This window comes from Tyto alba, unplaced genomic scaffold, assembly GCF_018691265.1.
Source record: "Tyto alba isolate M040663 unplaced genomic scaffold, T.alba_DEE_v4.0 Super-Scaffold_14, whole genome shotgun sequence".
NCBI lineage: Eukaryota > Metazoa > Chordata > Aves > Strigiformes > Tytonidae > Tyto > Tyto alba.
The window spans coordinates 4,312,518-4,434,413 of record NW_024881276.1 but is presented as its reverse complement, the minus strand read 5'-3'; the positions used below and the strand labels follow the sequence as shown (position 1 = coordinate 4,434,413).

Genomic DNA, 121,896 nt, shown 5'->3' with positions numbered 1-121,896 from the left:
TAAATACTTGGAACAAAACTATAAGAAAGCTTTAAAAATAATATTCCTCTAAAATAAAACAAATCACCTGTTTCTGATATTACACATCTAAAGGAAAACTACCTATACTTATCATGGCTCAGAACTCTGTACGGTACCATAAAAGGGAGCAAGCACTTTTCCAAGGCAGTTAACATCATGCCATCCTGAAGTGGGAAAAGTATTAAAATAATCATAAGTGGGAGGCTGGCTCTCTTGGAATTTAATTTTTTTCTCCTCCAGTTTGTTGAAGTTGAAAGGGTTCTATCAACAGTCAAAGTAAAATTCAGGAAAAATGCTGCAACTGTATTTTTTTCCCTTATTCATAGCATATCATTGTCAGTCTTCTAACAGTTAGTTCTTACAGTGTTTAGAGTCAATTATATATAATTCTATTTTTTTAACTACCTTTGCTATAATTACAGTATGCTATTATTACAAGTTCAAAGTTTATACCAGGATGCGACGTTATTGCTTCAGTGTCACCTTTAACCCAGCACCAAATAAACTATTATTTATGACTCAGCCAACTTAGTATGAACAGAATTTCAGCTGAAGTGTTTTGCAACCAACGTACTGAAAATGCAGTCTACTTCAACGACTATTATTAACTGACTTGCATTTTTGCAGGCTTCCTAGGAATTGACTGCTATGCATTTAATATCATTTATAGGGCTGATTTAAAAAACAAAACCAAAACCCAAAACCACAGAAATAAAACGCCAAAATGACAATGAGAAAACTGGGGGGAAAAAGCAAACATTTTTTTCCCCATAGACTGACCTGAACACCTTTACACAAAGGTAAAAATATTAGAGATGTGAATTAAGAAAACAGGCCCATCTCATGTTATTTTCAAAGTCATAGGAATCAAACCAGTTTAGATTAACAAAACAACAGAATCAGATCCATTAAGGAATAAACAGGCACGCTGCAGATTTGTTTCTTCTGAACAAGTAGCTCTTTCAGGAGCATCATGCAAATGTCTAAAGCCACCTACTACTAACCCAGCCTCCCATTCAGGGACAGAAACATCAAGGTATAAAACTAAGCCTTTTTTCAAATACCAGCCTTACAAAACAACTGATGCAAGCTGACTGAACTAGAGAGACAAATAAAACTTCTTTCCCAAGAACAACCCAATCGGAAAGGTCCTTGCAAGACACCAGGCAATAAGTGGAACAGTATTTCAAGAACAACAGTCTCCTTTTCCTGTAAGTAGGAAAGCACTTTAACCCACATGTCTAAAATTTTGAAGAATTTTCTTTGTGGCACACCCACACTATCTCCTGTTTATACATGAAGAGCACCCAATAAAATTGTTGCATGGCAAATAAAATTGCCCTCTAAGTCTGGCTGTGAATAACTCTAAGCACATGACAGAGGAAGACTCAGCATGTTTTGTTTTAAAAAACAAGCTGTCCTCTTTAAATACAGAGTCTGCCACACAGCAATAGGTCAGAGTCTAGCCTTTCAAAATCCCCACAGCTGCTTCTCAGGTCACTAGGGCTTAAACAACATTGACAAAACTCTCAGTCGCACGCACGCGCAGACCAGCTGGTAAAACACCGTCAGTGGTTCCCATTTTACCATGCCATTTTTTTTTCCCCCCTTATATTTCATTGGGGTTGTTATTCTACAGCACTTTCAAAATTGCTGAAGTGAAAGTATGTCTAGTTTAGGGAGCAATGGTGCCACCAAAAAGCCTGCATTTCTTAACTTTCTTTACCCTAAAAATACCTGGGGCTGCACCACACTTGAACATGCAAGAATTTCTCGGGGAAGATTGCTAAATGTTTCTTCCAAGTCTTAGCGAACTTCAGCCCAGTGGTTCATGGCAATGTGCAGCCCGTAACACCCCCCAGACCTGCCGCCTGTGGCCCCAAAGATTTCAGAACGATGTCTGTGAGAGAAAAGCACTTGCAAATTCCGGATTCGTTCTCCCTTCTCACACTCCAGTGACAACAGTACTGTGCTCAGATCCACTACAGCACTACCTTACTTGTAACTAGTTCAATATTTTTGTGTGTGAATGCAATACACAAAAACTTGGGCAGGGTTTTTAACCACAGGTATACTTTTCCATGAAATACAGTAGACCAACTACTGTTGTGTTAAGAGATCCTAAAGCTTGTAATTATGTATGTCTGTAGAAATAATTATAACACACCTTTTAATTCAGCTCAGCTGGTAGTGCTAATGTCTCAAAAGCAATTTAATAAAATTAAAAAAAAACATATTAAAGAAACCGGTCAGTCACAAATAATAATCCCAGGCACAGCATAAACAACCTGTAGCCCCGCCATCATCTGATAAGCACATGACTTCACATCCTTTCCATTTCTATTTTATTTCCATGATGCTGATGTATTACATTTCTCTGTAAAACATTGTATAATCCACACACGGTACCACTTTACATATTAGCACTTTCAAATGTATTCCACGACAGCTCTTTTTACTACAGTCATATGCCTATTTTAAAGCCTTTCAGTTACTGATTTAACGTCAGTAATTTTTCTCCCATAATCTAATTAATGTGCCCAGTAAGATCTAGTAGGTACTGCAAAAAGTACAGCTGTGTAAAGCATGAGTTCACATTGAAGACTATCTAAAACTGCAGTCACCAAAAGCCGTTTGAATCATATTAGCAATAACTCTTATTAAACAGAGACCTTTCTCAGAGGTGCACGAGTTCACTAAGAAACAGGGATGACCAGCAGATCAAATGCCACGTGGGTGAGTGCTGTGCAGTTGCTGCAATCTCCGCGCCGTGCCGCACGGGGCCACAGGCAGCCAGAGGCAGGACGCACCCACCTGGGTTAATGTGCAACGGTTACCCACCCAGGAGAGGCAGGATATCGAGGGTCCCTTTATGATCAATGGGGAAATTAAGAAGCAGCACCTTCTGGGCATCTATCTCTTCGACTTCCGAGACCCTAAACATCTAACTTCAGCTAGAAGCTGCAATTCAGCAGGCCCACCAAAGAGATTCCCACGTTAAGAGTGCTTAGAATAAATGAAAAAGAAAGAACGAACTAGATGAAAATCAGAAATACCACACAAAAGTAAAAGCAAATCAACCTTTGTGAATATTAGAAAGTAATTCTAAATCAGTCAAAGATAATTCTTCTTCCTTTAAGGGATGTTTTCCTAATTTATACAAGTTATTCCCCACCCCTACCCCTCATCCTTTCTGGTGGAAGAAAATGGAAACAAAAATTCCTTCCCTCCTACTCTGCCTTTTTCTCCACTAGCATCCGTGGCAATCGCTCTGATGCATAATGTTACATCATTACTTTTTAACAGAATTCCCAAGTTATTTCATTAGGTACACCTGTACCAAAATTAGTGACATATTAAGACTGAAACATGCTTTAAGTCCATCATCAGCACTGCAGAATTCTTCCTCCAATATTGAGTAGCATTATGAATAACTGTGTCAAATCTGTTATTATATTACTGTGCATGTCAAGTTTGCTTCTTTCAAAGTGCTTCTTTTCCCTTGTTAAGACAAACTTGCTGAGATTAGTCAAAGTTAAATGCCCAAATTAACAAAGCAATGCCCCTTAAGAATCCTTAAGATAATGGAGGCTCATCAGTAGAATTTTCTGGAACTACACTCACAGATTTATTAGTTCCCACACACAGCTACTGTTTAAAAGATCTTCAAAGGGCCTGTTTACTAAAACAAGTGCCAAATGTGTTTTCAGTTGCACTCAAACTGCCTGCAGTATGGGGCAACCGTGCCAAAGGAGAAGGAGCCTTTGTCAACTGCAGTTTGAAGTACTGTAAACAAATTGATATAAAGCACCAGAAGGTTTACAACATAGTGTCAGCATTTCTTCCTCTGACTACTCAAGGAGTAAAGCTAACAATAATTAACAAAACAAGAGTATCCTATAGCAACAACATAAAAGGTTGACATACATTATCATTCTATCTTGAGAGTCTTAACACCACTCTTCATCACGGTGGTGGTGAAGCTGAGCAGCTTCCTATAAGTAGAGAGAACATCCACTAGTGATCTCAGATGAAGTCTGAATTTCCTCTAATCCTAAGTATATTTAAATTAAAGAGTTTGGTTGCAGACTCCTATAAAGCCAGTATTTCATCTTCTCGCTTTTTTCTCCTATTGAAGCCTACACACTCTGCCCTTGAAAGTGTTAACTTGGTTTCAAGAACACAGTTTTCATTTAAATAGTTTTATAGCATCTTCTAAAAGGTAAAAGTACTTTTGAAATAATCTTAACTTCCAATGTGTTTCACACACGACTGCTTCTGCAGAATGCTATGAGGAGGAGCAGGGAAGAAGGATAAATATGAGAGTTCAAACCCAGAGGCTACCCTTCATTATATTTCAGAAGGCACTAGGGGAGATCAATAAAGATGAGGCACACAGATAATAAACAAGAGTCTGTTTCTGTTAATCTTCCCCCCAAAATATATAAGGATCCACATCTACCTCTTCAATTTTGGTGTCAATTGAACTATGAAGATAGCCAAGTATTCAGGGATTGCATTTCTAGAAGAAACATAGATCGTGACGGCCATTACAGTGCACTCTATCTTAATGCAAAAACATATCCAATTTCTTTTTAATATGTTCAAAAGCATCTTTCCCCATATAGTCCATGCGCCCTTCCTCCCATTTTCTCCGTTCGTCTTCTGGACTTGATTCTTCTGGTTTGAAGTGAATCATCAGCTCTGAAACAGAATGTGCGACCTCATTCTGTGGGAAGAAGCAGGACAGTGGGAAAACAGTCATTTGGTGGTTCTTACTTCTGTGCTGTGAAGTTAAACCCTAAATGTCAAGCCTCTGCTTTGTACAGACCCAGTTAAAACAACAAAACAAACTATTCAAACATTCATTCTGGTTTTTATAACGTGATCTCATTCTCCTGTGCTTTTACTACTAGTCATTGCACCTTTGAGCATACCAAACATTTATTTATTTTTGTCTTAACTCAGACCTCAGCCTACTCAGCAACAACACAATGAGAATATTACAAATACGATCCATTTAGAGTAGAATACCTCCTACAATAGAGTGTAACCATGTATCTGTGCAAATTTTGTCTTCAACAGGCTGTCATTAGCATGTAAATTCCTAGAATTTTTGGTCACTTGTTTTATCTGATCTACAGTGAGGTCGGTATTATTTAGCTGATGTGAGACACATTACCCATATAAACTACTTCAACAGATCAACACTATTCTTTACAGAAATAACTAGTTCATTTTGAATGATGGTTCAAAACAGTTCAAGATCAAGTTATCATAGGTGCCCAAATGCAAGACACATTATTAGTGACAATTTAAAAGAAAAGCTGTGTCCATGATTGACCAATGCTGGTAAAACCAGCACATCCAGACAATTATAACCAGTAATAGAGATGAAATATAACAAGGACTAATCAAGGCAGGTACTGAAAACCTTCTTTAAGTACTACACCAAGAGGCTCCAGGGCAAACAACTCATCTTGTGTTATAAATAAAATAGAAATCAACTGGAATGGCCTTCCAGTTAAATCCTCACAAATTCAATATAAAAATGTTTCAGAATAGAACATAATGGGCAGGAATCGGTGGCTTAAACTGCCTAAGTGCCCTGGAATATCCATGACATCTGCTGATTTGGGGCAGATAAAGCACAGGACTTGTGCAAGACCCACACCTGCAGACCAGGTAAGGTATTTCAAACAGTCAACATGACACTATATGCTTAGGCAACTGCATCCTTCTATATGTATCCCCACCTGGGTCCCACTCGGTACACGACTTTAAACATCAATAAATACTCTGAAGAGCATGCTCGCTCCCTATATATGCAAATATGTATTTAACTTTCAGGCTTTGTATGCACATAACTGAAGTAATTCATGAAGATTCCTCTCTTTACCATTGGCAAGCCTGATCAACAGTTTTGGATGCCATTAACAACAATACAGGAATCACCATGTTTTTAAAAATGAAGAATTTTAAATAGGGCCCAAACACCCCCGGGCTGCATGGGACCTACAGTTTCATCTACAGTTTTGTTTCTGTCTTAAAGTATTTCACTGTAGTGCTTCATAATCATACAACAGGCCTCACTAGGAAAAAGGCTGTGTTGTGTACCTTACAAGATACAAGTCCTTGACACCCTGCCACCTCTATCAATGTCAAGTCTGGCACTGTTGTCCCTCTGCCCAGAGAAATGCATCACTTCAACAGAGTAAAAAAAAAAAAAAAAAAAAAAAAAAAAAAAAAAAAAAAACCAAACTGAACACACAAAAAAAAAAAAACAAAACAAAACCAAACAAACAAACAAAAAAAAAAAAAAAAAAAAAAAAAAAAACCAAAGAAACCACTTTGCTTGTATTAGTATCCGAGAGGTAAAATTAACACCATGCATGTTATCACTTGGGGGCTAGTATGAGAAAATACACATTTAAAAACTATACGTTTTTAAAAGAAAATTAGAAAGGGATCACACCCCAGTATTGGAAGCAGTTAAGGAATTACGTAGCTAAAAAATTAAAGAATTTATTTGCACATTGCACCATAATTAGTTGAGATTTCCCAACATTATGTTGGCAGCAAAGATATGCATGCAATTATTAAGAGATGTACAATGCAGAAAGCTACGTGTACCAGTTCTGAGGTTTCCTGAAACGCAGGATGAAATACAAGTTGTTCTGAAGGTCTGTCAGGCTCAGAGAGGTGGACGTTGGAACCGCTTTGTTCAACTTCACATACAGGTTGCTAAAATACAGCCACTAAGGTTTTATTAGGCAAATATTTTTTCATAGTTTCTTTATCATGAGAATTCAGATGGTAGAGATAGATTTCAGTCTTGGGTTAAGGAAAAGCAGTAGACGGGAGGAAAAGGAACAAAGCACAATTGGACAATATTCATCTTACCCAGCTTTAGCTATCAAAATTGCACTGAATCTAAGCTCCTACTATAATCAATCTAGGATAAGTACCTCCAGAGGGCAGCTCATCTCATCCTAAAACAGGTTCAAGAGTGGCTGTCATTGTTCAGTGACTACAGAAGCAGCCTGGAAAGCTAGCTTACAGTAGATGCCTACCATTCACGAGGCCAAACTCCAATGAGAAAAATCTCATTTTAGGATAATAGCTTGGCTCTACAACTCGTGAGCTTTTCATATGTATAAAATGAGAAAAGAACAACGAATGCCAAAACAGAGGTAAAATAGATTGCTCAAAGAACACTGCCCCAAATATTTGCCTTTTTCCAGATATCAAAACATAAATGGGCAGACAAACCCCATTCTGAAGTCTTTTCCATCAAAACCAAAACCATCCCCATAAGACTATAGAAGCTAACCAGCAAAAAGTGTCGTGATGGTATTCCTAAGAAGAGAATCAGGCTATTAATTTCTAATTATTATGACCTTCTGATAAACCAATTCTAGTAATTACAAAACAAAAGAAATTTCTATTTGAATGACACTACTTTAAGTGAACATTATGATTTTTTTACCCCGAACATCTGGAAACTGCACCTGTCTGGTTTGAGCATTTCCAATGGAGTCAGATGCACGAGGCACAGAAGATAACACATCCTTTGCCAACAAATTTTTAAATTAGAGAGGTAGAAGGTTTGCAGTTTTCCTTCAGCCTCTTCACACTCAAGGGGAAAGAAAAGAAGGAAGGCTACAGTTTTATTTTATGGAGTAACTGTAATCTAAAGGGAGGAAGCACTGAACATAGTAAAAACTGTAGAGAGATGTCCACCAGTTACAATAACAGATGACATTAGAACATTATTTTCTGCTAATTGTACGTTGCTGTAGCATGGTTTATCATGCAACACGTCATGACTTGCACCTGCAGAAACATTGCACTATTATGTCCAACTTAATTTCTGCATAAAATAAGGGGAGTCAGTGGAAGAGAAACACCCAAATACAGGAGCGACAAAAGAACCAGGACCCCGGCAACATTTGTCAGTGGATTCTTTTAAGACACTCCTTGTTACCCAAATCACAGGAATTTGGGGAACAGTTTTTCAAGTCGACATTTCAGAGGAAAAAAGTTTTCTACAGAGAAGTGATAGAAAGGATTCTAGTTATAAATATATTAACTCACAAGAGTATTAATATTAAAAAGATTACTTTGGTAACAATTTTTTTTTTTTTGTATTACAGTTTATTGAGTACCTAACAACATTCAGCAAGTAATCTCTTCGTAAAATTCAATGCAAACTCTTAACCTCCAGACACTTCATGCATGCATGACTAAAGATTAAAGAAAATAAATACTCTCTAGACTATTTCTGATGCTAGAAAGAAAATTTAATAGCTACAGCTACGTTGAAGAAGATATAACCTCCCAGATTAGAAGCATAATTTTAAAAATCTCATTTTAATATATCATTTTACTTTGTTGCTGCACATGGTAACATACAACATACTTACAGCTCTGAAAGTGAATTCCTCTGGTGAACACACTGTGGGATATATTTCATATGTCTGCTCTTGAAGCACGGGCATTTGCGCTGAATTGGTCACAGAAGGACTGACCTTTTTCAGTGTCATTTCAACTCCACTGAAAACGTGCTAACAAAAACAAGAACATTTCACCACTGAAATAGTAATTTCTTGCAAAATTAGATCTTATTTACAACAGTTTCACTTTCTTACAGGGATTTCAGCATTAAAGGACTAAGTTAATAAATTCAGAAAAGTTTGTGGTCCCAGATTCAGAGCATGTTGCAATTTAGATTTTTGCATTTTTGAGTGTGCCAGTGTCATCAAGAGGTAAATCTAACAGGTATTTCCACTTTCATGTTACCTTAGCTGAAATATTCCTTTACTGTGCAATTTCTTAAAAATTAAATCATGCTGAAGTATGAGATCAAAAACTACCCATTTCTTCCTCTGTTTTCCAATTTGTCATGAGGTTAACAAAGCAAATTCCAACTCGGGGCTTTGATAGTAATTCTCCAACTGATCTTATAGGACCATGCAATTAGTTCAATGATGGTAATAGTCTAATATTATAAAAAAAATAAGAAAATGTTTACATATGCATAACAGTGATCTAAATTGTCATGTCTGGATACAAAATTAAAAGTTGTGCTTCTCCTATTCATTACTTTGTGCTGCTGGTCTCCAAGAAATCATCTATTTATCATCAGATTTTTTTTACTCTAGTCATGGAAACCATATATTGCTGCACTTCCTTTAAAGAAAAAAAAAATGCTTAAAGAGCTCAGTAAATGCTTGATGACATCTGAATACTGTATGTAACATCCTAAACATAATTTACACTGCCTTTGCAAATCTGATTTATTTGTCATGAGCCTCATAAAACAAGTTATAATACAGTTCTGAAAAGGTAAATTTTACTGTAGTTCAAGGGCTCATTTGATGGTCTACATCGATTTGGCTTCAAAAAGTCAAAAGCCTGTTTGTTTCACAGCCAGATTATCACCTTCTCTGGTTAATTTGTATCATACTTTGTGTTTAATTTGCAGAATCTCTACACATACGTTCCCATACAAACTCTTCATCATTTAAGAAGGGGGCTGAGGGGAAATCTTTGGAAAGCCAATAGTACTAAAAATCCTTCCTAAACTGCTAGTTTAGATACTTCTAGAAGCAAGCAATCACTGCTACTACCAACCAACAGATACTGGTTTTCCACATAATTTCTTCCTCTAGCAAACAAATATTTTTCAGGATTTTTGTTGTGATTCCAGTATATTCCCACTAACCCCTTATTAGTTACCTTGCCTTCCTCAGATTCTGATTCTTCCCTCTCCTGATGTATTTCTAACAAAGGCAATACACTGGCACTGTATATATTCCACCAGAGGGCAAGAAACGACAGCTGATGAAAAGATCCAGAGGTGGTGCCATCCTGCACAACTCTTTTTGTTTGAGGGTTATAGTTGTAGTTCCAGGGCTTTGTTGCTCCCAAGAAGTGAACAACTTTGGCATCTCTACCAAAACTGTAGAGATTAAACATACAGGTCTATACATGAAATATATATATAAAAACATATATATATTATATTATACATATATATGAGCATATGTGTGTATATATTTATATATAACATATATATTACATATACATATGTATTATGTTTTATATATATATGAGGTAATTTTGACATTTTGCCACAGCAACACATTCAATATGGGCATGTATTAGTATTTTTTCTATCTTATTAGTTTACTGTGTCTCATTTAGCATACAGAAAACAAAAGGCTGCATTGTCATTTGCTTCCAGCTGCTGATTCTAGTAGAAATGTTCATGAAGGACACTGACAGGCTTATGCAGTACCATTTCCAGTCCTCCTGCATACTCTGTTCACAAACAAATAAATACCACTTCAAACACTGAATCAACAAAATTGGTTATTAGTGATCCCACATTAAAAATTACTAATAAATACATTGTCCTAAGTTCACCATTGAGTGTTTTGTGCAACTGAAACAGTAATTTATGACACCCTAAAATCCAACTTGCCTTCTGCCAGAAAAGTTTCTCTAACTGCAGTGTCTGAAGTCATATAATTACTAGCATAAATTCTGTTTCATGGAATAACCTAAGAAATAATTTAAATAATTAAAGAAAAATACAATTAACTGTTTCCCATAGAACTGACTGGAAAAGATGGGAATAACTCTGAAAGCAAAGCTGTCAGAACCCAATGCTGAAGTAATTTCATATTTTCAAACATGAGAAAAGCTCATCTGAAACAACATATGAGACATTGTAGCCAACTCTGGGACATGCCCTGTGTCCAGATGCAAGACATTTGTATTGCACATAGGTTCTACTGCGTGATTTTTACATAACATCATTTGTGACTACTGAAGTTTATAAACAACAGACTATGCCATTATTATTCTCTCTTATAACAGAACAGTAACAAACTACGGAGGTTTACAGTCAGTCAGAAGTGTTACTACTTACTGGTTGAAAGCAGGAACATAGGTGTATACAGCACTGCTGCTTAAGTTATAGATGAAAGGTAAGTGTTTGCCAATATCTGCTGTTGCCCAGTTGCTGAAGAAGCTATTCAACAAGCCCTGATCACCTCCTAAAGAATATAAAAGCAACAGTATTACCATAATTATGCGTACACTCAAATTTACATCAAAATTTCACATCCAGGGATGGGGGTGGGATTGGTGGGTTCATGTGACTGAAACTTGGACTTGACAACATGGCCATGTGAGCAGGTACAAGTGAGTAATACCTGATCCACTCCGGTGCAAGTTCAGTGTAAATGGAGTCCTATTGTAATATAAGAAGAAAGGAGTAGGAAAGGGTTTTGGTCTCCCTCAGAACAGAAGACTGAAGATCAGCTGTATTTCTCTCTCCTAAACCAGACAGCAAAAGTAAAACTTCCTAAGTAAGGCTGAGACACAGTGTCCCTTCATTGACCTTCTCCGGGAAGAACAGTCTGCAATAATTCAATGGGTCTTAAGTACGGTGTAAGAGGCAAAGCTCTGCACCTTAAATTTTTGTGGGGGCACAGTTACGTAAAGCCCGGAGAACTCCTGCCTTCCTCTGTTCTGCCTGATAGCATGGAAGGTATGGAAAACAGCTTGCTGAGAAGGAATCCCATGTCTTGCACTTCATCCCTTATGCCTTGCCCCTTACCATCAAAGCTGCCATGCTCAGCAGCAAACTGCAGCAGTAAGCTGTAAGTTTTCAGAGAAGGCCGGAACACAAATACCCCACTATTAAAGCAGTCAGGCCAGCCAGAATCAGGAGCTGCTGAAAACTCTTCTCGATCAAACAATTCATCAACATTGCAAAGCACCTTAGAGACAGTAGGAAAAAAAAGAATAATTGTTAGAGCAAATGTTTTGCTAGAACATGAGCAGCTAAAAATCAGTACCAATGAAGTAAATTGCTAGTTTGGCCAAGTATATAACTTGCAGACCATAAAAGCAGTGGCAATGCAAAAATATGCTAAGGGTCAGAACCTCTATTTTTATTATAGTAAAGTGACTTTAATTGTGCTTCTCCAGGATTGCTCTGACAAAAGCGCAAACCCTGTGAAATTATTTCATGAACCTTGGAGATGCTCCAGAAGGTCCCTTTAAATATTATAACATACCATGAAACCACATAGTTTCCTTGTTTCTTAGATTACCTTCCCAGAGTCCACTATTTTCAGTAACTGCAACAGAGCTGAATGAAAGCTGGGAATCCAAATAATTTGAGTTTGCAACAGACTGAGTAAAGGCGTAGTAGAAAAACTGTCTCTTGTTACCAGTTTTCTAAAATAAGTTAAGCTCAGAGGTTTGCTTTGCTTTGCTTTTTAAGCTTCACAAGGACGTGTGGAAAAAAAAAAAAATAAAAATCAATCAGGTTAAGGACAAGGTCACTTTTAAAGTTGGTGGAAAGACAGCTGTACAGTCTCTAAAAGTCCCACCCACAATTGAGCCACAGTGAAAAACAGAAGAAAAATATTTTTTTTTTTAGGATAAAGATTACTTCATTGAGTTTAAAACAAAACCAAATATTTGCCTTCCTCTGTTAATGTAAAGCAGGAAATCATAAGCCTCCCCACCTCACCCCCTGAGAACAATAACTTAATTTGCTTCCTAATTCAAATACAATCCTATTAAATTAAAATGCATCCCAGTCTTCTAAAGTTAGTCATTTAAGTGTAAGAGAAGACTGACATGACTGTCCTGGACAAAATTATGGCCATTTTTATCTCTACACCTCTAATTTTCTCCATTTTAAACCTGGCCTGCCTTCCTGACCAGAATAAGTCCAAATGAAAGTATATGAGAGATTTATTTTAAACATCTGTCAGAAGCCCATTTCCATGGAGTGTGTTTGTGATATCTTTTGAGGACAGTCCTGAGGCTACTCTCAAAACAGGGTTTATTTCTGTGGAGCTGGCAAAACCGTGAGCATTGCCAAAATACACCACCTGCAGCTCCTGCAACCGTGTGACTACCAGCAAATCTGGTCACTTCACAGGCCAGCGGGCTGCCTGACAAGGAAGCATCCCACACTCAGAGCAGCTCTTTAAGACTGACACAAACATTTCCACGGGTCCCACCCTACTCACCAATGTGTCTGCATCCATGAAGACACATTTGCTATAATGAGTAAGAGTCCAGCAGTGAAGCTTGGTGAAGGTTACACCCAGTTCTGGCCTCTGCATCAGAGCCAAACGGACTGAGTCAGCACTGTCAAGCACATCCACCACGATAACTTCATCAAACACACTGCGGAGGGCAGACCTACCAGAGCAAGCAGTGGAGGGAAAGAAGGGAATTTAGAGAGGTTCATGAGAGGTCACATCTGGCGTGAAAACAGCGACACACAGTACCACATTTATTATAACAAAGGCTGGATCAATTGGTTAAAATGAGAAGTCAGAAGTCAAAAGTCCTCGTAAACCGTCTGCTGAAGTGACAGCCCATAAACCATTGCCTCTTCCACTATGGCACCAGCACCTTAAAAGTGACAGATGCTGTACGTTTGGGAAACCAATCCTTAGTTTAATTACTTAATCTCCTATGGAAACACCAACAGAAATTGAAACAGCTTTCATCCTGCACGGCTGTCTCTGAACACCAGCATCCTGTGTTCCCCGTGCACGGCACAGGACGTGGCACGCACTGCCAGCTTGGTCATTTTGCACCTAGTATGCCCAAGTAAATGCAGCTTCAAAACTGCCCCTTTTAAAACAGGCAATATGTACTTGCTCACTACTACAAATTGTCTCAAATCAGACTTTTAGGAAGACATCTTTCTTCTATGCATATCTTTCACGGGAATTGTAAAGGTGATACCAAAGTAGGTCATCTTCCTTCAAGACACAAGAAAAAAAGTCTTTTAAACACAGCTTATTTATTTATGTTACACTATTAACTACAAAGTCCTGAGGGTCGTACAAACACAGAAAAAAGAAAAGCCCATGCTTATTATCTGGATTGCAGAGTCATCAGCTTTTGCTTGACTCACCTTCAAGGGTCAGGAGTTAACTGGGAAAGAAATAAGAGTAGGTACAGATTTTTAGAAGCATAGTTCAGTAATGTATTTTTTTTTTTTTTATGCTATCCTTGATTTAAAAATATATTACAAAGATTTTTTGTTCCCCCACTGAATGAGGATGGAAAACCTGATGGACTTAGTATCCACCCAGGTGTCAAATGTACACAGTATTCGCTCAGGAAGGTTACAGCATTCCGACAAAACCCGTGCTTCAAAAAACCTGTAAAACCAGATTTCGGTACATCGAATCACAGCAAAAATGGGAAAGCATGTTTCTTGAGCCAGATGCACTGCAAATACTTTCACGTGGCCTACAGAAATCAGGAGTTTGCACATTTCCTAAGCCATAGCAGAACTAAGAGTTTAAGTAGCTATGGCATGTCATGTTCCTTTTAGCAAGCAACACGGTCCTTCAAATAACGGGGCTTGAGTTCAACAGATCTAATGACATTTCTGTACATGCAATTCTGTAGTGCCTATAAAGTTATAACCCAAATTGGAAAGTGATTATGCTTTTAAAAAAAAGCCACCAAAATAAATTAATTTCTCATCATGATAGCAATGCATCAGCATTTTAAGAGGATTAGTCATCTGAAACTGAGCCCCTCAAGTTTTTGGAGAGTTCTGATGTCACATGTGGTTATGTGTCTTGCTCCTTCTAAAAGATAAACACTTGGGAAAAGAAAAGAAAAAAAAAAAAAAAATCCCAAACCACAGTAGTGCCTTTATTTTGGCTCAAAAGCAAGACACTAAAATCTTAGTTCCAAAAATTTCAGCTTATGTCCCCAATTACGGGCTTATAAAAACTTCCAGCCACAATCTCTACTTCTGCAAGTGAATTCCTATTAGGCTTATGATCTTATCATGGATGTTATGTGGGACTTCTCTCAGAAATCGCTAGCCAAGGGGAAACTTCTAAACATAATGCTGTGAAATCCACAGGAAGCCTATTAAAATCTTTCATGCTGTTGTTTATTCTTCCATACCATCAACCTCCAAAAATACATGAATTCTTACCTCATCCTGCTGGAAACCTCAGGTGTAATTAGTACTGCCAGTTTTCTAGATGTCATATGGTTCCTCAACGACTGTCCGAGAACCAGGGCGCCTTGACAGTACACATCATCGGTAGCAAGGGTCACAAAGGCTTGATCTCTTACTGTGAGCAAATATTCAGAAGAGTTACTTTACAGTTTAAACATAAGCTCTTTTGGCAGGTTCCTACAGCCTCCCTCCTCCAGCTAACCAACAGGCTGCAGCTTATAACAACCTGCAGTACCTGTGATAAGCATTTTTCTTTCCCAAACTCCCCCAGAAGACACAACTGAATAGAAAATCCAGTGAATGTGATTGCAGAATGTATGTTTATGAATTTTGTTATTTTTTTTCTTTGCCTGATTTACATAATAATGAGTATGAAGTTTTTGGACTAGCCCTAAACAAATAATTCAAAGTCTTATTGCCTAAACAGAATGGTAATCAAAAAAAAAAAAAAAAAAAAAAGCACTCTGTAAATATTTAGATTGTACATTTAACTAACATAGTATAATACAACTGATAAGGAAAATGTTCCTGTTCATACAGTGTCAAAAGCTAAGGAAAAAACCCCAGGGTTTTAAGTACTATCCAGAAATGTCCTCCTTTCCATAACCTCACTGAGTCAACCCAACAGGCATTATTCTTTGCCCTGTCCTCTTTGTGCTGGAGTAACTGGTGCTGGCTGAACAAACGCAGAGAAAGAGCTACTGAGATTGGTATACCTCCCAGAAGCTAAGGATCCTTACCTCAGGTAGATTCAAGAAAACCAGGAGTGTGCCTTATTGCCAAGAAACACACAGGGAAAAAATCTTACATGGGAAAAAAAGTTAGAATAAAAAAGTAAGCAAGCTACACTCCTGCACAATAGCAGACATAATGTATTCTGTAGAGATACCAGGCCTGTGGCAGTGTCACCAGGGGCTGATTCTTCAGCTCTGCCCTCTGAAAGAACCACCGTTACTGGGGTATTCCTGGGGAGAGGCAGAACCTACAATTCAGCAAGCTGAACAGCATCCTCAGAGCAGAAGGAAGACCCCAGCTTTCTAGGCTGCAAAATTAACCAGAACCAAATGAGCGGGTCACACAGATGAGAGGAATTCCACTGAGCTCTACAGAGCTTCAATAAATACTTGTGTTAAACTACTTGTTTAAAACCACCATCATCTTAAGGGACAAACAACTATGTTAAATAAATTAAAACAACCAAACAATACCAACAGCAAAAACACCCTGTCATACAGTTTCCAGGTTCTGTGAGAGACACCGGGAAAGAATGTCACAGAGCTACTTGCAGAGAACCCAGCAAATGACCTCAAGGCTGCCTCAGCCAGAAGCTGTCAAAATTAATGAGTTCAAACCTCTAACCTAACATCGAGGTATGCAGTGAAGTATGGTTGGTGCTGGTAACAAGCTCTCGGGTACTAAGTATTTTCATTTGTCGTGTTCTCTAAATTCTGAGCAAAGCACAGACCCACTGGTCTTTTTTCCCCCTTTTTGCCCTACCTCCCACTCATCTCCAGACAGACCTGAATTCAAATAAATGACATACACTTTACATTTGCTGACACTGTAACAGATCCCTGCACCTCAGGAGAACCCCTGTAGTGTTAAACTTGGCCTAAAAAACTGAATAATCCACCCAAACTTAAAACAGTTTGTAGATCCTTCGGAAAAACAAACTCCAACAACATTTTTAATCACAATTTCCAGGAGAAGCAAATGTGAAAAGGAGCTTTGAAATCTCCTGTAATCATAACAGCTTGAACAAGTGTGTTCCAGAAAACAATTAATAAGGAGTTGCTTACATGGAGCGGTTTAAAAGGGCAGTTGTGCAAGTAAACTGTTCCTACTGCAATGTTCCAAAAGGTTAAACAAAAAAATATAAGCATACATAAAAAACAATAAAACACTGAAGACTACTTTAGCAATAAAATTATTCTCAAGAGACATAAAAAGTCAGAAATGAAAAGCATTTTTGTGTTAAGCAACAAGCATCTTCAACCAAATAAAGGTAATAAAACAACTCCTGAAAGGAAAGTGGAAGGTAAGTTAATACAAAAAGCAAACTGTAAAATGAATGGGAGTTTAAATCTTAAAATACTGTTTTAAAAAATAACCACAAAACTGAGCATGTAATCTTATTGCTTCTGCAAATTCTTTTAGCTACAGAAGCTGAATCTTTACTTAAGTAATACTTCTAAAAATATACAAGCTACTCATCAAATAGTTCAGCATGCTGCTATGGCAAATTACCACATCCTACACAATGCTTTCATGCTCTGTACCTCTGGGGCAAAAGTTGTGGTCAGAACCATGAGGAAGCAAAATGGCAAACAAATACAGCTTATAAGAAACTCTTGCTAATACCTTACACAGAAAATAAACTAATAGCCTGATTTGAGAATCAGATGTGGGCTATATATTATGGCTTTCTTAATAAAGTGAATTATTACAGAAATAATTAAATAGATAATCGAACTACTGACTGAAACCCTGTAACATTAAAATATTTCTGGTGCAAAGAGAGAAGCATGTCCTAGCTATTTGAAAATTGTATAGGAGCATGACTGATCCATTAAGGATACGTAGCGGGTTTAAAATCAAAAGGTTTTATCATTATTTTCATTTAATCCCTGATTTCAAGGAAGAACTGTTACTTGACTTGCCTCATTTATAATGTGCTTTGGAAGACTGTCCCTATAAGTAAATGTTGTTTTTGTTTTTTATGACTGAAAACTAAGGATCAGATTTTCATATAAACTTGGGAAAGTAAACCATTTACCTGAAATCAAGGAAAATATGCTGCATTAAATCTAATGTATGCAGAGTTTCACTCACTGATTTTAAGCTGAAAAAAAAAAAGAGCTGTTCTTTGAAGTTTGAAAGCCACCGGTGTAGGTATTTAAAATTCATTGCAACTGGATTTTTATTTTTTTTTTTTTTTTAAAGTGTCAAGAGCATAACTTTCAATTCCTTCTGTTAAATGACAACAGGATTTTTCACGGAAAACACCTAGTGTGCACAGTATTAAGTTTTCAAGCAAATTGTTTTCAAGCTGTGGAACCCTATGGCTAATACCATTGACTCTCAGTGAATTATGACAAAAGTGTATGATTAGAATTACATTAAAACCTTGTCATAGGAATTTATAAATCTGCTCGTTTCTCTTCTCTGGATTACTATACAGCACATGAAGATGCAGATTCAGAAATCATTACCATCAGCAGTGGCTCCTCAGTTTTAATACCAAACAACAGTTTCTCCGAAGTTTTTCAAGCAAGAAACTCTAGCGAGTTATTTTAGAGCCCACCCTGCAGCTACAGATAGCAACACAGAAAAGACAGCAAAAGTGATGTGAATCACTACAGTCTGGGTGTTTTTATGTGAAACCTACAATTTTTTAGCCAAGATCACCAACTTCTCATGCTACTTACTCATAGCAGTAGTACCTCTGACACTGCCAGAGGCAAAATTCTTCAACAGGCCTGAAAACCAATTCCAGGGCAGCTAAAAGCTTTACTTCGAATCCACACCAGCAAGCAGACAGGGTGGTGCTCACTTTGATGTTCAAAGAAAAAAGAGAGGGAATCAACAAACACTAGGTACCCACTGAGAGTTGGGAGTGACTCATAATAACAAGCACTGAATGAACCACATGCACCTTGCCAGCTTCTAGACAAGTTTAAGTAGGGTAGGGTTTTTTTTCCATAATCCACTAAAAATAGCTTTTAAAACCTATTTCAGTCTTTCTTCTGATAAACAGAGAAAGGATAAATGTGCTCTAGCTGTGGCTCCTAGAGTAACAACTCAAATTTGCCAAGTTGCCCACTCCAAAATTGCAATAGGAGACCAGAGACAACTTTCCTACAAGCATATGCTAAATAACGCATTGTTGTCTTAAGCATAAAAATAAGAGAAGATAAACCAGTAGCTAAAAGCCTCCAACCAGCTGGTTCCCAGGATGTACTGCCATTCATATTAACCAACATTGTACAATTGCTTTCTTAAATTCCTCCTTGGTACCATCTGCTGCTCTTTCTGTCACTTCCCCGCTTCTACTTCAGGCTCACCCTGCAGGACGGGCAGGCCACAGCCAGGACCTGTGCCCGCAGAGCCCAAAGCACCTTTCTGGAATCCTGAGAGACAGCGACATAACACGGCCCCAACTCACATCACGTTTTCTAACAACAATTTACTCCCCCTCCCACACATAGGTCCCAATGCATCCTCCCCCAGCAGCATGTCTCAGTGGGGATGTGTCAGACTACTGCAAAGATAAAGCAAGCTACGAGCCTTCTCACTTCTCTGACCTAGCCCAACCATAGCAGAAGCACTTGGAACAGAAAACTCTGCTCCGGCTGACACCCATGACCTTAAAAGCAGTCAAGAAGCATTTTGTTATAAGTAGGTAAAATGAATAATGATTTCAGACTATAACCTGTGTCAGACCACCATCAGAAAGTACTGTGCACGTTTTCAGCAAAGGGGCAGTTCTTGCCCTGGTAAACAAATGACAGCTGATGATTTTAATTCCCACTCTTCCTCTGTCTGGGTTCAACAGCTGAAACATTCACAATATTGCTGAAAGCAAAACCAACACTTTACACAGACCTTTTCATAACAGAATATAAACTGACATTTGATGACACTCAATACTTCTCCTGGTCTAACAATGTTCTGCCTGATCAAAAAACAGATTCTCCCTTATCCTTTATTAAAACAGTACTGAAGTTTAGTAGATGGGATTATGATTGTTGTCTTGGAAGGCTACAGAAGGAAGACTTGTTTCTCATTTTGTGTATCTTTTACTATGTATCTTTCAGTTAGGAACAGATACATTCTGCTTCAAGACCCTGCAATTTTGTTATTCAACAGCTAGTAATTGATCCCTGTGAAAAATCAAATGCAACAATGTTATAATATGAAAATAAGCGTAAGGCATAGAGCCCCAAAACTAAACCCAAAATAGTAACATAACAGTTTGAACAAAATTAGTAATAATTGCTTAAGCAATCAAAAGACAGCACAGAGGACTTCACACATGGTTAGGCGTTTCCAGTCTTTCCACCTTCCTTTCAAAAAAAACCCACAAGCAAAGCAAACCCACAGTCCTCTTATCCTTTAATTTGCAGACCCCCTTTCTCCATCTTCCCCCAACACCGAGTGCCACATACATGAATTCAAACTCGGGATCCACCAGGCTGAACACCCGAGGAAGGTGGGTTTGGGACACCCTTCTAGGGGTTCAACAAACCCAACTTTGGGGGGGGGGGGGGCTGCTGCTCAACCTGTCCCTCAGTTTTGAGCACATGTTCAAGAAACAAAAAGGCACCTGCACCCACCCCATGCAGTGAGCCCTAAACCAGCCCCTCACGGCTTTAAGGATAACTGGCTAAACCCAACACCGGTGCTATGGGAGAAAGGACCTGAGAAAGGTCCCTCTGAATCTGCCTCAGCCCGAGGGAACCCACTGGGGTCCGTCACCCAGCAAATCCACCGGGAAAGCCCACAGAGGCCTGGGTAGGCCCGTCCATCTGTCCAAGCAGAACACGCAAATGAGCTGAACTCTTTCACCCTGCCAGCCAAAGGGTTTAAACCCTAAACCGGGAGCCGCTAACGACAGCGCGGTACTCTGCTGACAACGAACCACCAGAGACCCTCGCCCACACCGGGGTGCGAGGAGGCCCCGTGGGGAGCCGGCCCACGCCGCCGGGGCAGCCCCGCCGGAGCCGCGGTACTCACCGGACATGCTGCGGCCGGCGGGGGCTGGGGCACGGCCCACGGCCCGCGGCGGGCGCGGTAAATCGCAAAACGGGATTTTCGAGCCTCTTTTTCCTGCTGAAGGCAGTGACAGCGTGAATTATACCCGCAGGGACTCCCGCGCAGCGGCAGAGGCCGTTTGGGAGAGTTGAGCAAGACCCACCCCGCTCCCCGTGCTGGGTTTCCTGCAAGTTGAGGGGGGGGGGGGGCAAACCCCCCCCTCTCGCCCCCCGCACCGAGGCAGGGCAGGGCCCGGAGCTCGGCCCTCAGAGCAGCCGCCCGCCCCCGGCCCCGGCGCCCCCCACGCGCGGCGGAGGCGGCACTGCGGCGCCCCCTGGCGGCGCGGCGCTCCCGCCCCATTGGCCGCCGCGGGGCAGCGCCCACCCCACGCCGGGGCGCCCTCCCGTCATGGCGGGTTGGGGTGGGGGGTGGGGGGGGAAAGGTGTGTGTGTGGGGTCCCCTCATCTCCTTCTCCCTCATCTCCTTCTCCCTCATCTCCTCTTCCCTCCCATCCCGCCACCTGCGCGCTGCTCGCGGGGCTGTGGGTGCCAGCGGCACCTCCGGAGAGCCTCTCCTCTCGGGTCATCCACGCAACTCCCCCCCCCACCCACGCGCCGTTGTTCCCGCCACCCTCGCTCCTTAGATCGCAGAACCGCCCCCCCCCCCCCCCCCCGCCACGCACGCTCCTGCGAGGAAACGGAGAAGACGAAAGGTGAGCTGGGGGGAGGCGCTGCGGTGCGGCCCTCTGAGGGAAACACCCGCGTTTTTGAGGGCGAAGATCCCGGAGCGCGGAAAAAAAAAAAAGACCTCGGAGCGCGAGTACCGTGACTCCGGCGCGGCTCGCGGTAACCCACGTACACGGGATTCACCGCGAGTGACGGGAGTCCACCCCGTAACGTCCCCGTAGCCACCATAACCCTTACGGGTACACACATTCTGATGACTTGTCACCCAGATAAATCAAAAAGAGGTTTTCAGAGAGCTTGTGCAGATAGCTTGTCACCCAGGTAAATTGAATAAATGTTTTCAGAGAGCTTGTGCCGATAACTCGTCACCCAGGTAAATTGAATAAATGTTTTCAGAGAGCTTGTGCTGATAACTCGTCACCCAGGTAAATTGAATAAATGTTTTCAGAGAGCTTGTGCCGATAACTCGTCACCCAGGTAAATAAATAAGTGTTTTCAGGGAGCCTGTGCTATATATGTTTTCACATGTATATATATATATGCCCGTATATTCACACAGCGTATCTCTGCAAGGCAGTTTTAGGCTGCCCCGGTTCAGCAAAGGCATCTTTGGGTCAGGCTGTGAGTGCTTAGCGGAGGGCAGCGATGCCGCTGCCGAAGGACATGCACACACCTTTAAAAATAAACCTTTATTCCCAACAATGTGCAAGTGATCGGTGTTGCTGCGCCCAGGTGCTGCATTTGTTGGCTCACACGCTGGGAGTATCCTGAAGGTCCACGGGAGAAGGTGATGTCATTGCTGCAGTAGCGGCAGAGGAGATTAAGGAAGGAAGGACATAAAAGCACAAGGAAATCAGGCTTTATTTATCCCACAGAAACAAAATTCCCAGGAAATGTGTTACCTGCTTACATAGACAGATCAACTAAATAGTATGTTTACGAGTAGCAAGATCGCTATTGTATGTGGTTTTACTGGCAGATCTGTTTCAGTTGGGGGACTTTATAATCAACAAAAGCAATAGAAGTAATATCTACATTTAGATGATTTTCTGTTCTGCTTGTGTACCAGCAATTTTGTTACAGTATAGAATAGTCTTAAAATGTGAGAATCAGTAATACAAGTTAGAGTTCTGATGGTCTAACAAGCCAGTTTATATTCCTTCCCCCTCCCGAATTAAATACTAGAGCTTCCCTACACAAACCCCGATTATCTGAAATAACAGTAATAAAATTATTATTAAAATAATAATAAAATTATTATTATTATCATCACCCCCCTCCTAGTTAGAAGGGAAATTAACACTGAAAAGTGTGTCTGCATACCAGTACATTGGTCACATGTTAATGTCATCAGAACAGAGTTTCAGAAGGTTAAACATTGGGGGGGTATTTACCAATTCAAGTTCATGATTTTACCTTAAATTCTTTGTAATAAAATCTGATTTTTGGATAATAACATCAACACAAGCAATTTCAACTGAGTAAGAAATTGTTTTGAAAATGTTATGAAAATTTTAAATAAATTATAATAATATTTCAAAACAAAAAAATCTAAATGTGCACAAAGATTCTTCTCTGGACACTGCTCCTGAAAGAAAATATTCTTAAGTTCTTTGTTTTCCTCAATGTCTCTAATTTGAAGCATTTCTTTCTCTTCTCTAGCAGGACATAGATGAATTTGCATATAAAAGGTATCAGCCGGCATATGTCCCAGAAAGTACCAAACAAACCAAATAAAACTCAGATCATCTTAGATAAAACACAGTATGTGTTTATTGAAAATTTTCAAGAGAAAAAAGCAAAACATATGTTTTCATTGTTTAACAAATGGCTGAAGTGGTAACCACAAAATATTTTAACATTTCATTAATCAAAACTCTGTGTCTACCTGGCAAAAGATATATCAATCTGTTTTGACTATGAACATGGAAAATTTGTATTTTTAAAGAAATATCAAGTGTCCTAGGAAACCATATTAAAAATAGATTTTCATTCACAAGTTGAAAGTGATAGCCGCAAAGGTCCTTGTCTGTTTGTGTGTTGTCAAGATGTTTCTGTATTTAAACTGATGTACATTATAATTTCTTACTTTCAGGATCAAAATAAAGATTATGGTATTCTCCTCAGCAACTGATATATATCCATTTCAAATATAACTTAGATCAAATGGTATTTTAGTTTATGAAAAGAATACTTTTTCAGATTATGTTTTTTAACAGTTTAAAAACCACAAAATCATGTTTACCTCCATCTACATGGAATTTCAGTAAGAAAAAGCTTGCTTCACATGAAAGATGAAGATAAAAGCACACAGATTTCCTCTATACTCTAAAGACCTAGCTAAAATAGCTGTATTGCAGAATTATGTCAGTAAACTAGTAGTTTTGCCAGCTTTCATCTGCATTCGGTTCATTTGGTTAGCTAAATGAAGGCAGAGATACTGGAGAAGTGTTAGTTTTTGTTGATAGATTTGTCTACATAGGAACATTTGTTAGCACAGTAAGGTTGATCAAGAATAAGGGAAAAGGATGAAATGGCCTTGCTACCAAAACTGTATCAACCATACCTCCTCATATGTATGAAGTTTAAAAGTTAGTGTGACATATATTTTATAGAACTAAGTGTCACAGGCTTGTTCTAAAGGATTCAGAAAATTTGGTACCTATTTTCCCTTAACAGAAATTATGAATAATACGGTTCTTAAAAAAAACAGCCAGCTGGTTTAATGCCTTTAAAGGCTCCTACAGCAGGGCCCATGTTTTCAAGAAGATAAACAAAATGTACGTCAAATTCCTGTTCCTGAAAACAGCTAAACACCATTTCAGCAATAAATAAATAAATAAATAAAATCAGCATGTGTTCCTCTTATTTTTATTTTTTTTTTAAACAGCGGTTCGTCAATGTACATATTCTTTTCATGCTATATTTTAAAATTAAGAATTAATTTTTCATCTATAGCTCCTTTCATTTTGCTAGAATTCAGACATAAACGCAAAGTAAAGGCATTAAAATTTGTATTCCTTTATACAACTTCAAGTTTTCCTTAAACATTATAGGCAATACAGAAATATGCTAAAGAAACCTAACATGTATGAATGAAAATGGTAACTTCCTTACTCCTATCAGAAGGATTAAGTATTTTGGATAATTTTGAAAACAGGAAAAAAGTTTGTTTGGCTTCTCAAATGCTCACAAAACAAAATCTTTTGATTTTTATCTTATATTAAACTTGTTTCTCTGTTGCTTAAAATAACTTCTGAATAAAAACACACATCCAACCTCTATGAATGAAGGTCAGATAGTTCATTACCATCTCTGGATGTTTTAAGCACATCTTTGATGATGTAAAGCTCAAGGTACAAGAGTGACGTCAGATAGAAGAGAGTGGGATTGCAACGTCTCAAAAAAACATTCCTTAGAGGAAGATTTTTCTTTTGTCAAAGTGATAAAGCAGGAAAAAAACGTTGGATCTGGGGGCCGAATGTCACCAACCAAAGGAGCCTGTCATCACCGGGCAACTCTTCTTTCAGTGGTTTACACTGTATTCCCAGCTGAAAAATAAAGATTGAACAGTCATCATTTCCATCACAGATGTCCTTTGCCAGCTCTTCTGGGCTTTTTTTCTGTTCCAGTCCTTCTGAGGTAGTAGCAGCTGGGAACCTCCTATGCCCAGGGGCGGCAGGATCACCAGCCTGATGCTTTAGTTACACCCCAGCCATAGAAACAGAGGAAAATAAGTGACTGTTGGGACCTGGAGGGCACAAACAGCCTTTGTGGCCCTGACCAGGCTCCCCCAGGGGCATCCTGAGCCCTGCTCTGCCTGGGTGTCCCCTGTGTAACCCTGCCCGAGCCTTCCCCGGGCTGGGGCTTTCTGAAGCGCAAGGCGGGGGATCCCAGATCGCTTCAGAAATGCCCGTGAAGCTTCACCACACACCTCCTGCGTGTGGCTCGTGCCTCAGTCGTTGGTCCCGCTGCGGAACAAATAACGTGAATTAGGGCTTGAAATTGGCCTCCGTGGCAGCCGAGGGCCGGGGCCAGGCTGTTCCCGAAGAGCAGGGAGCTGAGGGCAGCCCCAGGGGAGCCCAAGCCGCTGCCCCCCGCCAGCGCCAGGCACACACAGAGGGGCCGTGATGGCAAACGGGCTCCATGGACGGGCCAGCCATCATCAGGTGAAGGGGAGGCGACCAGTCCAGCCCAAGGCCAAGGCAGGACGCCTGACCAGCCATCATCAGGTGAAGATGAAGCGACCAGTCCAGCCCAAGGCCAAGGCAGGATGCCCGGCCAGCCATCGGGGTGTTGGAGAATGGCTCAGAGACAAGGGTCCTGTGCCTTTAGCCAATAGATTGTAAGCCTGCGTGCCTAAGTTGTGCCTTGTCATGTATTAAGAAAATCTTTGAACGAACGTTGGTGCAGGTTCTGCTCATACAAAAAGAAAAAGGGGGAATTGTTGGAGAATGGCTCAGAGACAAGGGTCCTGAGCCCACCGAGCAGTTGCATGATCAGAGCCTGCTCTAGCTGCTGATGCTGGGCCTCACTAGGGTTTGCCTGCAGCTGCTCGCAGCTGCTGATACAGGAGGAATGTCAAGGACGCTTCAGCCCTGTGTGCCGTGGTGTGTCGAAAACAGGTTAAGGGGAATTAGGAATAGTGGTCTGAGAAACCTAGTGTTGTGGTAACGGTGGTCTGAGAAACATTGTGTTACGGTACTGCCGTGTATCGAAAACAAGTCAACAGGAATCAGAAATAGTAGCATGAGAAACTTAGTGTTATGAGAAGCTTGTGCTGTAAGCTAACTGCAAGTAGGTGGACCGTGCGAATACGACCCTTAGAGCTTAAGCCAATCAGCTAGTAACTAGTAGGCATAATAATTATCATTGTCTGTATAAATATATGTACCCTGGACCAATAAAGACACACGCTGATTGATGCTCTATCACCCACACTGAACCCGTCTCGGCGTGTCGTTCGTCCGCGGCTCCGCATCGGGGTGCACGGCCAGGACAGGCACGTGGCGACGTGGCGCGGGCTGGGGCAGGTCGCCCACCCAGGCCAGAGCTGAAAGGGAGGCCCCAGCCAGAGGGTGCATGGGGTGCCCCAGGTGAGGCTGGTCTGGGCCACACAGGCTGTTTTCCACACACAGAGTCATGACAGTCAGTCACCTCCGTGGCGGCAGAGACCTCGTGTCAAGCACTTCCCTTCATAAAGCGACATACATCCATCTTCTGGGCATGTTATGGCTTCCTACACTTGTGCACAATGAAGAATATTAATTACTAGCATCTCTTACAGACCGGTGTGTTTTTTAGGATGAGATTTTCAAGTGCCTTCATCCCTGACCTGTTTCTGCCCCCACTGAAACTGTCTGTAAAATTCCCATCTACTTCAGCACTAAATTGGCTCAGAAAGTGGGAAACCGATTGGGTCTTACCATGTGGTTTGAAACAGAGTTTCTTGTTCTTGTAAGCGGAGTAGGCCGCTATGGATCCAACAACCAATATTACCAAAGCAGAAATTATAGGAGATGTAACTCCAGCTATTAATCCTGAATCTGTGGAAAAAGAGAGAGGTTTTATTCAGAGGCACTGAAATTGTTTGACTTAAGCATGTTCTCTACTACGGTGTGCTTTTGCCAAACTATGAAAACTGCTTGGTGAAACATTAACGATTCATTAAATAGAATTAAGCAGAAGACTAGAAATGATGTTACATTACAGCCAGTGTGAAAACGCTGTCCTAAAGCCTAATTTAGTATAGGTACTACTTTTATAAGGCTAACATTTTCTTACTATTTTATGATAATTGGAAACAAATTCTAGAACAAACTGTTTACTATACCCGTGTTTCCTCCATGATTGAAATGATGCTCCTCTTCACCTAGAACAGAGGGTGAAGTTTCATCAATAAATGTTTTTTATCTCGTTTTGAGAACAAAGTCTTTACTCAGCAAAGTGTGATTTCTTACAGAAGGTGAAAGGGCGCACCTCGGCAGGACTACAAGAGAGGAGGTCCCTGTCCAGTCCTGGCTGATGGCTGCATTGGCCAGAGGAAAAACCTTTCATCCACCTGACACTTAGTTTTTGGAGAAGAATATTATCTTCTAAAAAAAGGATAATACTTTGCAGTCTACATCAAGCTGATTTTATAGGGAATGGGAGGCCAGTATGTTCTTGCTATTCTCAACTGCCAGACGATCAAATGATTTATCAATAATTTAAGTCAAAATCATAGGCCCGGTACATCTACTTCCAGTTCTCAGCAGAATCCCCTTGACTCGTGACTGTCCTAGCTGAATTCAAAGGGATAAATCCTGCAGAGTTCTGGCATATGCCAGAACACTACAAAATGTTTAGGAACATGTTTCAAGTTTGAGCTTCAGGCTCAAAGCCATGGTTTGTGGAGAAGGATAACTAATCTAACTAAAAATAGCAGAATCTTGTCCTATAGCTTCAATGACAAACAGATTACTGCTAAAGCAAAACCAGCCATCTCGGAGTTACAAATATTAGGGAGAAGATGCAAGGAGGATTGGCAAATAATACCTGTTATGTGCGGTGGTAAAGGCTTCCCATCAAGGAGATCTGAGTCATCAAAACCTCCTGCAAAATAAAGATTAGGATTTCCATTGCAAAATTATCTGAACAACGGTGACCCCTTCAGGTCCTTTGTCCAGTGTTTTTGTAATGTTCTAGGTAGGGGTGAGGGACCTTTGAAAATCCCAGCTTTGACATGGTGGATGGGTCAGGTGTGCTGCACCAAGTGGGCACATATTCAAATTCACCTGGAAGCTGGAGTAATAAAAATCTTGGTGTCTACCCATTCTGCATCTGTATTGGCGCCTGTTGGATGTTTGGGCGTGGGCTCTCGGTAGCACAAATCCTTATATAATAGGGACATCTCAAATCCCAGCGGTTGCTGGAGCAGGAAGTCAGTTGGTCCTGTCCAGGAAAAACTCCAGAAGGACCTGTCCATGGCTCACCACTACAGCCATAGCAGAAGTAAATATGCGATAACTGGCGGTAGCTGGGGTAGATGTGCCACTTCCACTTTATTTAAGTGGGTATTTGGGACCGCACTCAAAAGCAATACTGGCTTACATCCACCTCCCCCGGTCCCGCCTGTTGTATGTCCCAGGGCCATCTCAGATGCACATCTCAGTATGGATTTGAGCATAGGCTTGTCCCCACCCTATAGCTAGATGTCAAATTTGAAACTTAGCTTGGATCAGTGTATACATACCCAAAATGAAAAGGCAAACAAGATGAGCGTTAGTCTCATGCCACTTAGGAGTCAATGCCCCACATTTTGGGGAGACAGAAAAGCTTTATGGTAACACTAAAACTCAGAAAATCTTTACAAACACTGGGTCAGGAACAGTGATTACCAAAGGGACATGGAAGGAATGATAAAAACCATTAATAAAGAAGTAAGAGAGTAAATTATTCAAAATATCTGTTCTGAATGGGCTAGATTTTCTTAGGAGAAAATATTCTTACCAGAATTACTATGGCTTCCCGGTCGTGGTGGAAGAGGTGGGTATAAAGGTTTTCTTGTGATATCACCTGTTGATAAATAATATTGTTAGGTGGTTAGGCAGGCAAAACTGAGAGGCGTGAATAAAGAGTATGGTAACTTGAGATTTTATGCCTACTTCTAATTTGTCCTCTGGTCAATTAAGAATAAGACCTTGTCACTAGTTAAAAAGTTTCAAGCACTGTATCAACAAATAGCTATCTACTGTAACTAATTAGAAAGTGAAAAGGGAGTATTTTCAAAATTTAAATTAGAGAAGAATTCACAAAAATGTTGAGGGAAAATATGTCAAGTATTTCTGGAGAGTGCTAACATTGTTTACTGCTGACAGCTGGGAAGCACAGTGTGTTACTGTAGGTGTCCGTGGTACAGTTATGCAGAGCTGGCAGAGAAGTTGATGTTCTGGGCTGGGCAGGAGGCAACAGGTTATCTCTGTGCCATCAGCAGGTATTAATAAGATCTGCAGATTAGTTTCATCTAACAGATGCTGAATTCATCTAATGCATGATGAATTTTCTACTCTTGAACAGGGCAAAGTGAACTCAGACTTCAGCTTTGCTGTTTAGGACTTTGTGCTGGTATTTGGCCTTAGTTTTTTCCAAAGTATCAGCAACAGATGCGTTGGATAGAGCGGGAGATCTGATGATTAATAGCAGTTTCCAAACTGCACATACAGTGCTGGAGTAGCAAGAGCTGACTCGGGTCAAAACCTGCAAAAGTTAACGTCCAGGGCTTCTTCTCTGAGTATATAAAGTCTCCTCTTGCCATCCTTTCTCCAACCAGTTCAGTTACATATTTAACTGTTCTCATAGCAAGACAGCAAATTTAGCTCTGAAGAAATCAAAACGAGGTCACAGAAATAAATACCAGTTTCCCTCCCACTCCCAGTTTGGTTCTGATTCAGTAAATTAGATACGTGCTTAACTTTGGGCAAGTTTAGCCTACTGCCGTCAATGGATTTTAGGTAGAGTCTTAAAGCCTTGCTGGATCAGACTTTGCCCAGTTAATTGTGTTCAAGAGAAGAAGAGACCTGTTCTGGTCCAGATCTCTGTGTAACAAACTAAGACTCACTGTGGCACGAAACCAGAAAACTACCGACTCCATTATTAATTTATATTATGATGCTGCTCCTATTCAGTCTTCTCTAAGCATAAGAAGATATATTCTATGGCATGGGTAGTGAAAAATATCTTAAGAACTATTGATAATGATGTACATTTCATTAATCCCGTTATACCATGTACGGATGTCAATTAACTGAACTGAAAATGGAGCAAAGACATAAAAACCAAGTGAAACATAATTTGCCATCCTCTGAATGAAAAGGTGGGGTTTAGTGTAGGTACTTAAGCTATTCATTGATAATTTTATCAACATACTAAATCCATCCTCTCATAACAGTACTCATTAAAAACTTGCAGGAATAGAACAATTAGTACAGGCAGGAAGAAATTACAATACAAACATGGGAATTATAAACAAAATTAGATTCAGCTTTATAAACTGTGGGCTAACTTGTCATTCAAACATAGGCATGAAATAACACAGGAGAACCTGGAAATGTGGAAAGCTCTGGAAATGGGAACAAATAATATAAAAGATATGATTCTCTAAGACTGAAACACAAGTAAACCAGACCGCTGCGACTGGAATCATAAATCAGAGGTTTTGTGCAATGGGATGAGGTGTAATTTTTCTTTTGTGTAGCCTTGATTCAAGTGGAATTTTAGGCTTTGATTCAGTACTGCTTGCACTTTAGATAATTTCAGTGCACAAGAACTTTTCTAGGGTACTACGCATCCTTGGTATACCTCTAAACACACTAAAGAAAATGTGGTGCGAAAATTCCCAAAGTCAAGGATTTCATATGTCCACACAGCCCAGCAGAGTACTGTGAATACTTCCTAGGCCAGTTCTGGATGTTATAGAAATACCTGGAAGTCACAGCATGTTACCTCAGCTCGAGTGCTTCAAGCTCAAGCTATATCATGTCCACCAGCGCTCACCTCCGAAACATTCCTTTCTGCATTTCGGATTTGGGATCAGCAGAGCTACAACAAGCTCACACCTCTCTCTATCCACTGCTACCTCTGATTCCCAGCCTTAGGCAGATTAAGTGTTGGCAGCTGAGGAAACCCCTGCCGCCCCTTGTTGTCTTCAACCTTCTGCCACCCCGACCCACCACGTCCGAGCGGGCAGTACGTCCTCCCCCCAGCCACGACCGTGGAAGCCTGGCGTGGGAAGGTGACCCACAGCTGGCTTCAGTTCACGCAGGGTGACCAGCCCACGCGGCCCCACAGCTGGCAACCAGACACAGCCTTGTCCTGCTGTCCCCGCTCCGGCCTCCGGCAAAAGGGCTGCACCTGCGTGAGGGGGAATGACTCCCATTTCCACAGCTCCCCCTGCGCTCTCGAAAGCTCTTTTCACAAATCAGGCAGACTTCAGCAAAAGGCTACCAAAAAAACCCCCAACCATTATATTTGAGCAAAAAGAAGAGAGTACTCACCCCCACCAAGAGCATCTCCTAAATGAAAATCATTGTCTAAAAATGAAAAGGAGGAATGTGCAGAGAAGTGAGTTACATACAATTCTTGAAGTGAAATATTAGTCTTAATAGAAAATGTGCAACTGAATGTTTGACAAGCAGCTTCCTCAGGTTAGTCCCACAAATACAAAAAAGGTATTACGCTTTTCTTGAAAACTCTTATAGAATTTAATATTTGACCACACAGTAATTGACAAATGATACAATACTTCCTACTCAAAGTATGAAAGATTATTTACTGCTTTAAATAAGATCAGAATAAATCTCATAGTGGGATCAAGATCAATCACCGTTTTAATATATCTGCAAGTACATAAATAAAATCAGCTATGTTAAAATATTAAAATGTATCTAATTTAAAAATATACTTATTTATTAACATTTATGTCTGTGGTTAAAACTGGTATATGTGTGTTTGGATTAAGTGCAATTTGTTGAACTGCAACCACCGAACACCCATTTCAAGAACAAATAAGTAATAAACCTGCTTGAGGGAAGAGTATTGAATCTACTAATTTATGTAAAGGTCATGGTGACACAGAGAAGTTTTGCTACAAGCAATCATAGATGCCTGTCTGAGGTTGGGTGACTGTTTTTCTTTGGCTGAGCCATAAAGGTTTTAAAATACACTTAAATGTCTGCATGTGCATGTTATGCAGTGAATCAACAGGCTGTTGCCACTCCCCCAGCACTGTACACGTGTCTCACTGTACCTGGGATGGAATTTTCCATCTAATAAACAATTTGTCCGTGAGCTGCAGATGCATAAATAAGAGGAACTTCATTTCCAGCATGCAGCTGTCAATGAGTATGTGGGTGATATTTTAGGGTGTGTATGGAATGCTGGTGAGCTCTGAAAGGTCACTGAGTAATAGGCAGAATACATTAGATAGATGTCATAACTCTAAGAATCTCTTTCTTTCTCCTTATAAATGTGGAGTGCTAGAACGAATCAGAAGGGACAGCAAAATCTACCTAAATTTTGGTACAGATGCTTATTGCCACAGAAAATTTGATAGATACTCAATTAATTTTTTTTTTTTTTTTCATAATTGTGTCAGAATTCCCGACACTCAGGAAAATCCACCCAAACGCATCACTGTGCAAAACCCCACCTTCTTGTGTTCCTTATATCCAGAGGGAATGGGAAGATGCTTTTGCATAGTATCTAGTCTCACTTGTGTAACAACTCAGAAAGGCTTTGATGTCACCAGGAAATCTGGCGGGAAAATAACCAAATTCATACTACATAACTCGGTTTGTTCTTGTCAAGTCAGGTGTTGACCCTGTCAGTGTCTGGCCGGCGGAGAGTTGCATTTCAAAAAGACCTTTACCTGTCGAATGCTAACACTGTAAGAAGCAATAAATTGCAAGCTGGATTCAATTTATTATCGAGATGAAGAATTCAGGTAAAATGCAGTGTTCCGCTCTGGAGGGTTCATGCGGAGATTTGTTGCAGAAATGCTAAGGTTGATATGAATAAAATACAAACGAAAATGTGTCTGTAGGGACCAGAAATAACAGCAGAACAAAGGGTTAAAATAACAGACAAGAAAGGTCATCATTCCCAGCAATAAAATTGAGGAATGTGTTGCTTCTGTCAAAACCAGGAGGCCTGTGCTCCGATAAGATGACAGCACAGACGACTTGTCAGCAGAGGAAAAGCAGAAGGGCACTCGAAAGCCAGAGGTTGCAGCATATCACCTATTCCACTGCTCCTCCTGTTCGCCCACCCAGAAAATAAACTGTAGATAAAGTCCGTGTACCCCAAACAAGCTAAACCAGATAGAGGGGAGCAATGTGGCCTCGGGATCAGAGACACTGACGTAGGCATGATTATGAGGCAAAGACCCTCTCCATAATAGCTGATGACTCCTACACGGTATAAAAGATCTGTACATAAACTGGCCTGTCATTTCTGATCAAGAAGAACCACAGAGACAGGATAAGGACTCAGAGGCTGGCGTGCCTTGTCCCGTGTTGCACATGGTGTTCACCAGACCATCCAAGCACACACACCTCGGTGCTCCTGGGTGTGTGGGTTTGAGCATATGGCTGAATTAAATCAACAGTAGGATGAATGTGAGAGGTTAAAATCAACTTCTTTAGAGATTTTATAAATAAACATCACCTACTGTTAAATTTTGTGTTGACTTTTGTTACGGTAGATGGGAGGTGCCTACAGGGGAGATCTTCAGCTCAGGCAGAGGTGAGTGGGAAGTGATGCCCAGAGGACACAGTCTGTACAGTAACTGGCCTCAGCTGAACCAAAATCCTCATCTCAGCCAGCCTCACTTCTCAGTGATACTGTCTGAATGAGACGTAGAGGAAACCCTGAGGTTAAGATCAAGCATCAGGCAGATGCTAGGACAAACTTTTGTATCCTTTTTCTACACCTTCCAAATCCAGTAACTGATTTTAACTTTTTTTTTTTTTTTTTTTTTTTTTTACTAGTTTTATTTGTGTTTAAACTTCCTGCAATCTTCTTCAGTGCTCAGAGATTCCAAAATGGTCTGGAAAACATGGGGCTCTTCATTCCCAAGAATTAGTGAAGTTGATTCAGGTAGGGCAAATATTCTTCTGACGGTCACATCTCTAACAGATTTAGGGGTCCCTAAAAACCAAATTCCTTTCAGCTGACTGAGGCAGCATCACTGTAGATATTGGCATCCCTAGGTTACCTTTAAACAAGACTGGGGACAGAATCTTTTAGAGCACGACTCAAGTAACCTGCTTGAAATGTCTATATTAGGATGAGAACAATGCCCCGTTTAGAGTGATATGAACTGTCCCTAGACATGCTGATTTCTTGCCACTACCTTTAAAGGGAGTCAGGACAGTTAGCTAAGTAGAGGGCAGTGGCTTAGCAGTGCTTTAGAACAGACACTTCTAATCTAGGCCAACCACAGATTTTCTTTGCAAAATTAAGTGGGAAGGAAGAACACAACCATTACAGGATTTAGTAGCTACCCCATTCGCGAAATGCTGACCCTGTTTGTTCAAAGTGTGAGCCAGAGAATCGTGTGGAAAATGTAACTGCTTTCCAGTACCTAAAGACTTATTGCAATGTTTATTCAGAGGAAGACTGGAAACTGTTGTGTGGGCTAATGTTATCCAGCATTTCATGATTCAAGCATTTTGTTTGTTAGCCAGAAATTTCTTTCAGTGTAGTTTAGTTGAAAAATCTCTATGTTATCATAAAATGTTCCATCATAAATGCATGTGTGGTTTTGTTGTTTAGAGTTTGGGTTTTTTCAGCAATAGCATTTGTCATCCTCAGGACTAGAGCTAAAACCTTTTGGTTCTCTCCACTGTTCAGAGCCTTTTTTCCTTTCTGACACAGGTCTTTGTAGCAATCAATACCGGATAATATTAAGTGAACATACGGGGAGAAGAAAGAATACCCAAATTCCTTCTGATTCTTTTCCAAGTCTGTTATCAAGCACTGTGAATATTTATACTAAAAGAAAAGATAATGAGAAAAAAAAATGTAGAACAGTTACCCATTTTTAGCAACAGTTGATTTAGCAACGGTATAACCTATGGTTATACCCCCCAGGGAGTTCAGTACAGGAGGGAAAAGCATGAAGAAGATCTTCAGGAAATAAAATGCCATCACTGGCCAGTCATGCTGTAAAGCCTTACTAGAAGCAGTAAAGACATGGAATTGATAATTTTCAAAATACCCACTTACTTTACATGCATAAGACAGCTAGCATTCACACAAATGATCTCAGCTATGGTACATTAGCAAATATGATCAAGGATCTCATGGGAGACGGTTTCTACATATCTCAAATCAGTTATGACCAGTTGTCTTCATCACTTACTCAGCACAGGCCTTGTCGGTCTTCTGATCACTGTAGGCTTCCTGGTAATTATGTCCTCTGTGGGACACAACAGTGTACCAATTAACAACGACAGCTTAAACATTTTCAACTTAACAAAGGAATGTATCTGCAAATCTAGAGAGCTGCATTCAATAAATATTTATGTATCATGGCAGAAGATAAAAAGGGGATATGTTTTTAAAGCCTTTTGGTTTTGTTTTAAAGAAAATTTTAATTTTATGACAGGAACATTGAAAACTAGCATTTTCCAGTTCTGTGTATCTTTAGCTCAAGTAGTAGCCACTTCGTATTCCAGTCCTCAAGGAAAAGGACTTAAGATTTATTATTGGATCTAAATGCTGTAGTAAAATAAGGATAGGAGATTTACCTACCTGGGTGATCAAGCGCATCAGCTAAATCAAAATCACGTTGACCTAGAAGGAAGGTGACAGAAGGAAAGAGTCAGTGGGCAGGTTTCCATGACCCCCCAGGTCTGAGGGCTCTGGGCAAAGCCCGAACACCACTAAGAGGCAAAAGAAAAATGCATCCGAACAGGAGCAGGCGCCGAGCGGGCTGTCAGCTGCCGTCCCTGCACCGTGCAGCCCCGAAGGGCCGCGCGAGGTGGGCTCGTTGGGTGAGCTCGTGGAGGAGCTCCTCGTTCAGGTAGCGCAAGGAAAAGCTGCTCCCTCATGTTATCCCCTCTCCAGCCGCCGGGCAAACGTGCCCTGGAAGAACACAGGTGCCTGTCACAGGGCACAAGGTCTATTTATTGCCAGGAGATGGCTGAAAGTGGCCCTCAGTGCCGTCCTGGCAAACCGGAACCGTTAGGTGAGAACTTTTAATATCTTCATTACTGTTTTACTAGCTCAGCTTCAGAGAGTAGCTTTACTGGCAAATCTGCCTTGTAACATGAATCAACTTTTTTTTTTTTTTTTTTTTAATTCTTCCTGTAAACGTGTGCCAGCAGTAAAAGATGTATTTACCTAATTTAGCTTCCGCTGTAGCTTAAAAAATCTGAAAGGGGAGAAAAGAACCCTTCCTGTTCTGTGTTAGGTGACAATGATGTCATTAAATGTCACAGCAGGGCAATTAGCACCCTGACCTTTGAAGTCAGTAGGTAAATAAAACTGGAAAATGTTTAAAATGTATTAAATTGAAGCATATGACTTTGAAGTGAACAAACACGGTTATTCATGTGAGTTTTACTTTCCACTCTCCACAGTCTGCCACTTTCCTTTTAACACACAGCCTTCATGAAACACCTCTTTGCAGAGTATGGCTCCATTAGTTTTCATCCAGACTGAAACTTCACCATCCTTATGTTTGCACACCAAATACGAGGTCAGCCTGCACAAACCCGCAAAAAGTCACGACTTGCCGTGGCTTCCCTAGGGAGAAATGTTTTACTGTGCTCTATCGAGTAAGCCTCTTGATCTGCATCTGTTTATTATCCTGTCTAAAAGGCTGAATACCTAACTCTTCGATTAAGTGTTTTTCTTGGTAAGTCTTGAACACTTCACGACAAGAAAGGCATCATTGTTCAAGCAGGGAAACTGAGGAAAAAGAGAGAGGCTGTCAGAGGTCCTCTAGCATGACAGTGCTCTGGGTTCAGCCCAGCCCTCTCTTCTCGGCAGCTGCTGTCCATCTTCATGGCATTCTTCACGTTAATCACTGTTCCTGAATAATAACTCTGGCCTGTGTCAAAGAGCTCCTGGAAAGATTAATTATCAGTGGTAAAACCCTGTGTGATCCTCAGATAAAAATCAATGCAGGAGCACAAAGTAGAAATGTTTTGATTCCCATGAGGATTCTCGCGTAAGTCTGTGAACTTAATTATAGCTGGTGGCTGACGGAAAAGATGAAACGAGGCTGGAATGCAAAATAGTGAATGGCTTCTAAAGCAAACTGTCCCTGTAAAACATTATGACAAACCCGTGTTCGGAAAGGGGGAGCAGAGAGCAGCACCAGGCTTTCCCAGTAATGTTATTAGAGTAGCATCTTATCTTTTATCATTTGAACTGATCTTTGAGTGTCACCCCCTCCGACAGCCTCCCTTTCCCCTGCCCTGACTGCTCAGCTAACCCAGCTAAGTCCAGTAATCTTCGGACTGGGTCCGTCGATGGATAATATTCCAAGACCTCGACAGGTTATTTTTTCCATAGGACTCCGTTAAAATACACAAATATATAAAACTGACAAGTGGTTTCCTCAGAAGCTATTCCCTGCCAGAGCCCTGAGGGCACCCCCAGCCCTTACTGGCCCTGCGCCCCTGCCCGTGGGCTGTCACAGCCGTGCTGCCACCCACCCGTGGCACCAGCCGACCCCGATGCAGACCCCGACCCACAGGCAGACATCCGGGCATTGCCTCAGCTTACACGGCCAACTTATATTTTTTCTGAGGCATCTTAATACAAGCAACTTAAGTTTGACTGTCCTTTGATTTTTTTCCTCTGGATAAATCTTCATTCTTGATCGGCATCTTGAGTGGAGGCTGTCTGACCCGAGCCCTGCGGCTCTAAGATACTGCCGGCAAGGCTCCAACTATTTCTCATCAGAGTGAGTCATCAGAAATAGTTTTGTAACACCAAAGAGCTGTTGGCCAAACCAGCTCCTTTGTTACAGGTCCTGACATGCGGGAACTAATGATGCACAAAGCAGCTACCAAGGTCCTAACGCTGTAAAAAGAATGTGACAAAACCATCATGTGAAGGAAGACTCTGGAAAACATCCAGGTATAATATTTTTTTGAAATTAGGATAAAGAAAAAAAAAAAAATAGAAGGAAGAATCTAATCAAAAGAGATTCTGGAATTCAAACAAGATGATGCAGATGCTTCCAATTGCCTGAGAACCAAAGAGAAACAGCAGACTGAAACAGTTACTGACATCTGCCCTTCTCTTGGACAATACTGATGGTTCCCTCTCCTGTTGTATGCCTGCTCTGTTATCAAAAAAGTGGGAAAAGACAAGAGACGTTCTTTTGAGACAGCAAAGGAGAAATGGAGGACAACTACAGAAATTTTAAGAAGAGAAAAAAGAATCCTGAAAATCCCCTGCAGAAATTATTCAGATTTTTTTTTTTTCTTTCTAATTCTTTCTCATGATAAACCAAGTCATAAAATAGACACCAAGACAGAATGACTGATTGGGAGTAAGACAAGAATCTACATTGAAATCTCTTTGGCTGTGTAAATATGAACCTTGACAGATGGGTAGACTGTACGTGGACATCTGTGCAGCATGGTAAATGATATTCCAATAAACCAGAAGATTTCTTGGTCTTCCATCCCAACTTCCTCCGGTAATAACATCAAATGACCGCAAGGAGTGAGGTTTTGTGGAGCAGAATTTTAAATGTTCATTACCATTTCTGAGACTGCACCTAGACATTTTAAGAATAATTTGGGAGGATAACAGATGGTTAAATAGCTGAACAGCCCAGACTTCATCCACGCAATGGTGGGTCTAAAAACAAAAACACATTAGAGACTCAGAGAATATTTAGCTCACTAGGAACTGCAGTCACTTCAGGGAACCCTGAAGATAAATGGCAACAGAAATAAATTAGTCAGGCTTCTTCACAGAACAAACAGATTGAAATAAATTCATTTTCTACATATAAAAATGGCATCTTTTTTTGGACCAGCTTCCATAATAGAAGCAGCTGGAAATATACTGATGAGAATGAGAATGAAATAAATTTTAGTGGGGAAAAAACAGCTTTGTTCCTTTGGGGTATTTTATTTGGTTGGGGTTTTTTGTTTGTGGTTTTTATTGGTTTGGGGTTTGTTTGATTTTTTTTTTGTTGTTTTTGTTTTGTTTTGTTTTGTTTTGTTTCGTTTGTTTTTGGTTGGTTGGTTGGTTGGTTGTTTTTTTTTTTTTTTTTAACCTGGATAAAGTTACGAAGAGATTTATCTATGCAGGAGGTACCTCAGAGTTATTTCTGTTATTACTGCTCTGGGCTAGTATGCTATTTCTTGGCATTACTTCTAGCCTTTCTTCTGGGACTATCTCTGTTTTTATATAGAAATAAAATTATTGTAATAGTGGGTTTTCTGGGGTGATTCATAACAGAGAGTTTGAGAAAATGCTTATAAGCTTCTGCCTGACACCACAGAACGGTCCTTATCTGCAAATTAGAAAATGCTAAGCTAAGAAAGCAAGCCTTCCAGATGGATATACAGTTTGTATTGCAAAAGGACCTGGTTTAATTATGTTTATACTAGCTGCTCAAACACAATGAACTATACTAACAGCAGGACTCTTGCTGGCACTGCCAGCCTTATTTGGGATGTAATTCCCTCATCTCCACCCAACACGTGTAGCTGTGCCAGTAAAAATCTGAAGTGCTGGCCTGGCCTACATAGCTAACAGCAGACTTCTCTGTAGCAGCCAGACAGGGGAGAACTGACTCCATAAAGCCAAGCATCAAAACATAGCAACTTCAATTTCAAAGCTACTACATTTATTTTTACAGGCATGATTCTTCCAGGTAGAAGATTTGCTTTCACTAATTCCCATACTTTCTATGAGCCTTTCTAATATCATGTGTGGAAGGCTGATGATAGAAAATCCTTGTCACTCTGCTATGGGGGCTGGTACAGTTGCTGTTTGCCACAGAGGTACTGAGCCAGCTTTTAGTAAGTTCCCTTGAATATAAGACACATCCTGCTGAACGATCACAGACTTGAGGTCATCTTACTCCCTCAGGACAGTCCCCTGCACATGAGCATTTAACCCTGCACACGAGTCCTCAGGCACATGAGCATTTAACATTCACAAACTTCTGCCCGTGTTACTCTTCCGAAAATGTGACTGAAATATCCAGCCACTAAAATAGAGAAAACAGCATCTTTTGCCTATGGTTGAATTTGTGACCTAAATGTTAAATGGCTCCATCACCCATTAGCTGTGTAGCAGGCTGATCACAAGGGTCTGAGGTCCCACAGTTTATGAGGAGCAAGGATTTATGAGGAGCAAGGCCGGATTCTGCAGGTGGATGTTACCTGTTCATCATTACGACTGTAGTCAGAAGTTTTCTGACAAAAGGCTCCCAAGGCATCACTCTGCTATCTTTAATCTCCATAAGCAGGCTCAGTCCTGCACCAGATCCATATGAACACAGCTTGTGGCCATTAAAATTATGCACATAAGGGAGCATGAATATTGCTAAATGAGAGTCAGGTTATGCAGCAAATGAAATTAACTTCTCAGGAATTTAATATGTGTAGTCTAGTATTAAAAATGAAGCTCAGATCCATGAGAAAATGTGTGTATATGTATGTTTATATGGGTATATACATGCATGTGGACATGTATCTTAAATGCATACATGCACAAGTGTGCTAGGTAAAATCTTTTGACATTAATATGATTAAATTAGTGGGCTTTGAGTGCATTGCTAGCAGTCATATGACTGGGATGAGATTACCTGTGTTACAGACAAATTAGGAGCAACTAACTTAGAAATATAGAAAGGGAAAATAAGTTGATTTTACATTATTTTAAAGCAAGAACAAAAAATATTTCTTCAGTGGAATTAAATAAGAATTGTTTTGTGAACACAATGAGCTTAAAATATGAAGTTGGCAGAGACTGGGGAAGAAGCGGGTGACTCACAAATGAGAAGAAAAATTTTCTATAAAGGAACAAAATGTTATCGAAGTTGCTCATGGGACCCATTTTATGTTCTTTTTAGCTGAAATGGTAAGTTTTTCTTTGCATAGATCATTTCTGATTATTATAAAATCATGAAACTTGTTTTCCCTGTAATGAGAAAGTAGGATGTATTCTCCCAGATATGTGATTCAGAACATACCCGTTTACTGGTTCAAATTTATTCAGGAAGCAATTATGTTTGTTTAAAGGAAATTACTCACGTAAGAAAAATTGTGGAAGAACATACAGGTTTACACCTCAGAGTGAACACTTTGGACAAAATCTCAATGAGTGGTTACTGTTTCTTTGATGCAATACGCTCGTGATCCGTATTTCCTGATGAGGTTACTGTAGGGGTTTTTTTTCCATCATGGCCCTTTCATTCCATAAACAACAATTGCCATTACACCTCCTTGATGTTGGGGTGGAAAATGAATATGCTTTAAAATCTGTAATTAAGCTCGAAGTTCCAGTCTATAGAACACAGCATATGGACCTGGTTATTGACTTCATGTTTTTTTGCTGGGCCACTTCTGTTTATAGTTTGAATTCATGGAAAATGAAAAGGTCTCTCTCGCTTATTCATACATGAACACATTTAAATAATTACCAGCAAATAAGATGTGCTAATAAAGCAAGAGTGGCAGTACTGCTTTAAGTCTGTGCAGCATGGTCTCATCAAACATGAAAGAAAATCTGCTGGTTCTATGGTGTTTACTTTGCTGTGGACAAACAACAGCTGTTCAAAGGTAGAGGCCATTCTTTAAGATGTGATATGCCCTGCATACATAAAATAAAACATATATAATTTTCTATATTTTGCTTCAAAGTGAATGCAGAAGAAGCTGGTGTGTGCTATAAAATTACAGGCAGAGCGAAGGAATGGGGACCTCTCATGAGGCAGCACCGTCTGTCCGCACATCTTACTGAAATTCAGATTTTCAGCTTTGCGTCACGAGGAAGTGGAGCTTTGCCCATGATGCGGGACGTTCAGCCAAAGCTTCTCTCTGCTCCTCTGTGCTTCAAGAAGCTGTCAGCCCTTTGGGGGCATTTGCTCTGAGGGTGTTGGGCTTAATGATGGTTACGTTACATGAGAGCTGTACACGCAGATAGGCTCAGATGAGAGACCTATGTGAGTGTTTCTACTGAAACCCTATAGCGTGGCACAAGCAAGAGCTGTGCTGGGCTCTCCAAGTGACCACTCACTGCTCAAGTACCGGCTGGCTAATCCAGACATTCCCCAGCTGGTAGTTTAGAGGGAGCTGAAGATAATGTGGGAGGTCAGGGAGATGCCAGGCTTTGCTATTTCTGTTGGTCACGGTGTCTTTTAATGTTCCTCCTCCCACCTTCATCCCAAGTACCCTGGTGAAACACATGCAAAATACTTCAGCTCTTCAATATGTGCAGCACAGATCTCAGTAGTGCTATTCTGCAACTTAACATCAAGTTAAATTTGTTTCAAAACGTCTATTGCACTAATCCTGTGCCCCCTGAGGTCACAGTAGCCCATCAGCATAATTATTTATATTGCTTCAAGGGGGTTAGTAGTATTGCCAAGTCAAAGTGGATGATCAGGGCGTTTCACACACTTTCTGTGTGTTTAAGACCAACATTAAGACACACATTCTGTGCGTTTAAGATGCAAGACAGAAAAGAAGCAAGGCCTGCATCTTCTCCCTTTCATGCCATTAAGAATGTGTTCTCTTTTAAGAAAAGAATAATGCTGGAAAGAGTTGCTGGATGTCAGCAAGCAGGCCTGTTCAGCAAAAGCCTCTGAGGAGCCTCAGGAGCCACCTCTTCAGGGGTAAATGAAAAAAGCAGTTAGGGTCCCCTCGCAGAGCTGAAGAAGCCGCTGGAGTGCACAGAGAAGCCTCTCGGAAGGACCCTGGGCAGAGGGTGAGGGAGCACCAGGTGGTGTCTGAGCCTCAAAAGCAGGTTGGCTCAGGAGAGGATCTGGTGGCTTAGACTTTGGAGGGAAAAGAAATCAAGAGTCTTGGCGTGCAGAATGCTCTGCAAATCGGGGTTGAATTTTCTGAACAAAGAGCCAGCCTTCTTTTTGTTACCATTATGCTCAGGAAACAAAATAGTCTGTATGATCTCTGTGAACAGAAATACCTGGCTTGTATCTCAATTTCTGCTCCTTGCAGGTGGTAACATGCAAGGTAGAGTTGCAGTTTTGATGTGGTATAGGTTGTGATCTGGGAGGCTTTGTTGCTGTCAACCCAGAACTGTTTCTGCTGTGGAGTGTATGCCCTGGTCCTCCACCACTGGTGTTTTAAGACCTGGGACCTAAGGAAGGACTTTGCTTTAATTTGTCTGCTAATATTAGTACCTAATCCACCCTTTGTTTTCATTTAATCTGGAGCATTGTTGCCCTTTGAAAATATGTTGTCCTTTGAAAATATATTGCTGTAATTTAGCTTTTTAAATAAATTCCTTGGGAATTAAAAAATGCATTGATGACCGGCAAAGCTTATACAGTGGAAGTGGGAGTTATATTTTCACAACCCATTCAAGCCCTTTCTTTCAACCAGGACGGCCTCTTTGCCTTCATGAGATGCTGTACTACAGATCAGATTTCAGACAGTATCTTCCCATAACATTCACAGACATCAGCCCCTGTGGGAATGAAGGCAGGCATATTTCTATTGATTTTTAATCTTGAAGGAATTATGACAATTAAGTGTTTATTTATTACCCTCAAGGGGATGAAAAGGGATGGAGGATCGCTGATGCAAACGAGGGAGAAGTACGTACTAAACCCAGGCAGTTTGGACCCTGCTCCCAGACTTGCAATGTGACAGCAACATTTGAAAAGCGAACCCGAGCAGCTGCGTAACCACAGCGGTTGTTAGCCCTTCCCAAGCGCTGATGGTGCAACAGCCCTGCTGTTGTTAGCGTTTCAACCCGTTCGGGTATCTCTATTTATCAGACTGCAATCACACCCTTGGATGACAGCGCTGACGTGACTACACCTGATAGCAGCTCTGGTATTGGGAGTGAAATAGTTTTGGCGCCCGGCAACAAGAGAATTCACTGTCCGATATACCCCAGCTGATTCCGCGAGTGCTTCGGCACGTACACGGGGACCTCGGGCAGAGCGACAGCAAGGACTGCAGCTTGAGGGACCAGTATAAGAAAAACAGGACTGTGTTCTTCATCTCTCCCATTCTGTCTTTTAACTCCAGTGAAAACTACATTATTCATAAAACTAAGTCACATAGTGTCTCAAATTCAAACAGGTCTGTAATTTTCTCCCCATAAAGTGCCTAGATAATTGACCGAAAATACAATTAGTTTTGAGTCAACATCTTTGCAAGCCTTAGCTGGACAGTGGTACGTGATTTACTGGCTAGCAATAAATGCTGCTCCCTTTACCTGCATAGCACGCAGCATCTGAGGGAGTAAGTTTAACGCATCTTAAACATCACCAACCTTTGCACTATCTTTGTTACTGATTAAACATGAGATCCATGGGCTGATCTTAAAGACCATGGATATACATAGATTATATCTATATTGGGAACTTGAGGAGCACTTCTGAGCAGCTGGGTCTGAGAGAGAGTCTCAGATGCTTTCCAGCTCTCTCTAGGAGAGAGCCCTCAGGTCGCACTGCTTCCCCGCCGCCGGTACGCACGCAGCCCAAATGGGACCTGCAGCACGTTTCAAAAATGAGGTGCAAGGCCCAAACGGGACCTACGACATGTTTCAAAAAGGTGCATATTGTAGGACTGTGCACCGGGGGATTAATACCCTAGGTGAGCAATGTAGCCACAGCCAAAGCTGAATTAGCAGAGATTAGCCGAGCTGCAGTAACCGACGCGGGATGTTAGCATGAACCTCAGGAGAAGTTTCTGTGAAGTTTCTTTCATTTGCGCTGGGCTAAAAGACACTCAGATAATTAGTTGTTGCAGCTCAGCTTATATGGGAGACCTCACGTAAGCTGCCTGAGCTTGGGAAGAGCAAAAGCTGAAGAGTGTAGATGAAAGCATGGAGGACTGCAGCGAGCATGCAAGTTTCTGAACTGTATCTGGTCTCACTTGCCTTGTGCGAGGTGGTCCTTGGTTATGCCACGCCTCTGTCGAGATGTGTCCCTCAAAATAGTCTAGCCAACTAACTGAAGACAGCCGGACATAAAGGAAACGCTAGATAGTAAGAGGAGTGATGTGATCTGGCTTGGCCATGGTAACACAGGAGTTTCTAGAAGCTATCAGAGATGGTTACAGCTTAGATAAGAATTAAGGCTGCTTATAAAAAGGTAAATCATGCCGTAGACATTCCTATCATAAGGAGTTAGACCAGCTTTTCACCAGCATGGCTGAGCCTTTCTCGTATCATGTCCTGATTAGGACTGAGGAGTGGTTCCTGTAAATGTCCCCTGAAACATGGTAAATTCTTTGATGATAAAATTCAGTGGCTGTTGCCACAGACTTAAAATAATTCATTTTGCTTTTCGGAGTGGATTAAATCATTTTCCCGGTCATAAGACTGTGCCCAAAGCCTACAGCAGCTTTCAGAGACGACTTCTTCCCCAAAGCAGGGCCTGAACTGGCTCTGAATTAACACATGTATAAAGCAAGAACGGTTAGGCTGACTATTCTTGTAATTAAAGTGATTGAGTATATGGAAATTCACTTGCCCATGCTTAGATTGTTTGAACAGAAATATTCAACGCAAGGGAGTCCTCCAGAACAAGAAAGTCTGCATGCCAGTGATTAGAGATCGTGTGAATCATCGCTGTTCACAACATGCTATGGTGCAGGTCAGCACAGTCCTACCCTCTGCTGTTTCTACGCCACGTTACTTGCTGGAGACCTCTAAATAACTCCTCATTTGTTGAAATAGAACTACGGTACTAATTTAAGGCCAGGTTTTCTCACTGCCTATCACTGCAAGATCGCTTAAATTGGGGGTGGTGGGAGGATGAGCAGGAGCAGCTATTTTGGAACTAGTGGTTAATGATTGATTTCTTCCTGCAGTCAGCCACTGGGCTACAAGTTTTTGAAGTAATGTGAATATACAAAAAAAAAAGAAAAGGTTACAGGTACGCTACATGGTAGATGCACACGAGGATGATCCTATTTGGTTTGATATCAAAAAAAAGCTTGACAGAATGTTTTGCTAAAATAAAACTGTGTTTGAATATAGAAAAATGACTCAATATGAAGAGACAACATTTTCCCAACTGCTATTCATTTGTCAAAAAATATGTACAAAATGTATTCAGTTCTTCATTAACCCTGCATGAAAAAAAAGAAAAGTATTCCTGTGTGTGGATTTTATATATTTAGGAATATGTTTGCTAAGGTTAATAAATTATTATTTTATAATTATGAAAGCATTAGCACCAATATGAAACCATGATCATCTTTAAACTAATCGGAGCTTGTTTTTACGATATAACTAACATGTTTCAAAATATCAATAACCAAAAAAAGCTCTGAAAGTATCAAGTTAGTATTTGACTAAGGATCTCTTCGGAAACTTTTAAGTTCCCCTGGAAGCTGCCATTTTACACCTTCCATTTAAAAAGTTTATACTCAGGTCCAAGCTTATCAATAATTTTAGGGGAGCAACACTAAAGAGAAAATAAGACATTTTTAAAAACAAACTCCAACTATCATGGCTATTATGATCGATCATCTGTAAGATATATATCTCTAGAAACTGCAGAAGTACTTATCTAAACACTCTTGAACGCTCCTCGTGAAAGAATAGCAACAAAAATGACACCAGCAAGCATTTTTAAATAAACAAACATATTTTTTCAGGGGTTAGGGCTTAAGTTTTGCCTTTTTTTTTTTTTTTATTTATTATTTTGAGTAATCATGCCCTAGAAATAAACCAAGGCAAAGGTCACTTACCTCTCACGTGGACCAGAAGAAAGCCAAAGCACAAAAGAAGGATACTTCTGAATTTCCCCATGGTGTTCTATGTAGCGCCTTGCTTGCACTGGTTGTGTTTTGTTTTGTTTTTTTTTTTCCAAGCAATGACAGTAGATATTGCAACTGCAGCGCCAAGGTTTGAGGGAGAAGATGCTTGGAGTCAGCGGCTCTTTCCAAAGAGTTCTCTCACCATCACACTCAAGACCGCAGGAGAGAGAAGTCCCAAAAAACCTCTTCCAGTACAAGTAATAAAAGCAAAACAACCCTGCTACGGCCAAGCCATGAGCAGCCCTCTAAGAAATCTATTTATTGCCCAGGCAGGGAGCCTGGAGAGCCGGGGAACCAGCGGCAGCACCCAATGAGGAGGGAGCCAGCGTGCTCCGAATCCACCTCCTTCCCCGAGGGAAAGCCAACCTGTTTGACATCCTCGCCTTCAAAGCAGGGTGTGGTGCTGGGGAGCTCAAGCAGCTTGCGAGAGGAGACAGGCCTTCTCTGAAGCTTACTTGAAAAAAAATCTCTCAGATATACTCTGTCCTCCAAGCGCTGCTTCCCTGCTCGTTTTTCGGCGGAGCCCGTGACTGCTGATAAAGGCAATCCTGTCAGAGCCCGAACCGCCAGCTCAGGCCGCTGCATTAGGTAAGTGGAGGCCAAGAATCTGTTTTGCAGAGACTGGGGAGTTGTCTAGAGAAGAATGACAAAAAAAATAAAAAAAAATTTATAAGCTTGAAATGCGATGTCGGACTACTGAACTGAAGCACGCTCAGCTCCCTGGTGGATGCTTGTCTTTGCAAGGTAACTGTTGTCTGTCGTGACTTTTTCCATTGCTGCAGATGCGTTTTTAAATATAAATACGCATGCATATCCTGCGTGGAGAGAGATCTCAGCTAGTGCTGAGCGTGAGAACACAAAGCTTTGGGAAATGAACAGGCATCACGCACCCATCCGTCCACGAACACGCTTGAAAATCGCCGACGTGATGTAAATTCAGTTTTGTCACAGCCTTTCTCGAGCAACCACCTATGCCGGCGCGCTTGTCTCTTGGACTGGAGTGCCACCGGTCACGCTGGTGCTCGGCGCCAGCAAGGAGACGGGTGTGCATCCTCCCTTTTGCTGGGGGGGGGGCAAAGCTGCAGGTGTTTTTGCCCACGCTGACTCGGCTGGGGCAGCAAATACCGCCGGGACTGCGCTACGGGGAATGGCCGCGCCGTGGGCTTGGGGTGTTGCTGGGTGATTCAGTCTGCTGGGGGCCACGGGCTGAACAACACGTGCGTTTCGGTCCAGTTACCTAGAATGGACAACACGGCGTGTGCGCTGAATTCACGGGTTTATGCTAAATACAACAACAACAAAAAAAAAAAAAAAAAAAAAAAAGAATATGGGTGCAACAACAGAAACTGGAATGGTAGAACCCAGTGATATTGGATCTTCAAGAAGTTTAATGTTCAGGTAGGTCAGCTCTGAACCCCCCAAATTTGAACCAGTAGAATGGTTTATAAAGGCCTGGCTTATTCTATCACATGACTTAACTATTTTAAAGCTAGTGATAGAAGCTCTGAGCCTCAATTTATGTATCATCATTCTCCTCGTCAGGGCCAATTGCTCAATCTCAGAAGAGTGAAGGACATTCAGTTTTAACTTTGTCAGGCGGTTAAAACAAGAATTACACCATGACGTGAGCAATCCCATAAATCCACTGTTTATATTTTCTCCAGAATAACAAAAGCAGGCACACACGTGCTAATCTTTGTATCAGTGATGAATGTGCCTGAAGGGAACAGGAAAGATAGCAAGGCTGTGTACCAGTCCCAGGCAAGTCTGAACAGCTTACAAATATTTAGTAGCTTTGCTTCAGAACAGTTGTTCTTGTAAGTGAAGTCTTCCCAAAATACGTTCTCTCGCCTACTAGTTCATTGGGATATTGAATATTCTCAGCTTAATTTTGGAGATGATGCTATCCCTTGTGCAGTTCTTCTAAAACCAGCTACTGCTCTCTCTAGCTAAATAAAAACCATACGAAGCAGGCATAGGAAGGAGTGGACCTAGTGCTGGAGTTGGGATGTTTCGAATACTTATCCCATTTCTGTTCTTGGGGGCATTGCAGGAACTTTTTAATCTTATCTCTTTGTGTCAAAGATGTGCAACTGTTTGCCCAAGACATCAAGTAAACAATATTATATATTAAAAACAAATATAAGGCCTTACACCTGACCGTAAACTGCAGTTTTAGCGCTTTGAGAAATCACTGGCCCAACTTTTTCTATTTAAAAGGAAAACAAAGTTCTAATATTCACCTGACAAGGTGGATGACTTGCCTAATTCTTTGACGTGTTCTTTGAAGAAAAGAACATGTATTAAAAAAATAGCAAAGGGGTGGAGAAATGGAGCCAGTGTGTCTGCCTATTCTCTGCACCACATACTTTTAGCCCATCAGGCTTCTGTCTGATGAGACAAGCTAAGAGAGAAGGGGGCAGTCACAACTCACCACAGATGCAGCCCCATCCTTCCTGTGAGCAGAGGTTGGACATTGCTCTCTTTGGCACAAGTCACCTGATGTATCTAGGACTCTATCAGAGATGAAAGAACCAAATTATACACTACAGCTACTGGGGAAAGACACTAATATCCTACAGTATTCATCTTTTGCCATAAAAATTGAAGGATTTTAATTAAAATATCAAAACATTTGATGATGTTAGACATTGATTTAAATATAAGCCAAATACACAAGTGAATCAGTGATACAATTTCTTGGCAATGGAAGAATACAATTACTACCTGCTACCTAAAACTTCAGTGGTTTTTCACAAGCAGATAGAGGAACATGCATTTTAGTAGTTTGTTCTTTTGGTTCTTAAAGTACTCCAAATGGAGGGGGTTGAAAAAAATATATTTTTTCTCCATTCAAGTCCTTTTCCTATTCCTAATCATCTCTTCGCTTTCCTCCAAATGTGTCTTTTATATCTGTGTAGCGTAAAAGAGCAAAAAGAAAACCTTTTCAGTTCATGCAAAAGTTAAGGTTTGTTTCATAAACTTTTCAAGTGAAAAACACAAATCGTACAGTTCAGATAGTGCTCTAAAATAAATAGAGAGAAAAACACTGAAATGCACAATTGGGAGTGTAATTCAGACCAAGGCACGCTGAAAGCTGAGCACACTAAAAAGTTTTCCTTAGCATTCAAAATTTGGCACAGATATTGAAATGAGCATGAATAGGAGCTACAGTAAAAACCTGCCAAATTTTATGTTTAAGAATCGCCTGCTTTCATTTCCACAGCCAGATGAATTCGTTTGGGTAAGTTTCGGTAAGTATTTGAAACGGACATGACATTTGAAAACCATCAAAACATTTTTCAAGCAGTCGTTTCACTGAGAGTTAGGATGAACTGAACTGCTCCCTCAGCTCCCACGCAGAAGCTAAAGCGACGTGCTATTCTACAAGAAGAAGATCCTGCTTTGCTTTTTCCTTCTTATGACTGAAGGCAACTCCTCCTCAAAGGGGGTAGACTGGAGAAAAAACAGAACTGAAGGTGTGCCACAGGACCAGGTCAGAGCTCTTTGTCGCCATCCATTTAAACTCAGCTTAATGGTGAAAGTACCTCACCAGGAGTGAACTTGCAGCTTGGGCCTGGAAAGGACAGTAAATTTTTCATGCCACTGCAGAGTCTGATTGAAACCTGTATGGAAACTAGAACGTGAACTCCCAGGTTGGGATCTGAAAGTCACTGACAGCCCATAAGGCCACAATGGGCAGCAGCTGATCCGTGGGAGATAACCATTAAAACTCTTCAGTGGGGTGAAGAATAATTGCTGACAGGTAATGTTTCTTGACCCAACGAATGTGAGAAATAAGGAATTTGGATATTTAGTTACGCAACGCAAGAACAGTTGAGCTCAGAATTCACAAGAGCAGACTCTCCATGGATAGGTGAGGCAAAGAGCAAGGCGGCAATTAATACCCAGATAACTGAAAAATAAAGTTAACTGCTACGTTTTATCCACAGATAAGTAACAGCAACCCATAAATTGGCAGTTTCTTGCTCACCACGCCAGAAACAGCCTGAAATGTCAAGCCTTCTCTTTAACCTTTTCTCTGCAGGTGGCAGCAGCCAGTCTCTCCTCCTTCTCTCACAACTCCAGCTTGTGAATCCATAACCGGGCAAAGCCAGAGGAGACGAGAGCTGTTGAAATCAGCATTACAACAGCCATTCCCTCCAACCATCAGCTTTAGGTTTTCCTGCTTTGTGGAGCATAGCTGCGCCCAAATTTTATGCATCAATCTATGCCTGTTTAGACTGAAAAAAAAAAATAAAAAAAATAAAAAAAAATAAAATAAAAATCAGTACATTTCTCACTATTTAGTCACTTGGCAACCCTCATTTAGTTAGGGTCCCCTCATATCAGAAGGTGAGACAGTGACACACGGCCCTGCAAAGGTGTCTGCTCCTAAGGGCTGTGATGACAGCTGCAGGAAGATCGTGCGACGCAAACACCGGCAAGCTACAAGTCTTCTCTGCACTTCGCACCCATAAGCACCCTGTGAAAGCAGCTCACAGCCTTGTGGCTACCGGCCAACTTCCTTCTAAAACGATCAAAACATCTGTAAGAAATAAACCTGAATTGCTGACGGAGCAGGAAGACAAACTCCCTCTGAAGGCTGCTTCTCTGGTAGAGCACCAAAATTTTTGTAGTTCTAGAGCTACTAGGAAGGAAAATACATAAACATTTTCTTTGTCATTTTTTAAAATTTATTTTTAGAAAAATCACAATGTTGATAGGAAGTTTTAATAAGTAATTTTTAAGCTTGCAAAAGCTGAAGGAGGATTCAAAAGTCTGGTTAGCTAAAATCTAGTTTGAGCTTCCCCTGCCATTCTATCCCTAACAATCACTAGCTTCTTTCTGCTTCCTCTACACTTGGCATTCATATGAGATACCTGTTTAATCATGCAGGTAAGCAGTACGCTTCATTTCTTTGTATTTACATAGATCAAATGTTTATATAAAAATCACTTTTCCACCCTCAAACACACTTACAGGTTTTAGCACTTTTATACTAAAAGCAGAAATGGGGCAAAAAGAGGTTTACAAATTAATTCCATAACAAAATACTAAAAATCTGTGTAAAGCTTTGTTGCAAGCTAAGAAACATGTACAAGAAATTCTTAAATGAATTATCCTTGGCATACATTCATATCTGAATGTACAGATATATTTACATGTTTAATATCCAAATTCATAATGACTTCTAAGATTTTCCATGATATGTCATCTTCCTGTAGAACTCTGCCAGGTGGCTGAAGCACATTAGTAAGACACATATTGTAAAATTGCATGAAAATTGAAAACAATTAGAATGAAAGCCAACAGAACCAGTCAGACTATTCCTTCCAGACAGAACTAGTTATTATTCCAGACTAGTCCTTTAACTGTTAAGTGAGTTGCAGTTTTCCATGTTTCCACAGATCCTTGAAACCTTCCTGTGGCTTTCAAAAGCCACAGAAAAGCTCACAAGTGTTTTCAGCGGAGGGTGCAACCATGGGTCCTCATCCTGAAGGCAATCCTTCACAGGTCCAAAAGCATTCTTCACACAAATGCTATTTCTACTGTTCAATGGATGCTTGTGGTGTGAGGCTGGGTTGTTCTGGTCAGTCTTGCTATTATGTACTTTCAAATTGTAGCACTGTTTCTGTCTTTTAAATGCATGTGATAAGCCTCCTGAATACAACGTTATTTTCTGTTAATTTTTTGGTTATGGAAGACTGAAGATGTTAATCCCTGCTCCCCAATACTTCATCCTCAACCATTTTGAGAAATGTGCTGAACATCAATCTCACCGGATGTACAAAATCCAATTATGGTTCTGATTTGCAAATCAGGCTTTTCCACAACTGACCAGCTCAGTACTTGCTAAGCTGGAAGAGCCAGAAAGGATGAAGGCACTAGTTTGAGTGTTCTGAATCTGTACCAGACAGATGCAACGAAAAAAAAAATGAAAAAAAAAAACTGAATTTTTGTTTCTTGGATGCTCAAGTATCTCTTCCCTGGTGGCTGACCCAGGCAGCTACACAGATTGTATCAGCAGCACCCACGCCCAGATCGATTACCCACACACGGTGAGCCATCTGCTTTCAGGTGACCACAACACATACCATGTTGTTTGGCTGGTACACCCACTGCATACAGGATATTAAAAAAAAAAAATATGTTTGCACTGCCAGAAAGCAATGGCACAGCAAAACATTAATTGCTTATTGTTTTTGGAGAGGTAAGGAAAAGTTAAACATACCAACTGCACTTGAGATACACCCATTTGTCAGAGGAGTAAAGGAAAGAACGTAAAGGCACAACATACTTCTACACTCCTGTCATTAAGGCCATATATTGGTGTGCAACAACGCTTCACAGGGCTAACCATACACAAATACAGGTCTAAGTCACACCCCCAAAGCTGTTTCAAGCAAGAACTCTTTTCTCGTGCAACTTCAGACTCTGTTGTTTACATTATGGTTTTTTGTTTCTTTTTTTTTGTTTTGTTTTGTTTTTGTTTTGTTTTGTCAGGCAGAATGTAGGCTCTCTATCCAGTTTCAATGATCTGTTCTTCATTGTGTTTTCTTTCATTTAGTTCTCCAGAAGTGTTCGCTGCACTAAAAAGTGAAAAACAACTCAAGATTAGTGCCTGAAATTAGTAAACATTGTAAGTTATGTATTACTATGTAACAGTACATGCGGACAACAGACTTTTCCAGTAGGCATTTGAAACTGTGGGATAAATTCAGGTAAGCAGAGGCTTGATTCTGTGAAGCCAGTACCCTGCATAGCAAGGGATATTACACCCTGGATTTCTCACTCAAATAACCATATCCTACTAGATCCATGCAGCATAATCCAACATGCAGTTTCAGACTTGCAGTTCTGCAGATGCAAAAATGGAGTACAGCCTGACATAACTGATAGAAAAAGTGGGGTTTTGAAACAAAGAGCTAGCCTAGGTTATCTACCTTTTCAGGAAGTCAAAGATAAGTCTACATAAAATTTAAAAAATGCAAACCTATTCTGCCATGCTGTCTGACCCAGCTTAATGCAAGACTGATTCTAACTAGGAGCCATGTAGGTCCATTAACACTGTATGACCAAAAGCAGAGCTAATGCCTGCTGATTCCTAGAATTGAGATCAGGAGTAGCACCATGCCAGCCATGGTTGCCCGGTTTCTTGGCTCAAAACATGCTCATGCTTGCCTGCAAAATATAATAGAGGTATGAAATCTGGGATGCAGTGGGACATCAATAGGTAGGCAGGAATAATCATTTACGATAACTTCCCAAGTTTGATTTTATTGGTTAAAATAAAGTATCCATTATCTGATGCATTTCACACCGCAGTTCTGGTGAATCTTGGCCAGAATTTTAGTATATCCTGACTCCAACTCCTATGTTAACTGGTAGAGGTCTTTGATCAATACTGCTTGCTTCACTAATGCGCAGCTGAATTGAGGATATCTGCCTATCTCCAGTTTGGACTTCAACAGCCAGTCACAAGAAAATGTTTTCTCCTTGAGAGTTTTATGTATTTAACAGCTTAAAGGAAAAATGTCTATAAAGAGGATCATGAGCCAGAAGGAAGTTTTTAGCAAACTGATGAAACACCCGAGAAAAATACAGTATGATTTTTTTTTTTTTTTTTAAGTATAAAAAACCAGAACTAGTTCTGCGGGTTTTAGATTAAGCCCACAGAAGAATATACTGCAAATTTATACTGCTTTGGGAATTTAACATTCAGTGTTTCAAAGACACTCAACAAATTTCAGCATGAGGTTGCACTGCTTCTTCCTTTGTTGACCTGTCACAAGGGCTAGAAGGGCAAGTTTTCCCCTATACTGTTTCCTCCAGATCTCTCCATGGCTTTCCTGGAGTTAACCACCTGTTCCATCAGCCAAGTACCCTAGACAACCACACCAAGAAGAGTGAGGTCGTGAGGGCTTTTGTTGCTTTAAGAGATCCTTCCACAGCTGTCACCATTGTAGAAAGGTTTATTATTTGATGATTCTTTCATACAAGAATCATTCTCTCTTCACAACAGAGAATGTTTTGGTTACAATAACATGCTAGTAAGTTCAGTCCTCCTTCCCTCCAGTGTAGTTTCATCTCTGCCCAAACACTATTAACATGTTTTAATATACATTCTCGCAGATTTCTATATGGGTTTACAATCAAAAAAAGGTATCAGATTCCAACCAGACACAACATACACTAATAAAACACCTGCCAGCTAATTGCTGTTATGTATCATACTGAAGGAGCAGGCTTCTGTTTTAATAAATTCTCTTCAATAATACTTTCGCAGAGAAAATCCAATTCTTTACTTTCTCTAAGCTCCTGCATTTCAAGGACTCCTCAAGGTAATAAACCAATCTGTCCAAAGAATAAAAAACTGGAGAAGAGTGGCCATATTATCAGAACTGAAATCTTGAATCAGTTCTGAATTAATTGTCATGAGAATTACAAACATTTTTTTTTTTAAAACAAATTGAAAACAAAACAGTGTAATTTTCTCCACTAAGATAGGTATCAATAACGTGTATTTAATTGGATCTCCAGCAAAAAGTTGATCTTCTATCTAGGTTCTCCTCTTACCAGGTGGCTCAGATTGTGCTCCCCGATGGCTGTCCATATTCACATTCTCTTCATCTGCTGGGGAACAAACAGATGTTTATCATTCAGATTTTATTATCTTCAAAGTTGTTGATTAATAGAGAGAATTTGAAAGAAGAAACGGCACTGAAGAAACTGGGCTACTGATAACAGTTGAGTTGCCCACGTGTTGCCTGCATGTTAATTTGAATGTGCATGGGAGGTGTTACTCAGTTCCCAGACTTCCCAAATTACAAAACCTAAGTGCCAGGCCGGATGGCTGTTCTACCATCTCTCTTTACCAACCGGTCAGAATGACTGGAAAGGACAAAACCAAAGCTTCTGCCCCCCCTATCACCCACAGTACTCCTGAAATTCTCTGATCCAAATTATATCTTATTTAGGTAGAAAGGAAGCAGATGAAATGCAATAGACAACTGCAGAAGAAAGAATTATTTGGGGATGAACATTTGGGTAGTTGTCAGAAAACTAATATGTAGAGTGTCTTGTGAAGACACAAAGGCAAGATTTATAAAATTAGAAATGACAAAGTATTTTTCATCATGAAAATAGTCTCTAATCCCCAACTCCACTCAACTTTCCTTAAAGAAATGTCTTCTTGCAGACTCTCCTGCTTACTCTTTAGCAGGAAGTGCTTTTATTTTAAGAAATGCAAAGCCTTAAGTCTGTCTGCTTCTGAAAGTCTAAATTTTGGGCAAGGCATTTTTCGGACACCCTGTCTTAGATGACTAGTAAGAGTGGTTACCCTCTGTGAGCACAAATTCACTGTGCTATTAAGGCTGTCTTATGCGTAAGATCAATTTCTAGCCGCCACGTAAAACAAGACTAATTTAGAATTCTTACCGCTTTGTTTGAAACAGAGTTTCTTCTTCTGATAAGCAATGAAACTAGATACTGCTCCAATTACAGTAGCAACCACAGCACTTACAATTCCAGCTATTGCTCCCTGAGAATCTGTGAAAAAAAAAAAAAAAAAAAATGAGGCTTGTTTCCTTTTTTCATTATTACAAGCAACATCAAAATTGTATTGTCTCAAAGTGATCCCTGTGAACACTTCCAAAAACCAATAAACTGAAATTATTGCATGAAACTGTAGTAATCAACTGTCTCAGTGAATAATGAAAAGTGAATCCTCAAATTTTATAACCATTGATTTCTTAGCAATGCCGGTTGTTAAGCAACTTAAGCATGCCTGTTGTAAATTCCGCTAATTAAAAAAACTACCTTTTCATAGCCAAATCTAAATTGTATGTATGCAATCACTGCACCAGCATCTCTGAGACCTTGGCACTTTTGAGTCATTTGCAACATAGAGATTTTAAAGAATTATGAAAGCAGAGCTTGAAAGTAAGAATTCTAGACTCCACAGAAGGTTTTAAGCTGAAACCCACTACCAGAACTGACCGCTCTAGCAGAATATTAGCAATACAGAAAAACCCAGAAAACAAGCTTCAGACATGAAGACACCACCATACACATAAATTTATGTACTTACCATCAGTTGCTTTGCCATTATTTGGACTTGGGCCCTTTCGTTCTGTAAAAATGAACAGAAGGTTTAGATTTTACATGTCTAAAAAACCAGTCATATCATAATTGACAACCTTTTCGTCAGTTAATCATGCAAAATTACAAACCATCTATTATATCCATATAATACTAAGTTCTGGCACTCAAAATTTCTGTTTTCAAAGCACAGCTCGTGGTAGTGTCAACTTCAGCCTTGGGTGCTCAGCACTTCTACAAAATGAGCACAGCACACCTGTGAATTCTGGTTTAATTAATTCGCTCACCACCACCAAATACCCAGTGGAGAGGAACAGCATATAATTTCAGGGTAGCGTTCAACTGTATTCTCATGAAACCAGCTACCTTTTCCTAAAATCCCAGCTGAATTTACTAAATGCCTTCGCAATTCTCTTAGCAAACAAGGCAGAAGTTCTGTAATTACTATCCTTATTTGTCATTGTGCAAGTTGTACCACTGAAGCAGGAATCCGTGCAGACGAAAACACCGCACAACTCTCAACAGATGCTTCTTGCACCTGTCAATTTTTGAGTTACTGCCTCAAAGGAACCTTAGAAGGTGAAAGCTTCCCCAAAAATTCGCATCGGTAATCTCTGTCTAGGGCAACTCTCTGAATAAGTCAGTAACCAGAGGCATCTCTCAACACCACATCAAGGTACTTAAGCTAACTCTGATCTGGAAATAGCAGAGTTGCAGTAATGCACGCAGGGATGACTAAACCCATTGTAATGATGACCATTACTGAAGCTTGGCCCCAGTGACCATCTCTGCACCGAGCAGCGTCGTAACAATTAGACATGGCAGATTAATCAAAGAGTCTGGTAAGCTATGAAATGGTTTTATACTGCTCAGGGTAGATACACCCTACGTCACTTGGAAGTCTAAGGATTAGTTCATCCTGTGGGACATGAAATCTTTGCGAACACATGGCGAACTCTCTTCTGGCCCACCCCTAGGCTTCCTAAAATAAAGAGCTGAAAGAAACTTAGAGTATGTCGTGGAAGATCTGAAAATAACACCTGAATGCCTTTAAGAGCTATATTTGCAGTGAATTTTGAAATAAGTTTCACATTCACATCCATGTTTAAACCCTGTCTTTCTTAGCACAGCAGTAAAAATCACTGAAGGCTTTACCTCTAGACAAGTTTTATTTCTTAATTATCTAGGCGTTTTTGGCAGAGACAGAACACATTGCTTTTGAACTGGAAGGTGTGCTCTTAAATTCCAGATACCAGAACTGCAGGTGTTACACTTTAGACCATGTTAACCAGCTTATGAGCAAGCTTTTATCAAAAGCTCAGGTAGCCATAGAATCAACACAAAGCACAACCTACTGTCTTACCATTGCTGCCACTACCATCACCTCCTCCTTTTGGTAAATTGTCATTGTACAGATCTGAATCATCAAGGTTGCCTATAAAAAATAATATTATCTTACATGTTTTAAGTTCAGTGAAAAAACCACCTCAAGGCATATAATGACATGGAAGTTTCCTCTAGATCGTTCAGCTGAGTTCACGGTGGTTTTAGGCTCAGCATCTTAGTCACAACATGTTCACGTTTCAAAAGGCCCCCTAATCTCAAGCCCTTTCAGCTCTGTGCTATACAGTTTGATAGCAGCACTGCTTCCTCTGGACTTCCTGAACAACTGAGAGAAGTCAGTGTCCACGAGCAGGTAGTACTGCACAAGTCATAGGCTAAGAAAGCAAGAAACCCTGTAAGCTACTTAACTGGAACAGCCCAAGTCTCATTATCCTGTTAAAGCAGAGAAAGGACACGGACAGGAAAGGACTATTTCTTTTGAAAGCTGCAGCTGTGAATGTTTCTGCAGAGTTGGGTTTCTAAATCACAACTAGTCTTTTGCACCTTATAACACAGCAGCTAGAGGAAAAAAAAATTGTTCAGCATGCCACAGACCAGTGGCTGCAGTATTTGCATGACAATGGGAAAATCAAAATGTAATTCCCTCACATCGAACCAGTCCCTCTGCATTTCCACTGCACCCTACCTCATGGGGCCTGAGTTCTCCTCCTTCCCTCTGCTGCCAAATGAAATGAATCTTTAGTTTTTGCAAAGCAAGTCTGTTTCAAGCACCAAAACTAAAAGCATTGCATCAGAAGATGTTTTAGCTGAGTGCCAAAAACACTGTACTGAAGCATGCAAGACTTGAATTCAAATATCTGCTGTGAATCAGGCAGGGAAAGGAAGAAGAACCAGGGCTTGCATTCCAGGTAAGGACTCTCTACCACCACATTCATGGATAATGACATCATCACAGCTGCATCCATGTGAATCTGTCTTGCTCTGAGTCAAAGACAGAGAAGACCTCTAAAGCACAATAAGCAGGGAAGGACATGTATTTTAAGCCTACCTTTCAAACACAAAAGAATTGTATTTCTTAAATGAGCCTTTAAAAAAAAAATCCTAAAAAACCCCCAACCCTTTAACTTTGAGCTTTACCTCTAATTTAGATGCTTTAAGAATACAGATCAGATAGTTTCTACTTACTTTTCAGTCCGAGTAGCAGGGATTCAGTGTGTAAAGGTGAAAGGACTCATCCAATACACAGGTGGCTCCACCAGCCAAGAACAGCATTGCCCCAAGCACACACACTCTGTTCCATCCTTCCTCCTCCCCACATCATCCCACTTTTAAGTGAAAGTGACTCGACAGGTTTGTTATGGAGTTTCAAGACTTCTGCAAAGCTTATTTGCAAGACAGCTTTTCCTCAGTCCTCAGCGTTTATCCAGTGCAACATCTGACATACATAACAGCCAATTCACAAGGACTAGTTATAAGAACTTTAACTGAGATTCTAAAACCATGACACAATTCACGAGTTTGTGCTAGAAGCCTTACCAGTGTCTTTAGGATGTGCAGGCGGACCTGGCTTGGGGTTATCTACACACAAAAGAGAGATATAGAAAAAAAAAAAGAAAAAGTTTACGATATCAAAAGTGAGCTACAATACAGTGATGTTGAAAGGGACTGGGAAAGATTAACAAATACTTTTCTACTGTTCAGAAATTCCTGTTAGGTCAGTCTTACCAGTGTCTCTAGGATTTGATGGTGGACCTGGCTTGGGATCATCTGTAGACAAACAGAGATAAAGTGAGCAAAGTTATTAGCGTGAAGAGACCAAAACCAGAGTGACCTTGAATGACTATCTGACCTAAAAAACGCTATCAAATCTTCTCCATATCAGTTTCCTTTCATTTGCTAACGCTGTATTTGTTTATTTTAAACACTAATGCAATTAACAGTGTCTCTGCTACATTAACCTGTACGTCAGACCCTTGCTATAACAACATATATAGGAGAACTCATGAAGTGTTATGCAGCATTTTAGTTTGCACATCTGATTTCAAATGCTGAACTTCCTTAAATTTTTCTACCAGGTACAGATTACTTGGCTGTTTCTTCTTTTAAAACTACCAGATTTTAACCAACGGTAAGGGTTGGTATCTCGCTTCAGGGAAAAAAAAAAAAAAAAAAAAGAAAAAAAAAGGACAAGATACACACAGCAGAACTAGAAATACGGTCCCCACAATGACACTTCATTTAGCTTGCCACGAAACAGAAGAATAAGAGATCATAGTAATTATCTCTATACTGTTTGTTCACAGTCTTTGTTGCCCAAATCAGATTAACACACCAGCAGTGGTTTTCTAAAACTGTTTTCACCAACAGCTGATCCCGTCTAGTGGCCCATTTCTTCTGTATGCTACTTCCCCTTGATGTTTCATGGTCTTGCCTCCTCCCAGATCAGCTCTAGCACATCTCAGATCAGGTCTCCTTAGGCTCTCTGTGTATTCACAGTAAAGAGGCAGGCACCTCCAGAGTACAGTTCTAAGACCCCAACTTAGGCTTGCCATCCTATAAAGGATCCTCTCTCTTCACTCACCTGAACCATCCAATTCATTCAACCAACTGTTTCTTAATTAGTCAACTCTGTTTTCAAAATTGTCAGCAGTTGGAAACAGATTGCATTAAGAGAGACAAAACTTCAAAGGGCTAAATTAAACAGAGCTGCCAACAGTGCTACTGTCCTGCAGCTGTAGGCCCTGTGTTAGGAAAGCTGTCTGTACTGCAACAGTTCTAGTGACAGTACTCAAAAAGCTACAGTGCATTATCTGCCTCACTGGATGTACTTTCTACTGGTTGAGTGAAAAGAATCCTGCAATTTCTACTGCTGCCCACACTGCAGAACTGCATTAGAAAGAGCACCTTTCTTCATATTATTTCAAACAATTTGAAGTTTCCTTATGCCACTAAAATTATTTCCTGGATAGAAAGAGATTACTTCAGATTTAAAAACTACTTCCATATGTAATACCTGATGGAATTAGTGCCATCTAGTGAAGACACAGCAATGAAACAAGTAGGGCTTGGCTAAGTTATTAGTGAAATACATACAGTTTTTCTGGTCCAGACCCTTAAAAATTAAGGTAAATAAACATAACTAGACTGCAATGACTTTTGCCTGAAGTCTCTTACCTTAATCAACTCGGTGCCCTTACTACATTTAGGTAATAAAGGATGGATAGACATTGCATGAAGTATACTGAGCAGTATCTAGGAAAACATGATACGTACCAGGCAGAAGAGCATGCTCCAAGTCTAAATCATCTATGAAGAAAGAAGGGAAATTTAAATGTAATGTAAAAACTGAAGTAGTTTTAGACTATTTTTTACACAAAATGCACCCCACAATGTTTTCACCAAGAACATAACGACATGCTCCTTCAACAGTGGCCCACAGAAGAGCACCACAGAGTTACCAGGCATTATCTGCCAAACTACACGCTGCTTTTGGTGATCACGGTACATGCCAAGGGCCAGCTCAAGGTGAGCAAGCTCAAAACATGCAGATTGAAAGCCAACAGAAGGGATTCTCACAGGGTCTTTAAGCTTGTGAAATCGCAATGTAAATTTGTGAAAGCACTAGCAGAAGGCTCCAAAATGCAGAAATCCTTTTTCTGTTAGGCAACTGCTTTGTTTTATAGAAATACCACAACTCTGTGTGCCACTAAATTGAAAAATTCAGGCTCTCAAATTACTATGTACAACTACACTTCTCTTCACAGTAAAAGGCATTACAAGCCAATTAGATCTCACCGTAATCTGGTGGTGGTGGCGGCTTCTGAGATGGAGGAGGCCTCCTTGTAGTTTCTGTCATGGATGGTTAGAAAAAAAGAAGTTTAAATACTATTTAATACGCTGTTCAGAAGATACATGAAGGACAAATGTAAGCCTATGTCTATACAGTGAAAAGCACAAGATCAAGTCTATACAGCATAACATTTTCCCCTTAAGAGGAATCCCTGAGTGTTCCCAAAGATAAATTTCAGTTCTATGTGGTCAACATTTTGACATACCCATAGCTGAATTGTTCCACTGAGGTTTAAACAAACCATATGTGGGGAAGGTGTCATGCTTGGTCATACAGGGAATACTCAGAGACGAACAAGTCCAAAGGGCCTACCTCCCGCCTACCTCCTAGAATTTTCAAGACTGTAATAATTACCAAGTGCATCTCCTAAATCGAAGTCCCCAAAATTGCCTGTAGAAGAGAAAAGCAACTGTAAGTACACTCTTTTTTTGATACTCAAAACCAACACATTACAGTCATAAACACGTCTTTGATCTATCTTGAGGTATGTTTTTTGCTTCCTGCACCAGAGTAGAAGAGTATTTTGAGTCAGGGATGAAGACAAACATTCTTCTCTGTTTCTCCAGACCACTATCCAGATGTCTCTTTGGAAAAAAAAAAAGGAACAGAACTAAAAACTGTCTCTATGGAAAGCATCTAGAGGGCCAGAACATGTATTCTTACAGTCAATATAATTCATGCAATCCTTTATTCCTGACACTGCTATTGCATGTTTTTTTTTAGTGCCATCCGCAGCATATTCTTTCCCAGCCTTCTTTTCACTGAACCACAAAATGAGCAGGGGCACAGCTCCAATTCACAAGAATTTACAAGATTCAAGTGTGAAGAACCACCTTGGAGCACAAAGGCCGGTATGAATGTTATATGATTGGTTAGTGGATTTAATACCTTGGCATTAAAAAGTAATTTTCATGGGTTTATAAGACTTATCTTTTCCCCTAACAAAGGTTGACAGTATGAAGGTGGTTAAGTTATTAGCACAGATGATCTTGAGCAGTCTCCTCAACTTCCTAAAAGACAGATAAATGCAACTGTCACCACTATGGGCTCTCCACTCCAGGTAGATTAAGTTTAATTTTCAGCCCTCAGCAAACAAACATTCTCTCTTGCCGTATTAGGTCAGTTGCTGGAGCTACTGCTGCTTACCTAGCCGACTGCAAACACACTAACTCACTATATTAATGATACAAACTGGTTTCACAGCATGAATACAGTAGTGTGATCTCAGCAGCAGAGGCTTGTAAGATAAATGGACAGCTAAAACAACTGCTTGGGATATTTCTCATAGTTCATCATTCCTACTTTCACTGAAGCATGGAAAAAGAAAAAAGGCATGAAAGTAGATACCAGCTATTCAAGAGAAAGATGTCCAGATATACTGCTCCAGCCCCAAAGAAGGTGGAAGACTTTTTCTATCTACTGACTATTAAGCCAGACAGAGCAAAACTTAATGCCAGCCAGAGCTACCTTAATTCAGAAGATAAATGCATAAAGCATTGATGTGTCTGACTTTTCCTTTGAGAACGTAGCTGCAGAAGAAGAATAAGAATTGGCTACTGCAAAGTCTGAAGATAGGAATAAAAAACAAACACCAAAAATCAAACCACAAGCAAAATGTTCCTTCTGCTTAGATGACAGGCCAAGTTAAGACAAGGACAAGTCACAGGTCTATTACAAGGAATGGCAGATGCTCATCTACTTGGTGACATCTTTCATCTCAACTGAGGGCAGAATTGAAATCTCTTTTCCTTCTCAGACAACTGCACTAATAATGCCTTTTTTTTTTTTTTCCTGAGAAGAAATGAGACTAAGACACATTTTTATTTTTTTAATATGGAAGCAAGGAACACCAACTGGCATTGGAAAAAAAAAAAAAAAAAAAAAAATCAAAGGCAAGCTTGCAGTTTCCTGAAAACATCCTTCAAGCTAGTCTTCAGTCTGGTCAACTAAACTGTTACAGCAGAAACTGAAATCTGAAGTCTAAGCAGTGATTCCCACACCGTAACATTCAAACTGAGTACCACCTTGCTCACGGCCAAGTAGGGAGGTAGCACTGCCTGGTCTGTGACAGGCCTTTTCATGGAAACAGAGGAAATTCATGGCTTTAATGTGGTGCATGATCAAAGTGCATTTAGAATGTCCTGGATAAAGTAATTAGATATAGATCCTGGATAGAAAGCAAGAAGATATTTTAGTTGGTGTTCTTCACTCCAGGTGAAGATCATAAGCTCTTTTAGATACTTAGCTCATAAAAAACTGTTTCACAGAATGCAAAATATTTGTGGGTTATCTGAAGCCTACATCATCTTGCAATACAATCTTAAAAATCTCAGTAAAATGAGCAGCTGCTAAAACCCAAATCTCAGTTATCTCTAAAGGTACCCCCTTTGTTTAGACTACACCAAGAAAACTCCATATTAACAGGCAAGAAAGGTCAAAACACTCAAGAGAAATTGAAACAGGTATTTGCATAGTTAGTCTACAAACTTGAATTCTGGTTGGTTTGTTTTCTTAAGTACATACATCTCTTAGGCTACAGTTCTCCAGGGAGGATTTCCTAAGACAGGACCTGATCAGATATTTGCTGGTCTAACTCTAAGAAGGCAGGTAGGAGGATCTGTTGAAGATGCATGCTCCTCAAAACACTCTACCAGAGTAGCAACCAGAGGATGGACCACCACCATCTGTTAACACCATCTGTCTCAAGGTTAAAAGATATATCACCAAGTCAATGAGTGTTACATTGGTGGGTATATTTCAAGAGCACTACTTATTTTTAGAAGGAGTGGCAGAAGGAAAAACAAGCACATATATTCAACATTATGCTTTGGTGCAGCTCAAGTTTTACTTCGAGCAGAAAAGAGGCTATCTGAAGAGTTTCCCACTGCCACCACGAAACTTAGTCCAAGAACTCTGAATGGTTCCAGCTGCAGTGGTTTCCCTCAAGAGGATGAAACCAGTGTAAAAAAGTGTGCATTCAGTGACACTATTTTAAGGGACTGTTTTCACACATAATCTTAATGAAGAAATAATTTAGGAAGAGACTGCTGACTGCAAATTTCACATAAGACATGCTTTGAGAGAGCAACAAACAAATTTGAGGGTTAACAGAAAAAAAAAAAAGTTCTGTATTGATGAATTGTTCAGTATTCTGCAACCACAATTCTGTTTTCCAAGCATGCAGCAAGATGTCAGGCTATTCAAACACAATACTTTATCTCAGTAAAGTAGGAGAAAATGTCAAAACCTCGTTGATGAAACTCATTGCAATAATCTGCACTCTGAAGTGCTGGTAGTCTGCTTTATCAGCAAAGACTGGGTGTTTCTTCACTGTTCATGACAGACTTTCATATGTCTTTACAGCACTTGCTTTTACTCTCTCAGCTTTTAGTATGGAGCTTATAATTACTCAGCCCAAAAGGAGAGAGCCTCAGTACCAGGGATTCAGCTGGTTTCAGGGAAGAAACAATCAGAGATAAAACTACAGAACTAGAATAAAGGTAGTAGCAGGATCCAAGAAGCAAGTCACCAAGAATATGCTGCACTCTCTAAAGGTTTAAGGATCACCCAGAGTAACTGAGCTTATGAGCACATTCATACTCTAAGCAAAGATAATTGCAAATAAAGCAGATAATACTGTGTATAAAGCACGATACAACAGGTATTTTGAGCTCCTAGGGTCATGAGCAGATTCAGGAACATTTCAGAAGTGCCTATGCTATTTTCCTTCCATGTCTGTAGCTCAAATACCAGGATATGAAGAGACAGATCTTCAGCAGGCTATCCCCAGTAACCTGCATCGTTTGTCAGATGAGGGGAAAAAAAACAGCAAGTAAAACAAAAGAGCAAACAGGCTTTTGAAAAGCTGATGAGCTAGAGGGTATTCAAGAGACCCAAGTAACTACACCAATATGAGTCCTTTGCAAAGACCCATCACCACTCTCAGATACTTACTGCTATGGTATTACATTAGTCATATTTACATTCCACTACAGAAGCCAACACGAGCTTTGGAAAGTTCCTCCGTTAGTCACGTGTATGGCGACACACCAGGAAAGGAGACTTGTGATGAGTCACCACAAACATAACTTTCTGACTTGAGCAAGACACTGCTTGAATTTCGTTTTTCTAAAAATGCTGGTGCTCTCCTCCCTTCCTCCCTCCTTGTTCCCTTCCCATTCCCCCCTCCCTCCTTCCCTAGTGCCCTGCACACCACAGGGAGCCACAGAGCCTGCTCGATGAAGCTGGTCTTCCAGTTGTAGAGCCTACAGACCAGGTGACAGCGGTCAGATTGGTCCTGTCCCGCTGCTGGATGTTATCTGCCACTCCGTCAGTGGCTGACTAACAATCATAATATCATAGAATATCTCATGTTGGAAGGGACCCGTAAGGATCATCAATTCCAACTCCTTCCTCCACACAGAACTACCTAAAACTGAACCATATGACTAAGAGCGTCATCCAGACACACCTTGAACTCTGATGTGCTTCCTGCTGTGACCACTTCCCTGGGGAGCCTGTTCCACTGACCAACCACCCTCTCAGTGAAGAGTTTTTTCCTAATGTCCAGTCTAAACTTCCCCTGATGCAGCTTCATTCCATTTCCTTGTGTCCTATCACTGGTAACCAGAGAGAGATCAGCACCTCCCCTTCTGCTGCCCCCCTTGAGGAAGTTGTAGACAGCAATGAGGTCACCTCTCAGCCTTCTCTTCTCCAAACTGAACAAACCAGGTGACCTCAGCCGCTCCTCGTAAGTCTTGCCCTCAACGCTTTTTGCCATCTTGGTCACTCTCCTCTGGACACCCTCTAATAGTTTCATAGAATCTTAGAATCATTTAGGTTTGAGAAGACCCTTAAGATCATCGAGTCCAACCACCTTATGTCCTTACATTTAGGCACCTAAAACTGCACACAGTACTCAAGGTAGGCCCCACCACTGCACTGTAGGGTGGGACCATCACCACCCTTGTGCTGTGCTTGATGTACCCCAGGACACAGTTGGCCCTTTTGGCTCCCAGAGCACACCGTTGACTCATGTTCAACTTGCCATCAACCCAACCCCCCAGATCTCTTTCTGCAGGGCTGCTCTCCAGCCTCTTGTCCCCCAGTTCATATTGTATAACCAGGATTATCCCATCCCAGGTGCAGAAGCCAGCCCTTGCTCTTGTTACATTCCATACGGTTGGTGATTGCTCAACTTGGGTCTGTCCTGCTGCCTAGCTGCTCATTTTCATGAAATCTGCATAAATCTTGAGCTCGAAGAGGCCTAAACTCTTGTAGAATTTACATGAGGTTTGGCAGCCCTCTTGGGGGACGAGGATGCTGAGAGCCGCAAGGGCATAAACTCTTGGGCAGATGACTGAAAAGCAGCTTCTTCAACTTCCAGCAGCGAAACTGGATTTTACAGTCCTGTGTCTTGTGCTCCTTCCCCCCGAGGGCCTGAAAACACAAGCCAAGCAGCAGATATATTCAACAGCTAACCATAACAGAGGCTACAGAAAATACAGGAGGCCAACATATTCAAAGTGTTTCATGAACAAGTTTCAATAACAGCAAATCCATCACATCCCTTATAATTGCTTTTTAAGCTTATCAGCACTCGATTTCAATCCAGGTTTTGCCCCACCAGCATTAGTTATCTACAATAAAAGACTTCTACTGCTCAGCTCACATTCTGACAGTTATTGTCCAACATGTCCTAAGCAGGCAAAACCAAGAGGAGCAATTTCATCACAAAAAAACCTGGGAGAAAGATGACTTGGCTCTCCATACCTTGCTGTAAGAACTGCCTTTCTAAAGTTTTAAATGGAGAGCCTGGAACATGAAAACCAGTCGCTGCGAGTGGATGAATGTACTTAAAACTGTACTTCTCCACTCAGCCAGGGCAGAGGTTTACAGGCAAGATCCCTCTGTGTCAGGCAATGCAGATGGGATGTTTACTCCCCACTGCCAAACAGCAGTTTATAATTAGCCCTGCCTGGAGTCTCATGAAATTAAATCCCACACAGTTGGTTTCAAACCCTGTTCCTCCTACAAGTACCCACCTATAGATGCTGCTTTTCAAATTTACTTTCTCTGCAGAGCAAGAGAAAACAAAAAACTTTCCGTAAGATTTCTGTTTAGAAGCTTGAAGCCCCTTCCTGCCTAAAATAAATATGGCCCCAAAACAAATAACAACTCTAAATCAGCCAAAATACAAAGATAATTTTTTACATCTGTGGAGTGTCTGCTTTCTGCACATCTGGAGTGTTCACTGATGTATCTGATGGGAATAAAGTCAGCTAAGCCTCTGCTGTAAACAAAAAAAAAGTATTTATTTCCACTTCAAAAAGATGCATAAGACTATCCTAATAACTATCATACTTAATTTTTGTACAGCGATCCAAAAGCTTCTTCCCTGAAAAGTTACTTTATTTGCACCAACCTTGAAAATACAGTACAGGAAGTTATTTGTTAAGCAACTATGTGGCCTAATCTCTTTCTGGTCTGACTGCTAGAAAATAGTTTTTACACTAATCTGTGATCTATTTTAATATTTGAATTACTAACTATTCCTTCCATTCAAAAATGGCAATTTAATATTTTAGAAAGGTCAACAAGGTCACATTCTTACTCAAAACTATTTGATTAAATAAGTGTAGTCATGTGAGGGTTTTTTAACAGAACGTGGTAAAACAAGCCATTTACTGGGGAAGAAAAACTCGTACTTTGAAGCACAATTTGGGGATTTTGCTTGTCTAAAAGCCTCCCATGCACTGGGCAACTTTTGTTGCCACTTTGAACTGTAGAAAGTAGGTAAGTACAATGTGGCTCTAAACATTAGCTATAAGCACAGTTTTCCAGGGAGGATTTGATACAGGAATAAGAGGACAGAATGAATAGCTCTAAATCAGCAGAAAGGATACAGAAGTACCAAGTCAACCACCGAGCTAGAGAATTAACATGATGGCAACACTCCTGCCAAATGCTGAGCCGCTTGTCCAGAAACGAGGAGTAAAAGAGAACTACGCAATAATTACAAAAGTTCTAATAACTCCTCTGAGTCCCTTCAATTAAACAGTGAAAATAAAAGCAAACGTTTGGCATCTTAATCACAACTCGTCCACTGACGAGTTGTCTACCACAGTCCACTTGTTTTCTTACCGTTTGCAATTCTGCATGTCCACAACTGAGGTGATCTCTTTCCCTCCAAGCAATGGTTTGGACTCTTGGTGATTCTCTTCTGGTTACAACCCTCAGCGTCAAACCAACATCAAACGGCAAAGCTACAGGTCCCAGATCTCCTCAAACTTGAGAGAGCTTTCAAAGCACTGTCACTAACAGCACCTTGGAAACAGCTAAAATATTTTCTGTGCTTCAGGGAAAGTTGTTTCTTGCAGAGAGTACCTTCCCCACATACTCAAAATTTTCAAAACCTGGCTGAGCACGGTCCTGGGCAACCTGCAGTAGCTGACCCTGCTGGAACAGGGGGTGGGACTGGAAGGTCTCCAGAGATGTCTTCCTGGCTCAGCACCCTGTGGTTCTGTGATTTGGGCCAACTGTTGTCACTGGAATAAACTCCTTGTGCTACAAAACTCATATAACTACAAATAAAAGAAATCATGCTGTCCCTCTGCATTTCTTTTTGCAGATGAGAACTGAAATACTGAAACTGAAAAACTGAAACCTAAGCTACACTAACAAAAACTGTTAGAAGAACATTTGGGTGACGGAAGCATGGCACCTGCACCAGAAAGTGACCAGATTAAATCTTGGGGCCACTGGGATAGGAAGTGAGAAGACAGGAAAAGGGTTTTGCAAAATATAGTAAAGGTCCTGAATCATGACGGCAACAAAGAAAAAGATAAAGGACATATTTACTTGATTTTGGCTCATTTCTTCTTACCTGTAACTTCAGGAGGGCCTGACCATGCTTCAAGACTGCAAATGTTCTATCCTGTGCTTATTGATATTTAACTTAAGTACTTGGCCTTACTGAACAAATGCATTACTAAAATTAGTGAGTGTTTTAATAAAGTATTTTCTAGAAAGCAAATACTAAGTTTCCTTTCATGTAAAGTCAAGGACTTGGGCAAAATACAACTGGCAGACAGAAGCATTGTTGTCTGCATTCATGTGCAGCATACCCTTGACAAAGGCTGCAGGTGTTTGATTAAATATTGCCAAGGCTTCCATTGTTTGAAGCCTGCGTGTTGGTCCTTGTACCTGCAAGTGCCAGACACACTGAAATTTTCAACAGTCTAGTAACTGGTCTTGAGTTCTCGGTACTCTTCCTCATAGCAACCCTAAACCACGGACACATTACCCTGTGCATTAAGCATGAAGTTACTTGATGTCAGCCACGCCACCCTTGGGGCCACTGCTCCCACTGCCCGCTCTGGTGCTAACAGAGCGCCTGCAGAAGCCAGACCCCTCCTTCTGCCCCTGGGGCAGGCAAGGAGTAACCCAGGTCTTGGGTGCCAGCACAATCACCATTCCCCCAGGGGGGGCCCACAGAGCAGGCGCAACGGGCCAAGACACCTCTGCTCTCCAGCTCTGTCTCTTCAGAAACCTGTGCCAGGGTTGGACTGGGAGCTCTGAGGCAGCCTTAGGAGACCCTGTTCTCGAATCTCACCAAGATCAAGCAGGCACTGTGCACCTACTTTACATTCACTCACTTCTGAAATTCTGTCTTGGCACAAGAAACGTCAGTAGTTAATTTTTTTTATAAGCCTAAGAAACCAAAATCCTTTAAGTACATGTTGCTCATAGTCTACAGCTGCTCAACAGACAGGACTTTAAGCTTTCACAGAGCTGACGAGCCTTGCAGCTACTACTCACATAACCTAAATTTCATCATAACCAGGTGCATTCTTACCCCAAGGCTCACATTTACGCTTGTTATGAAAGTTCCCTTCCCTAACTATTATATCAATCAGCCTTTATAGTATGAAATTATATTAACTTTGTTAATATATTAGTTCACATTATACATTGCAATGTAGTGAGGTAGTGGAATTGTACTGGAGAGTTTGGTATTGTTCATGCTTATGTAAAAGAAACCAAAAGACAGCTCGGCCCTGTAAATAAGGACTTTACTTTTTGAAAGCTTACAGCTGTCCATGAAGGATAAAGGGTACACCCGGGCAACCAAGATAATGCCAGCATCCTAGTCCCTCTAACACCTCTTTGAAACCCTCCCAGCATCAGCTGGCATCATAGGTAAGTAACCGTAGAGACACTGTCTCCAAGGATGTCTGGATCAACAGACAAGCAGCAAGAAAACTGCAGAAATACAGGTGCTTTGGGAAGTTTTACTACTATTAGTAATCAGTAGCATGGCTGTTAGTGATTAGTCAAATCATATTGTAGCTGAATGTTTGAAGGCTACAAGAACTCTGCGTAAAAGCACATTTGTGGTGCCCCAATTTGACTATGGCACCTTATGCACGTGAATAAATATTTACCCTTGGAATTCTGTATTGTGCATCCCAGACTCTCTCCTCCCTCAGCAAGGGCCAGTTGCAAATTTTTGTAACACTCTCTAAAAGTCAAAGTCAGTACGTCAGCACCTCTCCTTCTTCCAGAGTCAAAGAATCTCATTTCTTCTTGAGGATTTCTACACTTACATCTAGCAACAGCTTCAGCAGTTCTTGGCAAGAACCTTTCCGCAGTTGACCAACATCCGTGAAATCTCTTGCTCTGAAGCATGTACTTCAAAACAGTGGGTATATCACAAGCGGTCACAACTGTAATTTCAAAACTGTGGAGCAATATACACATTGATGGCACGAAGATGGACACCAGAGGAGATGATGGGGCTGAGAAGAGGCATGCATTCAAGGTCCTTTGAACATTCAAGTGCTCTTGCCATCACGTACAGATTCATGAACATTAAAGCCTCACTGGGATTGCAACCCAAATTGCAGTCAGCACCAAAAGTTAATAGTTAAATACACTGGAAAGGCTACAATGGTAGTTAATCAAAAGATTATTCTTGAATTTAAGAAAACTGTTTTATCCAAGCAGGTTGCAAACTATTCAGTATTGTATAATTTAATAAAATCATTGGTTCTCCTGAAAGTAACTACAACTGACATCACATAACCTAATGCTGTTTTATCACCAGAAATCTATCTGTACTTCTATTCAGATAATCACATTCTCTCTTTGCACTGAAAACCTCTATATGCACCTGTACAGTACGGTACCCTGCCCAGTCTTCTGCAGAGAAAGGGAGAAGTGTTTTCAGGGCAACTGTGTGATCTCAAGCCATGATTTCAAGGGTTGCATGCTTTTTCTGCTCATCCCAATTCAGTAAAACACTATACACAGTGGTAAAGTGTGTAAAATGATAGACTGGAGGCTTTCCTCACCACCAAACAGCCACGAAACACCAGCATTTTGTTTTGTCTGCATCCTTATTCACTCACACTCTGCACCTCTAGTAGCCTCCTGGATCGGAGCAGGGAGGGATGGCAGAAAGTGCAGTCCCAGAGGGGCTCAGAGGAAAAGGGACATGCAGAAGCAAGGCTCAGCTGCAGAAACGTTAGAGAGGTCTGCACTACATGAAAGACTGTAAAATTTTAGCACAAGGAAGAAGGAAGTACTAAGAAACCAAGATTTGTGATCTGGAAGCCAGTGAAGTAAAAGCTCCAAAAACTCACGTTAGAGTTTACCCTAAATCAAGGAAAAAGAATTTAAATTATAACTTCTGATGAACAAGTAAATGCAACTTGGCCTTCCATTTCAAAATTCCTTCTTTAAAATACAATTTAGTTGAAATATACACTTGCAACAAGCACAGAACTAGGTCAAGGACACTCTAATTTTTACAGCAGTACACCAAAATGATGGCCCATAGCAGGACTGGTTTATGTCTGCTGATACCTGTAAACTGACAATTCACTTCACAGCCTGTTTCTTTTACCTTCCTCACCAGAAGTCTTACCAGTTCAATGCAGTTTGTATATTAATAGCAAAATCCAAACAAAATCTGTAATCTAGTCAGAAACATTAACTGAACAGTAAAATTTACTCAGCTTTTCCAGACTCTTTTTCACTGTGGCTTGTTCAGCTATGGCTAAAAAGATTCTTCAGTCTTTTCAATCTGCATATTTAAAAATAGCTACGGCAGCTTTTGCTAAAAGAAAGAAGAGGAAGACTATGGGTTTTACAATGAGGGTTTCCTGTGGAGAAGGTGGGGTAGAGGAAACCAGACCAAATACAGTGGTTTGCAATGATTCAACTCCTATTTTAATCCATTGCTCTGAGATTGAATCAGTTCTGGCACTAATCAACTCATTTTACAACCAAACCCATTGTTCTGCTCAAACTTGAAACATTGACATGTTTCGGTAGCTTCAGTGACACTTTTTTTCTTACAGGTATTTACTATTAAGGGATTAATTGAGACAGAGTTGCATTAAGTGACAATTCAGTGAGCCAGGATTTCACAGCTTGTGCTCCGCTGCACCACACCAGGATCGGTTTGGAAACATGCAGACTAGCTTCAGCCACAGGACGTGTGATGTGACAGCAGCCTGCTTCTCCGGGCAATCTGGAACACTGCAGGAGAAGGCTTATTTTTTCTGCTTCCACTAACTTTGCATTGTGGATGCAAAATTACTACCTAAAAAATACTTCTGATGGACAGCCATGCACTCAGAAATACTGCATGCACCCAGGCCAGTGTGACTAGTTTGAGTTGCCCAAACCAGACAGATAGAAAACTAAATAGATTAGTTAGAATCCAACTAAGTGGCAGCCACAGATATACAGCAAGCCAGAAATGTGGCATAGGTTTTGTCAGATGAGGGTTTATATTGTGTTTCTCATTTTAAAAAAGATTGGTTTGTTGTTTTTTCTTTTTACTTCCCATTCTTCCTTACGGTTACTTGAGGAACAAGATAAATCTTCCCTTCTGTACCAAGGCTCTGTTCTTAGTAGTTCCAACGTGTTCATGTGCTCAGCAAAACATCTGGAACGCATTCACAGTGAAACCATAAGCATTTCTAGTTCAAGTGCATCTTGTGAAAGTACTTCTATTCTGTTATATTAAGACAAAAACTTTTATCAAGAATTCTCCAGGTCCACCCTAAGAAATAGTTTCACCATCGCCACTCTAATTCTGTATCACCTTCTAACTCAAAATTAGATTTCACATTCCAGTGTTATCGCTTGCAGGCAGTCATCACACATGCCAGACTTCAGCCTGCACTATAAATTTCCTCATTTTGTAGAAAACAAGGGAAAGCAATAGGACTGTACGGAAAAACTGTCCTCAGGACAGGTAAGAATTGCAAGCTGAAGGGACCCATGCCTGGATATGGCACTGGCAGTGGAGACAGTGACAAAGATGCAATGGCAACACCCAAGGGAAAGGAGTAGAAGAAGCAGTGGGCAGGGAAGAGGAAGGAAGAGACAGAGTTGGAGAGGTCTGAATGCAGACGAAGTTGTCAGCTCGCTACAGCCACGAGCTTCAGAATCACAGCTTTTGCCTGAAGTTTTGGGGAAAAAAAGGACAAATCTCTGCTTAGTTAGCACAGTAAAGAGCTGGCCTTTACAGAAGGCCAAAATAGCAAAAAAGGAAAGCCAGAAGTTTTTGTGAGAAAGGGAGGGGTGTGGGAGGGATGTCATAAATCAGATTGCAAACTTGCTGGCTAAAACAAGCAGGGACAGCTCTGATCTGAAGAAGTGATGTCTGTATAACCATCTGCAACATTTGGGGAGGGAGAGGGCAGAGAATAGTTGGTGAAATAACTACTGAATTTGGGATTCAATCGCAAAATGCCTGGCATCCGGGACATACTGAGAAACACAAGGGCAGGCAGAGATTTCTGGCATCGAAGAGGGAGAATACAGACAGGCATGGAGAGCTGGAGGTGAGGGAAGAAACAGTAGATTGAAAGATAAAGATAGAAATACAGAAAAAGAGAGCTTTATCCAAAATCTGCCCACATAGGCTTCCCCAAGCCCTCCCCCCAAACCTTATCCTGTAACTTCTTGTTTCCAAATTTAACAAGGGCTTGTGTGACTCCAGAGCTGTCTGTTTTGCCCAACAATAGCCTCAGCTCTAATAAAAACTGCATCCTACCCAGCAAATTTGCCTCACTTATTTTTAATTCACCACATCACGCTACTACTACTATCACCAGTGGCCTCTTCCCTCTTTACATAGGGCCAGTATGTTCCTCCAAATCACAGGGAACAAACAAGTGGTGGTAAAATACAAGTCTAAACACCATAACTCCATTTTTCCAGACAGAAAAGGTTTAGACTGTATTATTTTTGTGGCAGTAATAAAAACGGTAATATACTACTGATATTGCAAAGTATAACCAGAATTGGCCGTCCTGGAAATATCAGAGTTGAACAATTTTTTCACTCTATTTTTCCATCAGAATATTGGACTTCTTGACATACAGAAAAGATGCAAACGGTATTTTCTGTCGTTAAGCAAAAAAGCATACAAAGACAGTTTTATAATTAAAATCTGATTTTTATCAATGAAATTGGTGGGTGTTTAATCAAAAAGAACTTCTATTTCATGGAAGGATTAACTTGTATACTGAGTCATAACATTTACCTGATGAAAGAACAACTGCTATACCAAAACCAAAGTTTGATTTTACCTAGATTAAAACTCTTCAGCTCAAAGTGAAATAAGCTTTGTGGATACTTTACACACATCAAGAAATGAATACCATTTCTTGTGAAAAATTTTGAAGAAACAGAAATCCAACAGTTTTACAGGACTCGATCTATGAGGAAAGTAGAATGGAATTAACATCTGCAGTTAATTAACTGTTGCCTCAGTCAAGAGGTTTTGCTTTTACAAGTACAGTTAAAGATGCCATTTCTTAGACGTAGATAGTATGTGTACTCTTCCCAGGTGAATGATATCTGTATAAAGGAAAACAACTGCATTTGTTTTACAGCCAAAGATGCTGTGCCATGAGACCTGACTTAAAGTGTAAATGTTTTCTTTTAAAAGGATCTTTTTTCCCAAAACATGTTAGAAAGATTCCTGCATTTGACACGTCAATTATATATGTTAAAAGAACTGCTCTATATTTAGAAAAACTATTGTAAACAGGCCTTATACTAGGAAGAATTAAGTTCTTGGACCATCACAGGAATTTGCCGCCTTATTTTTTTGAGAGTTCTTCATAGAAAATCTTCTGGATCCTATTCTTCTGGCCTCCCCACTCACATGAAATGCAGAGACTAAACCAGTTTAAAAGGAGTTTATGATGAGTATCACTGCAGTAATTTTTATTTTCAACAGGTGAAAAATGCGCTTTCCTCCAGCAAGCAGAGAAATCTTTCCCAGACTAGAATTTACAACCATATAGAGAATGCAAGGCTTTCTTTTTTTTTTTTTTTTTTTATTATTAAAAAACAAACTAAAACTAATTTTTATGATACCAAGCAACTTTCCAAACAGTAGTTTTGCAGTACTGGTCCCAAGTCTGCAGAAAAGCTGACTCAGTGCTGTTGCTGGCACTGTGGGCTTTTGCAAGGTGGCACAGAGACCTCCTGCGGCAGCTGGTAAGATACAGACAGACAGACAGAGGGCAAGACACACAAGCTGGAACACTGTTTCTCTGTATTGGGATAACTTGCAGGGCCTAGGTAGCAGGGGCTGGTAACATGGTGGGACCTGCACTGATGACCCACTATGTACCATGCTGGAGGGAGCACGCTGTAGGATTAAAGAGCAAGGCCAGGGACAATGCCAAGATTCCATCGGTACAGTGAATCTTGGGGGAAAATGCCTGGAAAGAACGGGAATTCTGAATGCCCTTGTCACAGATGCTGGATGCTCCTGAACAGAAAAAGAGAAGGTATGACCATGTCGAACGGAAGGCCCTCCAGAGATGCAGCGTTGTCAGCTGAGGAGTTGTGAGCACAGGGCAGAGTCGGAGCTCAGCTCACCCACTGCCTCCCCCTGCCCCAGCCCCCGCACCGCGTACTGCTCCGACAATTCCTCCCAGTTCACTGCACTAAGGGGGGATCTGCTGCTGGCCTGGCCGCAGGTGCAGATAACCACATTCCTTGGGCTGTCTGGGGAAGGTGGCCTGGCACCACTTGGCCACATCTACATCGTGTCCTAATGGATATTGGTGCTCAATGCACCTTATTGCCCTGGTGTAGCAGTGATGAAACGAGCAGTTATTGAGAGTAAGTGGGGATGACACACACCTACCTCTGCTGGAAGGGAGCCTCAGTTTGAACAGACAAGACTGGTAGTCCTTATCTGTTGCCACTGCCCCTACCCTCCTTGGGCTTGACTTTCTTGACCATGGTAGATGGATCGATGAGAGGGTTGCAAGGGGTGGAAACACGGCCCTACCAATCGCCACAGCATCATCCACAAAACTTTGAAGCAATATATACCTCTAAAGAATTTTTCCACCTCATTGATGGTGAATTGATTAGAATAAAAACTCTTGAAGCAGTACTGAGTAATGGGCAACAGATAATCTTTATCTTTTCCAACTTGAACTGATTAGTCCATGGCCAGCAAATCAATAATACGAGGAAGACTAAACTCCTCTGGCTACATAATGCCCCAGCATATGGTGAGTTATATGCGAAAAATAACCAATGGAGTTTGTTTACTGATGGACCCTGTAAAACCTCAGCAGGAAATGGGGCTCCAGGCAGCTTGGAGCCCCTCCGCAGGGGAGGCTGCCACCTGCAAAGGGACAAGAGCCTGCCGTCAGTTTGCAGAAGCAATGGTCTTTGGAATCGCCTTGGAACATGCTCAGGAGCATCAGTGGCCCCAAGTATACATATACACAGACTTCTGAGTGATCGCTGATGAGGTGCAGAAATGGCTCAAAGATTGGAATCGTGATAACCAGCAGCAGTGAGGAAAACCACTTTCAGCAGCAGAAGAATGGAAAGTAATACAACAGCAAATAGGAGAAACATCTGCTTGAACACATGGTGTTAATGCACGTATCTGAAATTCAAAGCCAATTTGAGAAACATGATAAGCAGGCCGACCAGTTAGCTCAACTTGCCAGAATAGATTCAGGGCGTGAGCACAAAGGAAAACTATCTTTAGCCGGGTGGGTCCATGAAACTTCTGCTCATGTACCAGGGCAGAGAATGCAGCTTTGACGTGTTTCAGGAAGCCACAGTGCAAACAACCAGGCAGCGTGAGATCTGTGGAATAATATGACATACATGGAAAGTATGAATGATGAACCAGTATGTGCAATGGGAGAAAGGGAATTTTGAAGAAACCTGGCAAGTAGATCGGCCCCCTTCTCTCCAGCAACACCATCAGGTGCTGTGTTCCCACAGTGGCAACGCTAGAAACGGGTTGCCAGAAGCTTTTCTACCTGGAAACAAAATCTAGGCAGCATTCTAGATGGAACAAACAAACATCTTTTCTGGCATGATGGAATGCAGCCTTGGCTAGACTCAGCTAGCAGTAGTCATTTTGAAACCACAGCTGTCCAAGAATGAGGGGAAGATTGTGGAGCAGAGTGGGTATATCATATTGCCTCTAATCCCCAGGCATCTGGAAAGGTGGAATGGTACAACGGCTTACTTGGAACTGCACTCCAGGGAAATGGAATCTCACCTCTACAAAGTTGGGGGAGAGCAAATTAACATAAAAGTAAGAAGCCATCATAGCAGCCCTGCAGAAAGCCACACATCCTAAGTTCAGCTGGGTGACAAAGTACCAGCCAGCCCTGGGGACACCAGAATGGAGACAAGTTTGTGTCTATCCTCCTGCAGCAATTGAAATCCCTAAAGGAGGAGTCCTTACCACTTGAGGATCAGGAATTACCTACTATGTGGCCTTTGGAAAAGTGATAATGAAATTAAATACATGTGCCAAGTAATCTTATTTAACTTCATAAACTATGCTGTGTGTTTTAGAGACACAAGACATATGTGTTTGCAGTCAAGATGCATACCCAAACAGTTCCTAGGTACATGTTGCTCAAGAATGTACAGGGCATGAACTGGTCAGGGTTTCAGCAGCAGAGGGGTGCAGGGTGCCCTATCTGGGAAGAGGCCATGAACTGCCCTGTGCCACGTAGAGTCACATCCAGTTGGCACTGACACCAGTGGTACGCACCAAACCTGCAACCGGGCAGAGGAGCACAGAGTATCCCTGCTCGAACACACGTAAGAAAGAGCAGCAGCCAGCAGGGACAGAAGACGCATGAGGAGACGGTCTGTGAGGCTCCCAGAGGGACAGACTAGAGAGGGGACGTGTGGCTGGAGATGTGCTCTGGGCAGGAGAGATTCCATGCCAAGAGGGTACGTACCTGCGGGACTGCAGCTATGAGCCACCCACATCATCCCACTGAGGGACTGAGGCTGTGGGCCACTCGCACCAGAGCAGCATCAGCCCTTGGGGACCGTAAGCGACCCTCCCTGAGGCAGGGACACTGAGAAGCAAAGGGGAGCAGAGGAAAATCAGCAGGAGGCAAGGAGGAACACCAGAAAGAAACCATTAGGCACAAGACCTTCCTGCTCTGCCGGTCACCTCACTGAAGGAGCAGGGGATGGGCTGAGCATAACCTGCAGCAAAAACCAGAGAAGCTGAGATGGGGGAGAGGGGATGTTTGGCTTAAGTTTAGCCAAGTGAAGGGCAAGGATCTTAGGTGTATGACTGATCCTTTTCCTTCTTTCAACTCTCAAATCCATGATTAGAAGTTTGTGTTCGCTGACAGTGAGCTAATTTAAGCAAAAGTTCCCCAAGCGGAGACTGTTTTGCTCATAACATTTTCACTACGCTCCATAGAGTAGGTTCCTGTGCCAGAGCATGGAAAAACAGTTTCACTAAAAGAGTTTGCCCCTGGCAAGATGATCTTAGCTCATGAAGATTACTATTATTACTGCATTTCACTAACACAGCTGTTACCTGATGAAATACAAGTTAATTGCAGTGAGAGGCACAAGACAGCAAGAGTTAAAGCAGAGCCCTTTCTCAAACGTAGGTGACGACCCCACCACATGCACCAGAGTAACATCAGGAAAATACTGAAATTGGTCTTGGCTGGATGGCAGTAGGCTGAGTCATGCTTAACTCTTGCCAAGTTAAATCCCTGTAACTACAGAAAGCTTAAGGATTGTTGCAGTCATTTCATTTTGATGTAGCAGTACAGTGGCCATTTTATATAAATAACAATATATTAAAAAACCCTCTTACCTATTTCAAATTAAAGGAAATAGGAAGATGGAGAAACATGTGCTGCACATTTCAAGTTCATGCCGCCATGTATGCACACTACCGTTGCCACTAAAATTGTTCAGCTGAAAGAAAGTTGTGTGGTGTTTGTTTGAATTTTAATTAGATTTAAAAGGCAAACAAGTCCAGAGCCCACAAAGCAGAGATCAGTCTCCAGCAGTCCCTGCGCCACCTCCCTGCTCCAGCTGAAAGCTCTATCTACTACATTACAGACAGGCTCATTCCACCAGCTTTCATCCAACTAGTCATTTTTCTCAACACTGACTTGCCTCGACAAGAAGTCAGGGGCACAAGTGTTTCCTTCCCTTTGCTTGTAGTCCTGTAATTACAGCAGTCTTATGAAGAAGGGATCTCCACCTGTAACACACCTTAGGCTACTGATCTTAGAACACAGATACCTCAGCTTTCAGCGTGTATTTTGCTCACCTCCCAGCGTTCACTACCACAACTGTCTCTTGTGGCAACTGTGTTTCAGTCAGCAAGTTCTATTCAGTTCTTACAAAGGATACTTAAAGCATATATTCCTTATTCCAAACTAGAGATCCTCAGTAAGCAAACAGCTTTTTATGCCTTGATTTTCCAGAACTTCTGAGCCTTGTGTCTGCATGCAGCAGTTTTCTGCCGCTCATCGTGCATGCATTTTTTTGATTCTCCTTCTGCTGTGTTGTGCTCTTCATATCAATTGTATAGAAGATCTGCTGCCTAATACATTTTTTGGTTTTCTTTTGAAAAAAACAGATGCCTAAAATTAGATGCTGGGCTAACCTGGTGCTTTTGCAGATGTAAAATGGCTGAACCAGTCTCATACAGCCAGCCAAAGCAGGAAGCCTCCTGCCCTCTCCTCCCTGGCACCCACCTCATTTCCACTCTCCACTCCCCTGTGCTGGCTCCAATACCCATCAAACACTCTGCAGAGCAAACTCAATGCACCAGATTAGTCATTTGCTGACTTATCAAGCTGAATCATCTCAGTACAGGCCCCGGTGGGCACCAGACCAAACACAGGAGGACAGAAATGGAAAGATCCTGCTCCTCAGCAGGGATGAGCTGTCAGACAGCCTATAGAAACTTATGATATAAAATCTCACATTTGACCTTCCTCCAGATCCAGCCCCAATGGTATCTAAATTCTGGCTTTGCATGACTTGCAGCACTTAGACTTGACAAATGAAACAACACTTGAATACCAGTTTTGAGGTTAAAACTTCAAGTTATTTTTCTAAGAAAGCTCAAATAACAAAGCTCACCCTTACTTAATAATACAGTCAAATCCTCATGATATGATAAATATTGTTTTAACACTAGCAGCTTTCATGTGCCTAAAATGGATGATCCCATAAGAAGCTCTCCGTCCGGAGGCACAGACTTGTCCGCTTGAATCAAGGCGAGCAGTCCCAGTGAAACCAGTCACCTCCAAACTCTTACACAACAGATGAACTGTTTATAAGTCAAGATTCCTTAACTTTCTATAGTAGTTCTGCAAATTCAGACTACAGACAGCCTACCAACAGTGAAATGAAAATTTTCAAAAGTATGTAATTCAGGTCTTGCCTTTATTTTAATTTAAGATTGCACCACCATAAAGCTGAAATTCCCCTGGAGGGCCCCACCCTGCCTAGGCTGACATTCTCGACAGTTCTCAAATTCTTACACATACTGTTTAAAGAAAAAGCATCCAAACTAACTATAACTTGCCTACTTGGTTTGTATTACCAGCATTAATCAGTACCCAGATAAATTAACAAGCTTTTTAAAAGCAATCAGTTAAAAATGTAGCATCATTTTCCTCAGAATTCAAAACAGCCCCTGAAGGCAGTTTTGGTGCACTTTCCCTCCAGTGAAGCAGAAACCAGCCAGGCTCTGTTCACTTCCAAACTTCTCGGCAGAAAGTTTAGAAAGACTGTTGTTGATTGAGTCCAAATACTTCCACATCTTAAGCGCACCACACCAAAGGTCTTTCTATTCATGACCATAAGGACTGCTTGCAGAGGTAGAGAAGCAAGTTGTCCACATAAGTAGGAAGACGATATCTAAATGTTAGCAGCCTGAATCATCTGTCAGTTTTAAAGGCTGTTACTGTAAAATTGTACTATTTTTCCAAGAGCTCAGCTTTGCTAACCTTGCAGCTAAGACCACAATAAGGCCACAGCAGAACTACTTAATTCAAACAGGCTTGATGCCCGCCTGGCATACTGCATGCACTATCTACAGCTTCCAAGTCATAGCTAGGAACTGCTATTTTTCCTGCTCTCTTACAGTGAGGAGAGAGGCACTGGGAACTTCACGACTTTTCTCTACCGTCCAAACTGTTTCCTTATACCAAATATCAACGTGCTATTATTACACGCACACTGTTTTGCTCCGGGTTCAAGAAAATCATCCCTGACACACAACACACTGAAGCCGTGAGAAGCTTCTCAAGAAACACACTGGTGTGTTTTACTGTGCAGTTTTGGGATTTTTATTTTTTTTTTTTTTTTAGAAAGGCTATCATGTGATGGCAGACTTTCTGATGAGTAGCTATCTGATGCCCTGGAATTGCCGTTAACTCTGCTTTCTTTCCTAAAATGGAAGCCGAGCTCCAGCTGAGTTCCCTGCTGCCCCGAAGCCCCCTCCAAGCGTCCTTCAAGGACCCCTCCTGCGCCCACGGGCTCTACTGGGGCGAGTACCACGTATTCACCGAGGAAATTAAAAAACAAGACAAGGTTTCCAGTGCGGGAGGCGGGCAGAAAGCTCAGGAATACTTCCCCAGTTAGTTAAACGGGGAATAAATAAATAAATAAATAAATAAATAAATAAATAAATAAGTAAGTAAGTAAATAAATAAATAAATAAATAAATAAATAAATAAAACAACTGGAAAAAAAAATAAAAAAAAAACAAAAAAAAAAAAAAAAAAAAAAAAAAAAAACAGCAACCCAAAAGAGGGGCCGGAGGGAGAGTGGGCCGTTTCCCTGCTCTGGCCAGACAAGGGAACCCGGCGACGGGGACCCGCCCGGGCTCCTCTCGTCCCCGGGGCCGCTCCTCAGCCTCCGTGCCGAGCGGCGGCGATCGGGGAGCGGCCCCCGGTCCCTCCCCAAGCCCGGCGGGGCTCCGCGGCAGGACGGTGCCCGCCGCTCGCCCGCTCCTTCCCTCCCTCCCTCCCTCCCTCCTCACCTCGGACAGGGCCCAGGACGGCGAGGAGCACCGCCAAGGGAAGGAGCCTCCAGCGCCGCATGGCTGCCCGCCCCACACGCACCAGCCGCTCCCTGACAGCCGCTCCCGCCCGGCCCGAGGGCGGCACCGCGCCCGCGCCGCCCCCCGGGGCAGGAACACGCCCAGGCCGCCGCCCTGACAGAGCGGGAGCGATTCCCCCCCCTTCAGCCTCGAGCCTCGGGGCGGGGAGAGGGAGGGCGAGGGCGGCCCTGGGCCCGCCCGCCCCGCTCGGGCTGCTCCTCACGGCGGGGCCCCGCGCCTCTCCCCTCAGGGCGCGGCGGCCATTACCCGGGGGGGGGGGGGGTGGCGGCGGGCGCTACCTGCTGTCGCCGCGGCCCCGGGGAGAGCGGGCGGTGGCGGAGCCCGCGGTCCCCGGCGGGCTGAGGCCGGGAGCCCGGTGTCCCGTGGGGCTGGGGAAGGAGCGGGGCTTCGCGGCGGGCGGGTCGGTGCCGCTCAGCCCTGGCCGCTCCTCCGCGGCCCGCCGGCGAGCAGAGGGAAGCACCAGGGCGGGGGGGGGGGGGCACCGTTGGCTGGGTGAAATGAGCGCCAGGGCTTAAGCGCTGGCCGCAGGCTCTAAGAGTAGAGGCGCATACTCTAGTCTTGCACGGCTGCCCTCTTTTCACCCGGGCGCTCCCTTTCCCTGAGGAAAAGTTACCCAACGCATCAGGACACCTAATAATCTTAAACCGTAATAAGCTTGCTTTTTCTCTGGTCGGATAGAAGATCGGTAAAATAGCTTTGAGTTTTTGCAAACGGTGCCGCACTGGGCCCACAGCTGACGGGAACAAACGCCAACAAACCCCTGGGCAGTGAGTTTTCTCTAACTCAGTTTTGCTGGTGTGGGAAGACAAATGTTAAAGACCCTGTTTTTTGCATAAGTCTTGTCTAGGTCGAGGTGCTCTGCTCAGGGGCGCGGACGGCAAAACCACCTCAAATCCTGGGTTTCCACTTGCCGAGCGTGCGCTCGTTGTTAACTGGATAATAAGCTGTTCAGTGGCGCACAGCGTGTGGCTTGGAAGCTCACTGGTGGCGTGCGCCTGACTTGGATTCACTGGTCGTGGGTCCCTGACAGCTGCAAAAGTGGAACGTCATGAAGTTAGTGAATCACCGTCGCCAGTCCATAAATTGTTGGTAATATTTTTTTCCTCTGACAGCGCCTAGTCGAGTAATTTTTAGATTTAACCTGAGGCAATAAAGAGTTTTAACTGTAGTAATAAACATGTTTAATCTTTAAATGATGCTGCATTTTGAATGAAGGATAATCTTTTTCATTAAAATATCTGAGTTTTGCAGGAGTAGTACTGAAGTCAACATTACATTGTTGTTAGCAGCTTCCTTTTTTCTGGACTCCAAGCCTAGAAAGTAGATGAATACACACACATGCACTGTGTAATCCAGCAGTATGGAGCTAGTCATTAATGGTATGTGCACATACACAGGAAATTATCAATGTTACTCAAAGGATGTCCTTTAACAGAGTGTTTGTTTTTGACTGTTGTTAAGCATCGCGTAGGAAGTTGCTCTCTTGACAAAAAGGACAAGAATTGGTACACCTCAGAGTACAGCTCTGTTCTCTATTTAATCACATCATACCAAACAACATTTTTATGTTTCCCTCTCAGGATTGCAGAACTAACAGAAAGCCTAGTTATCTCGCTGGAATTACCACATTATATCAGGACCCTGTAGCTTCCTGTTTCCAAAATTAGTCTTTGACAAAGTTGCCACCTTCAGATGAGATAAAAGCAACCTCCTGTTAGAACAGATGTGAGACGACTGCACTTTGCACTAGACCTAGCGGTTTCCACTTGGCCCAGTCCTTGAGGCAGGGGTACAGTTTGCTGGCACTAGCCACTTTATGGATAATAAATTTTACAGAATTAAGAATATCCAGTAGTTTTTTTCAGTCTTGCTAATCTTTTAATTTCACTGACATCTTGTGAAAATGAGTTTCATTATTTATGGATACCAGCTCTTTTATGTGTGGAACTTTGATTAGAAAAAAAACCCAGGCTTTGTCATTTCACAGGTAAAGCCAACTCATCTGTAAAAATAAAAATAAATTAGTATTAAGGCTAGTTATCTGATTGTGTGAGTAACACGCATAATCCAAGACCCGCTTCTTCGAATAGCACCTATCTTTGGCTTGGTCAACCTGCAAGGGTTGTCCCAGCAGGTCTTTCACTCTGCCTGTGTCCGGCCCATAGCCTCTGCCAGGAAGCCTCTGAAAACAGCTCGGGCGTTTGCCTGATCTGAAGATGCCTTGGAAGGAGAGAAGGTTACCTTAAAACTCATTTCTAAAGAACAGGGTCTTTAAAATACATACACGCATATGGTTTCACCCAAAGAGAATTATGACTTATACAGCAGCACAATGAAGACTGGAAGTTGTAAACTCAGGTGAAACTTCAAATTTCAGCAAACTCAGTAATGTGAGCAGCTAGAGAGCTGTCTTTGTAGCAGTCTGTGAGCTCTGAAGATAAATGCTCCTTCTTCTCAGTTTCCTCCAATTCCTTTCCTGGAGTAAAGTCCTTGTAGCTCTTTTCCTGCCTCAGTGTAATTTTTTGCTGCTTTTACCTATGAGCTCTCAACCTTGCCAGAGACAGCATAGCTCTCCAGATGTTCAAGGAAGCAAAGGAAAGGCAAATAGATTTTTATTTGCTAAAACAAAGTCTTCGGGGAGCAGTTACAACCTTACTGCTCTGTCCCCTGAGGACAACTTTTGGAAGAAGAGGGCCACAGCCACTGCCAGTGGATGGTGAAACAGATGGGCAAATATGGCACTAGGGGAAAAAAAAAAGGAGGTGGGCAGTATTGGCAGTGGTAAAAAGCTGTTCTTTGATGCACACACATGTTTGGTTTCTCCTCCAAAGTTAGTATGAGTACAAAAATAACTCTGGAAATTACATTGCCTTTTTTGCTTTTACTACTGACCAGAATTTGGCAATACTCTTCAATGACTCTTTATTTCATGTACTATGTTTCTGATGCTGAGAGCACTCATATGTAAGAAGTATATTTGGGTGTGTTGGTGCAGTTGTGGCCTTATCTAACAGCATGCATTGGAAGGCTGTTTGACAGAAGCATATCTTATTTTTGTGAGCAATTGGAAACCAAACTGAAGGGCAGGGTTCCAGGGCTGGTTTCTGTCGTGGCATCTACTGAAGCATGGGTTCTGATCTTCATGTTTATTCTTGCTGTGAGGATACAAAGGTTCACGTTTGTCTATTTTTAAATAAAAGTCAAATATGTGAAATCTTATTTTTTCCCAATGTTTTCATACTTGAGCTGTGAGGAGAAGGGGCTAGTTCCACCGGCAAAATTTCCAGTAAATAAGCACAATATTTTAGCAACAAGTTGAAGTTTTAGGGCCACAAACAAACTGATATGGTATAGTCAGTCAATACAATCTTTTTTTTTTTTTTTTTTTTTTTTTTTTTTAATAATTAAATATAAAGCATGTATTACAAACACAGTTAACTTGCATTTGATCTTTGGTTAAATATTATAAAAAGTGCATCAGATTGGGCTTTTTTTGTTTGTTTTGGTTTGTTTTAAAGAAGTAGCAGTAGTATTTCTAGTTCTAAGGGTATCTTCAGAATGAGCCAGGGTCCAAAAAGGCTCTAGAATCTGCTGCATAACCTCTGCTGGCTCCCCTGTTGTGTGCTTTTTTCTGATGCTCTCTGTTTTGCAGAACAGAAGAGACATTAAGACACTGCAGCCTAAAGGTTTCTTCATAAGGAAACAGATGCCTCTACAACAGCCTGTTCAATAACAAAGATTGTTTCAGGAGACAGTTTCTGTGGGAGATGTGTAGGTCCTGAACAACCTCTGCAAAGGACAATTACCTGGTCTTAGTCACCCTCAGCTTCTCCTGCAGTGAATGCCCTCTTTCTGCTGGTCCTGCTTTTACCCTCCCAGCAGCAGCAATTATTGCAGTACGCCTCCGTGACTTAAAACACTGGCTTGGGCAGTAAGGCACCGAGGTCTATGGCAACCGAGAGCCCATCTCCTTTAAAGCTAATCCCATTTCTACTAATGTAGAGATTTCTCCTCTCCAAATATCAGATGGGTATTTTTACCTTTTCAGATTCCCTCTACACAGCTTTATACTTTGTTTTCTTGTTTGCTTTTTTGTTTGTTTGGTTGGTTTTGGTTTTAATTTTCCAGTCACATCTGTACATACTTTGACTACACTTCCTTTAGACTATCCAAAGACCTTTCTATGCCCAAAGTCTATTACAGTTTTTCATAACACTTCATAGAGAGAAATATGATTTTATAGATTATTTTTCTGCATGCTAATCTACATTTGAAGAGACATTAGGTGAAAAGTTCTTTAAAAAGTAGCTGTATAATATATGACACGGCTGCCACTCAGATTTTAGTTCCATATTAGAACATGCAGATTAATGAAATTACTTACTTCTCTTATACGATTTTTTTTGTTGTTGCTTTACTGATTTTTATCAGAAACAGAGGTATATTTTATTTCCTGCATAACCCCTTTCAAGCAAATCCGGCCTGCAGCAATGACCCTTAACCTGTTCTTCCTTGGTTATATAGAGGCTCTGCTATGCTTTTATGCATACATCAGTAGAATACAGGAAGGCTGACAACCAGGTTTGTGGTAGTGATACATAGGCTATATTTAAGTGTGTTAATCTTTACATCTATAACTGTAGAAACTCACTGCTAATTCTTTCCTGCATATCTTTTCTTAAACAATACATAGATCTTGAGGAACTAACTATCCTACAGTTTTCTGAGCAACCTCTTTACTATTTTTCTCCCCTTCTCTTAGGAGTTTTCTTATTTAGTACATGTAACTGCACCCCTTTTCCCTTAAAGCCAAATTTGTTTTCTTCTGGAATAACTCACACCAGTAGAACTGGAACAAGTAGCCTTTTATCAGGATCAGGTGTTAAATAGCTAGCTGTCCATCAGCTGGGGTACTGAATTACTTGTACATAAGCAGTGTCTTTCTTAAGATCTTTTAATAGTTCCTCTAAAAGATCTAGTGATGTCACAGTAATCAGCATATTAAGAGGTCTTCTTTGTTAGAATTAATTCTGTGTTATTTTTAGGCTAAGCATACCAAATGTGGCTTTTAAAAATTATTATTTTGTATTTTTATGGGTTCCTCTTCTGTTGGAACAGATGTTTTTACAGTTACTGCAGTGTGTTAAAATTTCTATTATTTATTATTAATTATTTATATTAGCCTTCTTCAAATAAAGATTTAATTTCTTTAATTCCCATTTCAGTAGACTATGGTATCTTCACTGATTTCTAGTAAGTTGGATTTTTTGCTGTCTTGAGAGCCTTTTATAACAGTTTGTCTTCATAATAGTATGGGCTAGAAATATCTAGTCTAGTATAAGTGCTGAAAGCAGTCTGGTTATAGCAATATATGATATAGACCTCTACCTAGGCTAATCAAGTACAGTGAAAAGCTTTTTTTAAAGATAAAGCCTTGTGAGATATGTTATGGTGTAGATGTATCCAATGAAAGTAAAGTAGGTCTTCTGCTGATAGAAGCCCTTGATTCCTCTAGTAATATTTGTTTTCTACTAACTGTATAAATCTGTCTTTGTAATTTAACTGCTGAGATTTACATTTCATGGTTCACTACATATCTTTTGAAACCTGTTTCTCCTATATCTGCGTTTCACCCTGAAACTTTGTTTTGAATATTTTAAGTTACTTCTATTTTAATGTAAATATTTGACTTACTGAAAAGAAAACCTGGAATACCTTTCCTCTGTTTCTGGCAAAGTGACATTTTTGGTAATGAAATGTTTGTTCTTTCTGAAAAGCCTGTGATGTCCAATTTTTTTTTTTCCTTTTTCTTCTAAGACCAAAATAATTCAATTTTAAGATGATAACTTAGTGCTGGTTTTGTATGTTATTTTTCCTGATGTTAAATTCTATTTGTCTCTGCTCTTCAGAGAGGAAGAAAGAAGAAAATTGACTGAAGCAGTTCTTAAACAGAGAAGTACTACATTCAGTTTATACTATTTGACTGAGCTGCATCCTTCTGAGTCTAAGTGAATGTGATTTTGGCACTCCTGACATGTATTTGAGGTGGTTTATTCTATAAAACAGGAACGTGTGAGTATACCTTTTAGTTGTTCAGGTACTGTTGCCATTTGCCATATTATCTGAGCATATCTTAATACTTGTCTTACTGTTTGCATTTTCTTCTCCAAGGAAAAATATCTCACTTTCATAAACTGTTATAGTCACAAGGAGTAAAACAAAGTTGTAATGCCTTCATTTTCAGCCACAGCATGATATTTGTGATACTTCCACTAATTACGTTGTCTAGACAGTAAAAAAACACAGAAGGTTCCTCTGTTCTTGCAAACCTGCCTTTCAAGCTCAACTCTGCGTGTCTCATTTTTTTTTTCAGAATCATTTCCCCAAAAGCATCTTTCCTTTAAAAATTGGGGGCAGCGGTAGTACATGTCACTGCAGGCCTTCCCCTTCTTTCCTTGCCTGGGGAATGCAGCCCTGGGTGACTAGGGCTTGGCTTTCCTGCACACCCTCTGGTCCGAGCAGCAGAAGCCCCAGGGCCACCGGCACCAGAGGGGTCAGTTGGGCCGGTTGCCTTGGGGGGCAGTTAGCTGAAAACACCCAACTGCATGAACTTTGAGATGACCAGGATTTAGGCATTTCGGTGGCTATCCAATGAGATAACCCCAGGTTATGTGCTGTGCTGAGGGCTCGGGTTAGAAACGACTGATTTAGAGCAGGGAAGAAAGCTAAAGTTTAATGAGAGCTGATTATTCTCCCATGGTTTGTTGTCTTCTATTGTCTCCACCTCTGTTATGTAGCACCGGTTATGTGATCGCTCAGTTTCATAAACACAGTGAGGGTGTAGCTGGATTCTTGAAAGAGGCCAGCAGATCTGGCAAACGTGGCAAGAATTTATCAGACATTTGTGAAGGCATTTTGCTCATAATGGTTTTTGCGCATGCATGCTAGATGCATCACATCAGGGCAAAATCTTCTGAGCCGCGCTGATAAAACAAAAACGTCTCTGTATTTCTCACTTAGATCTCCATGTAAGAATCCTTCAGATACTATAGCAAGTGCTGTTGGCAGCTTCAGCCATCTACAGTCTAAGACAAGCATAAGCTATTTTAGTCGTGTGTTGCAGAATAAAAGGAGCAGCTGCTCCAGCACGTTATGAAGCGTACTGTTGTTGGACTTGGCGTTAAAGGGGGCCTACAGGAAGGATGGGGAGAGACTCTTTACCAGGGAGTGTAGTCATAGTGGAACCTGATCTAGTGGAAGTTGTCCCTGCCCATTGCAGGGGGTTGAAACTAGATGATCTTTAAGGGTCCTTCGAACCCAAACCATCCTGTGATTATATTATTAAAGTTTTAAATGAACGCATCAGGCCCAGGGATAGTTTGAAAGACAGTGGCCTCCGTTTTGCATAGTCTGGCTATGGACTCAGTGACCCAAAGAAACTCAAGTCACAAAGTCACATGTGTATATGGAAAGATTTGGTGCTTGTGCACCAGGACAGGTAGACACGGTCTCTTCTTGAAAAGACCTATATAAATGAATGCAAAATCATGGCAGCAGAAAACTTCCATGCTTTAGATATGGGAATACCCAGAATTAATCTCCTTTCACATACAGGAGAACTAAAAGCATTGCTAGCCATGCATGGTCTTAGGAACAAATGAATCAGAATAGGCAAATGCCTCCCTAATGGGTGGGTGCTTAAAAAGCTGGGTAGGAAAACTTTAAAATTCTTCTTTAAAGAATAATTTCCGGCATTGGGGTGGATTTCCTGCTTTAAGATCTTTCTTGTGGTTTATCTCATCATCTGTTTAGGAGCAGATGACAGTCTGTGTCTTTGTGCTCAATGATGCCAATTAGCCAGCTCATGAGGCTCCCTCCTCAGCCCATAGAGCTTTTTTTTGGATCATGACACAGAAATGCGTGGCTTTCCTTGTGCACTTTGGGGGTGAACAAAGCTGATTTCCTGAGTTTGGTTCCCAAAAGATGACTGTTAGTATACTTTCCCTTGCATCTGTCTGTACAGCAATGGTGGAGAGGAGGGTGTAACCCTGGGGAAGACCAGATATTTATCTGGGTGGAAAAAAGCAGAAAGTTGAGGAGCTGCTGATATTGATCTTGTGATACAGCTGGGAAAAAAACAAAAGCAGTTTAAATTATTCCATGGTTCAATTTACAGTGAGTGATAACATATTTCACAGATTAATCAGTTGATTCATACTTGGACTTTCTTTTTTTTTGAAACTGGTGATTTAAAGTCAGTTGAAAGGTAGTATTAACATTGTAGGTTTTTTTTTTTTTCCATACTACAGAGGGAAATCGTTTTTCCTCCAATTCTGTATTAATCATTTACTTCCTTTCTGCTTTCTGCCCTCACATTAAAAAAGCACATATAACAGAAAGGCACTTAATAAGCCTAAATAATTCGAGTTCTCTATTATTATTTCCTTAAAGGACATTTTATGAATAAAAATGTACTTATTTATTTCTGATTTTATTGCTCATGTTGGGATCTTGGGGGGCAGATCTACACTGTAATTCTGAGCAAGAACATTCACAACATTTCATTCTTCTAATATTTTCATCTTATTATCTAAAGGAAAAAAATAGAGAAGTGCAGCTTATTAAAGTAAACTTATGATCTTCTTGATTGTCTCATTTTTTTGCTGCATTGCAAAATTAAGAAAAAAAAAATAAATACAAGGTGAAATGGTATGTATGTGAAATACAAACTACACAGCTGGAACACCCCCTTTTCCTGTCTGTCTAGTTCAGGAAAAGTTGTTAAGTCAAACAATACAACATTTTCCATTTGAGCACATAAAATTTGAGTTCATAAAACAAGGTAGCATAACTGTACCTGCCTTGGGAACACTAGCTGTGAATAACCTCTCCATAGAATTTAAGAAATGTGAAAAGCAAGCATCACTTGAGAAAAATAGCTCATGTGTTTGTCATTCCCACATCTATTTTTCTGACTCATTTATTTTTACACTGTTCTTTTCCTAAGTGCCCAGAATGGTATCAGAAAGCTTAAACAAATGAGAGCAAATCTTCCTGCCTGTTTTTGGCGAGGGTGGAGTGAGGAATTGGAGTGAGGTCTCCCTGGTCCTGATAGGGCCGTATTTTCACATATGGGGCTTGTTATCACCAGGTTCAAAACCTCAAAGCTATTACTGCTTGCCTTTCCTATCACTGTTTAACCTTCTTTTCCCCATATGCTGTTCCAGTTTGTTGCCTTGTCTCCTTCTTCTGTATCTGGGTAATTGGAAAAGTCATTTAAGCTTGCCCTTGCTGTCTGATGAGAGCTCTAGGCAGGAGCCAGGAAAGGAATTCACCATGGCCTTAGTTTCAAGCACCCCCAGCTACATCTGGTATCATGGGGTCAGAGAGGAGACCACGCTGAGATAAGACCTGTGTGGAGGCGGTTCCCTCACACCCTTGTAATGTAAAATCTGAAGCGTTACACTTGCCAAAATTGAAAAGAAACTAAAACTACATAGTGATATCAGATGTGGAGGAGGGATCAAAAGCATGCATGCATGTACTGATGAGGTCTTACATTGCTACTGACTACACCGTATCTCATTTCTTGTGCAAAACCAGGCCAAACCCTAATGACTGAGACTGTTATGCTTCAGTCTGCACCGTGTTGAGTGCAGCGATAGACTTCAGTATTTTAAGACCAGCTAAGAAAGTGGAATATATCATGTTGATCATATCATGTCTCAGAAGAGAGGTAAAGTTTATGGATCTGTCCAGGACATTTCTACCATAATTATGTATTTTATTATAGATGGTCCCCAGTTCTAGTTGACATCTGCTGATATATATACGCCAGGGGAATCTTTTCAAATGTACAAAATACTACAGAAATCTATGATTTCTTTCTTTCTGCTCATTAGTAAGAACTAATCGTGTGTACACGTCTGTGCTCTGAGTGACACATACACATTTGCCACCTCAGTCTCCTTCTTCCAGATGCATCCTGCTAGTATCAGTTTGTACAGCAGCCTACTGTGTAATGGGACAGCTGTAGCCTCTGGTTTACATGAACTTTAGCAGAAAAGTAGAGAAAGGTACACTTAGCCTCTGTGAATATTCTGTGAGGGAGTGTGAGTACAGGGAATGAGCTGTCCATCTATGATTATAGTAGCCAAGTCCTACAGAGTGTCACTGCCTTTAGAGTGCAGAATGCACAATTTTTTATTTTTTTTTTTTTTTTTTTTTTTTTGTGTAAGGGTTCAAAAGAGGACTTTCCACATTTTGAGATAGTGGTTGTTTAGTTATGCAAACAGGGAGCTTAGTATTTGAGATTTCTGTTTCTATTCCTGGTTGGTGATCTTGAAAGCATCAGACTTTCTTCATCTTGTTTCTTTCCATAGCTCTACAAGTGGACTGACACTCTTGAAACTGTCAAAATATAGCTTTAATTTTTTTTAGCAAGGTAAAATGTTCTGGATGAAATACTTGGATGCAGCCAACACGGATGCAGTGGATGACTTGAGCAGATCACTGGTGGCATAAAAGTAATTTCTGTCTTCCTGGATACAGAACCAGGAAAGCTACGTTTCAGCCTTCACAGCTGAAGTTAGCACAGCTGAAAAACTGACCAAAACATCATTCCAAAATCTTCTCAGGGGTTGTGCAGTTAGCAGGAGCATGCAGCACACTCAGCCTCAGCTGTGACTTGTTACATTCCAGTGCTGGGGGGATTGGGCGGCACCACCAGAAAAAACAGATGTTTACAATGTGTTCTTTCTCTGACATAGCAACAACAACAACCCAGTGGTTTCCAGAGATTTAACTTTGTACAAAAGAGACGTTCAGTCTCCCCCAGCCTCTACCAGCAGCTCTCTACAATAGCTTCCTAGCCAACTTCTTCTGTGCTGCTGAAGGCAGCTCTGAGAAGAGGCAGGTAGAAGAAACTCTTCTTTATTGTGTTAAGCACAGCTGAAAATGTTTTGAAACATCTACAGCTCCACAGCATTTTTCTGTGCTGCATTAACTCTACTCACCAGCCTTAGTGTTCACACCCTAAAGCTGGCTAATGAGAAGGAAAATTGAGCTTTGGTTATCTGTCTTATGGTAATGATTTTCTGCTTCGGAAGTAATGCTGGGCAGGAGAGGATGCACAAGGAGAGTGAAGCACTGGACAAACATGCATCAGACCTGACAAGTCCTGTTCTGGCCCAGTGCTTTTGCAGTGAACTTTTAAAACTCAACACAATGGGATTTAAAGAAAACATCAACGCAGCACACCAGTTCTACTGTTTTATTGTCCTCACTTGGCAGCAGTTGAATGTCATGTTTGTTCTGTTCTTGCACACGTCTCTTCATCTTTATTTACAAATAATAATTTATATAACTTTTTATAATTTTTTATACAACTCTTGAAGATAGTAGCACGAATCGCAGCATTTATTTGTTTAGAAAATTAATGGCATTGTAACCTTTTGCCTCTTCGTTTAGCATATTCCTAGTTCCTGTGAGTTTCCAGGTATGTTTAATTACCAGCATAATTCACAGTTTACCATAAATTGTCTTCTCCACTCCTGTCACCATTTCTTCAGTGAGGCATCTGTATAATGATACAGAGGGTTTTGCAAGTATAAAAGGTGAAACTGATACATACAACTAGTTTGATATATAAAGTCAGTTATTCAGTGAATACCACTTAAGACCAGAAGACTAAAAGTTCAAGTTTACATCCTTGTTCAAGTGTTCTAGGTAATCATACGGGAAGGTAAAAATCAACACTTGATTTGGTCAAGTTCTCAGGAATCTGGCTTGTGGCCCTTTGATTTACTCAGCAGCATTAATTTTGGGTGGACCTATTTAAGAGATCAGAAACATTCCTTAGTAGAGAATGGAAGAGTGGAGGAAAATGATTAAGTATACATCTTCACAAGTATGTTCTTTCAGAAGCTGAAGTAGGACTTTTTATTGCAAGGAGAGGCAGGTGCATTTTTGGTGGCTATGCATACATTACTGATTGTGCCTTCGAGTCTGTTTTCAGGAAAAAAGAATTCATTCATTTGTGTCATCATCCTCATACGGTTTTTATGGAATGTCTCAGAAATACCTGCTCTTCCTGGAGAAGCCAAGAAGAGTAGCAGTGAACTGGAATCTGGTCCCCTCCAAACGGTGTAGAAGAGGTTGCCATTGCTTTTCCATAGGAAGGTGCTTTCTGCTAACAAAAACCCAGCATAATTTACTTCCCCAGCTGCAATCACTGTATTGGTGATCCAACCAGCAAACATGAGATGCTACATTTAGTTCCTTTCTTTGTTAAACTACAGCTGCCTAGCTTGTATGTTAAAAGAGAAGCAAGCAAAGGCCTGCTCAGTTATTTCCATTTCTTTGCAAAGACTGAGAAAAGAGGAACAGGGTCTGCAGCGGGCACAGTATGTGAGCAATAGGATCTCTGGGAAGCTGTAACCTAGATCGTCCGTAGAGACTACCCAAGCACAACTCTGTAGTTCACATTAAGGGATTTCCTGCTTGAGATTTTCAGCTGATTTCAGCCGCAGCACTATGTGGTAAAGGAAAACACAGCCTCTTGGGTAGGGCACATGCGCTGTGCCAGAGAGAATTTACACACAGTTGAAACTTAATACGAAGCACATTCTCCAATCTCAGAAAGGAAACCGTCAGCAATGCGCACAGAACAAAGATGCCTATGACTCATGAAACAGATTAACGGGGTTTTACTAGCGTGCCTAGTTTGAGTTGAAGTATAAAGGATAAAAGATGTCTCAGACCATCCCTGGTGAATTAAGTGAATGCTAGATTCAGCCGTGATTATGCTTGCCATTCATATTTGGAAGCTGATTTCTGTTGGAATTTATCGTATCTGTTGTTTTGCTTCATAAAATCTTTTTCAGCGTAGTCAGTAACAGTGGGCCAAAAAGAAGGCATGCACACATACAAAAGCCGTGGGTTGTATTTTAATAGGGATCCCTACTGCTTATCGTTGCTGGTTTATGTAATTGTCTGGAAAAGGTCAGCATAGTTTGTGCTGTGAACAACTGAAGCTGAAAATTTTGATTTTTTTTTTTTTTTTTTTCCACACTGGACTTGTAATCTTTTGACTAAATGCAGTATGAAAAAGGAACTGTAGAAAAAAAATGAGGCAATTCCAGCCTCAGGCCACTGCACCTTTGTTCTTAAATTCTTGTGAATCTTACTAACAAAGCTAGTCCCGAATAACAGTTGGTTACAAAATGTTTGGTTTAAAGACAAAAAAATGCTCAGACCTTCAGCTCTAAGGCCAGTTCCATAGTGCTCGGTTAGTTTGTCTCTGTATCTGTCTTCTAATTTCTGTGCTACAATATCTGTAATTTTGATTTTACTTTCTCTAGCACATACACAAACAATCATCTTCAGTGTAACTTTTTATGTTGATTATACTTCTCTAATTACTTCTATAGGCTCAGCATAGAATTTGAAGTATTTGCTTTGATTTTAACATGCAGTTTTTTGAAGCAGCTGACTGGCTGCTGAAATACATCTCAGGGGAGGATAGGGCTGAGGGAGGGTACCTGCTGTTGGCTGTGTGAAGTTGGCCTCTGCTGTCATGAGGAAGACCAGGAAGCAAAATTCAATGCCAGCTTTTATTTGAATTAAAGATCATGAAGGAAGAAGGCTCTGAAAGAGATTTGGGCATGGCACTTGGTCCTTGAGGGACTGGAGAGGGAAGCCAGCCCTCGTGTTGGATTGAGAAGGCACGCTGACAGCTCACCTGCAAAGCCAAGGCAATCTTTTGTTTTCTTTAGAAACAGGAACCCAAAAGTGATCCCTGGCAGTGGAGCTGTGCTATGGAGCTGCAATCTGAGGAAAAGCAGAGATGTACCAAGATATGCACAACAGAAACATAGCTGAATTGTTATGAAAACATGCACTTCTTGACGAGCAATGGAAGTGATGCCTTAAACCCACTTGTAGAAGCTTCTTCTCAAGCAGATGAAAAACTGTCCATCAACAGTCTCCCAAGCTGTGTTTCTACCAGGGAAGCCTGGGAGTGATTCCCATCCCTTGGCTTCAGATGTACCACTTTGTACCTTCCTGGTATTGAGTCAGGTAATGACCTGGATGCACCTCTCCTAGAAAGTTAGACCTGGGAGAGAGTTGCTGGATTTTTCAGAAGGTCCCACAATCAAGGTGACTGGGAATCAAAACACCCTGTGGTCTTGCTGTGGAGTATGTCTGTCCTTTGAGGTAAATATAGTCAGAGATGCTCAAAAATTGAAGGCATGGTTATTATGTAAGGAGTCCATCTACACAAGTAAGGAGAAAATAGTATCTAGGAGACTTGCTTTGTAATTGCAGAGACAGCCATAGAGTGCCTTTTGACACACCCGATGTCGCTTTCAGAAAATATTCAAAGAAACAGGAATGGTGAACTGTAACGAAAGCAAGAGGTTTTGTTTCTGAAAGCAGTACTCTGTCAGTGAAGGGAGGTGCATGCCAGATTCACTCATAGCAGCAGAAACTGCAAGACAACTGTCCTATCAGAATTAAACTAGAAGTGAAGTCTTTGTTTCAGTAGGTTCTATGTATTTGTCTGGGGTTTATTTCCTCTTTGTAACCTTGTTTTGCCCCAAATCGGATACAATAAAATAGGTTAATTAATCATATTTGAATTGTGTTTCTTAATGAGTATGGCTTCCTTGGAACAGGATACCTGTGTGTACACATTAGTTACACTTAGAGAATAACGAGCCTATAAATAGGGCAGGCAATCATCATTTCTTTCCCTTCACCTCCTCTGAGGTTTGCCGTAGGATTATCAGGTATTTGCATGTATGTGGCTACAGCTGTGCAAAGCCAGATAAAAGTCTGTAACACCACCTGCTGCACCTGTGAAGAGGAATATCCTTCAGCAGATGTTAGCCAGGACTGTTGTAGATAACACAGGTTTGTAGTCATATTCGCGCACCTGACAGAAGTGCTGCTTCTTCTACCAAAGCCAGCATGTGCAGAAAAACACAGAAAGCTAAAAATCCAGCGTTAGCAGGAGAGCAGGGTCCTGATTTTGTCCTAGCAGGAAACTTTCCTTGGGAAAGGGAGGAAAAAAAGAGGGCACTTGACTGAGCGTGCAGTTATGGGAAGAAAAATGGCTCTTTGGGTCATTCAGTGCCAGGGACTGTCGTGTGGTGAAATGCAAAGGAGCCCTGTGGAGAAATGCAAAGGTGCTACTGGTGATGGCTTTGTGTTGTCTCCTGAGCTTGTCTGCCTGTTCTGAGTAGGTTTGTGTCCCAGCAGAAAAGCCAGAAGGAAACAGGCACCGAGTTTAATTCTCTGGGTATAAGAGAACAAGGCTGGACTCTGTATGAGAAATAGGGCGCATCTGAAATTAGTCATGACACAATGTGGCTTTTGTGTGATATAACCAGCTCATCTGTGATTGCTAAGACAGCACTTCAGCCGTCCTAAAACTGCCTGCTGGGGCCCAAATGCTGACTTCTGTCAAAAGACCAAATGCTAAGTAAGAAAAATCAACATGTCAGAAGAATTACCCTCTAGAAGCGAGTGAGATGAAAACATGGGGAAAAGGCAGTCTAAGACAAACTGGAAGTAAGGCAAGGGTGTGTGTGGCGAGCGTTAGTCATCGGTGTTTGCTGTGCTCCTGCTGCACGCCCCGGCAGATCCCGCTGCCTGCTCAGGCCAGATGTGGCCGGGCAGGGCAGGGCGCTGGGCAGCTCACAGCCCCCAGCTGCATCAGTGTGTGTGTGGGGGTCTGGACTTTCTGGCCGAACAAAGATGGAATTTCCTTCCCTTCCTTCGGAGAGCTTCGCGCAGCAATAGAGCAGCTTCGGAGTACCTGCTCTCCCGACAGCGTGGAGGACCTAACTTCTCGCCGGATTTCTGCATGCTCTGGATTTGGTGGAAGGCTTCAGAGCAAAACCTCAGACAAGAGTGAATGTTTCCAGAGTTCTAGCTGGTACTGACTAAACGTCTGCTGAAGGGCACCATGCCAAGCGCTAGTTTATGTTATTATTCCCTCGGAAGGAGATTTGCTCCTTTACACAACCGTGAGACTTTAATTTTGTATCAGTGTAGGTCTTCGAGGGGCTTTTAACTAGCAGAAACCTGGAGTACTACACTGGTGGACTGGATTATGGTTTATCAGCAATAAGAACATCTGATAATCTTTTCCTGGGCATTGATTTATTTATTGATAGAGGCTAAAAAAGACCAGATAACTGGAATTTACAGACATCCGTTTAAGACGCTACACTCAGCGGAGTCCAACTAAATATGCCTAGCCCAGAAAGTCTTGCCAGGGTGAAGGTACTCTTTCTTTCCCTGCCGCAGTATTTATGAACAGCAAAGCTCCTACAGGACCTATGGTTTGTAAAGCATCTTGACTGTTCCAAGTCCCTAGCCCTGTTGCAAGTAGCTCCTCTCTGAGGAGTCCCAAAGACCAGCATAGTTGTAGTGCAGAGGCTTTCTATTTTTGTTCTTCCCAGACATCAACCAAATAACAAAACCAATTTATCAGCACTTGATAGCATGGAAAAATCTCAGTTTCCTTTTTTTTTTTTTTTTTTTTTTAAGATAATGGATTTAGAAAAGAATCATAAACATCGATGTCCAGATACAGACTTGCCACAGAAGGAAGGGGATCTGTTGCCCAATGGACTCTTGGTTGTATGATACCAACTTTCTTCTCTCAAACTGGAGCTGAGCTAGTTTTGTGTTTCCCAGAGGAGCACGCAGCATACCGGGCAGAATACAAAAATGCTGATCTTAGATAATAGGATATTAAGTAACAGCCTAGCATCCTGGTAGCATTAGCGAGCCGAAAACTTGGTGCTTGAGGCAGGATTAGGCGATAGCGGCCCCTTTTTACTGCAGTGGAATTGGTCAGATCCTTTCAGTTAATGGAAAATCATAATGTTTAAACCTTATTGCTGGGCCTCCAGCTCTTCCATGCACGCATAGCTTTCTGGTGGGTTGATATTGCTGAGGTTAGTGAACCACAGGACTAAAAATGTATTTTGAAGCTACAAAGACAGACAAGCTTTTAGCAGACTTTCAGTACTAACAGCACTGACTCCAAGCTTTTCTAGTCTGCTCGTCAAGATAATGTTCTTAAAATGTGATTCAGAGAAATTGAATCCTTGAATCCTAAACATGGGTTTATATAAGTTTCTGTCTTTATCTGGTCCTAACCTGTGAAATCCTGAAATACTTGTCTGCTACACTTGTACAAATGAGGGCTAATTAAGTCAAACATCCTGGGATCTGTTGCTTTTTTCAACTCATGTCAATGTAATTAAGGAAAAAGCGAAGAGAATAGTTACACCAAATGCGAAGTTAAAAAAGTCGTGCTGAATAAGCACGCCCATCTGTCTTTCGCTAGCGTGCTATGACTCACACGGATGTCTGGAGATCATCCAGTTTCCTTCCTGCCCTGCAAAAGACGTTTTCACAAATAGAACGTAGCCACCTTGGTTTAGACTTCGTTTTAATTTCTGTGCATGAAATTCATTCTAGAGAAAATAACATGGATGCCAGTTGCTAACTAGTTAAGGAAGAAAGCAGAGTAATAAAGTATGCTTACTCTCTTTTATCTTTTTCTGCTTGTTGCTTCAGTGCTGCTTCCAAAATCATTCAGCACTAAGCTGGCATGGTATGTCTGCTCCTCCTCATAGTCTGTGCTTCACCACCTGGATGTAGGATGGATGAGAAGCACACTTCAAAAAAAGTGCCCACAAAACACCATGGAAGTAAGAAGTAGAGGGGATAGAAAAGGGACATGTCAGTGGATTCAAACTTTTAGCCTGGAGGGGAGGTTTTTCTCTTTGGCCTGTTTCTGTGTTTTGTGTGAAGCAGTCACTGTGTAAAATGCAGAATGACTCTTCGGAATAGTGCTTATGCCTCTTCATGAAGCTGGTCTGTACTACAGTAGAAATCTGTGTATTCAGATGGTCAATAAACCAGAAACATAAACAAATCTATTGTAAAAGTGGAGGGAACACTTAACTTACAGTCATTCTACAGCTGCATTTGCGTGGAAAAATAAATGTTTGTAAAAAAGAACTGGCAGTGATTATTATTAATAATTTGTTATTAATTATTAGATTGTTATTAATAACTATTATTATTGATTAACAGAAAGAAAATTTCACTTCATACAGAGATACAAACATTGAAGAACTATTTAATAGTATGGCAGTGTGTCTGACAGAAACATTTGGCTTTTAGCTGTGTGTTAAGAATTAAAGTGTGTTCCCAGGATGCAAGAGAAAGCATTCCACAAATATTTACTACGAATGCATTGTTAACACTTGATTAATATGAATGGACAAGAGACAAATGTTGGTTGTTCTGTTTAATGCTGTGGTCCTTGTTCATTTATGCTACTTTGTTTTCCCAAGGAAAAAGGACACATAAAGAGAGTTTAAGCACTTTAGAGCAACAAAGCTATCCTTGCAGCTAGAATAACTGTTCTGATTTTTTCAGTAAACTAACATGTGAACACTCTCACTAGATGAGCAGCCAATTAGGAAGATGTCATTCTGTAAGACTTTCCATACGGATATATTGAATGTGTCAAGCAAAACAACCCACCATTTGACAGCTGATGGTTTTCAAAAAGATTGCTGCGTTCACATTGCTGGATTGCTATTGGAAGACCAGATAAAGTTGATGCAGTTCCAGATGCTAAGTATGAAAAGTTTATTGGAAGGCTCCACACATGTAGCATTTACAGCCATAGACTTGCTGCGGAGGTACCAGCTGATGGGTTTGGTACACTTTCCATGTTGAAGAACTGCAATGCACAGCGTTCTACATCGGGGAAATGTTAGTCTTGATGTCTCAGATAGGTACACATTAATTTGCAAATATTCAGCCCATAAACTAAGGACTGTTTGCTTTAGCCATAGACGTATTTTCCTTATGACCAACTTCAATGAGCATTTAAGTTTACACAGAAAGGAAGTCAATAATATTAATGCAAGCTGCTGTGTTAAAACAGCTTGAGTAGCTTTTCAGACAGAGAGAACTACTAGTGAAAATGCTGAAGGATGCTGACATTGGGTCTCTGGTTGTGACCTTTTCTTCTGTGTGTTATTTAATGGAACTTGAGAATTTGAAATAGCGTCCTTGGTTTTGAATGGGTAAAATACATTCACTGAAGATGATCAGCAAGTGCAAAATATTCCTCACAGCTTCTTGACTACTGCTCACCCCTCCCTGCAAGCCATTCATTCCTGAGGCTTGTGGTTCTGGCAGAGCAATTCTTCATTAGCGTGTCCTCGATACTCAGCTGTTTTACAGATAGAAAGTACGTACCTACCAAACAAGTTTTGTGATAGCCTAGGATTTCTAGAGAAAGAGGGTGGAAGCAACTTAAATGAATGTATTATATTCTCTCAAAATATTGTCTTGGCACTCGGCATTTACTACGATACCTATGGATTCTGAATTCCAAGTTTTTTGTAATTGGACTTAGTATTCTCTCTTCTGCAGGGTTTCTTTGCTGGGCAGTCAGTATATAGAACATACTGTAACATCTTTTAATGAAAAAAAAACTTTTTTTTTTAATTGTATATAAAGAAGATTTCCTTTCTACTGTCCTCTATAAGTATATTACAATCTCAGATGTGCTTCATAGAGATATTTGCATTCAAAACCATTCTCCATGCTATTATATTTAAAAAAAAAAAAAAAAAGAAAAAAAAATCTGAGTCTTCCTGGTAAAATACATGCAATCTGACCAATAAAAGGCGAGTGGGCTACTCTTCTTAGTCCTACAGTGCTCAGAGCGGAAAGAAAATGCCAGAAAGAGTTGCCCTAAAACTAGTGGTACATGACAGACTACTGTTCACATTTTCATTAGAGCTCTGAAGCCAGTGACTTCAGCCACTTAATAGGCCCCATGAAGGAGATATTTTGAAAAATAGCAAGGTATAATTACTTACTTTAAAAGGAAGTTGTACTGTAAGATTTATCTTTTCCATAGAGTGCATAGTGCAATTGAATCAACGGATCTCTTACCGTGTTTCAGGTTCACAATGCTCAGGCTCTATAGGTGATCCCAAGACATGTTGACACATGGCTGCTCGGGAAAGTGGTGAGTTAAAGTATATGCCAATGTCCTAAGAGTCTTCTGAACTACCGTGCCTCTCAGATCCACAGACAGGCCTGATCACTGTGGGAGATGGTGGGCTGGTGTAGGAAGGCTTGTTTCTCAGATCACACTACCTCCCTGCTGGAAATGTGACATATCAGAGGTGTATAACAAACTGCTCTGCTTTTGAGAGAATTCTGAGACTGACATGTTAATACTTTCCATGTTTGTCACTGACTTGCAATTAATGAAATGTTATCTTCATATTGGCTCACATTATCATTCTGACACAGGTATTTTTGTTATTTTTATTGTACCCAAGTCATTATTCATATGGACTAGATAAGAGCAAGGACCATCTGTGTGTTAGTTTGTATGTGAGGGAGAGCTTGTGTGCACGCACTCACGCACAGGGGAAGTGTTTGGGAAATGATCAGCACATAGCAACAGAAAACAATAGGTCTTTTTACTGTTTATAAGATGAACCCCTTTAAAATTATAATGAAGTGTCTGAAATTGCAAACACAGAATCACAAACACGTAGATGTTGGAAGGTGTCTCATGAAATCATCTAATTAAACCCACTTGATGAAACAAGGCCAGCCAGAGCAGGCTGCTCAGGACAAGCCTCATGCTGATCATCAAGTAAGTATTGAAGTGGCTTAGACTCATAAGATCTTTCTGAGTGTGTTTTGTGTCATTGGATTCTGTACTTAGCATTCATCGTTGCTGTTTTCAACTATTTCTCTGAAACCATGACAATGAAGAACTGTAATTAAGAAAAAACTTAGAGATTCACCCTTGATAACAGGATTCCAAGAGCTGAAGTTTAAGACAAAAAATATATACAGAGATTTTTTAATTATGCAAACAGTGTGTCACATCTACTCTAGACTTCACACAAAGTTGTGTGGAATAGAACTAACAGGCACCCTTTGAGCAGAGCAGTGGTTATAAATTAACAACACACACTGTGAAGATAATGAATCGCATAACCAAGAATTTCCTCAGGCTTTGTTCAGCTCAGGGATGAAAACTAACAACTGTTTTAGGAAGAAGCCACAGCTAATCTCAGCTACCATCATGACTTTTTAAGGAGAGGGTCAGTCTGCTTGTTTTTGATATCGTTTGATTGCTTCAAAAGCAGTACAGGCAAGAGAAATGTTGATAATTATTCTTTGCTTCCATCTTCTAGAAGATTCAAATTCTTGCTTATGCCATCTGCATTTCTATCACATGACTTTCAGTGATTCATACCCATCTCCTGTTTGTCATAACTGTCATTTTCTCCCCCTGTTTACATGTACCACACCCTGAAGTTGCTTGCTTGATTTTTAAAATAACATCTGTTCTTACTCATTTAAGCTCTCCAAAAGATCCTTGAGACAGGAGGATCCTCCTCATGTGAGTAATGTCACTGGCGTGATGCGTCTACGTTTTCCAAAGGATCCAAAGGGGTTGGTCTCTTAGAGTTAAATGAACAGGCAAAAACCCAAGGTTGACTGTTTTTGTTTTTTTTTTTTCAAAGATCCTGTAATGGGCTGGTTTTGACTGCAAGGATCACTAGGGATAATTCATTTAGAGAGTTGCTCCTCTGACTTTTCTACAAGCGTACCTTGTCAATTCTGAGAAAGCAGACATGGTTTTAAAAGTTCCCATGGTCACCATGAATTCCTTCATCTCTCATTGTATTGCCAACTGCCAGTAGGCATCAATGAAGGCTCCTTGTAGGTCAACAATATGCTATTGACTTTGAAGAAGGCTTTTTATGCCTTATGAAATTAAACCCTATCTGACTTTACAAGATTAGCTAGAGGAGGTTTTTCACTAAGAACGTGTTTACTTCTGGTAGGTCATTTCCTTCGCTTACTTATTTGCAGATACAGGACATCTTATCTTGGGCTTCGTTTAGAGGAATCTCTCTTCTTCTAGAAGTTTCCTCTGTTAAAACCTGAATTTCTGTGTGTCTTCTGTGTATCTTCTTCTGACTTCAATGAAGCTTTTTTTCAAACAGAACCCCTCCAGATTCATGCTGCTCTAATTCGTAACTCTACAATACTGAGAAGAAAGAGGCTTAAGTGAAAGATCTGCAAAGATTCTTTTCTCTATAGCTCTCTTACAGGACCAGTGTACCACTGAGTGTTCAGTTTGCACTGGTATTTGCAGCCCTCCCATCCGTGACTGTACTGTAGAGCTACAAAACCTCAAGAGGCCTTCTAGGCTGAGTAAAAGCACCAGGACACATGGGGCAGAGGTGCATAGCCCAGATGAAAATTAAACTAATGGCCACCAAATAATTAATATTTCATGGTGCCTGGGATGGCTGAGATGAATTTGGATTTTATTTTGCAGTGTTTGGTTTTGGTGTATAAATAATTGTTTAAATGTTGACACTATTTTTTTTTTCCTATTTTTTTTTTCCTGAAAATAACTATATTAAAACCAGTCTTGATAAAACCTGAACTTAATAAGTAAAAGTTGATTACCTAGTAGAAAGTGGATATTGACCAGAAGACATAGATATGTCAGTTGAATGATCAGGGGAAAATTAGAAGTTATACTCAATAAATACTATCTAACAAAAATAAACCTTAAATTTCAGTAGCCGAATTTTACAGTAAAAACTGAAATCTGAGAAATGGAATTAAAAGATAACCTCCCGGTGTTATTGAAGCTGCCAAAATACTTAAAATCACAAGAGCAGGGTAGTAGAACAAAATAGACTTTGGACTTCCTGACTTTAAGGAAGAAAACACACCCATGTGTTGACAGATACCTTCACTCAGATTCTTTTCCATTATTTATTGCCAGGAATCTGGAGTGTGTGACCCAATTCCTAGAGTGTGTCCTTCACTTTTCCTGTGAAGGATAACTAGTCCAGTAGAGATAAATCTTGAGGAAACTTCTTGAAGCCTTATGGAAAGCAGAAAGGAAGCTGAGCAAAGCTCCTTTTCTTCATCTCCCCGTGCCAAGGCACCTCCCATTGTGTCTCCTCTGGGCAGTACTCCTGCCCTGCTTCTCCATTCAACACCACTTGCGTCTTCTCAAGTTTCATCTTGTTTCCATCTGACTGGAAGAAACGATCAAACTGGAAGCAGGAGCCTGAGAAAAAGCTTAGTGAGCTGCCTACGTCCGTGTCTCTCATCAGATATCTCGCAGCTGGATGTAGTGGGTGCGCTGAACCTATCTTGCCCTTTGCAGACCTAAAAGCTGTAACAGGTCTTGGTTCTAAAACATGAAAACCTGTGCTGCAAACCGCAGCTGTCCAGGAGCTGACCCAGGAGCAGTTCAGAACTCTGCTGTAGCAGAGGGAAGGCAGCTGGTTATGGCACAGCACCCCGCCCCAAGCTAAGCCACCCTCCCACGAGAGCCGCCTGCATGGAGGCCAGTCGCCCATCCCTCTGTTAGGTGAACGCAAGACCGTGCTGGGTCTCTGGTGGAGAAGAAAGGGGCCGCTGGTCACACAATAGCAGCTGGAGCTCGTGGGGCCACATGGTGTGGCTGAGCTAGAGGCGAAGCTGCAGATAGCGGCTTGTGATGTAGTGGGGGGATGCGGCAAATCCACGACATGAGGGGTGGCTTCAGTTCCCCCTCCAGTGCACCTCTTTGCAGAGAGCGGGCGGTGGAACGACAGACCAGGAGACTAACTCTCCCCCTCTCTCTCCCACGTCTCTTCAAGGGAGATCTTGAAGGGCCCCTACGCTTGTGGTCATGCTGTGCTTACAGCTGCCTCTGGACTCTGTAACTTGAAGACATCTCCATCAGCATTGCTGTAATTAAATGCGTGTTAATAAAAGGTGCTGCAAAAAGCATTACTGGCACGAATTTTGCTAGTAGGCTGTGGCTATGTAAAATGTATATGTGACCCGTGCAGTGCCCCTGGAGCATGCTGAGGATATCAGTAAGCCATAGCTGGTGATGTTGGATTCCTAGTCAGGAAACACCCTTAAGAATATCGGAGATAACAGAGACATTCTGCTGGGGAAAAAAAAGCAACCAGCCATTGTACAGAGGTCACATAACTTGACCATGTACAGAGTAGTATGCAGTCGCCTGAACAGGCAGAGTCTGAGTATTTAAGACTGTGATGAAAACCACTAGTTGTGCATGCACTTTTGCTCCAGCACTGGGTATGCAGAAATGTTCCCTTGTTACCTTGCATTACTATATACATAAGTGTTATAACCTTAGAGGGAACAAATAACCCATGCTTGTGTCTAACCTAGTATCCTCCCCAAGGCTTTGCTGTAATTCAGCTACAACTGCCTGTCCTATGTATAAAATGAAAAAACCCTCTATTTACAGCCAGGTAATTTTTCCTTGAGCTGAAGAGGTAAACAGGCCCCAAAATTAGGTGTTAACTTCATTGTCTTTGCGTTTGTAACCACTGGCGATTGTAGGGCCTACGTGATAAATAATTAATGATGGCTTGTGTGAGAAGTGAGGAAGCATTGAAAAATAATCACGATTAGTTTGCTTTGCTTTTACAGAAAGTTATTGCACTCCACAGCCCTGAAGGGAAAATCGTAGCATGGGAGCAGCTGTTAACAAGTCTTTAGACAAATCATTTTAGTGGCCTGTTAGGTAAGGCTTTGGAAGAGTGATGGAGGGAGGAAGTAACAGTTAGAATTTTGTACTGCAAAATCTTGTTATGAGAGAACTCCGGGACAAGATAATGATATTGTTCTTTGTTTCATAAATGCAAAAGTTATAACTTTCCTAGCATGCATCACCAGGCCAGTGTTCAGTAAGACATGGCACTATAATGAATGTATATTGCTAAGGGAAGCATTGTTGGTTTTTGTTTTGTTTTGTTTTGTTTTGTTTTGTTTTGTTTTGTTTTGTTTTGTTTTGTTTTGTTTTGTTTTGTTTTTAATAAGAGCTTTTTTTAATACTATCCAGCTGTAGCAGAGATGTAGCTAGACTGAGCTTAACAGAGGTGAATGCCTCTGTTGGTTGGGGAAACAAGAGATCTGCTCTACTAACATGTGTTATGGATGGGCCCAATTTACAGATATACAAAATCTTCTGTGTTCAGACTTTGAATGTGCCATTATAATTTAATTCACTTTACGAGCAAAACTTGCTTCCAGGTAGCAATCGGTATTCAACAACCTCACAAGCTTTTTGATATCTAGACTGTAAGGAAATCGCTGAAGCAGCTGGCCTTGCTGACAATGATGAGGAGTGATCAATTTATCTCTTTGGGGAACTGCAGTTTCAAGGAATAGGTCTATGAAGAAAAGAACAGCAAATGTCTTTTGCTGATAGCATTTCCCTTCCTTTTCTTTCCCCCACATCAGTTTTTGAAACACCAGCAGCATCATCGTCCCATTGTTATGCTGCTGAATCTTCCTTTTCATTAATCCCTGGCTCATCTTCTGAATCATGCCAAAATTTAACCCAGTGTGAAATTTTATGATGAAGCTGCAAAGTATAAACTTAGCAAGGGAAGCTGACATCAACATGCAAAAGAATGTATACAGTCCTGCTCATCTTTTCAGGGATGTTTTTGAGAGGTAGCTGCCCTGATCCAGCTCTACGCATTGGGATTAAATGAAAAAAATAACAGCAGAAAAACCCATTTCCTCCATAATTCCGCCTCTGCTTTCCAAACTGTAACTCGCTTCATGCCAAAGACTCATAGTTCTTCCTTCCAAAATTAGCTTTCCCAGTGTTACAAACCCCACCTGCTTCCGACTGGAGTAATGGCAAATTTAAAAAAAACAGTTCCAGTTCCAGCAGAAGAAAATGTATCTAGGCCACTGCAAACAATATAACTTACTACTCTAAGTGTCATCATAGCTGATTGTTTGCTAAGTCTATCAATCAGCAGTGTTTTCTTTCTCCCTCTTTTCTTTGTCTTTAGCTAAGAATACACAATGATGCCTCCTCCCAACTGGCCTCACAGTTTATATTCCACATGTAAAATACCTCCTTTTTTCAGAGTATTCCTCTGGGCTACCAACCAGTGGACAGACTGGCAAGTCTTTTTAATAACTCTTTGAAATAAAATTTCCAGAAATACAGCCCTGCCAACTCTCCCAACTTCTTGTATCCTCATTCTTTTCTTCTTATTTCGCAGCTACTGATAGATCAAGACAGTGTTTTACATGGAGAAACAGAGGCATGGAAATGCTGCAGATGTTAGAAGAAATCAGGGAGAGATCCAGGAACTGAAGTAGAAGGGCAGCCCTAGCCTTTCAGCATATGCCAGGAAAGCAAAGGAAGTTTGGGCCAACAAAAGGAAAAGAAAAAATGCCTTCTGCAAGAAATGGAGCACTTGTCATGCCGTCTTTTTAATATGCTGGAAACCTGAGAAGAAGAAAACCCTGGTGATCAATCCCTTCTCTGACTTGCCTTATGAGGCAGTCTGAAGAAGACCAGTCAAGGGAAGCTGTACCGACGTTTCTAACCTGCATTGCAAAACATCAATATACAGGAGGCTATCCTTTCATGGTCACACTCTCACTGCCATCTTTTGAAATTTGGTGGGTTTTTTACTTCATACGGAATGATTAAAGTTCCTTGTCTTCAGAAAAGAGAGCCCACATGCCTCCTGCAGATGCAGTGTGCCGGCTTCTGCATCGCTGTATCTCTGATTCTCCATCTTACCCAGGGAAATTTTAAATAAGCTTTAGAAAAGGAGTTTGAGGGATCCTCACTGGCCTGGATGTACTCCTGAGATATGAGTGCTGTGAGGTGGACATTTTGAACTTGAGCTCTCTGTAGATCAAGTAAGTAACTCCAGGAAGAAAAGGTGTTACCTTACACTCACTCTTCTCCTTTGAAAGGCACCGAAAGCCTTTCTAGCTAAAGAAAAAAAAAAAAAAATCTTCAGATTCCATGTAGAGTTAGGAACTTGTCTGCATCTCCCTGTAGACAAAGCTTATTTTATGTTTATACTTTGAACATTGGCATCTGTGGCACTACAAAGTGCCTTATTCTTTCTGAAGCTCGCTGGAAGAGCACAGGCAGCACTGAGCATTATGCTAAGTTCTCTGTGTGAATTTTTCCCACCCTACAGCTCACTACAGCCATTTGTAAGAATATCTAATAAGGATACTCCTTTGCATGCCATTAATCAGCAAAAGCAATAAAAAAACCGGTGTGTTTTCTGTGCTCTTAGAACTGAGTCCCTCGTCAATGAAAATGAGATGGAAGTGGTTGGGTCAGGATCTTTAGTGTCACAAATAATGAGACAGAGCCATACCTCACAGACATCTCCTGTTGTAGCGCTGCTCACTGTGGCTGTTCTCCTCCTCTTCTTTGTAAATTGTAATTTCCATTGGTCCTTGATGCAAGACAGAAAAGGGACCCTTAGTCAGTCACCACAGGAAAGCATATAGATAAGGGCTGAGAACTGGCTAAATACATTTTCAGTGTTTTACCACATTTTCCTTTAGAAGTACCCAAAGCCTTCATCACTTATGTTAATACTGACAGAGGAGCACAAGACAGTGCACATTTTCAGTGCAAAGCTGTGAGCATCTTTCTAACAGGGGAAAATGCTTATTTTTGGACTTGGAGGATAAACACAGCTGAAAAGTTAAGGTTTGTTTTAATCGGGCTAATCTTTGTAGTTTAAGAAGACTGCAGGTTTTGCTTTCTCTTGTCTGTGTGAATAAAACAAAGGTTTTCAGTAACATGAACCAAACTGTTCAGGGTACTTTGGTAAAGTTACAAAACTACTGTCTCCAAAGTAAAGATAAACTAGGTGTACACAGTTTTCCAGCTGTTAAACACTGGTTTGCACCCTTTGTGATTCTGCAGTGTGATATAAGTCTTAAAAAGATTGTTTTTTTCCCCACTGGTCCTGGTGTATCACTCTGTGCCCAGGGAGGGTGGAATTACTTCTCAAGCAGCTATTTTCTTTGTCATTGTGGTGTTCTGTGGGAGGCTTCTCTCCTTGTTTACTGATCATTATCCCAGCTCAGCTCACATGACGTATGTGTCCTCTGCAACTTTCTGTGTTCCTCGACATAGGTGCTTCAGGAGACTGAATTAATTCACCATCACATCGTTCCTGTGGGAGAGGGAGATGGTGTCCTTCCCATTTGACCAAGAGGCAACTGAGATGCAGAGGAACTCAGGGAAAATCTTTCCACTGGTTTGGAAAGTCCAGCCTGAAACCTCTGCAGCCTGATTTTTTGAGAGCACCTTACAGTACAAATTGAAAGAATAGCTCTTAGTTTTCAGCTGCAGTTTGCAGGAAGCAGGGTATTAATATTCACTTACAAATTTTGATGATAAAATAATTACAGACATACACAGTTTCAGATTCTGTGGAAATACTTTTTAAAAACAGCACTGTAAGTGCACTGATACTTCAGTGACTCAGTTGGCTCCACTAGAGCGTAAAACAGGTATTATATGCAGAACAAATTACAGCCTTTCTACCACATATTTATAGAAATTTTTCTTATGCTAGCACAGATAGAAGGAGGCTCCAAACTAATAATCAGATGGTGATCATGAAGCTCCCCAGCTCTTACATGCCATGCTGTCTCAGGCTCTATCATACTGATGATAGCTATTTATCTTAGATCTCAGCTCTCCTAGACAGAGTCTAAATTATTTGCCTCTCAAGAGACAGCAGTCAGGCTTTCTGGAAGTGATATAGAGGAAGAATATGCTGATGAAGTGCAATACACAAGCTGGAACATCCATTATTTAAGCATATTTCAATTCTTTTAAACATATCACTGCACTAGTCTTTGCTTTCAGTGGCTTGATCTTGAGAGCCTGTTTACTGACTGGAACGGCTGAGGGCCAACCTTTACATCTGGGAGAGATTACAGAATTACAATATTTTTATGTTTTTTTTTTCCCCATTCGTTTGATTTCAAGGGCCTTGCTTCTATAACGGTGTGTACCTTTAACCCTGTTGTCTTTTATAGTCCTCCTTCTCCCCCATTTTGACAAAAACCTTTGATGATTCCTAATGGTTCCCAGTATCAGGAGCTGCTAGTGGAAAAGTGTTTAAAAGATACTTAGCAGTTCCTTGAGAAATTAGAGAGGTCCTTGCTGGATGCAAACAACTATAAAAAAAAAAAAAAAAATCCATCCCAGAATAGCCCACAATAGCCTGCAGTCCTCTGGGCAGCATGGACTTCTGGTCAAAGGGTCAGGAGTGAGGGACCTCGCCACCATGAACCCGGTCGCAGACACATGGGTCAGCTCTCTGGAGTCCTAGAGATCCTACCCAGGCCTTGAGACGGCATTTTTTTCCTCTTTTTAGTGAAACTCCCCTGCTGTGTTGACAGTGAACCGAACTCCAAAAAAATCATTCTTGTGTCCACCTTTCACTCTTTCATCGTGGGATTCTAACACCTTTTTTTGAAAGGTTATGGCAAACAATTGTCACGGTTGTTGCTTTCTGCTCTACTGTGTTCCTTTCCAGCCCCCAGAATACCACTGAGTGAAGTTATTTGCCAATAAGGATTTGTTTAGATGTTTCCTAAAAATGGTAGGGCTTTGTTTCCTTCCTTTTCTTCTCAACTGCTGTGTCTATATTGCATAATAGATAGAGCAGCCATTGGACACAACCAGTCAGTTTTGTTTTTACAGGACCTGCTAATGAAAATAAGCCTAGAAAGCCTAGATTTCTGGAGATCTTGCTGTTCACACACCACATCTGGCCGTATACTTTTAACCACGAGCGATCTGCATTTTATGAGCTCTGAAGGGATCCTGCAGACTACACTCCTCTGAGCGAGGGTTTTGGGGGGCAGTAGTGCCAGCCCTGCACCGCTGCCGACTGCCTGTCCCCCAACAGCCGGCGCACTCGGGGTACGTCCTGGGGCGCCGGGGGGTGCAGCCAAGCATGCGTGAGGGTGCACTTGCAGTCCCACACATAGTCCTCGAGTCTGTGCTCAAAATTCGGGCTGAGCAGAAAAATACGCATCCTCTTTTAATCCTTTAGGTTTATGCTGGTCTGGCGCGCTGCTTGAGGTCTAGGTGTTCAGAGGATGATGGAAAAAATGAAGAAGAGGGGATTCATAGAAATCTGACACCTTCACCACCGGGAAAAAAAACCTCCCGGGGCTAGTGAAGTGTCAGAAACAAGAAATCAAGCATCCCTCTTTATTAATATTATCTTTCCAAAGAAGAGAAGACATAGAATAGTGGCAGGAAACTTTTGTTAGTGAGCCGCTTTACTTCCAGCTTGTGGGATTGCAGCAACAAAAACACAGCTCAGCAATCCATGTTGCGGTTATGCCAGAGGCAAGATACTATTCAGAAGGGATCATCTGTAAATAAACAAAGAGGAAAAAAAGAAAGGAGTTATCAGTGATCATGTGATGATGAGCAAAGATTATTCGTGACTGACCTTGGAAGCAGAACTTTCCAATCCAATTTGGTGTGCAAAGCACTGGGAAGACTATTTTTTTTCCCCTTGTCTTTATTTCTTATTGCAGCCGAAGAAGGAAATTGTAATTTCATCCGAATTTTACAAGTTTGTAAAAATTGGTAAATTGGTTAGCAAAACACATAAAGCCGAGTTGGAGGAAGATACACTGCAGTGTTTTCAGTTGTATCCTTAGAGAGTGCCATCTAGAGGTAACTCGTTAAAACCTCGCCAAAAGTTGAAAACTTTGTCTCATTAAAAAGCAAACTGAAAAATATTTCACCTGGAAGATGCTCCAAGATCTCCAGAAGCTGAGCACACTGCTTGGAGTACATGGAGTAGCATTAAAACTATAAGAAAAGAGATTGGCAAGAGATTGCTACAGGATACAAAGGAACTAGGTTCAGAAACTCATCATTCCCTCACCTTCACAAACTACCTGGTGTTTACGGCCAAATCCTGTGTCGTCCAAGTGACTGGCACTCATAATTCAACTTACTGTCCAGCTTGTGAGAAAAACTATAAGCTTTAAAATAGTAACACATAAATGTGGTGATTACATTGATTAAGACAATTGGTTTTCTTTCTTTGTTTCTCCAATAGATCAAAAAGGAAATCTGTAATTCTTACAAACATGTGGGGACATTAGCAACCACATTTACCTGTATTTTTGTTTTATTTGGTTGGCCTGTTTCGATCCCCTGTTCTAACTTTACATATTTTTAATCAATGTATATTTAGAGTAATGTGATCAAGTTCATAATGATACTTCTGCCTAACATTTATTTTACTTGGCATCACTCGGGTTGCATTAAGGAAGCCTGTTTTTTCTCCTATCTTTCTGGCAATTATAATAGGCAACCAAATAAATTCTGAAGGTCTTGAGGCAGCTAATTATGCTGAGATAATCTGATGATGCTTGAATTTCTACCATTATTTAATTTCCTAGAAGAAACTTGCTAAAGAAAAAATTCCTTTATTTTTATCCTTTTAGGCAGACTCATAAAATTCTTTTAAGTTTGAAGAAATACTGAGAAGGGCCTGTGCGCTTAGGGCCAACTCTCCCCAGTTTTCAGGCATGAAGCCACACGCAGGCATGGTCCCTTTCCTCTGCAAGAAGCAGCATTTGTTTTTCCATCATTCCTTTCTTGCCTGTTCTTTTGTCATCTCTTTTTGGCCTAGCATAGTAGAAAACCTGTATCTTACAAATGCTTGTCTTACAAGTCTTTCCAAAAAAGGGTCTATCCAAGTCTAGAGGCCTTGCTGTATCCCCTCTAGCATATACATTTTCTAATTTTTTGGATAATGAACAGTCTTCGAACTCCATACAGCTCCTAATCTACTCACAGTCTGGTCTATGGCTTGGGCTCCTAGGTGCTCTTAAAGATATATATCTAGAAAACTTAATTATTCTTGTGTCTCTGATATCATCATTACATCATTATATTCAGTACTTTTTCTGGTGAGAGCTGCAATAGACTGGTGTTACGTTAAATCAGCCTCTAATAAAGAAGCTGTTCTCATTCTTCCTTGAGCTGCACAGTGTTTTACCTTTACAATATTGATTTAATAATTTATAAATATTTGATATTTACAAGGACGGATGGAAGTAAAATCTGCGTTGGCAAATGTATCAATGTCGTTTTGTCATTTGGTCGTCCCTTTCATGTATTCCTATCACCACTTTTACAAGCAATCTCCACTCTCTAAATCACATCATTCCAACAAGAGGATAAGTCAGTTCCTTATTTTTGTAAGTATTATTTTAAAAAGGGGAGATAGAAGTAAATGATGGGTAACATGCTAAAAAAATTACATAGACCTGTGATACCTGCAAGAAAATGCGTCGGTAGAAATTGTGTAAATGGTTAACAAACATTTAGTGTGTTCCTGTTCTGTCTAACATTAACTGGAAAACTCAGAGTTAATGATGCCAGGAGGTGAAACTCCTCCCACTTTCATCTCCTTCCAAGTCAGTGTCAATATGCACTGATTTTTACAGGTCTCATTCTCAGGCACTGGCATGCTTCAGTTCTGTGCATATCTAAGTATGCATAATACTTACATAAGTATACATATCACTGAAGCCCAGAAATGGTAGAGGATTTTAGGTTTATTTCAAACTAAATAATAGTGGGTGAAGTTGTGCTTCTTTTTTCCTTGGTAGCTAGCCCTCTAATGCAGGCTTTCCTTCTCTCCATCTCCTGCTTTTAGTAGAGAGGGATGTCGTTATTTGGCAAGGGCTTTGTCTGCTCTACTCTGTGCTAAACTGACAAATGTAGAACAGTAAAAACAGCCAAAAATTGAAATGGTAACACAGCCATTTCCTACCTTTTTGAAGAACTGTACACATAGGAAATAAATCATCATTTGCATGTCCAAAGAAGAGCAGCGAGGCTGGTGAAGGGTCGGAGCACAAGTCCTGTGAGGAGCGGCTGAGGGAACTGGGGCTGTTTATCCTGGAGAAAAGGAGGTTGAGGGGAGAGCTTATTGCCTGGAAGGAGGTTGTAGCGAGGGGGGTGTCGGTCTCTTCTCCCAAGTAACAAGTGATAGGACAGAGGAAACAGCCTCAAGTTGTGCCAGGGGAGGTTTAGATTGGATATTAGGAAAAATTTCTTCACCGAAAGGGTTATCAAGCATTAGAACCAGCTGCCCAGGGAGGTGGTTGAGTCACCATCCCTGGAGGTATTTAAATGACGTGTAGACGTGGTGATGAGGAACATGGCTTAGTGGTGGACTTGGCAGTGTTAGGTTAATGGTTGGATTCGGTCTTAAAGGTGTTTTCCAACCTAAACAATTCTATGATTTTATGCATAACAGCATATAATTATCTTTTACAGGGTCTACATTATAAAAAAAAAGCAAAGCACAAAGAGCTTTAGAAAGGTAACAATCAGTTTTGCAGTGCTTTTTATTTTGTTGTTCAAAGCATATTTGATATTATAATATACTATCTAGAACAGAACTAATATCTATTAAAAGTATATAAAAAAGAAGTGAAGCTTAATTTTCCGTTCTGGATATAGCTGAAATCATTATTTAATAATGTTCTAAATAGTCCTTAATTGTTGCCTGGCCAACAATATTTTTGCTTTATGTTTTTTTTTTTTTGTCTTGGATGCATTCAAGCTCTGTGTACAATTGCAGGACATTTCTCATTCGCCTGTCACTAAATTGCAAAAAAGCAGCGTTTTAATAATAATCTATCATGGAAGAATGTTGCATGTTGGTAAGCCCTCCTCTCCCTGAAGTATTTTAAGTTAAAATGCCAAGATGGGAAATTGTATTAGCCAAACACCTCTCCACCTGTCAGTAGCTGATTTGAGTGGAAATCAAGTGATGCGAAGAACCTGAACTGGGGCAAATCCCAATCTGAGTGAGAGATTGGTACACAAGCATCCTGTCCCTTTCTAATTAGCTCTAGCAATCACTGCCCCCGTGCCTGAATTATCACTTTGTAATTGTAATTTCATTCTAACCCTATTTTTGATTTTACCTAATGCCTCAAGCTGGTTAATTTTTTTTTTTTTTTCCTTCTGTCCGAAGGGACTTACTAGCAGGGAGCTGCCATGGCCCCGTCAGACCACCCCTGGCAGCCGCGGTGCCTGCTACGTGAAAATGTACATTTCACCCTTCAGCTAGATCTAATTTAGAAATCTTTGAGCTCTTAATGATTTCCTATAGTTTGGCCTAATTGACTGTAAGCGCTTTTGCATTAAAATGCCCAGCTGGGCTAAAGCTGGAAGCTTGTGACCCTGAAATACGGTCCCAGAAGCGTGAGCCCTCCTCTGTGTTGACAGTTGCCATCTACTGCGTCAAAGCCACAGCCGTTTTCTCTTTGGACCTAGTGTCTGGATTGAAAAAATAGTTTGGTCGAGGCCAAAGTCTTCCGCAGAACTGAATTACCACCAACGTGGGCAGCAGCTGCTCCGTGCGGCGAAGGTGCCTGTCGTGGTTTAGGCCTGATTGGCAGCCAACCACAATGCAGCAGCTCTCTCTCCCTTCCCCTCCAGCAATGAGAAGGGACAGAGAGCCAGGCTTGGGGTTCGAGATAGGACTGGGATGGGGGAAAATCCCCCTTTTATGATCACGAGCAAAAGGCAGACTCGTTAGGGGAAGAAAAAAAGAACATACATTTATTACAGACACTACCAACACATAACAGAGTAGGTCAGTGAGAAGCATTGCCACATCTTGAGAACACCTTCCCCCCACCCCTCCCTTCTTCCCGGGCTCAGCTCTGCTCCCGATATCTCTACCTCCTCCCCCAGTGGCACAGGGGCAGGGAATGGGGGGTGCAGTCAGTGCTGCCACTTCCTTCATCTTCGGTGAGGGGAGTGTCCAAAACTTGTTCCCCCCTGCTCCATCGTGGTCCCCCTCTCACAGGAGACAGTCCTCCACAAACTTTCTCTGACTTGAATTCCTCCCACGGGCCGCAGCGTTCCCCACACTGCTCCGTCATGGGTCACTAACTTCCTCCGACTGGATTCTCTCCCACAGCTGCAGCCCTTCCCGAGCTGCTCCGGCGTGGGACTCCCCCGCATGCTGCAATCCTCCCAGCGCTGAATTACAGCAGCGGGGCTGCCTTTTCCCATGAGACCCCGGCCTTCTTCGGGCACAGCACCTTGATCATAAGAGCAGGAGCAACAGGCCATAAATCAATGTCTGCTCCACCGTAGATCTCCATGGGTGGCAGGGGGGGCCGCCCTGCCGTCTCACCACAGGATACAGGGGGGTCTCTGCTCCGGCACACCTCCCCCCTCCTTTCTTCCTCCATTCCTCCACTGACCTTGGTGTTCACGCAGCTGCAGCAACTCCTCCTCACAAGTCCCACTGCCCGTCACCACGTCCCTTCTTAAATACGTTCCCGCAGAGGCGCAGCCGATTGGCTCAATTTCCCAAACAGAAGTGGAGCTGACGTGGAGCTGGGGGAGCTTCGAGAAGCTTCTCACAGGGGGCCGCCCCGATAGCCCCGTCCCCTGACACCCAAAAAACTCCACCACTCCCTCAACCCAGGACAGTGCCGTAGCCGGCGAGTTATCTCCTCTCCAGGACGGGAGGCACTGCTGCAGGAGCTGCTCCTGCCACGTCGTGACCCCAGCGAGGGGAAGGAGCTCTGCTACCGCTGGGGAACGTGCCGCCCAGGGCCGAGCCCGAAGCAGGGACCAGATGCCGCGTGCAGTCGATCAGCAGGTCTAAAGATCTGCCTCCAGCCGGCGCAGCGAGCCACGGGGCGGGAGAGAAACCGCTGCTGGGAGCTGGGTCCCACGGGTTTGAGAATCCCAGCTGACTCCTGAGAGCCCTGCGGAGGGGGAGGTAGGACGGCAGGCTCAGCCAGAGCTGCCTGAGCTCCCCCGTCTGCGTCTTCCAGCAATGCTTGCTGTTGGCTTTTCTCTAAATCTACTAAAGCCACTAGTGAAATCCCACTAGTTTCCCTAAGAAATTCTCACCTTGCGGGCTTCTATAGTAGAAGAACATATACCATCTGGGGTCTATCCCTTCTCAGTCCTTTTTTTTCTCCCCAAATTCTGCTGTTCCCTCTAATGTTCAGGCAGGAACAAGAAATATTTGCATCGTGTCTTTACTCAGAAGCCTCTTCTAAGAACCCCACACAACTACTGCACAGTGCAGCATCTGCTACTGATCTATTAATAATCCGAACAGTAGCATTAGCAAGTAACTATCAAGCACAACTACAGAATATGAACCCATGATCTTATCCCCAAGCTAAGAATGGTACAAATGACAGTAAGAATAATATCTAATAATCATCTAGCTACTAAAATTATATCCCTACAGAACTGGACAGACTTGTTTCTTTTATTTTAAAGACTAAGTCTAACTAAAAGCACTCCTGATACATCTAGGAGGTTGGAAGAGCTTAGGTGACTGCTGTCGTATATTCAAAGTAAATCAGCCTGTTGGGCTCTAATATTTATGTTTCCCAATTTCTGGCTTACAAAATTATACTCCCAAAGTAAATATCATTGCAGTATAGGAAATTATTTACGAAAGAAGAGCTAAGGAAAGCTATTCCATCATTTCTATTTTCATCAAGGTGAAAAACACGCTCTTGCAATCATATTACTGGGCTCAATTCTATGCTACATTAGCACGAAAATTTTCCATTGAAGTCAGCACGGATCTTGCTTTCATAAGGGAATTTTACATTCTGTAGCAACACCTCATCTTGCTATCAGTAAAGTCAGTGGGAGACATGCTTCTGGAGGTAATGGTAGTAAAATGAGGTCTTCAGTGGTGTTTCATAACGTGCTACACTGGTAGGAAAAGAACCATCGATTTTGGGAGTCACGGAGGTTCGCATCAAAGAACAGATTTGCTTCTGGTAAAGAAGTATGTGGAAGTGGGCCTGAAATTTAAGAAACTTCAAAGTAACCTGCACTGCAGCATAGGAAGAATGTTAGACCTTATGCATTTTAATAATCCCCGTGAGGACAAATCACCTGATTCATTCAATGATTTCAGTGTTCCAGATAATGTCGATATGCATGCAATATAGCGCCTTAAATTGCCGATTTAGAATTTTACTTATATTTTTAATAAAACTCCCTTTGTCTTCCCCAGAAATGTCCCAGAAACTAATAAAACCTTTTGTTCCGAATGAAAGATGTTTTGTTTGACCAGGCAGCAATATTCTTTCCAACTTTTAATTTGTCAGGAAGCAGGAGAATGCTCAGTTTTATCCAAAATTACTTCATTTTGACTGTGATTTGTTTGCATGTTCCTAATTTGAACTCTTTCGTACATGCTAAGCAAAGCTCACGGGCGACCTTCTGAAATATATTATAAGTTTGATTTGGCAGTTAGAGACAGCATATAGCTCCAAAAAAAAACTCTTCAGTCCTCATGGGATAGTATGTAAAACAATCTCCCCCCTGCTATCACGTACAAAAGCCTTTGGAGCTCTCCTTAGAGATGTTCACAGTGTGCAGTTAAAGAGGGGTGGTGCATAGATCTAATCAACTCTTCTCCATATTTCAAATTTACAGTATTTTCTCTGGACTCAAGCCAGGGAAATAATTTAACTTCTCACAGCAGACAATTTTTGTCTTCAGCCTAGGTGGTACTCCCCAAATAATTAAGAAGATCTGCCTATAAAGCTATTGGTTTGAAAGAAATTAGAAAATAATTAACCAAAGTGTGCTGCAGTAATGTTACTTTTAATCAGTTTAATCACAAAATTCTTCCAATTATAAGTTTATGAAAAAAAAAGTTAGTAGTCATCTGAGCAGATACACAAATCCAAACATCCACCTTTTCCATAAATAAATGGCAGAACAATCTACCAGTTGTTCATAGTTTGTTGCAGACATTCCCAAATGCTTATAAATTTTATTATAAGATGGGTGATTTTATAAAATTTATCATTACAAAAGAGACGTTCAGAATTTATGCCTCAGTTTAAAGTGTCGCTTGTTTATAAAGGTTCAACCTTCATAAATGTTGAATTCATGATGATTCACGAGCTGAATACCCAGATTAAGAACATGACTATAACAACTACTTTCAGGATTCAGCATAGTTTCTACGCAGTTTTCTTCTCCCCGTGATTTCTTACTGCCACAGACCCCTTTACTGCCCGACCCTGCAGCCGGGCACTCTGGTGACAGTCACACTGGGCTGGACATCGAGGCCACATCTGGGCTGTTCACACTAAACACGCCTCGGGAACGTTTCAAGGCATCGCTTAGGTCGTTAAATATTTAA

The 121,896-nt window shown here is 41.2% G+C and overlaps 3 protein-coding genes and 1 long non-coding RNA gene across 10 annotated transcripts; 1 reads left to right on the top strand and 3 right to left on the bottom strand.

Annotated features, from left to right (window-relative positions):
* Nucleotides 1–2,349: 2,349 nt before the first annotated feature.
* GYG2 (glycogenin 2) lies at nucleotides 2,350–21,435 on the bottom strand. Of its 5 annotated transcripts, none has more exons than XM_033000164.2 (9): nucleotides 20,798–21,435; nucleotides 15,035–15,176; nucleotides 13,086–13,260; nucleotides 11,654–11,816; nucleotides 10,961–11,087; nucleotides 9,763–9,985; nucleotides 8,448–8,588; nucleotides 6,655–6,765; nucleotides 2,350–4,750 (listed from the first exon to the last, which is right to left on the bottom strand). In XM_033000164.2, exons 1-9 carry the CDS (start codon nucleotides 20,802–20,804, stop codon nucleotides 4,589–4,591), a joined length of 1,251 nt encoding a protein of 416 aa, XP_032856055.2. In that variant the 5' UTR covers nucleotides 20,805–21,435; the 3' UTR covers nucleotides 2,350–4,588. The 5 variants fall into 5 exon arrangements, with proteins under 5 accessions (XP_032856055.2, XP_032856056.2, XP_032856057.2 ...); XM_033000165.2 differs by lacking the exon at nucleotides 20,798–21,435 and adding an exon at nucleotides 18,490–18,824; XM_033000166.2 differs by lacking the exon at nucleotides 20,798–21,435 and adding an exon at nucleotides 15,802–16,704.
* A 1,816-nt stretch (nucleotides 21,436–23,251) lies between these two features.
* On the bottom strand, nucleotides 23,252–47,229 carry LOC122152934 (glycoprotein Xg-like). Its single transcript, XM_042788350.1, has 9 exons — nucleotides 46,926–47,229; nucleotides 35,797–35,838; nucleotides 35,405–35,461; nucleotides 31,536–31,571; nucleotides 28,993–29,058; nucleotides 28,039–28,095; nucleotides 27,335–27,373; nucleotides 26,928–27,047; nucleotides 23,252–25,052 (listed from the first exon to the last, which is right to left on the bottom strand). Exons 1-9 carry the CDS (start codon nucleotides 46,984–46,986, stop codon nucleotides 25,036–25,038), a joined length of 495 nt encoding a protein of 164 aa, XP_042644284.1. The 5' UTR covers nucleotides 46,987–47,229; the 3' UTR covers nucleotides 23,252–25,035.
* Nucleotides 47,230–47,383: 154 nt separating this feature from the next.
* On the top strand, nucleotides 47,384–70,286 carry LOC116963446. Its single transcript, XR_004408174.2, has 3 exons — nucleotides 47,384–47,582; nucleotides 63,016–63,143; nucleotides 69,923–70,286. It is a non-coding gene; the product is annotated as an uncharacterized LOC116963446 (long non-coding RNA).
* Nucleotides 51,674–83,848, bottom strand: LOC104359649 (CD99 molecule (Xg blood group)). Of its 3 annotated transcripts, none has more exons than XM_042788348.1 (11): nucleotides 83,654–83,840; nucleotides 62,647–62,682; nucleotides 62,238–62,291; nucleotides 61,716–61,748; nucleotides 60,168–60,209; nucleotides 59,979–60,020; nucleotides 58,462–58,533; nucleotides 57,088–57,129; nucleotides 56,436–56,546; nucleotides 55,575–55,628; nucleotides 51,674–53,587 (listed from the first exon to the last, which is right to left on the bottom strand). In XM_042788348.1, the coding sequence occupies exons 1-11, from the start codon at nucleotides 83,712–83,714 to the stop codon at nucleotides 53,562–53,564; spliced, it is 573 nt and encodes a 190-aa protein (XP_042644282.1). In that variant the 5' UTR covers nucleotides 83,715–83,840; the 3' UTR covers nucleotides 51,674–53,561. The 3 variants fall into 3 exon arrangements, with proteins under 3 accessions (XP_042644282.1, XP_042644281.1, XP_042644283.1); XM_042788347.1 differs by having other exon boundaries at nucleotides 55,575–55,631; nucleotides 83,654–83,832; XM_042788349.1 differs by lacking the exon at nucleotides 58,462–58,533 and having other exon boundaries at nucleotides 55,575–55,631; nucleotides 83,654–83,848.
* Between the last annotated feature and the right edge of the window lie 38,048 nt (nucleotides 83,849–121,896).

Bases quoted from the DNA above. Each gene is read 5' to 3' on its own strand.
- GYG2 (XM_033000164.2), bottom strand. The intron at 11,088-11,653 runs GTAAGGGGCAAG...TATATTCTTTAG, and splicing joins TGAGCATGGCAGCTTTGATG to GAGGTGATCAGGGCTTGTTG. The intron at 6,766-8,447 runs GTAAGTATGTTG...GCTGTATTTTAG, and splicing joins AGGAATTCACTTTCAGAGCT to CAACCTGTATGTGAAGTTGA.
- LOC122152934 (XM_042788350.1), bottom strand. From the start codon at position 46,986: ATGGGGAAATTCAGAAGTATCCTTCTTTTGTGCTTTGGCTTTCTTCTG. The intron at 29,059-31,535 runs GTGAGTACTCTC...ATTTATCAACAG, and splicing joins AGGAGATGCTCTTGGTGGGG to GTGATATCACAAGAAAACCT. The intron at 28,096-28,992 runs GTAAGAATATTT...TTTATTTTGCAG, and splicing joins GGGAAGCCATAGTAATTCTG to GAGGTTTTGATGACTCAGAT.
- LOC104359649 (XM_042788347.1), bottom strand. From the start codon at position 83,714: ATGCGGCGCTGGAGGCTCCTTCCCTTGGCGGTGCTCCTCGCCGTCCTG. The intron at 60,210-61,715 runs GTACGTATCATG...GTTTGTCTACAG, and splicing joins GGAGCATGCTCTTCTGCCTG to ATGATCCCAAGCCAGGTCCA. The intron at 58,534-59,978 runs GTAAGGCTTCTA...TATTTTTTATAG, and splicing joins TGCACATCCTAAAGACACTG to GCAACCTTGATGATTCAGAT.